The sequence below is a fragment of the Haliotis rubra genome, unplaced genomic scaffold (genome assembly GCF_003918875.1).
Source record: "Haliotis rubra isolate DU_JTF1 unplaced genomic scaffold, ASM391887v1 Scf1, whole genome shotgun sequence".
NCBI lineage: Eukaryota > Metazoa > Mollusca > Gastropoda > Lepetellida > Haliotidae > Haliotis > Haliotis rubra.
In genome coordinates, this window is record NW_025764891.1 from 2,375,142 (window position 1) to 2,488,714 (window position 113,573).

General features: G+C 40.2%; 7 protein-coding genes across 14 annotated transcripts; 3 read left to right on the plus strand and 4 right to left on the minus strand.

Annotated features, from left to right (window-relative positions):
• Positions 1-2,798: 2,798 nt before the first annotated feature.
• LOC124267555 (RING finger protein 121-like) lies at positions 2,799-38,062 on the plus strand. Of its 2 annotated transcripts, XM_046702605.1 has the most exons (9): positions 2,830-2,867; positions 7,047-7,149; positions 15,278-15,318; positions 17,565-17,706; positions 26,070-26,224; positions 27,136-27,364; positions 34,661-34,794; positions 35,558-35,659; positions 37,765-38,062. In XM_046702605.1, exons 2-9 carry the CDS (start codon positions 7,096-7,098, stop codon positions 37,883-37,885), a joined length of 978 nt encoding a protein of 325 aa, XP_046558561.1. In that variant the 5' UTR covers positions 2,830-2,867; positions 7,047-7,095; the 3' UTR covers positions 37,886-38,062. The 2 variants fall into 2 exon arrangements, with proteins under 2 accessions (XP_046558491.1, XP_046558561.1); XM_046702535.1 differs by lacking the exon at positions 7,047-7,149 and having other exon boundaries at positions 2,799-2,867.
• Positions 38,063-45,639: 7,577 nt separating this feature from the next.
• LOC124268259 lies at positions 45,640-49,028 on the minus strand. Its single transcript, XM_046703303.1, has 5 exons — positions 48,899-49,028; positions 47,910-48,184; positions 47,146-47,388; positions 46,443-46,566; positions 45,640-45,664 (listed from the first exon to the last, which is right to left on the minus strand). The coding sequence occupies exons 2-4, from the start codon at positions 48,078-48,080 to the stop codon at positions 46,540-46,542; spliced, it is 441 nt and encodes a 146-aa protein (XP_046559259.1). The 5' UTR covers positions 48,081-48,184; positions 48,899-49,028; the 3' UTR covers positions 45,640-45,664; positions 46,443-46,539.
• Positions 48,912-53,611, minus strand: LOC124268166 (cytotardin-like). Its single transcript, XM_046703224.1, has 9 exons — positions 53,450-53,611; positions 53,007-53,078; positions 52,717-52,890; positions 51,663-52,016; positions 51,085-51,286; positions 50,062-50,250; positions 49,616-49,635; positions 49,330-49,420; positions 48,912-49,040 (listed from the first exon to the last, which is right to left on the minus strand). The coding sequence occupies exons 1-9, from the start codon at positions 53,609-53,611 to the stop codon at positions 49,033-49,035; spliced, it is 1,272 nt and encodes a 423-aa protein (XP_046559180.1). The 3' UTR covers positions 48,912-49,032.
• A 64-nt stretch (positions 53,612-53,675) lies between these two features.
• On the minus strand, positions 53,676-73,884 carry LOC124267693 (trichohyalin-like). Of its 7 annotated transcripts, none has more exons than XM_046703122.1 (17): positions 73,785-73,884; positions 72,944-72,999; positions 72,459-72,544; positions 72,175-72,248; positions 71,511-71,614; positions 70,778-70,964; positions 65,095-65,208; positions 64,235-64,383; positions 62,993-63,031; positions 60,612-60,735; positions 60,231-60,348; positions 59,960-60,065; positions 59,445-59,661; positions 58,999-59,159; positions 57,977-58,252; positions 56,799-57,761; positions 53,676-56,546 (listed from the first exon to the last, which is right to left on the minus strand). In XM_046703122.1, the coding sequence occupies exons 2-17, from the start codon at positions 72,977-72,979 to the stop codon at positions 53,676-53,678; spliced, it is 5,625 nt and encodes a 1,874-aa protein (XP_046559078.1). In that variant the 5' UTR covers positions 72,980-72,999; positions 73,785-73,884. The 7 variants fall into 7 exon arrangements, with proteins under 7 accessions (XP_046559078.1, XP_046559007.1, XP_046558727.1 ...); XM_046703051.1 differs by having other exon boundaries at positions 53,676-56,279; positions 56,469-57,761; XM_046702771.1 differs by having other exon boundaries at positions 53,676-57,761; positions 72,944-72,994.
• A 2,784-nt stretch (positions 73,885-76,668) lies between these two features.
• LOC124268388 (leucine-rich repeat-containing protein 51-like) lies at positions 76,669-81,009 on the plus strand. The gene is made up of 5 exons (XM_046703386.1): positions 76,669-76,824; positions 78,170-78,285; positions 78,449-78,669; positions 79,041-79,181; positions 79,746-81,009. The coding sequence occupies exons 1-5, from the start codon at positions 76,802-76,804 to the stop codon at positions 79,893-79,895; spliced, it is 651 nt and encodes a 216-aa protein (XP_046559342.1). The 5' UTR covers positions 76,669-76,801; the 3' UTR covers positions 79,896-81,009.
• A 1,488-nt stretch (positions 81,010-82,497) lies between these two features.
• Positions 82,498-86,411, minus strand: LOC124268482 (anaphase-promoting complex subunit 15-like). The gene is made up of 4 exons (XM_046703493.1): positions 86,163-86,411; positions 85,017-85,073; positions 84,325-84,454; positions 82,498-83,436 (listed from the first exon to the last, which is right to left on the minus strand). The coding sequence occupies exons 1-4, from the start codon at positions 86,283-86,285 to the stop codon at positions 83,432-83,434; spliced, it is 315 nt and encodes a 104-aa protein (XP_046559449.1). The 5' UTR covers positions 86,286-86,411; the 3' UTR covers positions 82,498-83,431.
• Positions 86,412-86,494: 83 nt separating this feature from the next.
• Positions 86,495-113,159, plus strand: LOC124268574 (protein SDA1 homolog). Its single transcript, XM_046703605.1, has 21 exons — positions 86,495-86,648; positions 87,584-87,688; positions 88,365-88,463; positions 89,360-89,542; positions 90,004-90,069; positions 90,349-90,441; positions 92,806-92,892; positions 93,216-93,320; positions 93,607-93,679; positions 94,012-94,115; positions 94,459-94,516; positions 94,806-94,864; positions 96,212-96,288; positions 97,068-97,165; positions 98,262-98,338; positions 98,550-98,685; positions 108,609-108,694; positions 110,278-110,471; positions 111,011-111,095; positions 111,372-111,527; positions 113,053-113,159. The coding sequence occupies exons 1-21, from the start codon at positions 86,559-86,561 to the stop codon at positions 113,104-113,106; spliced, it is 2,085 nt and encodes a 694-aa protein (XP_046559561.1). The 5' UTR covers positions 86,495-86,558; the 3' UTR covers positions 113,107-113,159.
• The last annotated feature ends 414 nt before the right edge of the window (positions 113,160-113,573 follow it).

Here is a 113,573-nt window from a genome sequence, read left to right on the forward strand (position 1 = left end):
CCAAAGTGTTAAACGTCTACGTTTTTCGTCTCTTTAACTTTCCTGCTATCACCACCTTATGGTGTAACTGAAACAGATTCTGACAGTGTTTTACCCAACTCATCTTTGACAGATTATGTAAGTCAACGCCGCCATACATCTGGAATGTTGATGAGTGCGGCGTTAAACCGAAACCAACCAACCAACCATCTAGGTCAATGAGACCAGATGATGGAATCACCGAAGCGCACGTAAAATCTAAACTTTACTCGTGGCCTGCAGTAAGCTAGTTATTTTGTGCTTTTGAACGATCAGCTGATAATGAATCAACAGAACAGGTTTTTTCCTTAATCTCAATTTGACCTCGTAGTATCAACAAATAGTTGTTATATACACGGGTATTCCGATTTATGAGACCCGAAAGGAAAAAAATACTAATCATTTCTTGTTTTGAATACACAATGCCATTTAGAAAGTGGCCAAGTGTAACACATTATATTTGTGATTACACTTTCTCAGTAAAGTACAGGTTCTAGTACTTTTCTTGGGTTATGTCCCATCCAGGATTCCAACCCACACCGGATGGGACTTACCCCAACAAAAGTACTAGAATGTTTACTTTACTGAGAAAGAATAATTCCAAATATGGCATGTACTTTCTTTTGCCCGTCAGCTTACTTTATCGTGTTCATAAGCAGTTCGCAATGCATTATGTCGTTTCGGTGTTTTGCAGGTGGCCTGTGATACATTGACTGACGCATGTTTGATATTGATGGCGAATGAGTTCAACAAAAAGTGGGATCGCTATACTGGTATGTTAGCCAGTGAGGTATATTGATAGCCCAGAACGATCGTGCACAAACATGACCAGCTGGTATCGGAGCATGCATACAAGCATTGAATACGACGCTCCCCTCACATACAACGGCAGTGCAGCAGGCAACGACTCACGGTAGCTGGTGTCCCAAGTGCCCAATAGGTCATGCCGCTGACTCTCGTAAATTACAATGTTGTAGACGCAAGTTGGCTGGCTGCCATACCCATTTATTTTTTCGTATCCAATATCAAACAAACAATGTTCGCGTCCCTTGATGAAAATATAGTCTTGCAACGATTTAAGCTCACTGTTGTTTATGCCACTAAAGCAAGCAGGTTATCAAGACGGGTCTAGGAAAACTAGGTCGGTGCAATGCGAGACACGCACTGTGAGAATATACCTGTAGTAGTTTCATCTATAACTATTTATGGTTAGAATCGGTGAGTGAGTATGGGATTAGAACGCTTTAAGCAATAGTCCAGCAATAACTCGGCCAGAGACACCTGAAATGTCCTTCACAATTCGTATCTGTGTGGAATCGAACCCGCGCATTCGTGACGAGATAGGGCTTACCCACTACGCTTCGTTAGATATTGTAATTGAAATGTTGTTTTACCGATTGTGGACCCAAAACGTTTTGGCCTCAAATAGCAAAAAAACAAGCGAAGGATTGATTCGGATACACGATTTGGATACATTCATATAGCATGTTATATTGAATGCGCCCTTTCTTTTCCTAAAAGCTGTTACCGCTCTATTGAACTTTGGTTTGCTGTTTGTGTACAGTGTGGTTCAATAAACACAAAACGCATCACATTCATGTCGATACCATGCTTGAATTAAGAGGCACTTGCCGTGAACATAACTTCCATTGTATTGACCCTTACAACATAATAAAAACGGTACCATTGAATATGTGGAAGCGATGGATACAGAATATCGACTTCCATGTCAACATCAGGCTTGGGCTACGAAGCTCTAGTCCAACACAAATGTAAGAACTCTCATATTAACTATCATCCTTGCGTACCGTTTGTAAATAAATGGAACCAACCTTTTAATTGGTTTTCCCATGCTTACATCAGTTAAACCGATACTAGGCCTAGTTTTATTTTCTGGTCTTGCATGGGTGAGTGTGTATGGATGTACGCCGCTTCCAACAATATCACGGCCGGGAACACCAGAAATAGGCTTCACACACCAATGTGGGGAATCGACCCCGGGTCATAAGTTTGACGAGCAGACGCTTTTAAAACATTCGGCTACCCCATCGTCCGTCTTCTTACGTGAGCAAGATTCTACTACAGTGCATCATGACGCATGTTTGGATAAGATGGGTATATTTTTGTTTGTTTGTTGTTTAACATCACACGTAGCAATAACCAGGGTACATGTGACGACTGTCTGGAAATATAATCAAGTCTTGACCAGACAATCCAGAGATCGATATTATAAGCAACAACCACGCATACACATCACCGCAAAATCTGTACAGGACCCGTTTGGGCATCAATACAGCATATTGCATACCGACTGTTGGAGACATGTGGTCAGGCTCGAGTATATTGATGTTCGTCGTTGTAGATGCTTGATGGGCATGTAGAAATTGGAAGATAACATAACAAGGTATGGTATGAATTTTCAACTTCTTTATTATTTACAACACGGCGTTTCTGGGCTGCTTCTTGCCCCTTCATGGGGTGAATGATGAAGGGGTATCAGGTCGTTGTATCTTGATCCATGCTCATAATGACAGTCCCTGGATTGACTAACACATACTCGAATATTTCCACACAGCTGTAATATAACGATTATGTTACGAATATTACTGTGTGTGACATAAAAAGGCAACAACAATAGTAGCAGCAACAACAACAATAGCAACAACAACAGTAGCAACAACAAGTACAACCTAAACGAGCACCCCATATATCCTAAATAGGGCCTCCACCGTTTTCCCCGGAAAATGTCAAGGGACGTAACTCTGCCCTAGTGTGATTGATTCAAAATGGTTGCCCACGTAGACACGATACATGGTCATGGCCACGGACCGGCATTGCACAGTAATACGGTAGGTTTGAGAGCGCTGATACACTCCATGATGAGGCGTATTTGAACTAGTGATACCCTTTATATGTTTAATTACGGGGGAGATGGTTTATGCAACTTGGTTTGGGATCATATATCAGGCAATGTGCTCCAAATTTCGTAATTGGGCTACCATTTCTGTCACTTTCACTTGTCATGAACTGCGTCTTTGCCATGTTCTGCTCATGTTGTATTATATATGGATAGTTTTGCACGTTGTGTATATGAAAATGTGTGAATAAATTGTCAGTGTATCCATTGAACTGAATGAGGTGTTATCAAAAGTTTGTTTATGGCATAATGAAACCACATAATAGGCTTATCACATGATAATGTTCGATCATAGACCTAGTTCCATGGTGCAAAATGGCGCAGCATAAGTTCATAATTCATCACCCGAAATCATCACCCTTGCCTCCACTAGCATCTAATAGCATATGGTGAAACATATTTATAGCCTAGTGTAACATTATAGGTTTTATCATGCTCCAAATGAGGATGATATTAGTGACAGTCACAGGTTACCTCCCCCATAATTCCCTGTAGGAGTTGGTTGTAAAACACTTTAGGTGATTAACATATGTCTTATTTGCATACATATATCACCTGCATAAATGAATTCTAATCAGCTCTGATCATGCAGATGTCATTCTCTGTTATGAATATGGTTCCGCTGTTGGGATTCTTGGTTACAATAGGCCCCAGCAACCTGTGATGGTTGTACGAAGCAATGAAATCGGGTGGCCATACTCAGCTCTGACATTTGGGTAATAGTGTGTCATGTCCCAACATGGTTTGTTGTCCACATTATCAATCACTGGATAATCTGACACAAACTCATTTAGTTACAGACCACAATTGTGTAACTGGAATATTGCTGAGTGCAGGCTCAAGCCATGTAAACAGTTAGACAACAACTAAACAAGAACAGAATTTGTTCAGAGGAATTTTCATTATCAGAACTTTAAAATATATGCATTTTAGAACTGGATATGCATGTTAACTGTGCTAATGATATAAAATGTTAAATGTTATCTATGGTGTGGGTTTTGACTTCCTTTGATTTTCCATATACCTTAAATAGTTGCATATTTATATTGCTTTGTTTATGTGTTTAAAACTTTTAATCATATCTTTGAAGGGCATTTAGAAGTGGAATGCATAAGAAAAGAAAATTTATGGAACTTCTCTAATGTGAATAACACAACATTTTGCAAGTATACACTCCAACACGTCATGTTATTCACAATAAAGATGTTAACATCCATAAATCTTGCTTTTCTTTGTTTTAATAATTTTTTCAGTCTTAAATTTATCTGTTTTTGACACATTTAAACTGAAAGCAATTTACTACAAACATGAAACATGTTAATTATTTTTTAAATAACACTGCCAGTGTGTTTTCGCCTTCATTTTAGTTTATCTTCCTGCAAATCAGAACTTAAACACGGAGACAGTAAACATAACAAACAGTAGGATTCTACCATTACATTGAAGGTCTAACGTGATTGGTTAATTCTACTTAATTACGCTAAATCACTGTACAGAATATGTTTGCATGAAACAAAATGTGTTTTAAGGATGGCATGATAGAATAAAGGTTTTAAATGTAACATTTAGCTATGTTTAATCAGCAATAAATAACCTCACAGTATAAATCAGAACAAATTTTCCTCTTAAGGGACTAGTGACATTCCCTTACAGCACTACACTTTTATCATAAGGTGATGTTAAGTCTGTACCATATCTTTGTTTGAAGCTGTATGGAATATTTAATCTATCGGTACCATGTCTATGCATTGAGTAAATGATTGTCTACCAGGAATTGTCTAAATGTTAATTTTCTCATACTGGCAGACATTACATTCATATTTTCAAACTAAGAGCTGTTATAATTATATAGGTGTAAAAACCTGTTATAATTATTTTAACTGTAATGCCTTTAATTACTAAGATGAATATAAAGGTGTAAAAACTGGTTATAATTATTTTACCTGTAATGCCTTTAATTACTAAAATGAATATATAGGTGTAACACCTGGTTTAAGTATATGACATTATACACATCCTAGCTGCAAAGGTGTCCTAATGATTAACTAACACGTCAATAACATAAACACCAGCTGTGATCTGATCGATGCTATTTTGACAATAGCTCACTGTCACATTCCTTTGTTTATGTCTATTGATTCCTCTGAACTTGACTTTTGAAAATCATGACACTTCAGTTAGAGCTGTAGATGGACCAGCAGATTTATATGCCATTGGAATTAGAATTGTAGCATGTTTATACACACTATGTTTTGTAAATATACACCTTAAACTGGTATCAGGAAAGCATGTTGTTTTATTGAAAAAAAATTCTATACAAAATTGAACAGTACACTATGATCATATTGTGTTATTAGTTTCAAGATAATCGTAGTATTTTGTAACAGACTGGTTTAATGTATTTAACTGTAGATATAGTAATTCATAGATTTTATCGAAGTATATTTATTTTAATCAACAACCTCTCAGTTTTGTCCTTTCTTGCAATTTCTTCTTCCGTCAGAAAACCCTGACATTGCCTGAGAAGCATGACTATAAAAACAAACCTAGCAACCTGTGGGTTTCTCTGTTAGTTCCTCATTGCCTCATGCTTGTCCTGGGGCGGTGGGGTAGCCTAGTGGTCAAAGCGTTGACTCGTCACCCCGAAGACCCGGGTTCAATTCCCCACATGGGCATAATGTGTGAAACCCATTTCTGGTGTCCCCCGCCGTGATATTGCTGGAATATTGCTAGAAGCGGCATAAAACTAAACTCAGTCAGTCGGTCATACTTGTCACCGGAGCAATAGTGGGATCAGTTCAGATTCCATGTTCATGATATCAACCCCTGGCCCAGGTTTAGTTATTCACAAACAACAGGGGGCAGTGGGGTAAACCAGTGATTAAGGTGTTCACTCGTCATGCCGTGTCAACCAGTATCAGGTTTAAATTCATTAAACATCAATGAAACACCATTTCTTTTAAATTAGATATCTCCCCCACTACAGTCATACAAAGATCTAAGGACATACCATTACAGGTCTCATCAGAAGGCGTTAAAATATGGTACTTGTTGGTCCCTGCCTGGCGCTCGGCATTAATGGGTACAACAAGGACTGGTCGGCTTGGAGTCAGTATAATGTGTCTGAGTGGGGTATTCATGCTTTACTGCGGCATGGTATCTCAGTGGGCTAGCACTATAAAACCAGCTTCAGTCTGGGCTAGTACAAACAGCCGCCCCTACACATACACGCATGCGTCGTCATATGAGCGAAATATTCTCCAGCGCGACGTTAAACCCAATTTCAATTCACCTCATCAGAAGGACCTTTCATGCTACAAATCAGAATGTCAGGTATATTGCGAAAATGAATGAACGAAACCCATGTTGACCATACAACAGAATGCACGATCTGCCTGCCATCTTATAGAATCATGCCTGTCAGAATTAGGTTCTAATGTTGATATATTCACCTGTAACTATGTATCATGCGATTCTAACCACTACAGGTGAGTTTGTACTAACTGCAGCACTATCTGCCTGCCATCTCATACTAGAATAATGCCTGTCAGAATTTGATTCTAATGTTGATATATTCACCTGTAACCATGTAACATGTAATTCTAACCACTACAGGTGATCTTGTACTAACTGCAGCATGATCTGCCTGCCATCTTATACTAGAATCATGCCTGTCAAAATTAGGTTCTAATGTTGATATATTCACCTGTAACCATGTAACATGCGATTCTAACCACTACAGGTGAGCTACTAACTGCAGCATGATCTGCCTGTCATCTCATAGAATCATGCCTGTCAAAATTAGGTTCTAATGTTGGTATATTCACCTGTAACCATGTAACATGCGATTCTAACCACTACAGGTGAGCTTGTACTAACTGCAGCACTATCTGCCTGTCATCTCATAGAATCATGCCTGTCAAAATTAGGTTCTAATGTTGATATATTCACCTGTAACCATGTAACATGCGATTCTAACCACTACAGGTGAGCTTGTACTAACTGCAGCACAATCTGCCTGCCATCTCATAGAATCATGCCTGTCAAAATTAGGTTCTAATGTTGGTATATTCACCTGTAACCATGTAACATGCGGTTCTAACCACTACAGGTGAGCTTATACTAACTGCAGCACGATCTGCCTGTCGTCTCATAGAATCATGCCTGTCAGAATTAGGTTCCCGCGGTACCCTAGAGACCACTTCTCTGTAGAGGTATGTCAGGGTATCGTGTCCGTGCAGTAGTTAGACATCTGTCTGTGGCTTCAGCTTCCTGGTGTTTCTGGTTCTGTGGTTCTGTCCTGTCACCATGGGTAGGGGCTTCGTTCTACAACACAAGATGTTTTTGTTTCCTTCAGGCAAGGGAGCTAACTGATGAGAAAAGTCCAGCTCTGCCCCCTTGTCAATTACAGAATTATATTTTTGCTGGAGTAACAAGTCTATGTAATCAAAATCACGTTACAATCTGACATTTGGTTCATGAACTGCCCTGCAGTTTTGGGGCAATTGAATTAATTTTATTGTTCACTGGGCATTGACAGATATTTTCCAAATCTGTTCATGTTTTTAGTCAAGGTGCTTAAGTAAGCTGATTTAGATTTGGGTCTTGGTTATTTATAAGATTGTATTGACCAGGCACCAACGGCCACCATTTTCTTTTAAGCAAATTCTGTAGGAGGATATAGAAGGGGAAAAAAAACCTGTGACAGCACATCTATGAAATTCCTGTCTAGTTTGGCAATGGTGGAATCAGGACTTTATAGTCAGTTAATTTCCCTGCCTCGATAAGTTTGGGGATATCAGGTTTACTGTTTGGTTGTGGCCCTAAATGTTTTCATTCAGCAGGGATGCAACTTGGCACTTGCCGGCTTGTACATGTCAGCTTGGCTGGTATCATAGGGACAAGGTGAGGTGAGGTGAAATTGGGTTTAAAGTCGTGCTTGAGAATATTTCGCTCATATGACGACGTGCATGTGTGTGTATGTGTATGTGCGGCTGCTTGTACTAGCCAAGACTGAAGCTGGTTTTATAGTGTTAGCCCACTGAGATACCACGCCGCAGTGAAGCATGAATACCCCACTCAGACACATTATACTGACTCCGAGCCGACCAGTCCTTGCTGTACCCATTAATGCCGAACGCCAGGCAGGGACTAACAAGTACCATATTTTAACGTCTTTTGGTATGACGCGGTCGGGGGATTGAACCCGCGACCTTCCGCTCTCCGGGCGGACGCTCTAACCACTACACCACGGAGGCGGTTATCATAGGGACAAGTAGAACATCAGGTTTAATGTGGGGTGTTATGGAGCTACCAGTGTTTGTCCTGTTATTGTTAAATGGTGCAGTTGCATCCCTAAGCATGGGCATAGATACAGAGAAAAGTAGTGCTTTAGATATTGTGTTTGAATTGCTTTGGACTTTCCAAGCAAAATATATACAAATATGGACAAAAATGAATATGTTTGAAAAAATGGGATTTTTGTCTTTTTGCCGAGTCTCATAACATGTTATGAGTCAAAGTGTCATAATGAAGGGTTGTGACCTTTTGACTTTTTATTTAATTGCGTTAGTTTGTTTCAACAATGTGTAATTTTACTTGATCAATTGTTTTAGAAGGAAAAAGGTTTTATTTCCACTACTGATCCTATCACTCGTTTGGGTGTACAAATCTGCAAATTATGGTAAGACTTTACCGCTCTAACATGTGTATTGATAATTGTCACTATTATTTTAGTCACATTCACAGACATGAGTATCTGATGTTTATTTGGACTTTTGGGGATAGAGAATCATTCCTGATTGCTGAAAGGGTTGACTGGTATGTTTTTGAGCCTCACATAAAAGGAATTGTATTATTGCAAAACCTTCTGTTTTAGACAATACATAATGATGTCATAGATGCTTATCCACCAAAACTTGAGCTAGTTATGCAAATTGTTTCACTGTGACAAATCAGTAAGAGAAGTATTGTTATGTGTCATTTGGAAAGTGGACAAAATGGAAGAACGTGCAGTAATTAAGTGCATGCTGAAAAAAGGCAAATAAGCATAATCTGCCCGAGAATATAAGAGTACAGCACTCAGGAAGAATGCCTGTTCCTATGGCAACACATAGAGGTGGCCAGTACAGCATTAGCATGGCATGGAGAGCCTTGAGACATCCAGGAAGGCCTGTCATGGCAACAAGACCTGAAATGATCCAGATAATGTATAATGGTGTAATTTCATCAAGACAATGCACCAGCACTCAAATCAGGCTTTGCTATGGCTACAGTCCACTAGCTTTGAACTCCTTCAGCCCTCACCATGTTCTCCTGATCTGTCTTCGTCAGACTTCGTTCTGTTCCCAAACATGAAGATAACTCCAGCCAGAAGCCATTTTGCCTCCATGTCCTTGGAGCTGCAGGAAACATTTTGGATGGCAAAGACAAGGACTTCTCCAAAATGTATTTTTATCTCTTCAGGTCAAGTCTTTCTATCGGGCTAAGAAGTTATCAGTCAACCGTTTGTGTACTGGTCATGGTGATGATTTTAAAGAATTATTTTCCTCAACCTGGTCCCACGTCTGTCGAATTTTAGTAAACGAAATTCTTTAAAGGCATTTACAAGTTGACGTAGTAATGCAAGACAAATCTTATGGATAACAACTTTTTGATTTATTTTTCACAACGTGTCTGGGCTGGTTCTTGCCCCTTCCTCAGGTGGATAATAATATACTGTATTGTTCACTATGATCATTATCCACCTGACGAAGGGACAAGAACTAGCCCAGATACGTTGTGAAAAATAAATCAAGAAGTTGTTATCCATAAGATTTGTCTTGTATTAAACTTAGTTGAGAACACGCTCATGCTGCTTGTCATTTTTCAGTTCAAGTCGGTCATGTGTACTTATAGTTATATTTGTTTTATCTAGTTTCAGGGCTTCATGCTCTCTATGAACTGCTACAATTAGATGAAGTTGTATTCACTTGGGGATACATTGGGGGACAATTTCGTGGATTGCTCAGCTGCCACGATTTCAGCTTACCCAATAACCAAATTGAAATGAAACATGTCTATTGTCCTTGTACTAAGAGAAAGTGCTATGTAAGACTATATTTCATATGCACTTTTAAGTGTTTAAAGGATTCAGTTGTTAACATTAGGGATACATGGTATTACTATTTTTCCTGTAAATATCAGTACAAAAAATTACAGTGAATATGTATCGTGGTACAATCGTCCAGAATTGGTTTTGCAGTGGGATCTCATCAGGAATTCTGTTAAAGGTCATGTATCACAATGGTTGAGAAATATGTAAAATCTCAAGATATAAAACCCAGATTTTAAGACAGTGCCAACTGATGGGTCAATTTTGTAAAATCGTTACAAAGTAGAAGTTGAAGTTGAAATATATTGCAATACATGTCACATCATGTATTTCAATTTGTTGTGATACAGAATTTCTGTCAGTACCCATTCCTAGTTAACATATGTAAGTTGTCTGGTAGAAATATGTAGATTTATTCTTGGTTCTTTCTTGATATTCCATTACAGAACCATGTGTCATATTCCTTGCTTTAGTAGCCTCGTCGCTTAGTCCATCGTATCTGTGTTTCACTGTAATCAGAGGCGGTGGGGTAGCCTAGTGGTTAAAGCGTTGGCTCATCACGCCGAAGACCCGGGTTCGAATCCCCACATGGGTACAATGTGTGAAGCCCATTTCTGGTGTCCCCCGCGTGATGTTGCTGGAATATTGCTAAAAGCGGCGTAAAACCAAACTCAGTCAGTCAGTGTAATCATGGTAATATTTAGTGAGACTTCTAACTACCACTTTGTGAGGCTGAAATGAATAAGGACTACATTTATCATAATTATGTCAAACCCACAATATGTATGAATCTGTCTGGGGAAAGACATTTATTGATTTCAGAGGATGCCAATTACATGTTGAAAATGCAAGGCATATAATGTGATACGATAGAGATCTAAACAGAATGTGCTGATTTTGCACTTTTTGAATCAGAAATTGAAGAAAATCAATATATATGTTCATTTAATATGTTTAGAAGGTCAACAGTTCCTTTCTCAAATGAAGGGATGATGTTGTACATTTTTTAAACAAAGAAAACTATGGAACAGGTTTCAGTAAAAAATTTGTAACAGATGGTTGGAAATTTATACATGGCCATGGTTACTTTGGAAACTGAAGACATTGATGATGCATCAGATCCATACGTACAAGGTTGCCATGGTAACAAAATGGGCATGTACTCATACACAGATTCTGCAGACATAATCGCTTGGACTAAGAGCGTCAATAGCAGGATTTGCAGACAAAAGGTCACAATGTTGAAGAATTGGAATTTGTACAGTTTGGTACCTCTCCAGTCTGCTACAATGATTTTTTTGTTGTCCCAAATCTATTTCTTGGACACTGTTAATTCGCTTTCATATGGGGTGTTCGATGGATCAAATCAATTTATGATGTTTTCTAGTTCAAATTGTTTTTTCTGTTGCAAATTTGTCTTTATTGATGTTCAAGTTAGAATATGGTCATTCAGATGTTTCAGCATTTATTTAATACCAGATCATTACCTTTTGTGCTAGAATTGGTAACAGATTTAACAATGTTGGTACAGCATTATATACTTTGTGTCAAGTTGAAGTGGGAGGAATTCTCAGAGAATGAGCAGATTGGGGTTTAATGCTGCTTCAAACAGTATTCTAGTTAGCATGAAGTGATGCCGATTTCTTGGGGCGGTTGGGTAGCCTAGTGGTCAAAGCGTTGGCTCGTCACGCCGAAGACCCGGGTTTGAATCCCCAAGTGGGTACAATGTGTGAAGCCCATTTCTGGTGTCCCCTCAAGGTGATTTTTGGTGTCCCCTAAATCAGTGAGCCGTGATGTTGCTGGAATATTGCTAAAAGCGGCGTAAAACCAAACTCAGTCAGTCAGTGATGCCGATTTCTGACATTTACCACTTTGGTGAAATCTTGAGAACATGTAAGGAGTTGACAAACCTAGAACCACAACTGGGATGATCCAGGATTCAAACCCATAATCTCAGGTTTCTGGATTGCAACAGGAATGCTACTCTGCACTGCAAATTGTGAGACCTTGTCAGGTGCAGATGTAGGGTGAAACAGCCTACATGGGCAACTTCCCACATTAGTTAGAACTATTACATCTGTGCCATTAGCTATTGATTAGTGCTGAGTCAACACATTCACAGAATTAGCATTGTGGTAATCAGATTGGGTAAACATGCAGTCTGGGTAAGGTGACCTTACAGGACACGACTACCTGTGACATTGTATGTAGGAAGCTTGTCGTTGCTAGAAGGTAGAAGGGAGAGGTAGTAGAAGTATGGAAGTCGCTAAGATGGCTGATGTGGTGGAGGTAGGTCGGCACCATTGAGAACGTTAAGATGGGCATTTTTGTGAAAGTGGTTGAGGATTTGGTGTGTTATGAAAGTTGCCAAGATGGGCATCATTGTGGAAGTGGATGAGTTGCTGGTGACATATAAAAGTTCCTGGGGAAGTAGGTTTGGTTAGGGTCATGGAGAACTTTCATAACAGCATTTTTGTGAAGTGAGTGCAGAATTGGTTTGTGATGGAGGACATTAAGATGGGTATCGTATATATATATAACAGAAGTAGGTGTGAGGAAGGCACACCATGTAGGTTTGTTTAGATAGTCTTTATGGTGGAGGGAGGTGTCGCATTGATGGAATTACTCAGATAGGTAGGTGGGAGCAGTTATATCATTGAGTCATGAAGATGAAGACATGGTAGATTTTGTTCCTGTGTTTTGGTGCCCTTCTCAGTAATATTCAAGCTATGTGAAGGTCTTGGAAGCAATTGATTCTAGTCCACACAGTCAAGTCATCATGGATACACCGTGGTAGTTGTTGTAAGCTATTCATTATACTTACTGTGTCATCTATTTGCTTGATACTGGTAGTAATGATGGGGCGGTGGGGTAGCCTAGTGGTTAAAGCGTCGGCTTGTCACGCCGAAGAACCGGGTTCGAATCCCCACATGGGTACAATGTGTGAAACCCATTTCTGGTGTCCCCCGCCGTGATGTTGCTGGAATATTGCTAAAAGCGGCGTAAAACCAAACTCAGTCAGTCAGTCAGTAGTTATGACAGCTTCAAGTTTGTTGTCATACATTAATACATGTGATAATGCAGAGAGAAATCTTAAGGGTTCATTCTAATGGCTTCAGCGAAACCAGTTTCTATGGTATGTGAAAACGAAGAAACAGTTGAAAGTAGCTGCTAGTTACAGATGAAAACTTCAAGTGTTCATACATGTAACACTGACTGTTTGTGTTGGGGATACACTACGTTCTACCCATCGACATGAATATGTAGGGTTGCTTTGGGGGTGTTGTCACAAAATTTTAACAGTAACTAGAGCAAAACCCTGCTGAGTAAGCATCCAGTTTACACCACAGTCAGAACGTTTATTGCATGACAGTGTGTGCAACATGTGCCATTATCACACAGCCGTCTGCTCCCTGCATGTCCTCAATGTATGGTGTACGCTGTATTCATCAGGGGTGGAAATAACTTTAAAATTGCTAGTGTACTCCGTCCGGTACAGTGGCACATGTAAAATCACTTGCCCTGATCATTTTTCCACTATACCGGCCGTTTTCTTGTTAATTTTTAAAATAAACAACATTATTAACATTGGAAAGTCAACTGGACACCGGTACAGCGTGATATACAAATTTGCTTGCCCGACAGAAAAAAACCCCACTAGACTCGGATGTCGGGCAATGAGTTATTTCCACCCCTGTTCATGCACAGAAGTGAGACTTGTTTCATGTCTATGTGCTATAAGCGACCTCCTTTCATTAAATATAGACACACCTGACGACTCGAGTGCAAATTGGTCCATTCAGATACAGACCATGATAGACATACCGACCAGTCCCTTAGCTCATCACTAGGGAGAATCCAGAGTTATTTTCTAAAAAAATTAAGTTCTTTTACATGAACCACAAATCTGAAATGAGCTGTAGACTAGTGTTGGGAATTGGTTAAAATCTCATAATTGATGATTGGTTCATTACAACCGATCAATTATCAAAAATAATTGGTTAGCGTCATTTATCAAATCTTCCTGACTGTGTTTGTTAATGCACAAGAAAATATAAAAAAATACATGTAGCTCTTTTGTGTTTTTTTTAGCAAAATGCACAAAATGCATTTGCAAATTTCACATCTTTAAAGGATGACAAGCATGTTAGGAACATAAATTTCCTGGAATCTTTAAGATAAATTCAATCATGTCTTGGAACAAGCTTGTAGTGCTTATGAAATGTTACAGACAAAACCAACCCTGTGAAATATATTGTTAAAGCAAACAAGTGGTCCAGAATAGTTTGTGTTCAATAGTGAGAAAACATGATCGATTGCTTGGTTGTTTAGTCATTGCGATCAGTCTTCGATTATTTCAATTAATCAGACCACTACTACTGTAGACCAGCTTGATTTGACCAATAGTGTCTACCCTGGCTTATGTATTGGTGCTTGATGAAGAACACAGTGTATATTATACCATGAATTAATGACAATGTACAGGGGGATGGACTAAATCATCTACCACATGATATTGACTGTCACTGAACATGCTGAATAATGCATGTCTCGCATGGTTCCTGTTTTATTTGCTATTAGCATAGAGAGTAGTATTCTACTTTGTGGGCTACCTTACTGGTCACAGCTTATCTAAGGTTGGTGTTGTTTGTTTGATGTAGTAGGCAATATTCAATCTCACTGAAATCAGATCTTAATGCTTGCTTCTGCTGAACAAAAATCTGAGGACATCCCATTATAGGTCTCATCATACAGCGCGAAACTCCTTTCGTAAGAATCATCTTTGTTAAACTTTTTGAAGTTGCATGATAAGAAAGCTCATTGTGTCACTTTCCACATGTGGTAAGCGAGATAGTTTATTCAGAAGAATGGTCGTTCTAATGTAATCTGGGATGGGATGTCCTTAGGCCTTTTTGAAATAACAGCAGGACCTAAGATCTGGTTTCTATATCTTTAATCCCAGATTAGGCATTATTTCACATGCCAAGAATGTGCAGTCGCAAACCTATCATATATATATATATATATTATTTAGGAGAGTATTAAGCTGATGATAATTATTCATGTAAAAATCCTGTGTATTAATCTTGTATCACCATGGTAATCAAATTCATGTGATTCATAAATTTGTCATGATTATACTAATTAGTGTTAATGCTGTTCCTTTTATCTGAAAGTGATACAAGCATGTCTATATGAATGTGACATTAACCAAATGCATAACGTATATTTTTCCTTATGTGTTTCAGACGATTGACATGTCAAAATTGTCAGAGAAAGAAAGATGGCGGTGAGTTGATGAATCTGTTTTAAGTACTTTATTAACCAGGTTAGAACCCAAGATAAGGTGTATCATTGTTATAATGACCAAAGCCCAAGAAAAAGTGGCTAATTCTTGTTAGCATGGCAAGATGCCCACAAGGAGATGTGTTATAAATGCTTAATATGACCATAAGCCCAAGAAAAAGTGTCTTATAACTATCCAACAGTATAAATACTTACAGTATCCAACACTTACAGTACGCACACTGACACAGTGCTGACTTAAATAACACAGCGGCCACAAGCTAATTTGCATATCACATGACCACGATGACCACACATTTCTCCGTTTTATGACAATACACACTTGTTGAGCAATCAGAGCAGACTTGCCTCATTGACAATTTTCATTAATTTTACACATTGTTTTTCATGATCATAAATTGCTACCATGGCAGCCACAATTGTAATGAAGGGTATGACAGGACAACTGTACAAAGTGATTGTATTACTAGTTTGATAAATGTTTCTTTATGCTAACATTTGTGACGTGACTTATGGGGTATTTTCCACAAGAAGCTCTGATCAGTGTATTGGAAACATTAACATCTCCGTCACACCCTTGATCTTCCAGACATACTAATTCAAGGCCTGTGTCAGCCAATCAATCACATGTCATGTGTTATCAGGTAGGGGATTATTGGGTAGGGAATATTCTGCAATATTCTCTGAGATTAACTCTGTTAAACATTGGATGGCAATACTAGAAGGTGAATACTATATATTACACAGTTAATAGGGCTGCGCAATATAACCGGTTTACCAGTATTTACCGGTTCAGACATGAAAACAATACGTATTGCGATAAGCTGATCGAAAACCGGTATTTTGACATGCATTCGGAAAACTTCGTAACACTCGGAAATCTTCGGATATTTCCGTTTTTTTTAATTGTTCTTTTCCCAGTTTCATTAGTGCCAAATGTTACTTACATTTTTACTTTGTCATGATTAAAAGTTTTTATGAAAGGTTAATCAATCATAGTGATTTTGTTGTGTTTTTGCTTTATAATCAAGCATTAACTCGATTATAAGTAGTTTTTGTTAAAAAAATAATCCTTGCAATATATTGCAATACATATCGCAATATATGCTTCCGCATCGCAATATATCGCAATATGAAAATTCTCTGCAATACCCACCGCTAACAGTTACGTCCAAGTTTGTCTTGACAAAATCCAGTAAGTAGATCAACCAATGCCTTAAAGTATGGTACCTTGAAAGTAATGGACAACCAACCAGCCATGCCATTTGTACTGAAGTGAAGGTAACCAGTAGAAATGTGCAATTGAAATATACATGAAGCCTACTCATACATCACAAGAAATATCATTACAAACACACTGTGATATTGGTAGGGTATAATACAGTTCAAAAAATTGTTTAAAACAACTCGTTCACTGATTAAAAGAAAGAATAAATAAATGTAAATAAAACATTAAGTCTGTACTATTTGGTTTGTTTGAGATTCCATGCAGCAGCCACAAGACGATGGATGCGGGGATGTGTGACGATGGATGCGGGGATGTGTGATGATGGATGCGGGGATGTGTGACGATGGATGCAGGGATGTGTGACAATGGATGCAGGGATGTGTGACGATGGATGCGGGGATGTGTGACGATGGATTCGGGGATGTGTGACGATGGATGCGGGGATGGATTCGGGGATGTTTGATGATGGATGCAGGGATGTGTGACGATGGATGCGGGGATGTGTGATGATGGATTCGGGGATGTGTGACGATGGATGCAGGGATGGATGGATGGGATGTTTGATGATGGATGTGGGATGTGTGGACGATGGATGCAGGGGATGTGACGATGGATTTGGGGATGTGTGAAGATGGATGCGAGGGATGGATGCTGTGACAATGGGATGCAGGGATGTTTGATGATGGATGCAGGGATGTGTGATGATGGATGCGGGATGTGTGTGACGATGGATTCGGGGATGTGTGTGACGATGGATGCAGGGATGTGTGACGATGGATTCGGGGATGTGTGAAGATGGATTCGAGGATTTGTGACGATGGATGCGGGGATGTGTGACGAACGATGGATGCAGGGATGTATGACGATGGATTCGGGGATGTGTGACGATGGATTCGGGGATGTGTGACGATGGATGCGGGGATGTGTGACGATGGATTCGGGGATGTGTGACGATGGATGCGGGGATGTTTGACATGTTTATATGTGTGTTACTGTTGCAGGATCGAACATCAGAGGCTCCATGAAAAGCACCGGGGCCATGAGACCATGCATGCAGAGATGGCGCTGATTCTCCTGGCGACACTGGTCGTGGCACAGATACTGCTGGTGCAGTGGAAAGCTAGGCATTTCAGGTCATACCAGGTAGTGCCTCCAGACACTTCAGATCATACTATATAATACTAGGGACTGTCCATAATTTATGGCTTGGTGATGATTCTAGGGGAGGGGAAGGATTTTACATAAAAATTACATAAATATATTAGAAAGCTGTGCTTATAATAAAAAAAAATTAATATACAGTCAGCTCTCGTTAATCCGACACTCATTAATCCGACAATCACGTTAATCCGACAAAAAATTAGGGAACCATTTAAAACAGTGATAATTACTCTCGTTAATCCGACATTCTCGCATTCCGACTCCGACACACCAATCTAGCAACCGATCATTGTAAATACATTGTAAAAACATTCGTTAATCCGACAATAATCAACACAGCCGGTCGGATGATCCGACCGTATACAAACATCACACATGAAAGGTGATTAGCGCGTGCCTTACTGGCTGCTAAACACCCACGTCAGTGAACATCACACTTGTTAATTAGGAACACAGGATAATTAATTGAGGCGATTTAATCAAGAAATAACAGTAGAGCGAGCTGTATAAAATGTTTACAACCGACATGAGTTTTCATCACAAGATGTCTGTCACGAAAGTACACCAGCTGCTAAAAGCCCCTTGTAGAAGTCACGCCATTGATCAAGAAAGAAATCTCCTTTTGAAGAAAGACAAACCCCAGACAGCACAACAAGAAGTCATCACTTTTGCTGAGCAGAAGTTTGATGTGAAGATTGGACGATCAACCGTATCTGACATCCTGAAGCAGTCTGCTTAGTGGTTGAGCGCCTCTACGACTGATTCCAATGCTTCAAGTTATCTGAGGCCAAAACATCGTTGAACACTTTGCAAACATTTCTGACACACCACTTAGACGTGTTTGATGTTAATGACCATCAAAGACTTTTTCAAGTTATAAATTATATATGTTATGATACACGCCTGATTGTACATTAGACGTCCACATGTTATTATGGAATTAGTTGTATGGAAACTGTAACATATTCAACATCCGGGTCATAATAGCAGCTGATATGCGGTAAAAACAAACGTGAGTTTTGTGCCAATGTGGTCATGAAATAGATCTGAAACTGTTCGCTTATGTGATTATATATGTATGTTATGCCATATTTTCACACAAATACATTAATCCGACATTTTCATTAATCCGACATTTTCGTTAATCCGACATATTTCTCTGCAACCACAAGTGTCGGATTAACGAGAGTTGACTGTATATATTTTTTTATTTTATTTTATTTATTTTTTTATTTGGGGGGTGGGTTTGTTTATTTTTCCTTATCCTGACTCATGCTTATTGCTTGTCTTCTTCTTCTTGCGAACATAGTGGAACACGTGTATCTCCCAATTGAAGTTCCCTTCAATAAAGAAATCACAAATTAGTACTCACCACGAGTTACCTCCCCTGCCCAAGCACGGGAACGAGGGCGCCACCTCAACCCATGTGCCTCACTCTCTCCTTCTTCGCCCAGTGAGCTGGTCGTGAGAGCACCTGTGTCTCCCGACACACTATATATCCTTTATTTATATTTAGTTTAGTACCTCTTATATTCATTTATAGAGGTGTTACTAGTATCCTTATTCAACTTGCATTGATTGTTAGTCGTGTTTCTGCTGTTTTATTCACGGTTCGCCGTGTTTGTTCAGCAGTTTATGTTAATGAGAATCTACACAGGTTGTAAACTACGTTATTCAGCTACCGATCCACATTTAAAATGCCCTAGTTGCATTACTCCATGTTCTATTGTTTCTAGTTGTAAATTATGTATTAATTTACCAATTTCTGCCTTTGATAAATATCTATGTTCCGTTTTGAGACGGAAGGCAGATAAATCTCGCAAACAATCTTCAGTCATGGCTAATAGATCGGAAGCTAATATACCCTGTCAACTGTTGACTGACGACCCGCCACCGGCTGGTGGCATGCCTGAGTTTCCCTCGGGGGATAAGCGTGGGACGCAGTCCGCTATGTCCAAGAAGCGACCTGCATCTCAAGATCTGCCGTCTTCTCAGTCTAAGACTAGCAAAGCGTCCATATCATCTCGTACGCTTCGTACACCCAGGTCTACAACTACGTCAAAAAGGGAAATCTACAAAATCTAATAATTTTGCCTCTGATATTTTACCAGTCACAGAATTAGCCTTATATGATGATGACATTCCGATTATCATTCCAGATGTTCGTCACAAGAAACATCCTGTATCTGCGACTGTCACCTCAGCACAGATTAGCACACAACTGGAGATGCCTACGCTGTCACCAGAAATTTTGACTGAGGGTCCCGTCACCTGCGCAGAGAGACAACCCTCATCATCAGCGCAGACCGCCTCAGACGACCTGGTCAACCAAATCATGAGGCTGATGGAAGACCGTTACGGTTTACAGAGGCCCCAGAGCCACGGGCCCCAGAGCCCAACCCATATTAAGTCATACAGGGCCCCAGTGCCGCCTTGGCTTCAGCGTAGGGCCCCAGAGCCACACAGGCAGCCTCGCGAAGGGCATCCCAGCCGGGCGAAGCTCTTTGCATAGGAAGTCTCAGGCCAACTCCGGCGAAGGAGCTAGAGCCTCACCTATTGCGCGAGAGGCTTCGGCGGAGAAAGCGCCGCCGCAGCACGCCCTTGTAATTCACAGAGGTCGATTCGCGAAGCAAGCTCATATGTCGATTCGACACTGACTCGAGACATTCGCGAAGGGCGAAGGCTAAGTGGTTCCATTTCTACCTCGCTTAGAAGAGCTTCGCGAAGCCCCAGCATTAGCGAAGCCCCAGCGTTCAGCGAAGCCCCAGTGTTCGAAGCCCACAGCGTTTATGGCCCTCACCGCTCGGCGGCTCCCCAGCCTTCGCGAAGGATGTCTTCTCCAAGGTCTCCGTACACTAGCCACTCGTCAGTCAGTTCTCCACAGTCCTCTCATAGATCTTCCTATAGATCTAGGACTCCGACATATGACCATACGTCAGAAGAGGAGGATGGTATCATTTTCTCAGATGCTGAGATAAGATATATCCCCGGCGTTCGCCGAAGAAGTCTCTTCCAAGGTCTCCATATACTAGCCACTCGTCATATATAGCCTCTCGTCAGTCCGTTCAAGACATCGCATGAGTTGTCTATCAACTGTATGCCATATCCCGTCTACAAGCCTACGTGAAGACAATTGCACAGGCTATTTACAACACAGAACGTCGCTGTATTAATTTATCAACAGATGAAGAGCCTAATTAAGGATCTTCAAGCCGACTACCTACATCAAGGGCATCAACGACGTTTCGTAGATCTTCACAGGAATCAACATTTCCGTATAGATTGCTAGGTATGCAATCCCGGACTACGATACGATTATCTACATGCGTGACCATTACGCAGATCTACAGACAATTCAATAACGAAATTGTACAGCAGCCTTGTTACAGCGAGTAAAACTCATAATCGTCAACAATTTCCTGAGAAGAAATATGTACAACAAGTTCAGCTTTAACAGTCTACAAGCTGACAACTTGCAAGTTTTATTGAACCTTATATAAGGAATTCGGAATTGTCTTCAAGACTGAAGTTATTTTCATGACAGCCTGGAAAATAACCTACCCAGCATTAATATTACAGAGCGAGGTATTTCGCGCCGGAGGTTTCCCGCGGTTACCATTAACCCTCGAAACACGTGGTCACTCGGGTAACTTCGGGAAGCTACGGTGAAGACCGACGATTGTTCTAATATCAACGACGGCACTATATTATACAAGGTTCCTTTTCCTGCTACACCGGTGACATCACAGCACGGGTACTCTACAGAATCAAAATGCCTTGTTCTGATTGGACCGAGATGGACAACGCCCTACGCAGAGGTCGATCATAGTTCACAGTTCAAGACATAGGTTGCAAGTGACAACAATATATCAGTGAACGAGCAAGCCTCCTTACAGTCCAGCTAATCTGAACCTTTATGATTGGGCTGCCTTCTTGAGGTTAGAGACCTCCCCTCTCAAGTAAGGACGAGGGCACGGCAGTCAGGCGATTTTTTACATAAAGTTCAACGATGGCAGTCACCCCTGGTTATGCACCTACATCGTCAAGGACTTCGCAGCGAATTTAACTCGACGGGATACAAATGGATCCAAATCCATAGCGTCTCAGACTACAGTTGAATTCATCATCAAGCTACTAACACAACTAGATGGTTAGTTAACATACTTAAGTTGGACCTAGAACCTTCGCAAGTTCTGCTATTCTAGGTTTTTGATTTGTAACGGCGCAGAATCGTATAATTGTACCGGAGGACCATGGATCAAGATCCAACAGTCATTCCACAAGCCTTACTATCTCTGCTACCACTACGACAGTGACAGAGCCTGTTGGGGTAACGACTTCAGCTCAAGATATGACAGGCAGAGGCAGACTACTATTACATCCGTTACAAGTCATCATCAATTCGCGATCTAGATCTAATCTCTACCGTTCAATTTACCGGTTCAGGTCAAACCTCATCTACTATGGTGGACCAAGAGATCGAATGTTTGAATAGGCGTCTCGTTAATAGAGCTGGAATCGATAACACTTCTCTACGTAGATGTGTCACTACAAGGTTGGGGAGCCCATCTTGCCAACAGGACGGCATCAGGGCTATGAGCAATCAAGAGCATATTACACATAAATCTGCTAGAGATGCAAGCAGTAATAAACGCTTAATGCACTGGAGCAACTTACTACAGTATACCCAGTGGATGATTCACACAGTCAATTCGACAGTGGCGTTTTATGTGAACAAACTAAGCTCAACCAGGTCCCCGAACCTATCGACTCTATGTTTTCAATTGTTCGATTAATCGACAATCTCAACATACATGTCAGAGCATATCACATTCCAGGAGCAAAGAATATGATAGCAGCGGCGCTCTCTCGGCCACACATACCATCGCCGACAGAATGAATGCTCCATACAGAGATATTCACTCAAATTATCAAGGAAATAGGAACTACACTAATAGACCTATTTGCCACTTTCGATTCAACAAACAACTGACAGCATTCGTAGACGCCAGTTCCAGACCCACTAGCTTTGGCAACAGAAGCACTAAGCATATCGTGGGAAGGACTCAACGCTGCACGCTGTTCCACCAGCAGTTAATCTCACAAGTTTACTCTAAATCAGTCAAACGCAGAGCCTCCATCTGAATTTGGTCGGTGCCTACTGACCAGCGAACGTGGTTTCCAACTCTTATTCAAGAAATCGGACAACCAATACTACATCTTACAGAGTGCCCGAATCTGTTAATACATCCGCACACCAAACAAGCGCACGGAAAGCCAGATATATTCCAACTTCACGTATGGATTGTATCAAGGCGTGTCTGAATAACAAGTTATTCAGCCAGAGCAGCAAAGCAGTCTAGCTTGCCCTGCGTAACTCAACTTGCAACCTTTACGATGACAAATGGCACAGTTTGTCAATTATGCTGCAAAGGAAGGATTTACAGCTAGATATGCTACTCATCCTCAAGTGGCTGACTACTTATGTTATCGACGTCAGACTAAGATTTTATAAGGCTCAACTTGTCCCCCTATCTTGCAGCAATAGCTCTGTCATAACTGAGAACGGGCGTCAAGTTAACCTAAACCCAGTTACTTCGCCTTTGCTACGAGCTTTTCGATTGGAGGATTAAACGCGAAGTTTCACGCTCCAACTTGGGATCTGAATATAGTGCTCAACACCTCACAAGTGAGGTTTATGATCACACTTTGATGATATACTTGGACCCCATAATACGATGTATCTATCACGATGGCCAGTAAGAGCACTGAAAATATATCTCCACCGATCCAAACAGGAGGGAAAAATTCAAGAGATTTATTTCCTCTATCAACAAGCTACGCAGACTGAAGTCTCACGTACTACTATCTCCTTTTGGATCAGAACTGTCATACTACGTGCCTACAAGACTGCAGGACCCGACCCTCCAAGAGCTTCTAATCCTCATGATATTAGAGAGCTAACATCTACAATTGCTCTACACAAGTGCTATTGAAATACCGTAATGGAGGGTTATTTCTGGAGATCCGATATGGTGTTTGCCAACCACTATCTGAGAGATATCACCACCGAGGGCGTCTCAGGTATCCACCAATTCGGTCCCATGGTCCGCGTGACAACAGTTGACAGTTCCTCGGAAGATAAGTCAATCTTACAGATTTCTACTTATCTTATAACAGTACTAAATAGCTACATGCTATATATATTTTGCTTAAGTTCTTTTATTATCTTAAGCTCAGTACTATGGTTATTATATCATACAATATATAAGCTAACAACTCTACGGAGTTTGTTATTATATATTTAGCTTAAGTTAATCATATCTTAAGCTCAGTACTATGGTTACATTATAAATGTATTAGCTAACAAACTCTACGGAGTTTTTGCTATTATATATGTAGCTTAAGTTTATTCATATCTTAAGCTCAGTACTATGTTATATCATATAAGTATATTAGCTAACAAACTCTAAAGAGTTTTTTGCTATTATATATTTAGCTTAAGTTTCATCATATCTTAAGCATTATGGTTACATTATAAAATGTAATAGCTAACAAACTCTATGGAGTTTTTTTGGCTATGTAGGTAGCTTAAGTTAATTATATCTTAAGCACAGTACTATACTCATATCATAAAATATATTAGCTAACAAACTCTCTCTAAGTTTTGCTATTATATATATAGCTTAAGTTTTATTCACATCTTAAAGCTTAGTACCTATGTTTACTTCATAAAAGTATATTAGCTAATAAACTCTAAGGAGTTTTGCTATTATATATTTAGCTTAAGTTTAATCATATCTTAAGCTCAGTACTATGTTTATATCATAAAAGTATTTTAGCTAACAAACTCTAAGGAGTTTATGCTATCATATTAACAAGCTTAAGTCTATTAGTCTTAAGCATTGTATTAATGTTATATATACTTTTATCATAATAAGTAAATTGTAATAACCTTTATATGGCAGCTGATAAGTTAGCAGCAGGAATTCATCAGTTCAGTGCCTTTATGAAGTTCCCATAGGGTTATTACAATCATCACAGTTCAAATCACTAATTATTAAAATCCAAAGTATTATATATTCCCACCTCCTTTCCATTCAGCCGGATTCAAGCAATACAGCATGAGTCAGGATAAGGAAAAATATGTAATTTTAGAGTAAAATTGATATTTTATACTTATCCTGACTCATGAGGTAAGCCCTCCCATCCTCCCCACATAACACTTTGGATTTCCCTGGAAATTCAAGTGTTGGGCTCAGTATATGAGGAGAGAGTGAGGCACATGGGTTGAGGTGGCGCCCTCGTTCCCGCGCTTGGGCAGGGGAGGTAACTCGTGGTGAGTACTAATTAGTGATTTCTTTATTGAAGGGAACTTCAATTGGGAGATACACGTGTTCCACTATTTTCGCAAGAAGAAGAAGACAAGCAATAAGCATGAGTCAGGATAAGTATAAAATATCAATTTTCCTCATTGACAAACAGGAGGTCGTACTAAGTAATACTACTAGACACATCAGGTGATACTGTGTAATACTACCAGATGCATCAGGTCATACTATGTTATACTACCAGACACATCAGATCATACTATGTTATACTACCAGACACATCAGGTCATACTATGTAATACTACCAGACACTTCAGGTCATACTATGTAATACTACCAGACACATCAAGTCCTACTATGTAATACTACCAGACACATCAGATCATACTATGTAATACTACCAGACACATCAGGTCATACTATGTAATACTACCAGACACATCAGGTCATACCATGTAATACTACCAGACACTTCAGGTCGTACCAATTAATACTCCCAGACTTTTTGTTTGACATTTTAGAAGTTGATGAATAATATGGAAGGGATGATACTTTATAGATGACAACTTCTTCAAAAGACAAACTTTCCATCAAAAGCATTTTTAGTTTTTTTTATGTCAGTATTTCACTGTTTGATTGCCCACAAACTTGATGATAATAAATGGGGCTGGCATTGATGTAGTTAATATTGCCAGTCCAGCATTAAGGGGGGCGGTGGGGTAGCCTAGTGGTTAAAGCGTTGGCTCGTCACGCCGAAGACCCGGGTTCGAAAACCAAACTCAGTCAGTCAGACAGTCCAGAATTAAGGTGGGTTGGTACCTCACATTCTGGCTGGCGTGTCTGACCAAGTAGTGTGGCCAATCAGATTGGCGAGTGGAAATCAAGGGCAGGTAATTTGAGATCAATTAATACTATCTGAATGGATCCAGGGGTCAGTGTGGGTTTACTGAAATGCTAGCTGTGGAGATACAGAGGATGTGTGTGTTTCTAATGGTGATGTCTTCCGCGATCCAGAGGGCGACCCTGGTGGGGATGTGGCTGATCCCCATCGTGTTCTGTCTCAAGTTCTGGTGGATGAGGTTTGTGTGTGTGTGGGCCGTCTTCTCCTGTATCACGGGATACATCGTCTTCAGGGCTTCCAGAAAACCGCTCTCAGGAGACACACCAAGGTCAGTGACAGTGAGATGAACAAAGCCAGTGTACAATGGACCCTTATTGAAATATGTTGGCTTGGAGACTGGTTAAGATGTCCAGACTAAACACTGCAAAATGTGAATCAATAAATGCATTCCTGTTCATTATTCAAATTAATGACACGCCCATATTCCAGGATTGCTGAAATATTGCTTAAAGCAGCGTAAAAACAAAACCACTCACTCACTCACTCCCATATTCCAGGTCAGAATTGGTCCACAGCAACCTATGCATGTGTTAAGAGGCAACAAATGATTTGGTTGCTCAAACATGATTGGTTGTTTGATTGCATGTTATTGTACCCCAAGTGTGGGTATCGCTGCTCATAATATGAGTCAGTAGGTTGTCGGACTGTCATGGCTGCTGTCATATGGATGGAACTATTATTTGAATAACCCTAATGATAAATTCATTTATACCTATGTCTCAAGGAAACAATAAATTTCTTTCTTTTTGTTCAAGATATCTCTCAAGGAAACAATAAAACAGCTCTGCTCTCATGCTTGTATGTTTCACCACTTCATTCTTCCCTTCTGTATCTAGATGTAACTTACCCGTGAAGATCGGGGTTAGAATTGATCTTCAGTAACCCATGCTTGTCGTAAGAGGCAACTAACGGGATCGGGAGGTCAGGCTCGCTGACTTGGTTGACACATGTCATCATATCCCAACTGCGTAGATCGATGCTCATGCTGTTGATCACTGGATTGTCTGGTCCAGACTTGATCATTTACAGACCGCTGGAATATTGCTTAGTGCGGTGTAAAACTAGACTCACTCACTCTTGATGTAACTGAAATACTGTTCAAACAGTGTTAAACATGACTAGTTCACTTACAACAGGCCTTGAAACCTTGTCTGACTTCTAGAAACCCTTCTGTTTCAGACTGGTGTACAAATGGTTCCTCTTCATCTTCAAGCTGAGCTATGCAGCAGGAGTTCTTGGTTACCTTGTTGTCATGTTGACCATATTTGGCATCAGCATGTTGTTCCTCGTCAAACCGCAGACTGGCATGGACTTTGGGCTCCTCACACTATTTTATGGATTGTATTTTGGGGTGGTATCCCGAGACTTTGCGGAAGTCTGTTCGGAGTTCATGGCAGCACACATAGGGGTAGGTTGTTATGGGCTGTATATCACATCCTTTTACCACAATAACTTTCACAAAAGAAAATATACATTAACTTGTACAAGAATTTAACAAAAGTCTAATTGTCAATTTTTGTATCATGTTCATAGTCATATAGAAGATGGTGGTTGATAGGGATAAAAGTATAAAGTAGATTATATCATTGACCGGATGGAGGAGTGAAAGTTTGTATTATGAATACAGAATTTGAGACCAAGTGTCTGTTTGCTTAGTGCTTCTAAACTAGGAAACCTTATATTTGACATAATGAATAGTCTGACCTATTCACTTACTAGATTGCTTGCAATTATGTCTAATTGTTGCTAACCCGTGAAGGTCCGGGTTAGAATGAACCTTCAGTAAACCATGCTTGTCGTAAGAGGCGACAAACGGGATTGGGTGGTCAGGCTCACTGACTTGGTTGACACATGTCATCAGTTCCCAATTGAGCAGATTGATGCTCGTGCTGTTGATCACTGGATTATCTGGTCCAGGCTCGATTATTTACAGACCGCAGCCATATAGCTGGAATATTGCTGAGTGCGGCATAAAACTAAACTCACTCACTCACTCTACTTGTTGCTCATAACATCAACCACTTTATTGTCTGCTCTTGACTTGATTGTTACCAGTCAACTGTCATACAGCCGGAATATTCCTAAGGCAGCATTAAACAAATAAACAAACAAATGCTCATGGGCTCCTTGATTCCATGGACTCGCTAAGTCTGTTGACACCCTAATGTCCATTCTCTTCCCACAGAGGTTACTCCTGTCATATCTTCCTACATAACCTCTGTTCTAATACGGCCATATTTCCCGGTCCTCGTAAAATCCCCTAGCGGCAAAAGATCACAACACGAATTATCTCCCTTCTTTCTATCCAATCAGAACACGTGTTACATCGACTTAGATTCAATTTGACTAACTCAAGCAAATGCGGGGCCACAAATATCCCCCATCTGCCGGGGAATTGTGTTGATGTTACACACAAGACGTTTAATGGCTAGCTTGTCCGTTGTCAACGAGGGCGATGGAGACGCCATTGATACGCCATTACATGACTGAGTTCTGTCTAGAAGAAACGTTTGCGCATCGCGCTCGGGAAGAGGTTCTAGTTTTCCCGAAGCATATGGAAATTACCGAGGCCTTGCGAATGATCACTTTTGAAACAACGTCGCTGATTGCACAACTAAATCGGCTTGTCTCCAATCACGAGCCTTGAACGCTGACACCAAGAAAGGGTCGTATTAGAACAGAGGTTATGTAGGAAGATACGACAGGAGTAACCTCTGTGGGAAGAGAATGCCTAATGTCATAAGTTTTAGAATTTGGGCCTTTGACTTCTTGATTCTTTTTCTGCCCAGCTATTTGTACACTCATATTTTAATGATCGTTACATGAAATGGTTTTGACCTTTTGGAAGGTAATTTTTAACTTGTCCTTCATCACACATAATGCAATGTCTTGTTGTTGAACCAAAATGTAGTCGCAACAGAAACCTTTCACTCAGAGAGCACACTTCTATATATTTATCACTGAAACACACCTAACACCAGACATCTCATGACCCATACTTGATTCACTCAGACAAAAGAGTGTTGGGTTGAGCTTGAGTCATGTGATACTGGTGGGTGGCATGGTCAGGCAGTTTGTTCATGGAAGTCTTCTCCTTTGGGAGGAGATCTCTGTCAAGATTCTATTTCAGTTCAACAGCAAGAGATTGTATTGTGTGTAATGCAGGAGTATATAAATATCAAACATAGCATACACTGATAATATTAATTTTTAAACTTATCCTATCTCATGATATGCACCTCTCTTTCTTGCTTCAACTTTTAGTGGAACGACTGTAATCTTTTTTCCATAGGCCTCCTTGTCCATTCGCCCGTGCACCCCATGCTGCTCTCCTTAATTAGCTTCCTAGTTCCTAATAAAGCTTGCAGCATGCTCCACTAATTGCCTACGTGACTACCTTGAATGATTATTCTCTTTCTTGTCGCACGACTGTGTGGACGTGCTGTATATTAGGGACATTATTCACCCTAAAATCATGGGGAAAACTGATAATCAGTCAAGGAAAAGGAAAGTTTGTGCTAAATGCAAGACGAATTATTCGTCCCTGGACCCTCACTCGTCTTTCAGTGACTGTATTGGACAATGTAACTGGAACAAACAATGAGGCAAGTGTACTTCACTAAAAGATGAGGATTTTAAGGCCTACCTGCGTGTTTGCTCCCGGAGAATCGCCGCTAGGGACAGGAAATCAACAGAATCTGATCCCACTCCCGCCAAGCGTATCAAGTTACAGAGACAGAAAATCGTACCTTCGCTCGAGAGAGCGACGTCTGTGGTTCAAGAGGATTTTATGGACGCTTCATCAGATTCTTACTTATCTGAGGACATTCGGCACCTATTACATACACATCAATCACCTCCTTCCATAGCGTCAGATCACTCGCGGGGTGGTTGTGATCGATAATTCTTCGTTGCCTGTCCCATCTAAACTACCTGGGGACCTTAGATCGACACTATCATCATCCAGATCATTGGTACATATCCCCTCGACTGTCTCAGTTTGTTTGGAGCCTGGCCAACCGCAGTTAGCGCATCAAATCGATCCAGATCACTTTACAAATCCAGATCATCTTACCAACCCAGGTCACCTATACAATCTAGATCACCAAACAGAGCCATTGACCAATTGGGATCACAGTACAGATCCACATCTCATGGGCGATCCTATTCAGATGGTCGAACCAGAGCTTCAATCAGAACCAGATCACCAACTAGAACTACAGCGACCTGGACTAGTTCTTCATATCATACCGGATCACCTAGCCATACTAGGGAATCCAGATCACCGGCTTACCAACCTACTTCGGTACTTACCACGTCGAGATCTCGATACAGTTCCTCTGACCGACGTTCGGGTGATCATTGCTCTGATACCACTAATAGGCCTACAGTCTCTTATGATGTTCCGTCTACACGCTCTGAGAATCCTCGACTCACTCTAGGATCATCGTTGAGTCATGGGAACCTGATAACAATCCCACTCCTATAGCGACTCCGGATCTAAATATGATGATCAGGGCCATAACCTTAGCCTGGAACCAAATACATCCTTTTACTCCAGCCCATCCGGCTCCGGTAGCTCCTGGCTCTTCATCTGGTCCACCTCCTGAGATTTATCCAGTCCAAATAGCCATGCCTGCATCTCCCGCTCACTCTGAGTTATCTACCCCTGGGGGTAGCTTTGCAGCAGTTGAGACACCTCAGGTACTCCTTTGGATTGTTGAGAAGCTCCAACTTCCCCTGAGAACTTCAGCAGATGACCTGGCTCACTCTTATACTCTTAGGAACCGGGATTGGTCTGCCATCACCCTACCACCTCAACCTTGTATTCTGAAATTATCCAGTACACTAAATGATGGTTTCAAGAGCCTGAAACGAATTAAGGACGGATTCTCTGCTCCCAGATATAATCCTTCTACCTCTCATGTCCACGGCCTAACAAAAATCTCTACAGCTCCAACAGTTGATGAGGATATTGGAACCCTGTGTGGCAAACAAGCTGCTTCGCCCCACCTTATTGAGGACTGAGAGTTGGCTCACATGGATTCAGCCGTGAGAAAGATGTTGCCATCTATAAGTTGCGTGATTGCAGCAGTCGACGCTATTAACACTGCTCTGGAGCATACTTACTCTGATCAAGACGCTTACATCCGAAGGATGCATGTCTTTAGCTCTGGACCAGTTCCAAATTATCCTGGATCAGTTGTCTCATTTTTTGGGCTACACTCTTGCTGTTCGCCGACGTGGACCCCTTAACATCGCTTCATGGGAGGAGCGATTTAAAACAGAACTGTTTCGCCAGCCTCGGTTAACTGACTCCCTCTTCAATGGTAGCATCCAAGAATTATCTTAATAAAGTTGATAAAGAAACCCACTTTCAAGTCTCGATTGAACTGTGAAAGATACAGAAGAACTGCACAGTTCACCCCTACCAATCCGGATTTACGCAATCTTTTTCATGACGCATCCACTCAAGGCCGTGGCAGAGGAAACAGATCTGGCTGTGGTGGTTCCTCACTACCAATGGAAAGTCCTACCATTTGGAATTTCCACAGGCCGTGGCATTTTACCCGAATTACCAAGCCCATAACGAGCTTCCTCCACTTTCAAGGGATCACCTTCGAAAGCTACATAGACGATTGCATCCAGGCTCAACAGGATCCGATCGTATTGCTTCGCCAGCTACAGTTCACCACCACGCTGCTCAGACAGTTAGGGTGGCTGTTGAACATCGCGAAATCGGAACTAATACCGACTCAGAAACTCCAATTCATCGGAGCACTGTTCAACACTCGTCAGGGGATGATGTTCGTACCTCACGACAGGTGGATAAATATTCAGCAATGCATTCCTCCAGCACTGTCTCGGGAGAACCTTACGACAGTGGCAGGAGCTACTGGGCCTTCTGACGTCAGCTCAAGCCTTAACGTACAGAGGCCAGCTCCAACTTCGGCCGATACAGCGATTTCTACGCCTGTACCTTCAGGCCGACAACCCCAAGGAACTAATTTGCCTTCCAGAACCGCTTCGTCCAGTCCTTCAATGGTGGCTCGAGGAATGGAATGTTTGCGCCGGAGTCTCTATGATGCCCTTTGCACCGACTCATCACCTATTCGTCGATGCATCCCTCATGGGTTGGGGAGCTCACTTCCTCGACCACCAAGTGGCCGGGCTGTGGTCATCTGACGAACGGGTACTTCATATAAACGAGCTGGAATTCAAGGCGGTAATTCAAGCCATCTCACATTGGGCAACAGAGCTTCAAGCAACCAGTCTGTTGATCCAATCAAACAATTCGACAGTGGTTTGGTATATAAATCATCTAGGCTCGACAGGCTCGGCGAATCTGCTACAATGGGCGATCAGGTTCTTCCATCTCATCGACTCACTCAACATCGTAGCCAGAGCCAGACACATTCCCGGGGTAAAAAATGTGATCACCGATGCCTTGTCCCGATCCAACCGACCGTCCCCGACAGAGTGGAAGTTACTGCCCCAGATCTTTCAGTCGATGATCTACCCGTTATCACGGCCTCAAATAGATCTGTTCGCCACAAGGTTCAACAACCAACTTCCAAAGTTCGTATCACCAATCCCAGACTCCTTGGCATGGGACCTCGACGCGTTGGCAATATCATGGGAGGGTCTCAATGCCTACGCGTTCCCCCCTCCAGCTCCAGCGAGAAGTTGGTTTGTCAACCTAAGAAGCCTGGCAGAGCCAAACCCAGTACCGCTTCCCAACTGGGACGACCAACTTCTTCACCCTCACTCGGAACTGTGCCACGGGTCAGCTCAGACCCTCAATCTACACGTTTGGCGCATCTTCATCTTCTACCTACTTAGCCGCCATCAACTCGGTTTTGGCTACCACCACAGGCACGAAGATTTCCACTGTTCCCGAGTTGCAGAGTCTACTATGCTCCTATAGACTCTCTGACCAGTCCAGGAAGTTCAGACCTCCGGCCTGGGATCTGTCCGTCGTCCTTCGTCATATCATTTCTATAGGTTATGAACCTTTAGAAGACAAGGACTTCGAACAAGTGACATGCAAGACATTCTTCCTGGTAGCTTTGGCTACCGCTGCTCGTATATCTGAACTCCATGTCACTGCATGAACTTGATGTCAATCGAGTGCGGTTCGAGCGGAAGAAGCATGGCAAGGCTTTCCTTGGTCTCCGCTGGGACTCCGCGAAAAACCAACTGCCAGGGCAACCGGACCGGATGTTTACCATTCCCCCGTTGTCCACCATTCTTGGGCCTGATGAGAAATCGTCGACGGCTACAGAAGCGCCTCTTCTTACCCTTGTCGAACGCTTCAAGAACTGTTTCCCGGACCACATTGGCTTTCTGGGTGCGTGCCACGATCCTGCGAGACCTCTTGTACTGGCTCAGCAGCTTACATCGGCCCAACAACGCAGATGAGGGACGGTTCCGCATTCGCGTTACTGCTTCCTTGTATATACTGAATAAAAGTTGAACTGGATCTCAACCTTTTGTTCTCATTATATGGGTTTAAGAACTACTTCACTTGGCCTCCATACCAAGGCATCGGAATACGGCCACCTAGCGTGGCCCTACGGACCTGAGGCACAATCAGTATGACGATGCAGAGGTGTTCGACATTCACGCTTACTGACCTCTACTCCACGGAGCAATTACGTCAGTGAAGTGTGACACTCCCGAATTCCAGTGGATTTCGTTGCGTTCTGCCTCCAAAGTTGCCGGGCACATCCTTTGACTAAGCTTAGGCTAAGCTTAGGCAAAGGAGAGTGAGGGTCAATTTGATGCTGCCCGGAACTGAACGTTAAACCTTGGAGATGCCGAGTTGTGTTTCTCTTTCACCCGCCTCGGTTGGTGTCTGGGGGGCCTTCTTGAAGCAAGGGCTGGCTCGATTCTAGTCGCAAGACTTTAATTACGGAGGTACCTTGTAAATCGTGGCGAGGCGAGGCCTACTTGCGTCCCTTGTCTTGTACAAGGTTGCGGCCGAACACCACATCGCTCGGGAGCACCCATCTCCCTGGGAGTCGTTGTGCTTAGTAAGCCAAGGGGTTCCGGAGAACCCACTACAAGCATAGGAGTTGCGTGCATGCGTAACAGGCCTCTCTTGTACATCGCTAACTACGGTTGTCATCAGTCCACAAAGCTCCAAGACCAGCTGTTCGCACTGTCCAGACAGAAGGGTCATCTGTGGCCCACCATCAAACCGTGGGATAAGTGCAAGTCGTGAGATAGGATAAGTTTAAAAAATTGGAAATTTTAATATAAATTGTATATTTATATACTTATCCTATCTCACGCGATGGATGCCCGCCCGGCCTCCCCACTACTCAGATTACAACGTTGGCTCCAAGATGAGAATGATCATTCAAGGTAGTCACGTGGGCAATTAGTGGAGCATGCTGCAAGCTTTATTAGGAACTAGGAAGCTAATTAAGGAGAGCAGCATGGAGTGCACGGGCGAATGGACAAGGAGGCCTATGGAAAAAAGTTTACAGTCGTTCCACTAAAAGTCGAAGCAAGAGAGAGAGGTGCAAGTCGTGAGATAGGATAAGTATATAAATATACAATTTATATTAAAATTTCCAAACTTGTTCATCATAAATATTAACAATATGATTACTTTCAAAATAACAGATGTATATTAGACTTGGTTTTACAAGATTCATTTTGTTTTAGCCTGATAGTGTTCTGTTTGTTTTTTCAGTATTACTCCAGCACAGGCCTTCCGTCCAAGAGCCTGGATCCTAACATCTGTGCAGTGTGTGGCAACCAGATCCTAGTAATCAGTAATGAAGATGCTATCATAGAAAAAACATGCAAATTGTCATGTAATCATGTGTATCCTTTGTGAACTCCATGCTGCTCTCTCAGAAGCATGTCACTGACTGGCTGTTTCGACAAGAAATGGTCCCACTTTCCCCTTGATTGTCTTCCTTTGAAGACATAAGTCATCATATCCCAATTACGTAGATCGATGTTCATGTTGATGATCACTGGATTGGCTGGTCCAGACTCAATTATTTACAGATTGCTGCCATATAGCTAGAATACTGCTGAATGTGGCTTTAAAAGACAAACAAACCAAAAAATATTTGAAGTTTCAAGGTTTTGCATAAATCTACCCTGGAAAACCCTAAAAAAAACTGAAGGGCAAGACACATATGTTTGATTTCTTTGTAGATATTTTAAATTTGATTTGAATGTTGCACTTTGACCATACTGAAAACTCAACCTTCTTATGGCAAAGATTTCTTTTGACAAAAGGTATAATGAAGCTTGTGTGTTGTATGAGCTAAACAATATGTATTAGTAAATGAGGTAAACACACATGTTTTATTGTAATATTTTCAATTTTGACCATTGCTTAGGAGCCATTCTAAATTCTCTCAAAATGGACTTCATCTCAATGAAGACATTATCTCCTCAGAAACTATTTGGCCAATAAAGCTGATGTGAAACATGCCTGTTCCTGAGTGTGTTCTTGAGGTTCAGATCCATATTTCAGTGTGGCCAGGGGAGGGTAATCTACAGTACCATGGCACTGTGTGTGCACATATGATTAAATTTTGTAATGTTTTCTTATGACCTTAACCTGAACCAGATTCCATGAGTTCTGTATACGAGGATGGTGCATTGTGGGAAAGAAACAGACGTGTCCATACTGCAAGGAAAAAGTAGACCTCAAGAGGATGTTCCCAAGTCCGTATCCTTTACTCTGAAATAACAGCATGTGTTTCATGTAGCTGCTATGTTGGCTGTTACAGGTGAGTCTGTATTGACAGAGATAACAAAAGGTTGTTTGATTGAGTACAAAGAAGCTACATATTGGAGATTACACTTTCTCAGTAAAGAACAGAATCTAGTACTTATTTCTAGGGGTGGGTATTGCAGAGAATTTTCATATTGCGATATATTGCGATATATTGCGATGCGGAAGCATATATTGGGATATGTATTGCAATATATTGCAAGGATTATGTTTTTAACAAAAACTACTTATAATCGAGTTAATGCTTGATTATAAAGCAAAAACACAACAAAATCACTATGATTGATTAACCTTTTATAAAAACTTTTAATCATGACAAAATAAAAATATAAGTAACATTTGGCACTAATGAAACAGGGAAAAGAACAATTAAAAAAACGGAAATATCCGAAGATTTCCGAGTGTTACGAAGTTTTCCGAATGCATGTCAAAATACCGGTTTTCGATCAGCGTATCGCAATACGTATCGTTTTCATGTCTGAACCGGTAAACCGGTTATATTGCGCAGCCCTACTTATTTCAGGCTGGTATAAGTATGTTAATGTGAGCCCCATCTGGGATTCAAACCCACACTCACAGTCAGACACCTAACTGCCAGCACACAAAGTGAACAATCTAACCCACTCAACTACCACTGCTTTAATCTGTGTATTCACAAGAGCTGCTGGAGCTAACATCTGTTTCAGACAGAAGCAGCTGCCAACTGAAGCTAAACTGAGAAAAGTCGAATTTAGGCAGATGACTTTTATTTTGATTAAAATAATGAAACTGTCTCACCATAAGATGTGGACTTTTTTTATCCCGCTGTAACAATTTATCATAATGTACCAGAGCTCAAGATAAGCTGCGTATTTGCGTAAAATTTGCTATAGAAAAGTTGAAATACGCAAGAAAAATAATTGCCAGCGTATGAAAAATTACGAAATTGAAATATTTACGCTGTCAAAGTAACAATGCGTATTTACCCAATACATCAAAATCATGTTGTGTATCGTATCATTCAAGCCAATCGAACTTAAATTTTTCTATCTCTAAATATTCGTGATTAAAAAAGTCGTGAATAATTCTAAACGCAATTTAAATGTGCAACAGAGATAGACTACGAATCACAGTTTCTTAACCCTTCACTGATTGGTCCATCTATAAATAGCGACCAATCAAATAGCTGTTTTCTTTCTGTAAACAAATCGCTCATGGTGAGGAAGTGTTGTCGAAAGCTTCCACACGCTCAAAGTAAAATATGTTTTTTTTACGCTTTACAAACGGAAAACAACTTCATTAGAGGACTGCTATTAGAGGATTGCTAGATGATTTAATAGGCAAGTCCTGTGTTTCACAATCAGAATCAATTGCCGGTAATATTTTAAATGAACTTGTAACATTAGCTATTCGCGGCGTGGAAGTGAAACAACACGTTAGGATCAAGGTTTTGAAAAAAATATTATCTGTTAGAGTGAAGACATGGCTGTTATTATCATCTGATGGCCATCCTGATATCTTGTTTTACACCAAAACAGATGTAGACTAAGGCACATATTATTTCTTACAGCACAAGTGGATAAAGCTGTATTAGCTATTAGCTTTAATTTAGCATTGTTGGGAGGATTTTGTCTTATTTTATTATTGAATAAAAAAATGTCGCACTTGTTATTCGTATTTGAAATGAATACCCCGATTTTAAAAAGATGGTGGGTATCTAAAAGTATAGATACCCACTTGAAATTAGAAATACCCACTTAGTTTCAAAAGTATGGGTATCACACCCACATGGCCAAAAGCTTATCTGGAGCTCTGATGTACCCTGGTTGAACTAGTTCTATTTCTAACACCTTTTTTTTTTCATTTTAAGTGCCTGTGTTCCGTTCATAAAGAAACACATCAGAGAACTCAGCCGATATTCCTACCATCTCAGCCAATGGATATAGATCTGTACTTTGAACCTATGATCATGATGATACTTGCCTTCATTCATATATCCTTTACTTGTTCTAGAAGACTTCTGATTACTATTTAATCCAATTACCTTAACTCATGCCTAGATGGGAACGTACCAATGTTATGTATGGCAACCTGTTGGACTGGATTCGATACCTGGTTGCCTGGCAACCAGTCATCATCCTCCTTGTGCAGGGAATAAACTGGGCGCTGGGCCTGGAATGAGCAAGCACCTGTAGCCAAGCTGATCAACGCCAGTATGAGAGATCGTGTTGAAGTGTGTCTGTCTACATCTGTCTTACGTCATCATTTTTTGCTTGTGATATGTTTTTATAAATTATGAATCGAAAGAGTCCCTGTATGGGCTGTCATCTGTAAATAAACACATCTTTAAAAAATCAATTATATTATAGTGTTTTGTTGGGTATTAAGAGATTATTGCAAAATGAATGGAAGTGTACATAATTTGATTGGTGTGGGATTTAATATAATATTTTGGATTTTTCACTGCACACAAATACTGTTCTTGAGAAGCATATTTTATGCCAATCCTTAAAGGAGATGGAGCAGGGTTTTTCAGTCAGACTTGTGTCCACAGAGGTTCGAATCACTGTTTGGCCAATAATTTTTAAAAATAAAAATCTAGATTTTTGCAACTGTATATTGTTTTTATATGTTATGAGTAACTTATATTTCAAATTTGAACGAAATCGGTGAAGAAATGGATTTTTAGAAAATTCTTCCGCTACACTCATTACATAAAATACACAAGGGGTGACACTTGCTAATGCTAAAAGCCTGATCGAAAACCGGACAGCCTGACTATTTTAACGTGCGTTCAATCAAACCTTACGTTTTTCACAAAACAATGTGTTGAGCTTGTAGATTATTCTTTTGGCCTTCTGCTCATTGTATTCAGTTTGTCTAACTGCATTTCATATTTGACCACTGACCCTCGCATTAGCACTACCCTTCGTTTTGAACAAACGTCTGGCCGCCTTCGGTAAACATTGACACTGTCCGAAAATCTCGGAACGAACATGGTTTTAGAAATTCTTTCATGGTGAGTAAAATTATTTTAGGTGTTTATGCAATAAAATAGTGTACATAGTGCATACAGCATGAAAATCTAACAGCCTTATAAAAATATCAAGCATGCAAAGCGGAAACTATTTAACTTCTGTAAATTCATGGATTGTTTTTAGATTATAAATGTCATGTGATAGGTCAACAACAGTTTCAGCCATATCCAAAGACTTCCAATTATCAATTCATTGTGATTGTTGATTTTATATTCAATATTTCATACAGTTTCCACAGTATAATACAACACACACAAGCAGTTCACATGTTGATACTTTTATTCAATAATACATCTCACCAAAACAGACAATTCAAAATCGTCCAGGTATATTAACTTTTGAAACATGATGATAATAAACAATTACCTATTGCTACCACATACTTTAAATCACATCTTAACAATCTCTTGAAAAAGATAATATCCTATGAAAATTGACTTTAAGAATAATTAAATGCTGACACTTTCATATGATCATTTAAATTATCCCTTGTATAGTACAATTTCTAAAATTTGAAAAAAAAGTCTTATAGAAATGCTTGTGACTCAAGTTAAGTCAAAGACCTCAAGCATTATCAACAATGAAACCATTAAATATCAATTCTAAATCTCATAAATCTCTCTAAACTTCTTAGTCAGTCCTGTAATACCCCATTAGTGACGTGCTCATACCTGACTTGGTGAATCTGGAAACAAACAAAAAAATATTCTGAGCTTTATCCAATCTTAAAAATACTTTTGTTGGTACTAATATAAAAACTACTGCCCTCCAACCTTCTAACCCCTTACCAGGGAATGATAGTGGATATCAAGATATCTTTTCATCTATCAAATAGTTTTCCTTACCCAATTATATTTGTTCCTATTTGTTCCTGGATAAACCCTGTGGATGGTCTCAAAATTAATAAAACAATCATTTACATTTGTCTGAGTGGGGTATTCATGCTTCACTGCGGCATGGTATCTCAGTGAGCTAGCACTATAAAACCAGCTTAAGTCTGAGCTAGTACAAGCAGCCGCACACACACATACACACGCATGCACGTCGTTATATGAGCGAAATATTCTCAAGCACGACGTTAAAACCCAATCTCACCTCACCTCACCTTAAGGTGAAACAAACTTATCAAAATTTCTGGAACACTTTAAAATAGTGAACGCACGTTAAAATAGTCGGGCTGTCCGGTTTTCGATCAGGCTCTTAGCATCGCGAGTGTCACCCCTTGTGTAGTTTATGTAATGAGTGTAGTGGGAGAATTTCTTCACCGATTTCGTTCAAATTTGAAATATAAGTTACTCATAACATATAAAAACAATATGGTTGCAAAAATCTAGATTTTTATTTTTTTAAAATTATTGGCCAAACAGTGATTCGAACCCTGTGCCTGTGCCAAGGCACCACATTCAGTATACTGGGCTCTTGTCTTTGCTAACAAGTAGACAGTGTTATCTTTGGTTGCAATTGAATGACAGTGTTTATTCACTGGCATCCTCGAAAAAAGAAAATCATTGTCTTCATAGATTTTGTTTGTGAAAATAATATTGCTTGCACAACAATTAATCCAAACCCAACTAATTTCTTTACTTGACGTAATCACAGATTTGTAAGGGATCTTTTGATGTGAAAACATGACTCCATTGTTGAATTGCACAAAACCTTGTAGCAGTGTGGATCTGCACATGAGAGAGAAAGTGGATTTGTACTGCCTGTGTTTGGGTGGCCCAGATGTCGAGGGTGCTGCTGTGCAGAATTGATCCTCTGTGTCACGCCAGAAACCTAAGATTGTTCCCAGTTCCCTGATTATTTCTCTAGGTTTATTGTCAGCTCCATACCCATGCTTGTGGGTTTAACTAAATAGGTCAGGGGCGGTGGGGTAGCCCGGTGTTAAAGCGTTCGCTCGTCACACTGAAGACCCGGGTTCGATTCCCCACATGGGTACAATGTGTGAAGTCCATTTCTGGTGACCCCCGCCGTAATATTGCTAAAAGCGGCGAAAAACTAAACTCACTCACTCACAAAATAGGTCAGATCTCTATCACTTTGGAGTTGCCTCCCCTGCTGTTTCCTGTGGTTCTGTAAAAGTGCTAGTAAACCCAACTCACAACCTTATTTGGTCAGTTCCTGGTCACCATGCATGCCAACATGCCGACAGTTGAACAGTTCAGCTGCGAACAGGAAGCAGTTAACTTCCGTATGTTCAAATTATTCTGATCCTACTTTTAAAAAGGTCACCAAGGTCAATTAAACGCTCCATCAATTCGGTGTGTACTATTTTCATTTCATATTAACTTTTGTTTGACTTCAGTGACATTGCATTACTTGACTTAGAACAGACATCACCATTACAACACATGGTAGCCGGTGTGTTGAATTACCTATGATTATTGATTTATTAATAACAATGTTCAAATTACATTTCACCCAAGTGATTTCAGGTTGCCTCTTTCATTAACCTTTCTTTCTGACCACAACTTGCCAAAACATATTGTTCTGCTAGAATTCAACTTCCAAGCCCAATTGACAAAAGCCTTCTCATGCACATAGAGTGGCATTCAGAAATGTTCTTTGCATCCACACACACATTAAAAAAGTACATTTTAAACAGGAAGACATTTCAATGAATGTTGCTTTGAATTTGATTTATTTTTTATGAGTCTGTACCTGTACACAATTAGGCCAGATTGTGCTGTTTCCATCTATATGTTTAAGTTTTCTTGCACTCTGATATGCTATTAATATTTCAAGGTGTTAATAACTTAAAACATTGATTCTGTAATCACTGAGTAAAAGTAAAATTTCCCTATATTTTGATTTTGACAATAAAAGAACATAACAAAGCATACATAACTTCCAGTTTACTGCACAGGGCTTTTTCGATGTATACTATTAATCTGTTATTACATTTACAAACCAAATTCTATAATGCCAATCAAACTAAATTATAGTTGGTCACCTTCTGCAATGGTCACTCCATATGGAGTATTTGCTTACACGTCCACTAATTGGGTGTGATAAGACGGTTTTAACACTGCTAGGAAGTGTTTATCGGTTATATAACAGTATGTGTACCATAGGCCTGAGGCCTTTTCAGTACCGGAATAAAAGATTGAATATAACAGTACACCAGGTTGATGTGTGGGAAACCCAGTATCATGGATGTCGTGCTGACAAATATTGAAGAGTTATCCTACACTAGAACCCACAATCACTGAATAGAAACCTGCCGAGTGAAAGGATACACCTTATGTCGACATGGGGAATGCCACATTGACTGGCCCCCTTGGTAAGGTAGAAAGGTATCACTGAGACAAGATGGTATGTATTCAACCAAGTCAAGTCTGAACATCTAGTCACCTCATAACCCAGGAAGATAGGGTCAGAGGTGAGGTGAGGTGAAATTGGATTAACGTCGTGCTTGAGAATATTTCGCTCATATGACAACGTGCATGCTGGTTAAGCTTAAGCTGGTTTTGTAGTGCTAGCCCACTGAGATACCATGCCGCAGTGAAGCATGAATACCCCTCTCAGACACATTATACTGACTCCGAGCCGACCAGTCCTTATTGTACCCATTAATGCCGAGCGCCAGACAGGGGCAAACAAGTACCATATTTTAACGTCTTTTGGTATGACGCGGTCGGGGATCGAACCCGCGACCTTCCGCTCTCCGGAGATAGGGTCAGAACTGGTCTTCAGTAACCCATGCTTGTGACGGGATTGGGTGGTCAGGCTCACTGACTCAGATGATGTCTGCCACATATCCACATTGCCAAGATCGGTGCTCATGAGTTTAATCACTAGACTGTCTGGTCCAAACTTGATTGTTTACAGTCTGCCATCATGGCTGGAATAGTTCCGAGTGTGACATTAAACAACAGTGACTTCCAACAACTAGCACCGGTTGCTGGGGTGTCTTGAAATTCTTATTCCAGTTGCACCATACAAAGATTCAACTGTATCTTGTCAAAGATGCAAGTTGCAGTCCAATACAGTCCTAATATCAGAGTGAGTGAGTGAGTTTAGTTTTACAACACACACAGCAATATTCCAGCTATATGGGGGCAGTCTGTAATAATCGAGTCTGGACCAGACAATCCAGTGAGGAACAGCATGAACATCAATCTACTGATTGGAAACTGATGACATATGTCAACCAAGTCGGCGAGCCTGACCACCCGATCTTGTTAGTCGCTTCTTACGGCAAGCAGGGTGGTGGGGTAGCCTAGTGGTTAAAGCGTTGACTCGTCACGCCGATGACCCAGGTTCGAATCCCCACATGGGTAAAATGTGTGAAGCCCAATTCTGGTGTCCCCCGCCGTGATGTTGCTGGAATATTGCTAAAAGCGGCGTAAAACCAAACTCAGTCAGTCAGTCAGTCTTACGGCAAGCATGGGAAACTGAAGATCAACTCTAACCCGGATCTTCACAGGTTCATAAGATCAAAGACTACAATACACCAGACTATAGTGATATGACATTTTATACATTTTGTACAAGTTTTTACAGATGGTTAAGCTGCACTACATGAATCTCCATGTTGTCTGGAATGAACACTCAGGTGATAGACAAAGGTGAGAGAAAACAGATCCACTAGTACTAACAATAGGACAGAAGACAGGACATTGACTAGACTTCACTAGTTCACTATTACATTCACAACCAAATTTGATTATCATATATATCTTTTCATACAACATCCTGCCTTGCAATATCTGAACTATTCTTTGACTTCAGTTTTGAAACACAATTAGAACTATTTCATTACATTTTCTTATCTAAACAAGTAAGTTGACATTCTTAATATTAAAAATAGAACTACATATTATATATTGCAACAAAATCAAAAATAAAAATTTATCTGATAATGGTCATATAATATTCCTCTTTTGAACATCACAATTGAACATGACAAACATTGTGTTAGTATTGCACAGAGATGAGTAACCTACCAGCTATATATTCATGTTCTCAGTACAGAATTGTATTCATGATTGAAAATTGATTTGTTGAAGCAGGTGCCTGTAGCCGAGGTGTACGGTTTATATGCGGAATGTACATTATATATACAAGGAAATGTGTCAATCTAAAACACACTAAAACATACCTGTACAACATTTAAATATCCTCCGTTACATAAATGCCCTTATATCATGTTTTGCCAAAACATAACAAAATGTCATAATTTATACAGCATAAAACATTTTAAAAGGTTTATTGTAAAATATGTTAATAAAATAAAGCACTATACTTTCAGAGACATTTCAACAATTGCATGAAATATTTTTACAATTATATGCCAGTCTGAAGGAAGTTTCTCGTGCCCAACGGTTTTCTTGTCACCTGAAACAATAAAGGCAAAAATCGGTAAAATGTCATGAAAAGGATCACACATATATATTTCTACAAAAGTTAAGACATAAGAATTCTGTTTTATAATTCAGTAGGTATCACCAGATTAAAACTGTCTAACTAGACTTCTGGAATACTGTTTAAAATGAAGTCCTGATTTTCAGTACATTCAGATATACAAAAAAGCTACCTAACAAGAAATGTGGTTTCAGCGTGCCTGATGTTTGGATACAAGGACCAAGTTCCTGTTGTTTGGTTTACTTCATGGACAGCTATATTCCATCATTGTCATGGGTGACAGCAAACATTTCAACCTTGGCTTGGCACCATATTTGTTGATTTCAAAATGTCCCATTTTAAGGGTACTCAGTTGATCACAGGGTCTTGCCACCTATCACCATTAGAGTTAGCTCTTTTGGGAATCATTAGGTACTGGGGACCTAGCTCCTACTGAGTATTTAACATGTTACAGTGGAATGGACGAAGTTGGATGACAAGTGTTGTAAAAAAGAAGTGAAACATCATTCTCTTCCCACAGAGGTTACTCCTGTCATATCTTCCTACATAACCTCTGTTCTAATACGACCCTTTCTTGGTGTCAGCGTTCAAGGCTCGTGATTGGAGACAAGCCGATTTAGTTGTGCAATCAGCGACGTTGTTTCAAAAGTGATCATTCGCAAGGCCTCGGTAATTTCCGTATGCTTCGGGAAAACTAGAACCTCTTCCCGAGCGCGATGCGCAAACGTTTCTTCTAGACAGAACTCAGTCATGTAATGGCGTATCAATGGCGTCTCCATCGCCCTCGTTGACAATGGACAAGCTAGCCATTAAACGTCTTGTGTGTAACATCAACACAATTCCCCGGCAGATGGGGGATATTTGTGGCCCCCGCATTTGCTTGTGTTAGTCAAATTGAATCTAAGTCGATGTAACACGTGTTCTGATTGGATAGAAAGAAGGGAGATAATTCGTGTTGCGATCTTTTGCCGCTAGGGGATTTTACGAGGACCGGGAAATATGGCCGTATTAGAACAGAGGTTATGTAGGAAGATATGACAGGAGTAACCTCTGTGGGAAGAGAATGATGAAACATGTAAACAGTGCAATCTTTCACCAACTGTGATGAGTTAGGAGTGCGTATTTCTCTTGAACACATGCATGACTGGATACACACTGTGCCACACGTTATAAGAGGATGCAACGAGGTTTACAGCAATATGATGCCCACCCACACTGCCATGAACCATCCAACAGAAGGTCACTGACATACCCCCAAAACTGCTAAATCAAACCCTGCCCTGCCCTGCCCTGCCCAACAAAAGGTCACAGTGATGCCCCTAAACTGCTCTTACAGCACTTCCCTCCGGAACCAAGTAAACTGTACCTCACCCATACAGATCAGTCCACAACCTACAAAACTGCCCTGCCCCAAAACACCCACCCCAACCCCAGAGATCACTGCCAGATCCCTCCCTAAACTGCCAACACCATCAAACACTGTGCACATGCCAGACAACCACAAACAATTAAAAGAATACAAGAAATACTACCGATGGTTTTTGTGTCGCCTAGGCTACAAGCACAGAATTGAGAAATGAGATGAGAACCCCCTAGTAGGTTCAGTCTAGGCATCACACACATCCAATAAACAGACATCATGGAGGACATGTGGTGAGCTCAACACCTGTCCCAAATTAAAGTAAGTATCTTATCTTCATCTGACAAAATAATAATCATGAAAATAATGACTTATGGGATCTGGATTATGAATTTTGTTATATTTCAATATATATATATATATGTTGACCATATAAATGAAGCTGACAGACATGTCTTCCAACAAACAGCAAATATAGCACTATATCATTATTAACACATGCCAACATAACCAAAACACTATAAAACAAAATCTTTTTTTTCCCACAAACTTTTTTTTCCTTTTCTGTTTTATTTCATCATGTTACAAAGACAATAACTATTCACAAAACTGGTGAAACTGGGTATAAACATGTCCTCTAACATAAGGACCAAGTCTCCCTCTAAAGAAGCAGATGTGTGTGGAATTGCCATTCCTGGGACCAGATTGACAAATCATTGGTAGCACTACGTGATTCACAAGCCAGAGTTATGATGGATTGAAACGCTAGGAATGTTTTGTGGATGGTGACTGTTTAAGATACTGAAACAAAATGATACGATGGTATTCAGTAAGCATTATCGTTTCTGACTTTGTTGTGAGGGAACAGTTTCCTCGGCGTCTTCAGTTTGACCATGAACATGGAGACCTTCTTGATGGGTGTTTTAATGAGGGTTTTCCGGTGACCCTCGAACATGTGGATCAGCTTACTCACCTGGCTCTTCTTCTCCTCTGGCTGCTTCTGAATGAAGCCCGTCTGGCGCTTCATGCCGCGACTCATCCCCTGGTTGTGTACAGGGGAGAAGCCGATGCTAAAGGATACTCTCTCGTCGGTCAGACTGCAAACAAAAGGATCATCTTTTCAGCAAACAAAACACATCATTTGGGGTTCAGTCAGAATTCCAGCACATTATTATTGTACTATTGAACATTTTCTAAGAACCACACCTTTGACTAAAGATAGCTATTTGACAGTAGTCTGTAAATGATACACAAAGAGGCTATTAATGACATCCATCATTTGACAGGATTGTTTCGTAGTTTAACAGTCGATGACTACATGAACAACATGATGATGTCATTAAGACTTGGAAGTGTGTCGAGGCCACTCAAAGTTGTGGTCCTTTGCAATGTTGACATAGTCAAAATATCTCTACTTTGACAAACAATATGACTTCATCCTTCAAAGATCTTAGGGCCCACAAATGAAATCTCAGTACTATGAGGAAAAGTTTCTGGTGTGACACATAATTACAATTTGACATAGCAAACTTGTCTGAAGAATTTACATGAAATGATATTAATTAATATTAATTTTATGTTTGACGTAAAAATATAGTTATATTCTGCCGAAATGTTTAGAGAGTATCATTGTGAATATCTTTTATCCATAACCCTGCAACTCTTTGTCTGCCTACCAGTTTAGCCGGAGCTTTATTTTCACTATCCCACCGAGGTGAGTGTGCAGTTCGTGGTGACACTCCCTTTGGAGTGCGTCTGAGAGTGCCTCGTGGTGTACGAGAGTTAGACCTCGACTTCCTCCGGGTGCTGACCGGTGTCTTTGGACTCTGGTTGAGACGTCCGGAGCTCCGCCGTGTCATGGAGTGACCATTGGCCGGTGTTGGTGGACCAGGACGCTGATACACAGTGCCATACCGAGCCTGGAACCAGACCCACACATTTACCTACTCACACAATTACCTGAGGGCACTGGTCAGTGATACAAACATTACCCAACTAGGGCTTGCTTATGATTATAAATCCTATTTAGCTGAGTTGGAGTGAATGAGAGGGTAGGATTTTACATTGTTCTAGCAATACTCCAGCCATATCAAAGCATGGAGATACCAGAAATGGTGTCCACACATTTTAACCATATGTGGAATCAACCGGATCCTCGGCGAGACAATCCAAAGCCGTACCCACTAGGCTACCCCCCACACAGTAAGAGGAGCAAATGATAAGGAAAACAGGTTAATACCTGGTACCATGTCAACTTTAACTGCAGTGTTATCACAGCTGAATGTAAACACTTAAAACGTATTTTCGTCTTGGGACTTCAAGCCAGAAAGGTGTCTCCTGGATCTCCAGTTCCAAGAACTATTACACACATCAACATCAGAAGCTACAACAAAGGAAGCTAATCTGTAACTGTGTAATCAAGAAGCTGCAGGTGACTCACATGTTTTCTGTGGTCTTCAGGTAAGGTTTTTGATGGACCGTCATCTACGTCCATTGTGTTGGGCTTCCTCTTCTTTGAGAGAAAGGAAGCATCGGACACACGCTTGAAGCCATCATCTTCAAACTTCTTGTTTTCACATGACTGGGTCTCGACCGGGTAGGACGACTTCATGTGAGGTAAACACAGTGTATTCCGTCTCTTCAGCTCACTCAGGCGGTTCCACTCAAAGTCCAGCGGAGGTTCGTCCTCACACGAGAACAACTTTCCAGTCCCCACTTAAAGTTTACAGAATACCTCTTTATCAAGACATTTTGTATACTATCAAATTATGTAAGTTAATGCAAACATATTCAGTGGTTGTTAACTTCGAGTAGAAGACAGGAAGAGAAGTGTTATGATCTTTATCCATTTGTATCAAAGCCAAAGTCATAGTACTGTTTTGAGATACAGATTGCAAAGCAGGCATGGCAAAACAGAGTTCGTTCTGGAGCAGAGCTGTTAATATATACTACCCATCAAAAGTTTAGACTCACTGAAAGCACTCACTATATGTTATGTATATGTATGTGGTTACATCGAAGATGAATTTCTCCACCAACTTGGGGAAACCAACTGAAAACCTTATGCAGATGAATTGCACAAGGATGATGCTTCAAATTGCGAAAGGCATGAGCAAATGTCGTGCATGTGAACAGATGCGTTTTGGTGTAAAGTTTTGTTAAGAATTCGCCAATTTTCACAGATTTTAATCATTTACTGAACTCATGACAATAATCTTTTCAATGTTACGAATATGTTTTACAATACACCAGTTCATAACTAAACAGTACCTTTAAACAGTATGGAATATTTTGCAAAAAGCTAGTTTAGAACAGTGGACAAGTAAGTGGCTACATTTACACTAGTGAGTCTAAACTTTTGATGGGTAGTATATATAAATCAATCTCATGACAAAAAAGTACCCAGGTGAAGGTCCACAATGTACTTACAGGGCAGTCCAAACGCTGTGCCAGTGGAGTTGAGTCTGTCGCTGGAGATGCTGCGGAGGGATGCTCGGCTGTTGCTGGAGCGGAGAGACAGGGAGGAGCAGCTCGGAGTGAGGCCAGATGAGGAGTTTGAGGAGCTACGAGGCTAGAGGAGAGGAACATGCCAAGTCAGTATGGGACAAACTGCGCAGCATGCATGAATAGAAAATCATTTACCATTGGCAGTGTGCAGGTAGTCAGTATTGAAACGACATTAACTTGACATGATTGATACATTCAGCATGTACCTGGTCTTTATCTAGTGGTCAATTATCAGCTCAATCTAAAACCTTTAATATCTATTCCATCATCCTGTCTTTAACTACTATAATAATCACAACAAACACAGGCTATTACAGCATGATATTAAGACGCTGATTCCAAGCTGTTGTTACCTGGATTGGGAGATGGTGACAAGGGGCTTCCTATCCAGTGAGCTATGGGAACTGGAGCGAAGGTATTACTTGAGCCCAGCGAGTCATCCAGGATTACAAATTCAGCACTACTCCATCAGTTGTTACCATCAGCAACTGAGAGATGGTGACAACTCCATCAGGGGCTTGACCCCCTCCTCCATCAGCAACATTCTATCATCAGTGACTCCTATGGCAACATTCAACACTACTCCATCAGCAACATTCAACACTACTTGATCAGCAACATTCAACACTACTCCATCAGCGAGTCATCCAGGCTCCCTCCTCAGCAACATTCAGCACTACTCCATCAGCAACATTCAATCAGCAACATTCAACACTACTCATCAGCAACACACTCCATCAGCAACATTCAACACTACTCCATCAGCAACATTCACACTCCTCCATCAGCAACACTACTCCATCAGAACATTCAAGCAGCAACATTCAACACTACTCCATTCAGCAACATTCAACACAACATTCAACAACTCAAGCAGCAACATTCAACACACTCCTCCTTCAGCAACAACATTCAACACTCCTTCAGCAACATTACTCCATCAGCAACATTGAACACTACTCCATCAGCAACATTGCATACTCCTCCATCAGCAACATTCAGAACTCCTCCATCAAACACTCAAGTATATGCTATACCATTTTGAAAAGACAATGCCAGTTTAGCAGATCAACAACTTGTCTCACCTGTATCACCACCACTGTGGCTGCCGATGTCAATGTTGAGACTGTCGTTGGCGCTGAGCTCCATGTGTCTCTGGAAGGCGTTGGTATCCCCCAGGAGAGCCGTGCCTGCCTGATCCAGCTGATGTCTATACTCTCGAACTTGGCGGTCAGCAAACTCCAGCTGGTTCTCCAGGGTACGGACTTTGGACGCTGCAAGAACCTCTTGATTAGACCACACACGAAACATTGACTAAACCCATTTTTCAGGTGGATGGGTGGTGTTTCTCTACAAACTAAATAACTTTGATGATAAAAACCAATCATGACCTAACTCATCAAGTGGCCCCCAATAGTTGATTTGCTCACTGCACAGCAATGAATTAATTTAACAACAATCAACTTCAACAAGTGTTTGCCACTAATATGGCAATGTCCCCCGCCGCTAAAGAATGGAATATTCATAACATATTTACTACTTTTTATTTTTTGCTCACATACAAGATGCCTGAAATCACATGTGTCTGCATAATCCCCCAATGTAGGCTGTCGACATAATTGAAGACATTGGGTACAACAGTTCATGAGATATCACGTTAACAACAGTTTGAAAAGTGGTCAAAGTGTCGTGGTGACCTTGAAAATAAGGTCAAGGTCACCCAAGTCGACTGGTGTCTGTGTAATCCCCCAATGTAGGCTGTCACCAAATTTGAAGACATTGGGTACAACAGTTCATGAGATATTGCGTTAACAAGAAATAGGACGGACGTGGACGGACGCCACTGAATACATAGTCCCCCATTCAGCAAGTGAAACAATATTCACAGCATGTCATAAATGCCAACGAACAACCAAGGTTAAAAACCTGTTACCCAGCCAGGACCCTGTTCCACAAAATGATCTTAGAACTAAGATGCCTAAGATGACTAAGAATACTTCAGCACAAAGGGACTTACAACAGACATAGAACTATGGATGCTTCATGGAACAGCCCTGGCCCGAGCATACTTCAATGCCCTGAGCACTCCATCACAGTGCATGACTCACCCAGTGACTTGGCCTGTGCATTCTCCTCCCTCATCTTACACATGTCTGCGTCCAGTTTCTCAGATCGCTGTCTGTGTTTCTCGGCCGTGTGTCGCTGTGTCTCCAGAGCCTTGGTCATGGTCTCCATGCTCTCCTTGTACTTGCTGTATTTGTCTTGGTACTGGCGCACCTGTTCCACCAGCCTCTGATGCTCGTCATTGGACTACAACAGACACAGAACATCATGTTACTACAACATAATGTACCTGGTTTGTGATGTCATACTTGGACAGGATCATAAGGGAAATGTGAAGAAACTACAGGAATCAATAGTAATGAACAACTTGCTCAGATACCTAATTAATGCGTCTAAAAAGTAGTTGCTTATATCAGTACTAACATCAGCAGAACCTAAACATCTTAATCTGTTTGTTCATTGTTCAGTGCCAAACCCAGCAATATTCAAGCTATAATGTGGCATTATAATATAAGCATGTCTGTACCAAACAAACATGACTGATATAAGCAGCTGTCCATTCTTTGAGTGCAATAACAGTCACCAACCCAGTATTTAACTTTTTAAATTCAAGGCAACTCACACTATGAGAAGACTTTTGCAGGTCCATGATCTGAGTCTTATACTTCTCAGCTTGTTTCTGGAGCTTGGCGTTCAGCTCGGATGCCACTGTGATCTCATGCTTGTGGTCCCGCACCATCTTCTGCTCACGTTCCATTTGATTCTGCAGCTTCTGTACCAACTCCTTGCACTTCTCCTCGATCTTTGCCTTCTGGCTGCGGTGCTTCTCATTGTCAGTCTTCAGGTTATGCTCGCGTTCGGTCAGCTCCGACAGACGATGGTCCATCTCATGACACTGACTCTCAAAGTGCTGACATCGACTGGCATATTTGCTTATTTCCTGGGCCAGGTCCGACATCTTACTTGCCGTTAGTTCCTAGAAGGAAAAATACATACAGGATATACACAGACATACAAAATAAGTTACAGATACAGTGAGTGAGTTGGGTCTTATGCCATTTTTAGCAAAGGAAGACAAACAAGTGGAATGTGGGACCATTTCTTGACGTAGTGAGAGAGTGAGTGAGATTTTACGACACTTTTAGCAATATTCCAGCAATATCATGGTGGGGGACACAAGAAATGGGCTTCACACACTGTGGCCATGTGGGGAATCGAACCTGGGTCTTCAGTGTGACGAGCAAACGCCTTAACCACTAGGCTACACCACCGCCCCTACAGATACAGACTTCATGTTATTATTCCATGTAAAGTATGGTAAGATAGTTTTTTAAGTTTTAACAAAATAATAATCAAGAGCTAAACAAATTGTTCACAACATGATTAACACTACATATTGTCAATACACCTACAACTAGGTCACACATTGACTTTCAGGTAGGTCAACTTTAATGAGTGAGGTGACTGGGACCTTGTTTAGCTGGATAAGTCACCATATCAGGTATGTTTATAGCACCAAGATCTTCACAAGTGAGCAATACCTGAATTTGTGGTTTAGATAAACAGCATGCCAAGTAGTTTAGCAAACAAAGCCAGAATATCATTATGAACCTTGCAGGACTATCCGTCACCTCTACTGATCTGAAATAATAGCATCACTCTCCCCTCATCCTCACCTTCTTCTGCTGGAGTATCTCCACCTGGGTCTGCAGGCTGTCCTTCTCCATCCTGAGAGCTCGGACATCGGCGTCAGTGTGGCGCCGGGCTGAGGACAGCTCTCGCTCATGATGCGCCATCAGTGCCTCCTTCTCCTTGTCCACCATCTCCTTCTCCTCCTCCACAGCTGCCAGCTGCAACAGCAACCGCAGAATTGGTCAGACACATTATACTGCTTGAACCTGAAAATGCTTTGAGAAAATATATATTCTTAGCTATTCAGGTTTTTGTTTAATTAGGTTCCACATACCTGCTGCTTGAGGCTCATCATCTCTGCTTCATAGCGGGAAACAGTTTCCGATGTGCTCTGTTTGAGAGAATCCTGCAACATCAAGCAAACCAATGATCTTAGAGTCAGTTTGACGTTGAATAGCGCAATCGATTTTTCTTGTCACAGATATATCAAAACCATAACAATCAGTAATTCATTTGAAAGGGAATTCATATACAGATTTAAGAATGCAATCACAGCCCTCACCTTTTTAGTTAGCGAGTCTAGTCTTAAGCCACTTTTAGCAATATTCCAGCAATATCACAGTGGCCTCTTAGTTAGCCATGGATAGATGATGTCAGATGATGTTGAATCGTATCTATGGCCAAACCATATGATGTCAGAGTGTCAGCCTGATGTTGAACTACGGTCATTCATTTGAAAGTAAATTACCAGATTAAGAAAACCATCATTGACCTTACCCTTGTAGTGGAATAATCTGTCTTCAGACTGTGGATCTCGTACTTGAGACAGTTCATCTGTTCTTCATACACTGCCCTCTCCGACTCTAGCTGACAGGCAAACTCAGACTCAGCTGATTCCAGTTCCTGCTTGAGCTGCATGGCCTTCTGCACAGCTGACATACACGCTCCTCCTGCACCTGTTGCAGCTGCACACTCATTTCCATGACCTGGGCCTTCAGATCAGTCACTTCACCTCCTGACCCGACTGCTCAGTCTGCTGTTCCTGCTGCAGCAGCTGCTGTCTGACTTCGGCAACATTCTGTTCGTGCTGTTGCTGCTGCTGTGCAAGCTTGTCCTCATACTCCTGCTGCCTGGTCTCCTGCAAGCTCTCCAGCTCTGCAACCTTTCCCTCCTTCTCCTCAACCACCTGTGCCATCTTCATCTCATACTCCCTCTGCACAGCAAGGATAGCATCCTCCTTGGCAATTTGCTCCTCAACCATCTTTTCTTCCAACTCTCTGTTCCTCTCTGTTAAGCAAGTTTCTAGATGTTTTGTCTTTTCTCGGTTTTCATCCAGGTTGCTTTTCATCTCTCGCTGGCTCTGAGCCATCTCCTTCAAGCAGGTATGCAGATGTGCCAACTTACTCTTGTGATCTTCTTCCATACTGGACACAGCTTGCTCACCCTCTTCTTTCATCTTCAACAGTTTCTCCTCATAATCAGCCTTCTGTCTCTCCATCATGCCCTTCAAGTCTGAAATGGTCTCCTCAAGCACAGCCTTCTGACTGAGAAGAGACCCTTCATGCTCATCCATCAAAGAAGAAATCTTATCTTCCTGACGAGTTAGCTCTTCTTTATACTGGTTCTCAAAGCTGGTCTTTCGTTCAGCCATAGCATCATCAAACTCCTCCTGTAGGGTGGACAGTTGCATGGTCCAGTAGTTTTCACACTCCTGAACCCTACTGTTGTAGTCCTCCTCCAGAGTCTTCTGTCTCTCCTTGAGTTCCTTGATGGTGTCCTCATAGTCTGTCTGTCTCCCCCGGAATGTGGTGATGCTTTCCTTAGTGGCCATCACAGCACTAGTGGCTGTAGCAATCTGAGATTCATGGCTTCGGATCAATGAGGCTTTCTCCTCCTCAAAACTCTTTCGAAGTTTCTTCATGTTTTCACTCTGACTTGACTCAAGAACTGCAATCTTCCCCTCAAAGTTATTCTGAAGAAGTGCCAGTTCTTCCTCTTTTTCATCCTCAATACTTTCAATGACTGTTTTATGTTCCTCCTTTAATGTGTTAACCATTTCTTCATACTGACACAGCTGCTGTTGAAGTTCAGCAGTTGCAGCCTTACTGTTCTTGACATCAGCTTCACACTTCTCCACCAACACTTTCCGTTCCTCCTCACTGCTCTGAGCCAGCCTCTCCATCTCAACAACCTTCTGCTGAAGCTCCTCCACCATCTTCTCCTTCACACAGACTGTGTCCGAGAGGGACTGGATGGTATCAGTTTCAGTCTCCACCTCAGCCCTGAGAGACTGAAGCTGCTCCATCATCTCATTCTGCTGACTAACCTGCTCTCTCTTCACCTCCTCAAGATTGGCCTCCAAATCTCCGACTTTGCTTTCCAGCAAGCTTATCTCAGACACAAGGTACTGCTCCCTGGATGTAAACTGCTCCTTTTGAGAGTCCTGGTTTATGGTAGCCTCCTCAACGGTGTGTTCCAGCTGACAGATCTTCTCCTGCAGCTCCTTCTCCCGCTGCACATATCCTTCCACTTCAGACTTCAGCTCATGCTTCAGATCCTCTATCTTGTCCTTGAACTCAGCCAGATTAGAATTAAGTTTCTGTTCCTTCAGCACAAAGTCCCGGGTCTCTCCATCCTTCAGAGAAGCCACCTCCTCCAGCTGCACCTGCATCTCAGCAACTCTGACATCCATCTTCTGTTGCAGTGATGCCTGTTCCTGCTGCTTCACCTCAAGCTGCTTCTTCAGATCACCAACTGTTTTTTCCATAGATGTCTCACTTGCCTTCAGCTGCAGAAGAAGGTCTTCCTTATCCCCACTAACACAGGCAAGCTGTTGCCTCAGATCTTCCTCAGCCTGCTGAGCTTTTGTTGTGATCACATCCATATCTAGCCTCATTGCCACAAGTTCCTCATCTCTCTCCCTGAGTCGACTCTCACATTGCTGTTGTTCCTCTTGTGCTGAGCAAAGCAGCTGTTCTTTCTCCAACAGCATCTTTTGGTGCTGCTCAATGGTAACAGTAAACTGTCTAATGCTTTCAGCATGCTCTGCTAATGTTGAATCTTTTTCAGTAATAGTGTCAAATAATGTCTTTTTTTCACTCGTCATGTCATTTATTTTTTCTGAAAGGTTAGTAACAAGAGATTCTTTCTCAGCAATTGTCAGTTTGCACTGTTCCATCTCAACTCCTAACATCTGTATCTGAGACTTTGCCTCAGCCAGGACTGTCTCAGTTTCTGCTATAACACTCTGCTGTGTGTCAACATTAGAGGACAGGGTTTCAACCATACTATGGAGCTCCTCTAATTCAGACTCTTTCAAAGCAACTAGGGTTTGTTGCTGGGCAGCATCATGAGTCAGACTCTCAACCTTTTCCATCAGCTCTCTCACAGAGGCATCCTTCTCTGCCAAGGAAAGCTGTTGATGTTGGAGTTTCTCAGTCAATTCACTGACATGTGTCTCCCTTTCTGACAGTGTCGCCTGCTGTTCTTGAACCTGCTGTGACAATAGGGTTACATTAGTTTTCAAACTTATCACATCACTGTCACGCTCACTGAGACCTGCTTCATGTTGTTCAAGACAAACAGACATGTCTGACAAAGCAGCATCCTTCTGTCTTATCTCCTCTTGGTGTTTCTGCAGGAGCTCAGTCTGTGCTTGCAGAAGATCTTCCTTCTCCCTGATCACCTGCTGGTGTTTCTCAACGAGCTGAGCCTGTGCTTGCTGAAGCTCTTCCTTCTCCCTGATTGCCTGCTGCTGTTCTTCCAGGAGTTGAGCCTGTGCTTGCTGAAGCTCTTCCTTCTCCCTGATCTCCTGCTGGTGTTTCTCAAGGAGCTCAGCCTGAGCTTGCTGAAGCTCTTCCTTCTCCCGGATCTCCTGTTGGTGTTCCTCCAGGAGTTGAGCCTGTGCTTGCTGAAGATCTTCCTTCTCCCTGATTGCCTGCTGCTGTTCTTCCAGGAGTTGAGCCTGTGCTTGCTGAAGCTCTTCCTTCTCCCTGATCTCCTGCTGGTGTTTCTCAAGGAGCTCAGCCTGAGCTTGCTGAAGCTCTTCCTTCTCCCTGATTGCCTGCTGCTGTTCCTCCAGGAGTTGAGCCTGTGCTTGCTGAAGATCTTCCTTCTCTTTGATCACCTGCTGGTGTTTCTCAAGGAGCTCAGCCTGAGCTTGCTGAAGCTCTTCCTTCTCCCTGATTGCCTGCTGCTGTTCCTCCAGGAGTTGAGCCTGTGCTTGCTGAAGATCTTCCTTCTCCCTGATTGCCTGCTGCTGTTCTTCCAGGAGTTGAGCCTGTGCTTGCTGAAGCTCTTCCTTCTCCCTGATCTCCTGCTGGTGTTTCTCAAGGAGTTGAGTCTGTGCTTGCTGAAGCTCTTCCTTCTCTTTTATCTCCTGCTGGTGTTTCTCAAGGAGTTGAGTGTGTGCTTGCTGAAGATCTTCCTTCTCCCTGATTGCCTGCTGCTGTTCTTCCAGGAGTTGAGCCTGTGTTTGCTGAAGCTCTTCCTTCTCCCGGATCTCCTGCTGGTGTTTCTCAAGGAGTTGAGCCTGTGCTTGCTGAAGCTCTTCCTTCTCCCTGATCTTCTGCTGGTGTTCTTTGAGGAGCTGAGCCTTTGTCTGCTGCAGTTCTTCATTTTCCTGCAAAACCTGCGTCAGAGAGGATGTCTTACTTTGCAACTCTGTTTCCAGGATTTCTTGCTTCTGTTCACTTGAGGTTCTGACTTCAGTCAATTTCTGCATCAAACTTTCCACCTCCGTCGACTTTTCAGCAATTTCACTTTCAAGTTCCTGTGTGACTTTTACCTTTTCTGTTTGGAGCTCAGCCAGATTTTGACTCAAGATTGAGGCTTCATTCTGTTTCTCAATGACCACCTGCTCATGTTTCAGGGTTATTTGCTTAATTTCAGATCCCATGTCTGCAAGCTGAGTGGTCAGGTCCTCCACCTTTTGATCCCGATCTGATAGGGTCATCTCATACTTGTGGGCAGTGTCCTCAGCTTCAGTCTCAAGATTTCGGATACGTTCATTAAGTTTGACTTCTCCACTTCTCTGCTTACTGAGATTCTCTTGAAGACTGGTACACTCTTCCTTCATAGCACATATTTCCTGCAAGATATGACAAACATATCACAAAAATACCAAATGCGCAAAAATGTTTAACCATAACCATTCACAACTGATTACATAACATATACTTTGTCAAAATTTATCTAAATCATGATTGAACAGGCGAAAACACAAATTACAATCTGATTGAAGTATTTCTTTCAAAATTTGATCTGATATCACATACAAAAAATGACACAGGTGAACTGATTTACCGTATTAGCCAGATTGAGGTCTGTCCTGGACTTGTTGAGGTCTGTTTCAAGAGCCGTGATGTTCTCCAGGTTGGAGTCTGTCAGTGTGGTGAGTTTCTGCACCTCCAGCTGGGACTGGGCCAGGACCTGAGCCTGGCTGCGGAACTGGGCCTGCAGCTCACGCCGAGACTCTGTCAGCTGTGTCACTTCACTCTCATACTTCTCCAGCTGAAACTTGAGCTCTGCTATCTGGTCCTCAGTTTCCAGGAGGCTCTTCCTTGCAGCCAGGTAGTTTTGCTATAACACAATCACAAGTGAGTGAGTGAGTGAGTTTGGTTTTACGCCGCTTTTAGCAATATTCCAGCAATATTACGGCAGGGGACACCAGAAATGGGCTTCACACATAGTGCCCATGTGGGGAATCGAACCGGGGTCTTCTGCGTGACGAGTGAACGCCTTAACCACTAGGCTACCGCACCTCCCCCACAATCACAAGAGCTATACACACTATGCATACTATCATTCAACTCATGTATGAAGGTTTTCTGTTAGAAGCATTTTGAAAGACATCCTGTTTCTGAAAAAGAATATTTCAGAGGATCAATATGATCATGTTAAGTGATATCCAGGGTTTTACACAGACTTTTAAAAATGGGAGTCATGGTGACTCACAATATTTATTTTGGGGAGACATTTTCAATATTTGGGAGTCATGAAAATTTTAATATTTCTTTGTGTTAATCATTCTTACAATGAGGGCCACCCATAAAACTTGCGTCAAGCTTGACTCGTAAGATAATATTTTGAGAGTCGTTTACAAAATTGTTGCGTCAAATACGCAGGAATCACGCGTCATGTAAAACCCTGGATATCATTATCATTGTGTGCCAGAAACTTAAACTTGATGGCAGAGTGAAAGCTGGCAGGAGCTCCCATGGATCTCAGGGAAGGTATCAAAGAGGTATCCTATCATAGCATCTGACTTTGATCAGAAAGTTCAACAGCTCTCAAAGCTTCAATGAGAAGGCTGACATCTCTAGTACCTCAAATGCATCTCGGGTGCGAGTCATCTCCTCCAAGTGGGACATGGTTGACTTGTGGGTGTCCAAGGCAACTGTTGTTTCCTGCAGACGGGAAAGCTCAGCCTCCAACTCTGTGATGCGTTTGTCAGACACCACAGACATAGACTCCCCAACCGCAGGGGCTGAAATACACCAACATTACACTGCTTGAGTCATGTAACTCCTTAAATGACCATTCCCACTTCAATTTTCACATCACGGCTTCTGACACAAACCATGACTGGCTGAGGTACTTTACTGTCTCAATTTACAAGTAATGTTACTTGGAAGAGTGAAAAAAAAATGGGAATAGTTATGGTGCCCTAAGCAGACAAAGCTTTTGTCATTTACTCCATCATGTTTACATTAACACATACTGGACATACATTTAAAGATAGTGTAGGACTGATGATCTCCCTCCCTCTCACCTGTGAGAACATCCTCGAGGTCTTCCTTCTGACGGGAGATGATCTCGCGAGCCTGGTCAAGCTGGTGTTGCAGGGACTCCTGTTCTAAAGCCACCTTCTTCCTCTCTTCTTCTCTCTGAAGCAGCTGTTTCTCCAACTCGTCGACATGCAGCGTCAGACGGTGGTTCCGGATCCGGTAGTCCTCGTTCCCAGCCTGTATGGACTCCATCGTGCGCAGCTGCATGTACCATACACAGAATGTGCTCATTACTTCAAGTAACTTCCGTCATTCTCATAAGTATGATGAGTGAGTAGGGGTTTCTGCCACTTTTACTAGTTTTAGCAATATTTAGGCAACATGATGACAGGGGACACCAGAAATGGGCACACATTGCACCTTAGTTGGGTGAGCGAACAGTTTAACCACAAGGCGAACCACCATCCCTGCTGTCATAAGTATGAAATAAATAGTTGCATGTTTACCAATTGTTAAATAACAGAAGAGAATAAACAGTTGTGTATCTGAAGTTCCTTACATCATTCTTGTTCTTGCTGTTTTCTTCCATGAGTGACTTGATTTCCTTTTCCTGGTAGGCACACTGAGATCTGAGGTCAGACATCTGCTCAAGCTTGGACTTGTACCTGGCATAAACAGTTCAGGGGTTTAGAGCAATTTTTTTTCGCAACAAATAATTTCAGAATAAATAAGCAAAATTTGCAACAAACTATTTCTGATAAAGAATAAATAAGCAAAATTTGTTGTACAATTGTGTCCACACAATGTGTTCCTCTGATAAATTCACCTACCTGTCCATCTCTTTTTGCATCAGGTCGTTCTCAGCCCTCAGTGTGTCCAACTCGTCCAGGTGGTCACGCAGTTTCCTCATCTCTTGCAACTGTTTCTGGAGATCACGGATCTTGCTTTCTGAAACAACACAATTCCACAAATATAAATAACGGACTACACAAGATTTTTCAGATAATTGAAATTCTTCAAAATTAAGGGAAAGCTTTAGAATTTAGTGATCCCCCAAATCGGTCTTCTAACAATAGTAACATAGGGGTTGTAACAAGAAATGAATGATTTTTAAACTGATCTGCAGATACTGCATACCAAAGGAAATGTTGGCTTGTATTGGCATTACACATTTTGACATATAGTGAGTAAATTGTGACCCCTTTGCTTACCTCTGTTGTCAATGTCCATGGACTTCTCCTTGAGATCCAGCTCAAGTTCCTGGCGAAGATGGGCTTCATTTTTCAGTGCCACTTCCAGCCTCTTCATCTCCTGCTCCTTTTGCCGCAGCATCACCTACAACAAGCAAATCTCCAACATCAGATACAGAAAGCATCACCTTCAACAGACTACCTACCTGAGCCCTCTCATGCAGAAACATCCAACTTGTTTGAACACATTACAAATAACAATTGTTTGGGTTATTTTATTAAAATACATTATTTGTCCAGCTGCTCTAGATGTAAGCTTCTATTGACAATATCTGTCCAAAAGCTTTGTCTTTGGCAGTGTTAGAATGTACAGTAGGCTGACATAATCTCACACAATCATACAACAGACTGCATTCCACAAACAAGCAGGGGTTTGGAGAAGCTGCATACATCAATGTTTGTAGCCGATCTACATGTACTGATAATTGCAGTGAGATGAAGCAGAGATGAGAGATGTTCAGTAACTTATGAAATAACCATGATTACAGCTCACCTAACACATCCATGATTGTAAACCAAAAGTCACTGTGTTCTTTAATCTGATTGGTTGAAAAACATGATGTATTTGTAAGACTATTCGCTGCGTATTCATACATACAAATAACGCACACAGTTGTATTGTTGCGTAGTCAGCAGTAGTGATGTCATTCAAGACATATTGTAAACCAAAAGTCACTGTGTTCTTTAATCTGATTGGTTGAAAAACGTGATCAAATGGTATTTGATTCCCGGAAATTCTATGCGTATTAATACATACAAACATCGCTCACACCATTGCATTGTTACGTCGTCAGCTGTGATGACGTCATTGAAATCATATTGTGACGTAAAGTCGGAATGACGTCACAAATGAGCAGTTCCAGAGTGAGTGAGTGAGTGAGTGAGTTGAGTTTTACGCCGCACTCAGCAATATTCCAGCTATATGGCGGCGGTCTGTAAATAATCGAGTCTGGACCAGACAATCCAGTGATCAACAGCATGAGCATCGATCTGCACAATTGGGAACCGATGACATGTGTCAACCAAGTCAGCGAAACTGACCACCCGATCCCGTTAGTCGCCTCTTACGACAAGATAGTCGCCTTTTTATGGCAAGCACATGGGTTGCTGAAGACCTATTCTACCCCGGATCTTCACGGGTCGAGCAGTTCCAGATGCTACCATGAGAGACAGCCGAAACGGCCGGTTGATGACATTTCACTGCTGTACCCGTACACGATGTCAATGAGTGCAGACACAAAACGTGTGTGGACCTTTTGGTTTACTTTTGTGTTTACAATGTCATTAAACATCATGTGTTGGCCAATTTCCGGGTGTTATTGAGTATTTGAAGCACGGGAATTAATTTGGAACCGACGGCTTAATTGTGACGTAAAGTTGGAATGACGTTACAAATGAGAAGTTCCAGATGCTACCATGGGAAACAGCGTGAAACAGCCAGCTGATGACACCTTACTACTATACCCGTACTCGATGTCAATGAATGCAGACTGAACGTGTGTGGACCTTTTGGTTTGCATGTGTGTTTACAATGTCATTTTACATCATGTGTTGGGCAATTTCCGGGTGTTATTGAGTATTTGAAGCACGGGAATATTTAATATGAAATATTCCCGTCCTTCAAATACTCAATAACACCCGGAAATTGCCCAACACTTGTATCTCCTAAATGTTTCCGACACACATACTGCACCATCAGTAACACCTAATGCTGAGTATGTTCAAATATTCAGCAAACTTCTGTTGGAGTTTGTTTCAGCTGCTTAGTTTGCAGCTTTCTATCCAAACTATGACAGGGTGTGATAGGAATAAAAACACAATTCTCAAAAGAATTTTCAATAACTTTTCCCCTCCATATATTGTTAGGAGTCAAATTGGAAACAATACATGAATTCAGGAGGTTATTACCATTCTTAAATAATAACCTAATTTTGTTTTGTTATTTCATTATTGAAATACATTGACATACCAGGCCCTAAGCAAACTAAATATATCTTTCAAAACTATATTCCATATCTCTTCAGTTCTGTAACTGAATCTGTAAATCAATAAATTAGAAGAAATGACTTAGTTATTTTGTGAGTGGTTAGCTTTCTGTGAACAATGAAGTTGTGCAATGTGATTATAAACATGTTGAACAATGTTAGATCAATGTGGTTACATCGGATTATACAGGCATGACAGGGACATATGTATATCAAACAAGACAGCGCATTAGGATGGGTGAGTTGATGAACGAATCAAAGAATGAGAGGATGCATGGATGGATTGACAAAGAAACAGATGGACAGGGGGTTGTAACGGAGCTATTGTAGGGATGCATACAGGGGTCACCAAGTTACCTCGAGCTTACTTCTCTGATCCTTCTCCCTCTGTAGAATCTAGAAACAAGTGTAAGTAGTGGACACCTACTGTAGTACAGGTCAAGCTGTTATACCAGGTATAACACAGGTCAAGCAGATACACAGAAATGTAACCCCTTACCAATATACCATATAGACCACAGGAAACGACTGACGAGGAACCTTGCTTAAGTTAATCAGTGGCCAAAGATGTTTGGAAGTGTATTCAAAAATCAGGATGAGTTTGTTGCCAGAATATAAATGAATTTGTTGACAGGATATGAATGAACTCAATTAATGCTGCAGGTGCAATGATGACATATTTTATTGTGGTAATGTGCATCTTGATAGCAACATGAAGGATGGACTCTATTGGTCATATCTCATTGGTCTTCAGGTCATTATGCACTGGTAGCTTGTCATGTAAGTAGAACACAGGGGGAAATAACATATGATTTTCATAGCTACACTTTTGGTTGTGTCTATTCCTCAACATGGTGACACATGACAACCATACCCTGTACATCAACTTATGTTGGCTTGGGAACTCGTGTTCATACCATAAAAGAATAGATTTCTTATTTCATTACAAATCTACTTCTCATGATTTGCATTGATTCGAGTTGATTCACAACTTCAGAGTTTTGCACTCATATTGTGGCATAGCCTCTGTCGACGCTGATTAGTGAATGGCTGGCATTGGCTGCAGCCCCAGATGTTTTCCACCCAGGTTTACAACACCAGGTGTACTCTCTGAGTAGTAAACCCATGTAATTGTCAACTGCAGAATGTACACCACACAACAAGGAAGCAGTGAGTCTATCACAGCTACTAGAGAAGGCTAACAACATCAACAGCTCTACAATGGCTTGCATAAAACAAATGCATTATCACTAGTCAACAATACATTGCAAATTGTCACAAAAATATTTTTCTCTAATTGAGATGGTGTTGAGCTTAATGATGGATGCATCAATTAACTCACTTATGAAAAGATGTGTTTGGAATTGTTACACATTTTGGATAAGTTGTAACACAAGTACAATGTTGACCTTTGAAAATGTTCACTTTGTTTTGTGCAAGCCACTGTTGCCTCATAAATTAATTTCATTTACCTTGAATGACATCTACAAAAGAGACAAAAGTGAAGCTTATAAAAAAGTCAATGTCTACAAAAAATAAGGAACAAGTGTCTTCCTGCAAAGAGTATGAATACTGAGATCTTATTTGATAGACACCTACCTTGTGTGTGAGGTGGGGGGACTGCATGAACTCCCCGATGGGGGAGCTAGCCAGGGTCAGCATACGCAGTGGGGATGATATGTCACGCACTGAACAGACGCTGGTGTTAGCAATACGTGACAACTGTGGACTTTGTTTCAAGTCTCCCACTGAAACAAGTATAGAAATACTTTCACTTTATAGAAAAATCTTTCATGGAAAAATTGTACTCAAGCACTTAAAAAAGCATAAACAGAAAAGCAAGCATCACATAGATATTGGAGAAAATCCTTCAGTGTTGCTGATTAGTAATTCCACCAAGACTTGTGATAATTCCACCAAGACTTGTGAACATTATCACTCTACTGCTTTTCAAGTATGAATATTTCTGTTAAAAACATTTAGGCATAGTCTTGTTTTTATCAATTGTTCTTCATTAATCCAATTCAAACATTCAATCTGCCTTATTACATGAACACTGACACAAGGTCTTACAGGAGACTGTTGATTAACTTTAAAGCAACATGCAGACATTTTGAAAATCCCCAACCAAGAACCATATGAACATGACTTGAATTATTTGCAGTAAATGTATAAACTTTCAACAAGAAAGAAACACAAGAACTGTTAAACAAGCAGGGCAAGGCTTTTGTTGGAGAAAGTTGTCAAAAAAAACATTTGTGACTTAGAAGAATCATATTAAGCAAGTCGAGTTTTAAAGAACTGCAAAGCAAAAGTATTTTACAACACACACGAACAAGGAACGTTATACTTGCTGTGTGCACTTGAAGTGCAGGCAAAGCATAAGACAGGGTAAGTGCCAAGGACACAAACGTGTTGGGGAGAACACACAGTTGTAATTGGTAACCATGGTAACCTACTTGCACTAAAGCTACCACTGTAGTTGAAAGACTGGTCAACCACGGGCGTAGTCGGGAAGCCCTGTGCCACTAGTCGAAAGAAAAGAGTAGCATCGCGATGAGCGTGACTGTTGTCTACGAAGCGAAAATAAAGAAACAAGTGTCACAACCTCTCGCACTGTACACACAGCGAGTCAAGGCAAGTCACATGCAGATTTGGATTTGGAAACACATGCTTTTAGATCGATGTTTTCACTTGTGATTTAATATCACAAAATGTCCAAAAATTACTTGTCGCCTTAAACGGGTTACTTATCGCCTAAAACAGGTTAAACAGGCTAAATAAAAATGTATTAAAGGTGTGTCTAACATGTCAAATGCAGAATAGGGAAGAATCCCATTAACAAGGCTTGATATATAGCCCAAGATATACAAATGCAATGTATGTCATTGTTTTGTTATTTGCATGACTGACAAATGACAAAGAAATCACCATATTTTGACAGAAGCCAAATATTTTACCAAGAAATGACAACCCCTTTCTCCCTTAAAAACATCCTTCATAAAAATTTAAGCCAAGATAATTTCTTTCTGAGAGGCTTTCCAATGAATATTTACGACTTCAAACACCAAAATCTGCATGTCACTTTACAACACTTACATAAGATATTCCCTACATGAGGGACATAATCACTGTACCTAAGGTGATGCTGGTAACGTGCTTCACCAGCATCACAACATGGCGGCAGACAAGATCGCTCGGCGATTATTCCCTTGAATTAGCAGTCTTCCACGTGTATACAGTCAACACTATTTAGCACACTGATAAACTTTGATGGTGCGAATACATTGAATGCACTGAATTTGATTATTTATATCTATGTGTTGAAGAATAAGCATTTTTAAAATCGCGAGAGGATGTCGGTAACTCAAAGTCTGGATGTCGGTAACGTGCAATGAATGATGCTGGTAAAACATACTGTCCTGTTTTAGTCGGTAAACAGAAATACAAAGGAGATACTATAGTGCTGTCGGAAATAGAAACAAAACTGTTTTTTAGGCTGTTACTCTGTATCCCTAAAATTTACACAATTGCAAATAGCATATGTCGAAATAACCCACTTCGGCCTAACTGGGCGTTCAGTGGGATGCGTAATACGATATCCAGAAAAGCACGTTTTCTCGTAAAATCGGGCAAAACTTAGAAAAAAAAACGAATAGCTGCTGGAAACAATAGATCAGACTATAGATGGCAATAAGGTCGCTCAGCCAGGTGTGACGACGGACCGTCAACTCACCGGGCATGAAATGCACGTGCTGCCTACAGGCACAAGGGGCCATCTCAAAGATATTTTGTGCTTTTTCATGTGTGTTGACTATGTCTCATCCATTGATTAACATCTAACGTGTCTTTCTTTCATATAGTTTCATATAGTTTATGTTGAGATATGTAAAAGAGTATGACACCCGAAAACCATAGAAACGCATCGTAGTATATAGGTGGCATGACCACCCGAAGATAGACAGGACTGGATATTATTTGTAAATTGTTATGACGTGCCGTGTACCTCCCCTGCCCTCTAAAGGATTATCTTATCTTAGCTGATATCTCTATCCCCAAGCCCGACCCCATGTTTTGCTTTGAGACAACCCTCCTATCTGTTTCTTTTATAGTGACAGTGAGACTGCATGGTAGCTACGTCCTTAATAGTTTCGCATAAAAGTTATCATTTTTTACGTCAGCTATCGTTCATAATGAATCTACGTCTAATTTCAAATTGGGCATTTAAAAAGTGTCCTTTGTAATACAATATCGTCGCACACTAATTTGCATAAAACCATGGCCTGTTCCAAATAAGTCTTTTTGGACGAAAAAAACCCATTGCTCATTTCTGCACTAATTTCCCCTCAGTAAAGTCCCTTTTCTCCATTTCCTATCTCTCTACCACTGAGACTGTAGTTAGGCTGAACTTAGATTAACAGATATTTCACACTTTCACATATCAACTACATAAATTGTAGAGATAAATGAGAAAATACAGTTTTTTTCTATTTCCGACAGTACTTTAATATCAGTTCTTATGTTTTACACAGATGTGTACTGCTGCTACATTAACAGTATGAGCAACTATTTCTGTGCACCGAGAGTTGTTGCTTGCCTTGAAGCAGGGTGTGTTTAATCACACTATTTATGTGGCGTTTCATTGAACTTGAACGGATTTAGATGTGTGTGCCCATTGTTCATTACAATGAGAGCTTTTTCTCTGTCATCCTAACTTTAGGCACTGCATATTTTCCCAGTATTTTTTTTTGTTATTCGTTTCACTGTAAAAGTGTTCACATGTACCTTCATGTTTCTCCGTGACCTCAAGAACCTATTATTAATATCAGGGTGACAGCCTATTCAAAAAGTTACCTATTTATTTAGTTACCCCCGATATTTTCATATTGCCATGAAACTGAGCAACCATTACCATTAGTATGTATACTGGAAAGCTTAAACTCCATTGTTTCCTGAAAGTTTACATTTTGGACTAAACAATAACAACAAATCATGAAAATTTGCAATATGTTAATTTACAAAATGATATGAAAACATCAACGATGTTTTGTCAACAAAATGTATCCCTGTACAACTATGGGGCTGCAGAGTTCCAAGATGGGAGAGGTGAGAGTCTCTCAGTCTGAAAATGTTCTCTGTTATCTTCAGACAACAAATCACATGAAAAATGTTTAATAGCGTGCATATCCACCTTGTGCACGGATGACTGCTTTGACCTTCCTCCTTATGCTTGTCGCAAGTCACCGGATTCGCTCTAGAGGCAGCTGCTGCTACTCCTGGTGCAAAGTTGCCTCCAAACATGCCAAATCTTGTACAGGCGGATCCAGTGCTTGCACTCGGCATCCAAGAATGATCCAGACAGGCTCCAATGGGTTCAGATCCGGGCTCATAGCAGGCCATGGAAGTTTGGTTACAGTGTTGTTGGAGAAAAATTGTCACGAGTCGGGAACGATGTGGTCGGGCGTTGTCATCCATAAATACAGACCGAGTGGCTATTGGGTGGTTATCAAAACGTGGCACAAGAACAGGATCCAGAATGAGATTCTTGAGAGGCATTTAGAAGTTGGTGAATATATAAGACAAGTATATGGATGGCAACTTCTTGCTTATTGTATAACAATGTTTCTGGGCTACTTCTTCCCCTTGTTCAGGTGATTAAAGACATTTATCCAGCCTCCTGTAAGAATGTCGAGTTTTGATTGGTTCACTTGACTCTGATAAAATACCATGTACACCCGTCACGATCCACGAGCAGGGAGTACTAAAGTCATATTATCCCGCCACACCTCAGTGACCACGTGAGAAAAGCGTGCATCGCCAAGCCTTTGGTAACGTGCGCTGCATTGAGGTCAATCGATCAGCTGGTGTCAACATGGCAGCAAGGAAACGTTTTGACACAACAACTGAGAATGAAATTGATGTGTATTGTTTTCTTTTGATTTAGTAAAAACATTCGGCTAGATAAATGCGTTATCACATCGTGTCTCGGGAAATACGGGGTTTTATCAGTCCCTCGTAAGGTTGTATTCCCCTCGCCAGACTTATAATGTAGAAAGCAAACTATATATACCAGATTTACTGGAAGCCAGATATGTACATGTATATACAATCAATCACAGAGGACCCATCAAGAGCAGTTATAAGAACAATTAAAATTGGGATATGGTAAAGACAGTTGACACAAATAAGGAACAGATGTTCTTAGGCTCACAGGCACTGTTCTTGGTCCCCTAGACTCACTGACGCCCGTCTGTGACGTGCAATAAAAAATGACTCATATCCGACCAATGCACCTTCCTCCCTGACGTCAAATTCTAATGACATCTGATTTAAACACCACTCCAAGTGAGCTCTCTTGTGAAGATTGGTCAAGGCTGGACGCTTGGTCACCCTTCTTGCCCCTCATCCCATGTGCCTTTATACTGTTTCTTACATTCCTATTGTCTGTTGGGGAGCCATAGGTGCTTCAGGACGCCACTGGTAGCGAAAGGCTGACGTCTCGCATCCCGATCCTTAACTTTATTTCCAATTTGTATTTCAGTACACCAGGGTTACATGTTTGTACAGTTAGGGTTGTTAGTGTGGATTCTGTTACGGTTTCTTTAAGTGTAATTGGCTCTTCAAGTATATCGAATAAATCTTCTTTCATTTCCGGAGTATCTGTTGTTTATAGTATGTTTTCAGCTATCTCATGGTCAGTTTCAGTTTGCTCAGCATATAATGTCTCATAAAAAAGTTTTAATTCATTTCTTATTTCTTTTCTATCAGTTATTATACAGTTATTACTATCTATCTATCCTTAACTCTCTTCTTTGGGGGTTGACCTGGCCTTGGTCAGTCCATAACCTTGTTGGTTTGATGGTGTTTTCGACTTATGACAGTGTGGTGAATGTCAAGCTGTCGCCCAATAGCCCTGTATAGTGCATGAGAATGTTGTGATGCTGGTAAAGACCTTAGGTACAGTGATAACACATACTACTCTCCTAGATACAACACTAACTCGCAAAGAACATGCACAAACAGACAAAAATGTCATGCACTGAAACCAAGGAAAAATTTGCTAATCAAAACTAATCAGAAACAGGTCCCACAGCTTTAGAACTAATCATGCTGATACTACCTATGTCAAAGAGATACTGCAGGAGTCCACATAAACATTAACCACTGTGTCAATCTGGATTCTCATTACCCACCCTAAAGTAGCTTCAGGAGCTATCAGTTAACACTAATGGTTGCATCCTCAAGAAACATGCAATTTACATCTGACAAATTCCTGGGACAACAGCAAATTATGAAATATCAAAAATGTTATTTCATTTTCATTCTGATTTTAGTTTTCTAATGTTGGTCACAGTTTCAATAACCAATTTAAACAAATGAAACCCCTTAGAACATTGCTGACTATATCAAAGCAGTGCATAAATGAATAAAGAAAGGTAATCCTGAAGTCTGTCCTACCATCACCATTCTCTTCCCACAGAGGTTACTTGTCATATCTTCCTACGAACCTCTGTTCTAATACGGCCATATTTCCTGGTTCTCGTAAAATCCCCTAGCGGCAAAAGATCGCAACACGAATTATCTCCCTTCTTTCTATCCAATCAGAACACGTGTTACATCGACTTAGATTCAACTTGACTAACACAAGCAAATGCGGGGCCACAAATATCCCCCATCTGCTGGGGAATTGTGTTGATGTTACACACAAGACATTTAATGGCTAGCTTGTCCGTTGTCAACGAGGGCGATGGAGACGCCACTGATCCGCCATAACATGACTGAGTTCTGTCTAGAAAAACATTTGCGCGCGCGGGGAAGAAATTTAGTTTTTCTCGAAGCATATGGAAATTACCGAGGCCTTGCGAATGATCACTTTTGAAACAACGTCGCTGATTGCACAACTAAATCTGATTGCCTCCAATCACAAGTCTTGAACGCTCACACCATGAAAGGGCCGTATTATAACAGAGGTTACGTAGGAAGATATGACAGGAGTAACCTCTGTGGGAAGAGAATGTACCATCACCGGACAGTCTAAATAAAACTGACAAGCATGAACAGATAAAGCTTGTGTTGTTGGTGGGTAAACATAGGATACATTGACTACAGAGTATAGGGAGACAGGGACGAGGATGTAGTTACCTGTTGTCCGAGTGAGGATGTCAACAAAGTCCGGGGGCAGGATACTCTCCGAGCTGGCTGACGACAGCATGGATTCTAGAACCTCCTTGATGTTCAGCTGAATAAACTCACTGAGATTCATGGCAGGCACCACAAACAGTTGACAGTTGGCATCCTGCACTGCCATCCCAAACACGGCCAGTAGAACCTAGATCCAGAACAGGATTAAACAGAGTAGTGAGTTGGATTTCACAGAAGTACCAACGTGGGAATTAAACCTGGGACTTTAGTGTGATAAGGCTACAAGTTCACCACTTGGCTATTCAACCTACTGCACATAAAATGACTGAGTGGTACCATAATCATGAATACCGATCTGATAATATTACTGAAACTAACTAAAAAAATCTAATCTAATAACAGATTGTTAATGCATTCAGAAAAGCACATCAGATTCACTAAACTGTATATTCACAGTAACTTGCCTCTTAGTCCAAATAGCAACATCCAGGCAATGCTAGATGGAATAGTTGTCTATCCCAAAGTTTACTTTTTTTCACACAATCACCAGTCCAAAATGATTTGGGTACTAGCTGAATATGAACTTATTACAGATATCCAGTGTGTTGGGTTATATCTTTCTTTAACATTTCAAATCCTTGATCATTAATTGAAAACAGCTCATATAGGCTGAGGATTCAGATACTTGCAACCACAAAACCATTGGTACACAAAAATACAACAGGCTACATACCTTTGCCAGTTCAAATTCAATGTGTTCATCTTCCTTGTCACCAGATGACAAAATCAGATCAAAATCAATCAGTTTCGATTCCACAAAGTTTACTTTGAAAACACCTGTAAGAAATGGTCATATCATTGTTATAATTTTATAAACTCCACTGAATACATGTACACAGCACAAAATATGTACAAAAACCATAGGAAACATGCATATATTGCTTGCTTCAACATGAATTCAATGAAAAAATATTTTCAACTTGGCCAGTGATAACTTGATTGTGACAAGGGAAAACATTTTGACCAATGTAGCACTTGTTTTCACAATTCTTGAAAAAAGTTTGAAAATATTACAGACAGTAACTTATGACATTAGCCCTTAATAGTTTCTTCAGAAAGACTTCCCCCCGTATTCCCCCCTTAAATTTCATATCACCTAAATATATATTCCTCATCTGATAAGGGTGACTTTTAACATGTTTCTTTAATTGTATCTGAACTAATGAAAGACATAACCAACTTCAAAAAATGCCACTCAAAGGAATTGTTCCTCATATTTAAAATTTAAGGGGAATACAGGTGAAGTCTTACTGTTTCTTCAACCAAGCAAACAGGTTAACAATATCACCAACATTTCCGCAGACTGGAACACCTATACACACACATACATTACTTACCTTCTAAAACCTCACGGATGAAGTCTAGTCGCTGTTTTACTTCAGTTATTTCTTCCTTACACTCAAACTGTTCCCTGTGCAAGTAGATACATATGAACCATGTAAACAATACAGATTTATGTGATAGCATGTGGGTTTAGATTTAGAATAGAAATATTATTGTTAGCATCCAATCTATTAGCTATCAACTATCAAGAATTCCAATTTATTTCAATTGCTCTGGTTATTAATACTGAACTAAATGCTTCTAAGTGATGTCATAGAAAAATGATAACAGCACTTACAATAATTTCAGTAAATCAAAAAGTCGCTTTCCATCTCGTAGATCAAACAAAGATTTGATCTGCTTTTCTTCATCCACAGAATTAACCTGAAACAGTCAACAAAACTTCATAGAATTAACAAAACCGCTTAGATAGTTCACTCTGGGAAGATGTGCAATACAGAGCTTTTCAAGAGGCAAATACTTGGCCCCCAGTCTGCACCAAAACATGCTTGGTTGGAATTAGAAGGTTCTACTTGATGCTATGCAAGAAATGCTTGTTTCATGACTGAAGGCTTTCTATGCCAACAGGACCAATAAAGTGGAAGAGGATTTTATGATTAGTTTTATGTTGCCTGCATTCAATGTAATGTTAAATTAAAATACACCTGAAATGATTTAAAATCCCACTTTGTTTCTCCCAACAAGTATGAAACTACTACACCTTGTACGAGACTGGGTGTTGTTTTCAACATTGATGATTGAACAGTCTTCAGACATACTTACCCACTCAATGAGTGTTGTTCTCTTTGCTGGATCCATTGCTGCATCTACAGTCTAAACTGAAAAATGTATGTATGTTAGTTGCATTGGTTTTAATCTTGGGTACGAAACCCCTACATCCCTGGGACAATGTGATTGACCTAGTCCGTTAGTTATTTGCAAAGACCAAAAAGCAAAGGGGGTGGTGTTATTTACAGTATACAGTTACACACCTATAAGATGCACAGCACTGCCACAAACGTTTCACTTCATTAGGACGCTATCTGGCAATGGTTACACCTATAAGATGCACAGCTATAGCACTGCCAAAAAAGTTACTTCCAAAATTTACTGAAAAAATCTGTACAAAATCTACAATTATGCATGCACGGCTCCGTGAGTGTTGTGTAGATTCTAGATGAATTACCATCATTAGAAGGTGCACAAGTACCATATATCACCGAATCATTAACGATTTGACCAATCCGTTCAAATAAAATCGCACATTACTAATGTGTGTTCAAGTGATCCTAACATAGATGCCGTGGTTGAACAGGTTCTTTCAAATGTGTTGAATCCTAAATAGTGGTAGATCAAATATATGATCTTAATATTTCATATCGAACAGTCATACAAGACCAATAGATCTGAGAAGAGGTTTGGCTTCACATTAAGCACGCAAAAATCCAGGTGACCTAGATTGCAATCAAAACAGACACTGAAACCGACATCACTTGTCCAGCGAAGAATCACGAAATCACACACGTATTCAAACGGCTGTCCACACATATATCCGGACAAAACATTGTAGATAAACGTGCAATTCATAAATTGTAGTTTATATTTCATATGGTTAGTTCCTTACCTTAAACTAGCCTCATATTGTTTATCATCGTCAATGTTTATGGAAATTATCACGTCTTCCTATGAGGACAGCGACTGACTTCTTTCCTTTGTAACTTCAAATTCAGCGGCTTCAATTTCGGCGAATCCCGTGATAGGACCGGATATCACCGAGGCCGGCTCGCGGGAGGCTTCTCATCAGTCGAGTGAACACGAGTGTCGCTCGGCTGTTCCCGGTGGTAAAAGTCGCCAATTTCGAATTGTTTTGATCACAAGTACTACTTTACTTACGACTGCATTCTTTTAACAGAAGTGTTAATGAACATCAGTTGATTGATGAAAACAAAATGTTAAAAAAACAACTATTCTTTGTTCAAAAATCAGAATCTACAGGATTTCAAAGTTGATGGAAAACGCTGAAAAACAGAAATATATAAAAATATGTTTGATTGTCAGATGGTAATGTCACGGTTCAATATAGACGAATGTAAGGGACCGTTCATGATTTATGCCTACAGGGTGATGATGATTCTGATGGAGAAGCATGTACAATGTGAATGACCTCCCTAAAAAAATTATGTACAAGGTAAGTGCGCTCCCCCTCCCTCCCATGTCATGTAAAAATGAACATACGCACACACATGTAGCAGGGCGTGTTGTCATCCCACAGATGACATCCTTACCTTGTCAGCTTGCTGACAGGGTTAACCTCTTTGAACAAGGCGTCCGACTTCGGATTAGAAGGTCCGTTGTTAGAATCCCAGCACGGGACTCGGAAATTTTATGGCCGCTACACACACCCTTTCCCATATTTGTTAAGCATTATTATGTACATAATTGCTGACCCCCCCTAGAGTATGTGTACAAAATTGATCACCCCCTACCTCCCAGAACCACGCGCACACACACAGAACCAGACACACACACACACACCCCGACACCCCCAAAAGCCATAAATTATGAATGGTCCCTAAACATTCTGCTGTCGGCATTTATTAACAGAAATTTAAATAAGTAGAGTTCATTAAAATGAGGTTTGTGCACTGGTTCCAACTTCTCTTTAAACTTCAACGGTACTAATGTTTCTGTACAAACTGATCTAACCTATTATTATAATAATAATAATGATAATAATAGGCCATTTATATAGCGCCTAACCTATTCTTTCCCATTCAAGGGTTTACTTTCCCACATATTCCAGTTCAAACACAGTGATAAACGGGAAAATGTTCGAACCATGAGCACTCCATCATTGTACTTCAATGTATCCGTATCCTCAGATCAGTTCGGTGCATATACTTGGTCATGTTAATAAACATTCCAGAGAAATTCCTATTAATAATACACGTGACACATTTTAACCGTAATCTATTTTGTGTGTTACAAAGCCACAAGAAACAGCTGTAAAATTGAACCAAGTCCTGATGCCATCCATCGTTGATCATATCTGATAACGTCCATGTTAGTTATATAAACGTTTTGTTCATTTCTGCTACGGGCCGATCTTGTCGACCACGCAAGTCCACGATATGTATATTTGGTTATGTTGTTTTAACCGACGACAAATGAAAAATTGTTTTTCACAAATACATTCTCAGGTACGAAATATAGATTCGAACCGTTGAAATACATTAAGAGAAATATATAATAATATTGCAACTGGTGCTAAGTCAGTGTTGTTGGAAAAGATTGATACAGACGAAGTAGGGTCGAAAAATGTTAGATTTGGGTTTATAGTCACAACGAATTTTTTCACCACATTAGAAATCTTAACAACTAAACCCACCCGGCAAGAAATATAAACCCAAAACAACACGCGGTTGAGTTACCTCTGAACTCTTCAATGCCTAAATGTCCAAGTCTAATAGGTCTTTAGAAACTAACACCAACTATACTTCATGTCTGTTCTTTTTCGTGTGGTCTTTGAACATTTTGTTTGTGGTCATTTAATTGGACCTTTAATTTGGACCATTCTGACTCATTTTGACATTTTGTTGTGTGGCAGTTATTATTTTGGTGTCTTTGGACATTTTAAGTAAGTATATCTGGTTATTTGAGTGTCTATAACCATTCTGACGTGTTCGCCGTTTGATTTTCTGCCAATGCAGTTGGTATCCATGAAACAGACGTTTGTATATCGGATCTGACACATGACTTTGCCGTCGTTTAGTATGTACATGATTTTAGTACAGTGTGCTCAACATCATGATTGCCGCAATAAAATATTATTTACCTTATATTTACAAATACAACGTATTTTGGGGTATTTTTCCAATTTAATTTATTTTCAGCCATTTTACAATATTGCACAGATTCCACATAGTTTCTTGACAGTAGGGGTATATAAATTCAAGGTTTGGTAGGTCAGAATCGTTTTTGTTTTAAAGAGATGTTCCATACCAGCTGGTATCGGCAATAAAGCAATTATTATTCAACCGACTGTTGCAAACTTTTCGACTTTAGTGATCAGAAATATTGCAAATATATCTGTTGATTACAGTTTTGATTACAGTTTCGGCTTTGATATGTCTATAGATAATACTAATTGTGGGTATGCAAATGTTCTCCCTGTGATATGTTATCTATTGTTTCATATATTCGTATACTTGACATGAGAGAATCAAAGTGTTGTACACATTCCCTGATGATTCGAACGGGAAATCTTTATGGTCATGTTCATCATAGGAAACTATACAAAACAGTGATCTATACCATATGTAAACCATAGTATACGCATTTTGTTATCAGCTTGTTATCGGGTTCTGGACGATGGAAGGTCGTGAAATATGTAATAAGGTGTAAAGAAATAGTATACCACTGTTTTTAAGTTAAAGCTCTCAACAGCGGAAATGCGCTCCCTACGTATTTTGAATGATTGAACAGCGCTGTAGAGGAGCATTGGCAGTGTTTCCAAAAATAACTTCAGCTTCAACTCTTTCAGCCGTTGTCCCCAGTAACCAACATGGCTGGAGGTTGAGAGTACGGTTGAAAGAGATTTAGCCCAACATATCCTGCGCCATCTCTTGAAATAACACCTCTATGTTGAAGATGTCGGGGACAAGGTACTCATGAGCCCATTTTCGGTGATTTTGGTTAAAAGCTCCTAATTTTGGTGATGACTTACGCGTATATTCATTTTCAAATTTTGAAGTTTGCCATGAGTTCACAGTCTCATTGTTCAAATCCTTTCTTGACAGGTGGTACAGGGCATGTCGTATTTGACTTTGACACCTCCTTTAAGTCGGCTATTTTTGGCCTAATGGCAAACGTATAACCGAATGCATAAATCCAAAGCCGAAGACGCCTGGTATTTCATTTTAGACACTAGAAACATTTTTTGTGTGTTTTGTTTTCAAAACTGGCTGGCTTGGGAATAGGTATTTCCTGTATGGTACCATGAAAGTAAACATGATTCCAATGTGAAAAGTTACCTCTTTTAGCCTATATAGGTGCCCCTGGTCAATTACATCTTTTGTTCAAAAAAATACATTTTATTTTTAAAAAAAATATTCAGGTCATGTTGACATATGTAAGCCCAGGGGGGAGGAAGGGGGCATCAACGGACAGGTTGCGATAACAACTTATTTGGGAACTTCTTTTATTAACCACTTTATCATTAATATCAATGTTTCAGTGGTTAGATTTTCAACATTTTTGTGATGGTCGGCAGTCATAATATTCAAGAGTTAAATTGAGGATTTTGAAAAATAGTGGATGGGGTTGCACATTATACCCACGTCAAGATTTACCTGCAACACACCCTTGGATCCTCTAGTGATGTTAATTTCTGTCAAGTAAAATTCTTAATCTCTTGACCACTCTCTCTCTCTCTCTCTATCTCGCTCTTCCTCCTCTCTCTTCCTCCTCTCCCTCTCTCTCTCTCTCTCCAACAGCTTTCTGTCACAAAACGACCCGATGATTTTTATGAAAGCATAAAAATCACCGCCTGACGTCAACCGTTTTCAGTCCATGCCATATCGGCTCATTCCACAACACACAGTAACTTGTAGATTACGGAATGGTACGAGTGTGCCAAATGGCATCGGAGCCTTTCTGCAATTGTCCGTAAATCACAAGACACCAAATCTATTGTCCATGACCTATTCAACTCTTTATGTTCATTTCCGTAACATCACAGAAATGACTAGATAAATTTGCACATTGTGTAACAGTGTGGACATAGCTTAGTCGGTTAGCTGTCGGGGTAACAATCCGAAGGTCATGGATTTGTGTCCGACGGATTCTGAAAAACTGGTTGTTTGTCTTAGTGACATGTGACCTACGTCAGAGAATGTCCTCACGAGAGGTTGTGGTGTGCTGAATTCTGAAGGTGCTCCTACATTTTTAACATTTTGTGTGTCCAGGCTAACTCATCAGTTTGCATGTATGTCATTTGTTTTCTCGCAGCGTTGTGCCGTACTCTCCTCGACAGAAGAAAGCCACCACCCTTGCAGCCATTGACACAAGTAACGACAGTGTACCTCCATTAGATTTCTCCTTCTACAAACTGGCAAGTGTACAAGGCAAGTGTCTTAATTGATTCTCAGCCAACATTGTGTTCTGTCACTCTACATTGTACTGAAAATGATGTCTAGAATCAAGTTACACACCAATTGTTACAGTTTCATGTTAATATTTTCACATTTTGCTAAACATGAACAATCGTTTTTTGTGTGGTCAATTCAGATGTTTATGATGAGGAACCCCGTGCTGTAACCTGCAAGAAGGGTGAGTCAAGTCCCCGTGTGAGTAAAGAGAACAAGTCCAAGGCGCAGTGTCTCCGCCTCAACAACAACCAGCTGTCTGACATCAAGCTGCTGTTGGAGGTGACAGAAAGCCTGTTCACCAACCCTGGGGCTCTCGGCTGGATTGACTTATCTTTCAATGATCTTACTGTTATAGATCCTGTAAGTATTGGGTGTTATACAAGGGTAGATACACCCTCTGTCTTCAGTTGCATTGTATATCTATGTCTATCAGCATAAATGTTCTGGACCCATTCAGAAATTTCTCTTCCAGTGGTAGGAGAGATGGTGATGAAGCTATGTGATGAATGCTTGAATTTTGCTTAGTATGGCTTTTAATAAATAATTTAAACCATTTTAAGATTAAAAAATACAAGCATGGAATAAGTTTGACAGTGTGGATTTTTCCAATAACAAACATTAACAAGGAATCTTTTGGATTTGTAACATATTTGAAATTATGCATGATATCCCTGCATTTGGATAATTGGGGCGAACAAAAGACATCTTAGTTGATTTTCATTTACTTCTAGGTACTAACAGAGTTTGAGAATTTAGAAATCCTGTATCTCCATGGCAACAATATAGCAAAGATCCAGGAGGTGGACAAACTGCAGAGTTTAAGAAGCTTGCGTAAACTGACTCTGCATGGCAACCCTGTCGAGGAGTTCAAGGTGAGTGAAATCTCAGCTGCACCACTTGTCAGACTGATCCAAACACCATATATGTGGTTAATCTATGCCTGACTTGCCTGAAAAACATAAATCACTTTCAGTTGTCAAAAGACAACTGTAGAATTTAATACTCCTTCATTATGTTTTGAGTAGTAGTTAAATAACTTATATACAACTTTATGGAATATATATAACTTTATATGAGTGTAAACATCAAGAGCAGAACAAATCCAGCTGACTGCAGTGTATTGTTATTCTCTTGTTTATATTTTGCTCATGCTCAAGACAAGGTCTGAAGTTGGTTGTTCAGTGTACCATATTTTAAGAGTGAGTGAGTTTAGATTTACACTGCTTTTAGCAATACTCCAGCAATATCACGGCAGGGGACACCAGAAATGGGCTTCACACATTGTGCACATGTAGGCCATATTTTAAGAAGAAATGCAGTCCACACAATCTCCTGAAAACATGTGGTGTTTGTTTGATTATGGCTGTGCAGTAATGTGGTATTTAACTCAGATAGTGTCATGTTGTATATGCTGACACAATTGCTGTCCATTTCAGGGTTACAAGCAATACATCCTGTCTCTTATGCCCTGGCTCCTGGGACTTGACTTCTTCCGCATAACCAAAGCCGACCTGAAAACTGCTGAGACCTGGAACAAAATGAGCAACAAGGGCAAGCCGAAAAAGAAGTCAGATGCTGAAGATTAAACCACATTCCCACCAGGTCTCATAACTCCAGTTTGTCTGTTCCCATGGTTACCTGTAAACAACAGGTGACTGGTTCATCGCTGTTGTCCATCCTGCTTATCAGGAGCACATGCCAAGATGACTGCAATGAATGAAGTTTACAGCGAGACTTCAGCTTCCGTCCACTCGGTGAAGGTTGTTGTTTGAACTCCAGATCATTGATGTGCTAATTTGTCATTATGGATATATTTGTTGAATGCAAAATGTATTTGTTGAATGCAGATGACCAGCAATAATGTTCATGATTAAAAGGCATTCCTCTTGTACATCAGCAAGATGATGTTAAATTGTTTAGTTTTATTATCTGATCTGTGAAATCACAGGATAATGAACAGACTGGTCAGTCAAAATGTTTTTATGAGAAATGTTTTATGTATTTGTTTTTAACCATACTTCATTATTTTAGTTTGAATTATGATTTGTTTAGTTGTCAGTTGGTCAGAAAGTTACTGCAGTTCATGATAAATTGCACAGGCACATGGTTCATCAAACAAATACATTTCAGAAAAGCTAAAAATTGTTAAAGTGTGTTGTTTAGGTCTAATGTTCAAGAAATGTGTTTAATTCAAACCAAAAATCTGACCTTGTGATAAATAATGACACTGAATAAAGAACTAGATACATTCCATAATTTAAATTCCTTTGACTCCTGCGACCTGGGTATGGTTTCATTTTTTTGGGGGGGTGAATGTTCAATTGGAATTGATTGGAGATTATTAATGTAAGCTGGTCAGTCTTCGACCTACTGGTATATGATTTCTGGAGATGATTATGCAATGGGAACAATCAGCTATGATGTGATACATGTATTTTATTTATAGAAATCCTTGTACATGTACCTTCTATTTCCTACGTGTTCCCAACTGTGTGTATCAATTACAATACTGGACCTTCCATCCCTGATCACTGTGGCACCTGTAGCCAGAAGTTAAGCATAACAGATGGCAGACAGTTTGGATGAAGAAATGAGAGAGTTGTTTGTAGCAAGTCTGCAAGCTCGACTTTTCCTGCTTATCTTTGAATATCTACCTGTGACTGTCTGAATTTACTAAATAGTCATAAAATGTCTAGCATATGGTTTTGTTGTTGTTTGTCATCAGATGATTCAAGTTGTACTAGAGTTGTACTAGAGCTTTCATCTACACGAACTACAACCAAAGGGCGCCCATATCTATAAAATCACAGATCGTCACCTAAAATCACAGATCGTTCACCATTTGCACAAGGTCACAGAAATGGTTTCACACCATGATGTACTTCTTGTCTCATTACATGCTGTTTGAGGAAACACATGCCCACCAACATAACATGAAAGTTGATTCAAATACCATGCGAGAAATATGAATACATCCCTACTGATCTGAGAAAACATAACATAAAACCTGAAATTTTTCCTCATGCTATGTTGACATGAATTTCAGTGTAATACATTGCATATCTCTGAGAAGCTTCAAATGTAAAAAGGGGCGGTGGTGTATCCTAGAGATTAAAGCGTTCGCTCTTCTCGCCGAAGACCCGGGTTCTATTCCCCACATGGGTACAATGTGTGAAGCCCATTTCTGGTGTCCCCTGCCGTGATATTGCTGGAATATTGCAAAAGGCGGCATAAAACCATATTCACTCACTCAAATGAAAAATATGTCTAAAGCAGTGAGCCTTTAATACAAAATCCCATGCCTCCAGTTAGCTTTCTGAGCGGGTTACAGGTACTTCCATTTAATGGAAAAGCATGCCAGAAATCAGGGCAACTTAAAATCAGAAATCCTTTAGCTGTATGGACTTATATTTACAACTTAACTGTGTACACTGTTTGAAGTCTGTGTCCCTGGTTGGTATGTGCCTGGAATGTTGCATAATGTGGTATAAAATTAGGCCCTCACTCGCTGTAAGGGAAACCACTTCTAATGCTCAACTTATAGATAAGGTTTCACCTTAAGCTACACTTGAGACAGGTACAAGTATGTACATTGAGAATAATGACCTAGACCCCCAATTTCACTTATGGTTACTAGTGTTTCTGTTTGTGAACACCTCTCACAAACATGTTCAAGGTAAGACATGATTACAAGGTCCTTAGAGAAGTGAGAATGGAGAATTATTTGGGGGTTTCAACAACATTACGTGACCCATCATGTTGATTGGTTGGTTTGGGGTTTTTATCACTGCAATCTTCCAGCTATAGGTTGTGGTCTGTAAATAATCGAATTTGGACCAGGCAATCCAGTGATCAATAGCATGATCATTTACCTATGCAATTGGGATATAATGACATGTGTCGATTAAGTCAGCAAGCCTGAGTACCTGATCCTATTTCAAGCAAGAATGAGTGAGTGGGGAAGATCAGCTTAATGTCTGAGGCAAGTCCTAAGTGATGTGATACTCAAAGGGCTAAAATCTCAGTCAGCTGATTCTGGCACACCTAAGGGACAGAACTCTGCACAGCAAATTACAATATAAAGGACTGGGCATCCTGTGTTCCAAACACCTGAAGGCGATAAAACAGTTGTACTTATGATTTGCCCAAAGATGTCCAAGCACTGCAAAGTTGAATATAAAAAAACAGTAGAAGCAGAGGAAATACTTTTTATTCTTGCACAGATATCTCATAGCTGTACAAATGTGAAATTGAGAGGAACTTCACTGACACTGATATGAAGGGCTTTACAGTCTACATATAGCACCTTTGCAGCTGCACTGATCATACCAGTAACCTTGTGCATGTTATGTTGTAGAAATCTGTTATTATAGTCCATGAATCTCCTTCGTACACAGGAGTGAGTTGGGTTCAACACTGCCTCAAACAGTATTCCAGCTATATCACAGCATGTCAGCTTAACGTATGAAAATACAAACTGATGCAGGTTTCTGACTTTCAAAACTTATGACAAACCCACAAGCATGAGTATGGTGCTGACAAACCTAGAATATGGGGTTCGAACCCAGAATGTGACGTGTCCATGGTTTGCAATTCTGCACAGTGAAATGTTTCACCTTAAACAAGTAAGCCCCCATGAGTAACCATCCACTACCCACTTCAGACTGACTGACTGAGTTTAGTTTTACGCCGCTTTTAGCTATATTCCAGCAATATCACGGCAGGGGACACCAGAAATGGGCTTAACATATTGTGCCCATGTGGGGAATCGAACCCGGGTCTTCGACGTGACGAGCCAATGCTTTAACCACTAGGCTACCCCACCACCCCTACCCACTTCAGATGTTAAAGATGGAGAAGGATGGAGTATGGACGCTTCTTGTGCCCTGGAATCACCACAGACGTACATAATGTGGCCCTCGTGACAAACCACAGGTGAAGATAACTGATGTTAATCTCATAATACTTGTAGGCTGTGACAAATGTCTGAACACTCAGAACAGTTTCAACCATCTTCTTCAGGAGCTCAGTTCTTATCCTGCAGATACAACTTCCACTGTCCTGAAGGAGGGACGGAACAACTCTACCCAGGCTGTATAGCCTTGTGACTAAAATCCACATTTCAATCTGAAATCAGAATTAAAATGTGATTAACTATTTTCAAGACAGAAAATTGACACTGTCAAACATTGTACAGTCATAAGAAAAATACAACTGCAATATGAGATGGCTTATCATACAGTGAGACACACACTTGTTCACTTGTCTGAGTGAACTTTCTAGACTACTTGGTCGTTGTTTTCTCCTTTACACTATCGCTTGTTTGATATGACTGACTGACTGAGTTTAGTTTTACGCCGCTTTTAGCAATATTCCAGCAATATCACGGCGGGGGACACCAGAAATGGGCTTAACACATTGTGCCCATGTGGGGAATCGAACCCGGGTCTTCGGCGTGACGAGCCAACGCTTTAACCACTAGGCTACCCCACCGCCCCCTTGTTTGATATGAGCTACAGATTAGTTGGATATGACCCCACGGTGTCCACACTTGTTAAAATAATAATAGAAATTAAGGGAATCTGGTTTGGTTTGTTGCACTCTGCTATATAGTGGTGGTCTGTAAATAATCGTGTCTGGACCAGACAATCCAGTGATCAACACCATGAGCATCAATCTTCACAATTGGGATATGTGTCAACCAAGACAGCAAGTCTGACCACCTGATCACGTTAGTCGCCTCTTACAACAAGCATGAGTTAATGAACACCAATTCTAACCCGAATCTTCATGGGTGTAAGGGACATTGAGTCTTAGGGGGTTGATGGTAAAATGTTCCATAATTTTATTCCAACTACTTACTAAACAAAGACATATAACATAATGGGCAATGACAGCGAAATCATTCAATTCTACATTTCTAGGATTGAATAGAAATTTGTATGAAAATACACATCAGTAATTTCAGAGTTATAGAAGTACATATCTACAAATCATTTGCTTTGTCACACATACATGTGCTTGCATCATCAGCTGAATCCCTGTCATCCATCATGTCGGTGTCCATGCCATCATCGTTGGTGTCACTGTCATCATCATCATCACCCTCGTCATCCTCTTCTTCGTCATCGTCATCATCTAGATGCTACAAGTGACACCTTCCATATATTATGATACATGGAAACAAAACAATCAATGCAGTATTCAACAATGAAATTAAGATATTCAAACAAACTTTATTCTGTAAAATCAATTTAATGACACTGAGTGAGTTTGGGTACACACAGCTTTCAACAATATTCCAGCAATATGACAGTCAAATCTGCTCTTCATTTTGGGCCTAGGAGTATCAAACCAGATGAGTGATCTCTTGAACTACTTGGCTAAGTCGCTGTCCGTTAGTTTGAGTACTCTCTACATGCTGTTACACTACAGCAAGCCGAGTTAAAATTTATCATCATATTGGCAGTATGTCTGCCATCTAGTGACGGGCGATTACATTAGATTATTTTCCATAATAATATTCCTTTTTGGAGGCATAGAAATCAGACAATTTGTACAAAGAGTTTGCAAGGGTTGATACGGAATGGCTGATTAGAAAGTTCACCTGACAGTGACATGACCTCTTGGAGGTCCTCAGATCTTCATGCATATGTGCAAGAAGATAACAGTTCTACACATCCTATCATAAACTGCAAAATACCCACCTCTGACGTCTTTCCTATTGGCACAATGTTGTTGTCTTTGTCAGCTATACTTTGATGCTAAAAAGTTAAAAACAGCGCATGGTAACAAGAGCGGAGTGGAGTGCGTGTGTGAAGTGAGTGAGTGAGAGAGACATCTGGTACAGATACTTTGAAATTCAGCAATAGACCATCATCAATACTTCAGTTTTGAATGCACTTGATTCCTTTCTCATCGAAGACTATATACAGCCTTTTGCAGTTTATTCACTATTTGTAACCAACAAATCAAGCCACATCCTAGTGTCAGCAAAAGGTATATATATCATGGATTTATATTAAATATTCATTATATCAACTCATTAAAAGAGATGATATATCAAACCAATATCCCAAAGTTCTGCACCCAAAAATAGCACAACACCAATTTCAGTCAAAATCAAATTTGTTGCCATGGAAAAGCAAAAAGTATTTTATTCAGATATCCAAAACTACCAAAAGGCACCAGTTCACCAACAGACATATCTTTGTGCCAAGTTTGGTGAAGAAATATTGAACGTTTGTTTATATTGTGCCATACTCTGATGAATTTGCACGGAGTGCCGGACGCACGGACGGAGTCCATTATAATTGCTTATTGATTTATTAGCTGATGCTCTACCTATGGACCACAAAAGCAATCAGTGCATTGTTAGTCAAAATATTCATTGTTACGGGCAGATGTCTTTCCGAATACACTACTCAACACAGTGAGTGAGTTTAGTTTTACGCTGCTTTCAGCAATATTGCAGCAATGTCACAGCAGGAGACACCAGAAATGAGCTTCACACATTGTACCCATGTAGTGAATCGTGCCCTAACTTAAATTTTGGACTTTTAATCCTTTTGTGAGTTCTCTAGTTATTGTTGTGTTAAGTTTTGTTTATAATTCTAGAATATTTATACATATTATTTGGGATGGAGGAGCGGGAGGAACTCTTACCGACGAGCGTACGATTTAACCACTCAGCCACCCCAGCGACCTTACTTAACAAAGTGACAGCTCAGCTACAAAATCCTTGAATCCTTTGAGCAATCGAAAACACTAATTGTCTAATGTTAATAATATTGTTATGTGATCAAGTTATGCACTCTTGGTCTGAAGTGTGTCCATAAGTACATCGAACCCACCCATGACTGGTATTCTTCTTCTAATTTTGACAGTTCATTTTCATCATCACATGGCTTATCAACAGTGAACCATAACTTGTCAACTTCTCTCGGAGCAAGAGATGGGAACAAGGGAGCAGACATTTTGTAAACTTTTCAAATTGTCAGCATCAGTTTCGAATTAATGAGAAACTCACATTGATATGTAGTATTGTTACTAACTGGGACATAATACTCTAATTAACATTTATATCAAATATTCGTGTAAAATATATTGTGTATCGGTAAGAATTTTATACGGTAAAATATCATAGCAAAGGGAGAATACCAACTTTGCATAACATTGAAATCAACTTCCGTTTCCGGTGTTGATCCACACGTGCAATGTTTTGAGATATTTGTTCGGGAACAGCCAAGATGACAGATCGAAATCGGAATAAATTACCAACCAATCTTCCACAGCTTCAGAATCTTATCAAAAGAGATTCTGAATCTTACAAAGATGAAGTAAGAATTAACAAGACTGTCATTTATCTAACTACAGAAATATAAGCTTATAAACGACCAGGTGGCTATGATAATATTTCAGGTTCTTGTTGACGAATGATTTAGCAACAACATTTGTCCACGGAGCCTTTAGAAACGTTGTCTTTGATATGATTATCAAATGTATAATGTTTTCATCATTGTTTGAAACTAAGCGTATCCCAATGCGTAGATCGATGTTCATGCTGTTGATCACTGGATTGTCTGGTCTCGATTATTTACAGACCGCCGCTTTATAGCTGGAATATTGCTGAGTGCAGCGTAGAAACTAAACTCACTCAGTCACTCATTGTTTGAAATTGCAATCCTTGGAAACATTTTGGAAAGCTTTTTTTTTATCATTCTATGCCTAAGAATAGTTGTTTTTTATAACAAAAACCTAACCCTAAACCTAAACCCTCGAAATAATCCTAATAAATAGAATACATTTCAAGTGGGGGTCATGGGTGGAATTCTTACCCAATCCTTTTGCTTAAGTACACTTATCCAGTAGTGAGTGTAATGGAGAAAATTATTCTGCCTGTCAGGTTTTTGAAAATACCTACATATTAAGCAAGCAGCTATATAAACAGTAGTCAGTAAAGCTGTATGGTGTCTGTTGCAGTATGGTTACAATGATTTGGTTCTTTGCTTGTCAAATAATTTCTTCTATACTTATATTGTTATTGTTATGTTTCAAGATTACAAGGGCCAAATCCTAAACAAACCTTCAAAGCAACCTCACTGAAGTAAAAGGTATATCAGTGTGTGAGTTTAGTTAATGTCCTTTTCAACTCTTCCAGTTTGATGTTGAGGGCAAGGGAGACATGATGCAGGCTTTAGATTTTCAGCATTTCAGATAAACTCAGGTGCATGGGAATGGCCAAAAGCTAATGACATATCTTTTGTATTTTCAGTTTCTGCAGCAGTACCGACACTATCAATCAAATCTGCAGCTGTTCCAGCTAAAACCATCAGCGTTTTCTAAAACCTTAGAAGAACTGTTGATATTTCTGGCACAGGTGGGTAACTTCTTTTAGTGGCATAGAGAAGTTGGTGTGATAAACAAGGGAGATAGTTCTATGGATATGCAAGTTCTTTATTGCAGTATTTACGACATTTTGGTGTAGATACTAACACTGTTGGCACTTGCTTGATAATGGTGTAAGCTCTAACCACTGAACCATGGAAGCTGTCTTCAGGGGTTAGACTTGGAGAATTGTTTCATTATATGTAATCCCAATTCATGATCCCATGTTCATGATGCTGGCTGAGTGAATGAATGCTTGCGATGACAATCACTGGATTATCTTTTCTTTTCCAAACTTGATTATTTGCGTTTGGCATTATCAACATTGAAGATAGGTACCCAAGTTGCCCTGAGTCAGGAATTTACAGGCTGCCATAATAGAGCTAGAATATTGCTCACAGCAGTGTGAACCAACATTCTTTTCTTATTGTGATACTGTCCATTGTAACAGCTTAATGACAGCCTGCTTTGAACTTGATTGTTCAACGATGTGCTCTCATGATTCATGAAAATAGATTAATAATTTAGAGAAATTAAATTTAAAGGAACCTTTCATATTGATTGCCATGAATAATTGAAATGAATGTATCAAGAGGTCTGAAGAAGGATTATCATGATTATTAGGATGTATCAATATTTAATCATATCTATTTGTCTGATGACACCAGGTGTCCCACTGTTACCCTGCCGACCTGTCCGAGTTTCCCCAGCAGTTGCGAGACCTCCTACACAGACATGCCACAGCACTGGACCCAACAATGAGACTGGTAATGGCAGTTCTTCTATCCATGGTTTGTTAGCAGCATTCTTGTGGGTTTCAGCCAAGCATTCTGCAGCATCATAGATCGATGCTCATGCCGTTGATGACTAGATTGTCTGGTCCAGAAATGATTATTTACAGACCTCCGCCATATCGCTGAAACATTGTTGAGTGCGGCGTTAAACAACAAACCAACCAACCACATCAGGTGAACCCTGATAGACCTTTGACTTCCCAATTTACATGAACATGATGAAGGAAGTGTAGTTCTTGGGCCAATCAGATGTCAGCTTTCTAACATGATTAGGTTTCATTAGGGTTCCACCTTGATTATTTATTTTAACAAACAACTAAGGGGTGGTGGGGTCATTACGCCGAAGACATTAAATCCCCTCATTGGCACAATGTGTGAAGCCCATTTCTAGTGTCTCTTGCTATGATATTGCTGGAATATTGCCAAAAGTGACGTAAAATTGTATTCACTCTCCAGCATACAACCAAAATATTTCTTCAAAGATACTTTGTAAAATGCCATGGTGCTTAGATACATGCTTTAGTATCAACAGCAATATATTCTTAGATACAACATATCCAAGTTAGTAATGGTGCTGAAGTTTCTTTACACATGGAACAAGCTGGTTCATTTCTTTCTCAAGAATCACTCACAATCACCTGAAGGATTGGATTAATATATCTAATGTCTCAACAAATAAGCTGCACAAATGTAGTTGTGGTGGATAGTGGTTACTTGAGACAATTGTGCCAGTTGTAATGAAAAAACGTATGTAAAACCAGACATTTAAGAGATAACATATTAAGATACCATACTTAATGGGACTATGAATATGATGTTGTCTTGAAGATGCCATGTCTTCATTTATATGACTGTGTTTGTGTCTGCAGTCAATGGTGAAGTCCCTGATCCTTTTACGAAACAAAGGCTTGATACCAGCAACCAGCATCCTGGAACTGTTTTTTGGACTGTTCCGTTGTCAAGACAAGCTACTGAGAAAAACACTCTACAAGTACATTGTCACAGACATAAAGAACGTCAACTCCAAGCGCAAGAATATGCAGCTCAATTCGGTAAGAACACAGCAACAGTATGATTGTATTTGTAAGGATGTCCCTAGGCTATTGGTTAAAACGTCCGCTCGTCACGGACTTTCTAGTGTCCGCCGCTGTAATATTGCTGGAATATTGCTAAAAGCAGTGGAAAACCAAACTCACTCGTTCACTTTAATCTGATGACTGAAGTACTGTCACTCAATGAATTTTGGTTGACAATTAAATATAGTGCAACTTTATTGTCTCAAACATATTTTGCTCTGTTTAAACAATATACTGGTAATTACAATGTTGTCATGCATATATCATTATCAACTATGGAAAGCTATATTCAGATTGCACCCAGAGCTCCAAATCTTCCTCTAGCTGTTTAAGTGATGTCTAGGGTTTCTGTATCAGGTTGTGAAGCAAATATGTCTAATAATTTTGGTATTAAATGAGATTTGTGACAGTCATTCGTAATGTTCTTTATGTTCCAGACTCTTCAGAGTTTTATGTACACGATGTTGACAGATAAAAGCCCTGTTGCAGCCAAAATGTCCTTGGTAAGATCCTCATCAGTATTAGCATTCAATAATTTTATGAGCAGGTTTTTATCCTCTACTCCTACTGTAGTGAAAGATTGGTTGTAGAAGACATAACAGTGTTGAATCTTTGACCACATGAGGCTGCTCATATCAAGCCAACGCAAAGCTATGTAGTAAGTCGTAATAATATACTTAGAAGTATCACAACAGTTTGAGGCATTTTTGCAGCCTCTTATTTATCAGCCCTGTCAAGATTGTAATGTAGCTGAGATGTGACGTTGAGCCTCTGTGTTCCAGGATGTTATGATTGATTTGTACAAGAAGAATGTGTGGAACGATGCCAAGACTGTCAACGTCATAACAACAGCATGCTTCTCCAAGCATGCCAAGGTCAGTAATCACTGGCTCAACTGTCTTAAAATGTACAGTCACTTGACAATCTAAATGGTGGGTGATTTGAGTTCAGTGCCACTTTGAATAATATTTTAGCTAAGATGTCATGCAAGCTTATGAGGGAGAAAGCTCAAAGTTGACAGAGCCACCCATTATTACATTTGCCATATAAGTATTCCTTGAGGGTCATTTTGTCAAGGTAGTAAGTTTATTTCAGGTGTGGATATGTTCCTTTACGGTAACATTAATACTAGGAAACATATGGGGTGTTGCGGTACTCTTTTCCATGTGTGTCTGTTCACTAAAGGGGCGGTGGGGTAGCCTAGTGGTTAAAGCGTCCGCTCGTCACGCCGAAGACCTGGGTTCGAATCCCCACATGGGTACAATGTGTGAAGCTCATTTCTGGTGTCACCCGCCGTGATATTGCTGGAATATTGCTAAAAGCGGCGTAAAACCAAACTCACTCACTCACTGTTCACTAAAATTAAATTTAAAAAATTGAAATTGATATGAATTTTATTCCTTTATAAATATCATGTTATTGTTCTTCCTCCTTCTTGGGCAGTTAATGGAAGACCTCGGGCTTCTGCAAATGATAATGCCCTCAAAAATAGCATTACCGTTATTATTGATAAAATACATGGAATTTGTGTTGAAAAGAAAAAGGAAACAATGAAGGAATTTGACTGTAGGTTTACTCAAAACCAACTTCTGATGGGGTTGACTGACCAAATGTAATTCGAACAATTCAAGTGACGTCACAACAGAACGTGACAATATTCGACCTTGGCCTTTGACAAGACCATGGCCTGCAGCATGTCAAACTATGTCAGACACAACGTCAGTTGTCAGTGTTCGGTTTGGTCCAACAACAACATTAATAGTGCAATTGTTAAAGGCCGGGGTTCAAACCTATACACAGATGGGGTGTGGCCTCCTGCCTTGCCAAGCTGTCTTTCAATGCAAAGCAATGCAGTATTCAAGTACATTCCATGAAATATCACAAAATTGACTTACCGGTTCTTCATGAAATTAAGCCATAGTGTAACCAAGTATGTTATGAAGACACACTTCAAAAAGGGTTGATGCGGACAGTGTACAAAACCTGCATATTAAAAATATATAATCTCTTTTTGAAATCCAGATTTGAATTTGCCAGTGTATCAGTCAGGAGGCCAGAGAAGGTGCGTCTCCCTAGAAACAGACCTCTGAGTGGAAGTTAAAAAGCTTCATTCAGGGTTTCATATTTCACTTTCTTCCCAGGCAGTCAGTGAAACTGATGCCCTCCTCCACTCCCCTGACCCCCAGCTGTGCGGGTTGTACACTGATTTGACTCTTGGCACTGAGTGGAACTCTTGATTCCCCCCAGAGGGGTGATATTGGCTTGATATCCTTGTTATTATTATCAACACATCAAGTAGGCAAATTTAATTATCTTCTATAGTAAACCTTTGATGTCCTAGATTCTTTATAATAACATAAGATTCCCTAAAATGCAGTAATAACATAACATTCTGTACTTTTCAAAACCCAAACCCGTAAAGCCTGAAATGAACCTTGCTTAGTTTTAGTATGCTAACTTGTGGGTCAGACCACACTTCATTGACTTGTACTATCGGAATAAACTTGACATCTCTCATTATCTGGCTGACCATACTGATTTCCTCACAAGATGGATCCAAGTAAGCGAAGTGCTCGTTTTACAATCGAAATACCTGGTGACCAAGAAGTCAAGCAAGGTATTCTCCAAAATCTGAAACAAGTGAAAGCACACCTAAAAGCAGAGACAAGCAAGCCTGCTAATAATGCATGAGTCTGTCATGTTTGTCTTCATGAAATGAAGGGAAGGGTTGTTGGACATTTACTGTCAGGCACATGTTTGTTCTAGTAGTAAGTTCCAAGCTTAACCTATGACATCCCTAGACTCCCATCAGGCTCTTGCCAGGCACCCATAGCCATTACAGTCCCGTCACTCATGGGCAGATAACATCTACACTGCTGAGGAGTAGCCAATGGGGGGACTATTTGGGAACCCACTGGGGATTTGGAGGTTTGCGCACCGGCCTTTAAGGTTAGCACCAGCAAGAAAGCCAATATTACCGCTATTAAAGCGGGAATTCGGGTTGCTTTGACTTGTTTGCCCCAGAATATCTGCCAGTCCAAAGCCAAAGTCGAATGAACCGACACACCCGCTATGACGTCACTTGACAACAGAACTGATAGTGGCCCGTCGTTAAGGTTAAGCGGTCCAATATCATTTGCAGCGGCCTGCAAATTTCTGATAATGGGAGGGCAGTTTCATGATAATTCCATGTGTTTTAGCTATATACCTTTATAAATATCATTTTACTGTTCTTCCAGATACTTGTTGCTGCCCTGAAGTTTTTCCTAGGAAGAGATGAGCTTGATCAGAAGGCTGAGAGTGACAGTGATGATGATGATGACAACGTGAGTCATGGGCAGAGTTATCTTTCCTTGATCTGTGGAATGTTTGACTACATGAGGCTGCTCATATCAACAACACAAAGTTGTGCATGCTTTACATGTAGAAACATACGTTTAATGAAGCAATTTCCTTTATCAATATAGAACACACTTTATGGATGCATCTTTTTTTTGACATGTATACAAATTCTTGTACCGTATTTTCAAGCATCTGTTTAATGAAGCTTCTTGCAATTTCCTTATCCTTTACCATTTATTAACAAAATTCTTCTGTTTTATTGGCATTTTATGTGTGGTTGATTGGTTATGAATTGCTATGTTTGCAGAATGCATCTAAGAAAACAGCAAGAGAGTTATCACTCGCCTACAGAGTAGGGAAGAAAACTAAAAACAGGGAAAGAAAACTGAAGAGAGCACTGGCTGTTCTGAAGGTGAGTAGACCAGGCTGTGAGTGTCATGTTGACAGGTCAACTGACCTGTAATTTGTATCTTTTGGCCTGATGTTTTGTGTTAAGAAGGTGTGAAATTTTGTATTGTATGTTGAAAAACTGCACTATGTACCCAATTATCAATGTGGAATTCAACGTGTATGGGGTCATATTATTTTTGAAAAATTCTTGTTTTCCTTTGTAGAAATATGACCCTTTCTGATCTATATTTCAAATGTATTGGTAACCACCTTGTTGTTTAATCCTCTAATCATTTAACTTATTTCAGAAACAAGGGAGCAAAAAGAAAAAGGCTGAAGTTTTTAACTTCTCAGCTCTACACTTGATCCACGATCCTCAAGGTAATCCACTGTAAACACATTGTAATAACAAAATTCCAAAATGTTTCTGAGGATGAGAGACTGATGATTAGTTTTGTGTTTCTGACTGAAATGTTTTGCCATAATAAGCAATGTTCCAGTGATATGGGAGAAGCAGCCAGCTGTGGTTAATTTGGCTATGAGTTATCTCCCTTCATCAATTTTTCAGGATATTCTCGTGGCATAGATGTCCAACATACTAAGGTTCTGCCATTGTACTGTTTATGGTGTTATCTACAGCTCGGTCCATTGTTGCTTGTTTAAAAGTTAATGAATGTTTTTATGGATATGCAGGGTTTTTGTGTTTTTTATAGAATTTAGTGAGAAGCTGTTCAAGAAACTTGAGTCGTCAAATGAAAGGTTTGAAGTCAAACTGTTGATGATGGATCTGATTTCAAGACTTATAGGAATACACCAGGTATAGTTTCTGAATTTTTCTAGTGTCTACCAGTCATGTTTCACTGACTTTAATGAGATGACAAATCATTACACAATATTCAGTGCAATGATCGATTGTTAGAAATGGATTTTTGATTGAAGTATTATGGGATGAAATATGTTTATTATAAATGTCATTTATTAAATCTCCACATACTTACACATACTTGGCAATGAATAGCACTTTGATTTAATGGAAAAGAGTTGCAACTATTCTTGATAATTGATGTGATTGATCAACTGGATCACTTATCATGAGTATTTGAACAATTGGAACTTATTTATGTCAGCAATGTTACTTAGCTGTTTTTGTTTTGTTACAGCTGTTCCTGTTTAACTTTTACCCATTCTTGAAACGATTCCTTCAGCCGCATCAGAGAGGTAACTGCTTCAGATTGCTTTGACGTTAACTTGAACTTTTTTAGAGAAAAATATTTCATTGCAACAAAAAAACAATGGTTTTGAACATGTCTACTATGAAATTCTATTACAAGATGATTTATTAACCCTTAAAGTGACTGTTGATGATAGGTATCACGTTTTATCACAGCCTGTGTATTGGTATGTTAAGATGCAGCAAGGAACTACATGAGCTTGTCCCTACACCTGGCAATATTTTTAGACATCTGTTGAAACAGATATTTCAGATAATTTTTGTTTCTTGTTTCAGAGGTTACCAAATTGCTGTTGTATGTTGCACAAGCTAGTCATGAGTTAGTTCCCCCTGATGTGAGTAAACTTTAGACTTAAGAGTTGTTCCCCCTTGACATGTGTTTATAGACGCAGATGATGTGCCCTCACTCCACTGAGCAATGTTTGTGTGATCGGTTCACTTCATAATGACAGACCCGTGAAGATCCGAGTTATAATTTTGACTTCAGTCACCCATGCTTGTCGTAAGAGGCGACTAACAGGATCAGCTGATCAGGCTCGCTGATTGTGTTGATACATGTCATCATGTACTATCTGTGTTGATTGTTGTTCATGCTGTTGATCACTGAATTGTCTGGTACAGACTCAACTATTTACAGTGAGTGAGTTAGTTTAGTTTTACGCCGCAGTCAGCAATATTCTAGCTATATGGTGGCGGTCTGTAAATAATCGAGTCTGGACCAGACAATCCAGTAATCAACAGCATGAGCATTGATCTGCGCAACTGGGAACCGATGACATGTGTCAACAAAGTCAGCGAGCCTGACCAGCAGATCCTGTTAGTCGCCTCTTACGACAAGCATGGGTTACTGAAGATCAATATTCTAACCCGGACTATTTACAGACCTCTGTCATATAACTGGAATATTGTTAAGAGTGGCATTAAACGGCAAAAAACAAATCATTATGACAACATATAACGTCACACACTAATTGCAATAACTTGAGTTAAAGGACATCGGGGTAGCTGAGTGGTTGTGGCATTACACCAAAGTGGTTTGATTCCCAACATGGGTACTCTGCTATGATGTTGCTGGAATGTTAGTAAATGCAGCATCAAACCAAAATCACTCACTCAGTCCCTTGACAAATGTGCAGTAGACTTAAAGCTAAGTCATACTAAGAGACTAGAAGAACTGTTGTAAAATATGCTAACAAATCACACTAGTATTCCCCTTTTGCACAGATGAGAACAACATCTTGATTGTAACATATGTTATATTTGGGATTACACTTTCTTAGTAAAGTACAGATTCTAGTACTTTTGATGGGTTGAGTCCCATCCGGGATTCGAACCCACACCCTCAGAATCAGGCACCTAATCGCCAGCACACAAAGTCAGCCGCCCAACCCACTCAGCCACCGTAACTTCCACAAAAGTGGAAGTCGGACAACTGGTAGTCTAGATTGTGGACTTTGTGTACCCCTCTGATAAGTGTTAATTGGCAAGGCTCCCGTGGCTGAAAGTAATCAACATCTTAATTAAACAATTTTAAAACCAGTTTACAGAGAACACAGTGTAGACAAGATTAAGTCCAAAACTAAAGATTGTTTAATTAATTTTCATTGATGATGTTTTGGGATATATTTCTTGTATTTCTTTTACCATTTCTCTTTGTTGATGATCTAATGTTTCTTGTTCAGGTAATGGAAGAGGTTTTGGTAACGATCTCCAACAACTTCATCACAGAGAGGAACTCAAGGGAGGTAATGGCTGTGGGGTAGGTGTGATGGTTTCCACAAAACTAACTCTGTTTACTAACTCTGTGAAAAGTTTTGGCTAAAACACTCACCCTTTCTTTTCAAGTATATTGGCATATTGACAAAAACAAATGGAAACTGAAAATATGTCTCTTCTTTTTGCACCTATTTCAGCAGTGAATAATTACCGGTATATATGTTATAGAAATGAGTACACATGTGCCAAGTCTGACATCCCATTATCTCAGACTTTACACGTTGCAAGATAAGCTTTACTTACAAGGTAGATGTGTAAGCTGTGACATATGTCCTGCCTGTGATTTTAATAAAGGTGTTCAAAGAACACAGTAACACTCCTCCAGAGAGTTGGTTGTGAATGTGATTTCAACGCAGTATCTGATGCATTTAAAAGATTAACGGAAAGTGGGGTGCAGTTTTTTATCGGAATTTAGCATACAAGTGCAAGATGGACACAAATAATTTGACTTTTGAAAACACTATAAGCTGGAGCTCAAGCTCAAATTGGGCAATGCAATTGTTTAAAGAGACATTTTCATGAGTCGAATATTGAATGTTTTGAATTATGTTCATAATGCCCTTTGACTGTGAACTTTCTATTTGAATGTGTTGAAAATGGAAAATTGTAGGCATGTCAATCTTTCAAGGACAGGACAACGTATCAAGTTCATGTTCATAATGTTCATGCCATATTTAGTTTTCTTGGTTCAGGGTATGAGTTAGATACATGTACTCGCATTAGTAACGTAATTACCTATGGAAACATTGCCATCTTCTCCAGACTGAATTCCGTGCGCGAGGTGTGTGCAAGGTGTCCACTGGCTATAGGGGAGGATTTGCTGGGAGACCTCGTACAGTACAAGTCACACAGAGACAAGAGTAGGTGGCAGACCTGTAGCCCTGACAGACCTAAACTTTGAATGTTGTAGACATGTAGCACATGGAAACCTGGACCCTTAGTGGAACTGTAGTAGTTATGTAGTACACCTATCATAGAATGTAGCAGAGCTGTAGTGGTCCTTTACCAGGCCTGCAGTGGAACTGTAGTAGGAATGTAGCAGGCCTGTAGTAGAATGTAGTGGAGTTATAGTAGGCCCTTACCAGTCCTGTAGTGGAACTGTAGTAGGAATGTAGTTGACCTGTAGTAGAATGTAGTGGAGTTGTAGGCCTTTATCAGTCCTGTAGTGGAACTGTAGTAGAATGTAGTGGAGTTATAGTAGAAGTAGTGGAGTTGTAGCCATTTACCAGTCCTGTAGTGGAACTGTAGTAGAATGTAGTGGAGTTTTAGTAGAATGTAGTGGAGTTGTAGGCCTATACCAGTCCTGTAGTGGAACTGTAGTAGGAATGTAGCAGGCCTGTAGTAGAATGTAGTGGAGTTATAGTAGGCCTTTACCATTCCTGTAGTGGAACTGTAGTCAGAATGTAGCAGGCCTGTAGTAGAATGTAGTGTAGTTATAGTAGCCCTTTACCAGTCCTATAGTGGAACTAGTCAGAATGTAGCAGGCCTGTAGTAGAATGTAGTGGAGTTGTAGGCCTTTACCATTCCTGTAGTGGAACTGTAGTCAGAATGTAGCAGGCCTGTAGTAGAATGTAGTGGAGTTATAGCAGGCCTGTACCAGACCTGTAGTGGAACTGTAGTTGGAATCTAGCAGGCCTGTAGTAGAATGTAGTTGAGTTATAACAGGCCTGTACCAGACCTGTAGTGGAACTGTAGTCGGAATGTAGCAGGCCTGTAGTAGAATGTAGTGGAGTTATAGCAGGCCTTTACCAGACCTGTAGTGGAACTGTAGTCGGAATGTAGCAGGCCTGTAGTAGAATGTAGTGGAGTTATAGCAGGCCTGTAATGGAACTGTAGTCAGAATGTAGCAGGCCTGTAGTAGAATGTAGTGGAGTTAAAGTAGGCCTTTACCAGTTGACTGTATTTAAACTATCGTAGTAGGTGTGTTGTAAACCTTTGAAACTGTTGATTTTTCAGCTGTGATGATGGCAGCTCGGGCCCTGATCCACGTGTACAGACAGCACAACCCTGCACTTCTACACAAGAAAGATAGGGTAAGTTTCAAAGATAACCAGCTCTAGGGTACAGCTGGCAGAGTGTATTTACAAATCAGCATCGGACGCGTTCACCAAGATCCATCAGAGTTTTCTAGTAATTTGTTCAGCTAATCATGCTGTTTTACCATAGTTTCACCACACTGTTAAGTAGACAACTATACACAGATGTCTGCCGTACTGTTGGTGTAACTGTCTGGTTGTGTTTCAGGGCCGACCGTCAGATGCGAAGAATGAGCACATCGCGTTGAAGTACGGTGAAAGAGACACCAAGGACTATATCCCTGGGGCTGAGGCGTTGGAGGAGATGGAAGAGGATGGAGCACATAAACCTCAAGATGGAGATGGTAGAGTTAATGTTTTTCATTAAAAAATGGAAATAAGTTCTGACTGTCCCACTAAAAAGGCTTTTGCTGTTATATAGCCCAGTTGTCAAGTGTACTGGTCATCACCATAGCTGAGTTTTGTTTGCATTTATGTTTTATGATGCTCATTGACAAGACGATTCTGAAGTTTCTCAACTGGTTTGGACTTGATGCACTGATGGTGCAAATCATTGTTCAAAATATCAATCACTGGATTGTCTCATCATTACAGGGCTCCAGATAAGGGCCGTATCGGCGTATGTACGGATAAATAATATGCACGATACGGTAGGAAATAATTTAGAAAATGTAGCAGATACGCACCACAGCAATGGTGTACGGTCTTAGAATCATTTACATACGTATGTATCTGAAAAGTATTGTTTTGTTTATTCATTGACCTGTTTCCAGTGGTGTGGTGCATATTGAAAGAAAATCACTCCATTAATTTCCATTCAGTACTCTAAATGTACACTGATCTGTATTGAGAAACATTATACCCTGAGCCCTGAAATTACTCTTATTGTCATTACCAACTGCAGTCACTCATATAGCTGCAATATTGCTGAATACATCCTTAAACGCCGAGCAAACAAAATATTTCAATCAACCAATTGCAATAAAATATGAAATATTTTCTTGGCAATGATATGTGTGTCCCTTTGTTGATGCTGTTTGGGAGATAAAGATCTTGAAATGTGAAAACTAATTATATATACCCGAAAGTTGTTTGAGAGCATTCTGTGACGGTCTGTTGGTCAGATTGGCAGTCGTGCAGTGAAGGGAGGATGATGAAGACAGCGATGGAGAGTGGGTCACTGCGGCATCATTCCTCCGACGAGGAACAGGTCAGTCCCAAAACAAATCTCACATATCAGTTGTCTGGGATTCACCAGTACTTATCCTTTACCTGAATGTCTCACTATGTATAGAGGAGAGTCTCTCTTATGAATGGTGTGCTGTGTAACTGCTGAAATTACATTTACTCAGGGATGAGAGTTTTCTATAGATATACAGATTGTTTTTTGTCATGGGTATCCTTTGTTGAACAATTTGTGCATAAATCATATAGTACCCTAGATCTCCTAGATAAAAATCATGCCTATCCTTGTTTGACAATCAGAAATATCCCAGAATGCAGTTAGGGTATTGTTGTTTTCTTTACAACCTAAAATAACATGTATCAAATCAGAATAGTCTCCCTTACTAGATGCCCAGCTTTAGAGGCAACCGCGAGTGAGGATTTGATGATGAGACTGTGGCCAGATTGATTGTTGTCATAGTAACCTGATAGCTGGGGTTTTAATGTTGCTTAAAATACATGGAATTTGTGTTGAAAAAGAAAGGAAACAATGAAGGAATTTGACTGTGGTGGTTTACCTCTAAAACCAAACTTCTGATGGGGTTGACTGACCAAATGCAATTCGAATACCTCCAAGAGATCGCCACAACAGAACGTGATCGATATTCGACCTTTGGCCTTCTGAAACGCTCTTCCTTTGACAAGACCATGGCCTGCAACATGTCAAACTATGTCAGACACAACGTCAGTGTTCGGTTTTGGTCCAACAACAACGTTAATAGTACAATTGTTAAAGGCCGGGGTTCAACCTATACACAGATGGGGTGTGGCCTCCTGCCTTGCCAAAGCTGTCATTTAATGCAAAGCAATGCAGTATTCAAGTACATTCCATGAAATATCACAAAATTGACTTACCGGTTCTTGATGAAATGAAGCCATAGTGTAAACAAGACACACTGCAAAAAGGGATGATGCAGACAGTGTACAAAACCTGCATTTTTAAAATATATAATCTCTTTTTGAAATCCAGATTTGAATTCGCCAGTGTATCTAGAAACAGACCTCTGAGTGGAAGTTAAAGCTTCATTCAGGGTTTCATATTTCACTTTCTTCCCAGGCAGTCAGTGAAACTGATGTCTCCTCCTCCTCCATTTCTGGACCCCCTAGCTAAGCGGGTTGTACACTGATTTGACTCTCTTAAGTAATTGAGTGGAACTTTGATTCCTCTCCAGAGGGGTGATATTGGCTTGATATCCTTGTTATTGTTTATCAACACATCAAGAAGTCAAATTTAATTATCTTCTATTAGTAAACCTTGGATGTCCTAGATTCTTTATAATAACATAAGATTCTCTAAAATGCAGTAATAACGTGTAGCCATTCTGTACTTTTCAAAACTCCAAACCCGTGAAAGCCTGAAATGAACCTTTTGCTTTAGCTCTTTAGTATCGCTTAACTTGTGGTCAGACCACACTTCCATTGACTCCTACTATCGGAATAAACTTGACATCTCTTAATATCTCGCTGACGATACTGATTTCCTCACACAAGATGGATCCAAGTAAGCCGGCGTTTCGCTATTAACCTAAAATACCTGGTGACCAAGAAGTCAAGCAAGGTATTCTCCAAAATCTGAAACAAGTGAAAGCACACCTAAAAGCAGAGACAAGCAAGCCTGCTAATAATGGCATGAGTCTGTCAGTGTTTGTCTTCATGAAATGAAGGGAAGGGTTGTTGGACATTTACTGTCAGGCATTACATGTTTGTTCTAGTAGTAAGTCTCCCAAGCTTAACCTATGACATCCCTAGACTCCCATCAGGCTCTTCTTGCCAGGGCACCCATAGGCCATTACAGTCCTGCCATGTATGGGCAGATAACATCTACACTGCTGAGGAGAAGCCAAATGGGGGACTATTTGGGAACCCACTGGGGATTTGGGAGGTTTGCGACCGGCCTTTGCTAGGTTAGCACCAGCAAGAAAGCAATATTACCTGCGCCATTAAAGCCGGGAGTTCGTTGTTTTGACTTGTTTGCCCTGCAGAATATCTGCCAGTCCAAAGTCAAGCTCTAATGAACCAACACACCCGCTTATGACGCCATTACTACTGGCAACAGAAGGCGATAGTGGCCCGTCAGTTGTAAGTTAAGCAGTTCAATATCATTTGCAGCGGCCTGCAAATTTCTGATTATTGGAGGGCAGTTTCATGATAATTCCATCTGTTTTAGCTATATACCTTTATAAATATCATTTTACTGTTCTTCCAGATACTTGTTGCTGCCCTGAAGTTTTTCCTGGGAAGAGATGAGCTTGATCAGAAGGCTGAGAGTGACAGTGATGATGATGATGACAATGTGAGTCATGGGCAGAGTTATCTTTCCTTGATCTGTGGAATGTTTGACTACATGAGGCTGCTCATATCAAGCCAACACAAAGTTGTGCATCTTTTTACATGTAGAAACATATTTTTCGTTTAATGAATTGCAATTTCCTTATCCTTTACCATTTATTAACAAAATTCTTCTGTTTTATTGGCATTTTATGTGTGGTTGATTGGTTATGAATTGCTATGTTTGCAGAATGCATCTAAGAAAACAGCAAGAGAGTTATCACTCGCTTACAGAGTTGGGAAGAAAACTAAAAACAGGGAAAGAAAACTGAAGAGAGCACTGGCTGTTCTTGAAGGTGAGCAGACCAGGCTGTGAGTAAGTCATGTTGACAGGTCAACTTGACCTGTAATTTGTATCTTTGGCCTGATGTTTTGTGTTAAGAAGGTGTGAAATTTTGTATTGTATGTTGAAAACTGCACTATGTACCCAATTATCAATGTGGAATTCAACGCAGTATAGTCAAGTATTATTTTGAAAAATTCTTGTTTTCTCTTTGTAGAAATATGACCCTTTCTGATCTATATTTCAGATGTATTGGTAACCACCTTGTTGTTTAATCCTCTAATCATATTTGCAAAACAAGGAAGCAAAAAAAGAAAAAGGCTGAAGTTTTAACTTCAGCTCTACACTTGATCCACGAGATCCTCGGTTGTAATCCACTGTAAAACACATTGTAATAACAAAATTCCAAAATGTTTCTGAGGATGAGAGACTGATGATTAGTTTTGTGTTTCTTGACTGAAATGTTTTGCCATAATAAGCAATGTTCCAGTGATATGGGAGAAGCAGCCAGCTGGGGTTAATTTGGCTATGAGTTATCTCCCTTCATCAATTTTTTCAGATATTCTCGCGGGCATAGATGTCCAACATACTGGGTTGTCTCTGCCATTGTACTGTTTATGATGTTATCTACAGCTCGGGCCATTGTTGCTTGTTTAAAAGTTAATGAATGTTTTTATGAATATGCAGGGTTTTCTTGTGGTTTTTTTATAGAATTTAGTGAGAAGCTGTTCAAGAAACTTGAGTCGTCAAATGAAAGGTTTGAAGTCAAACTGTTGATGATGGATCTGATTTCAAGACTTATAGGAATACACCAGGTATAGTTTCTGAATTTTTCTAGTGTCTACCAGTCATGTTTCACTGACTTTAATGTGATGACAAATCATTACACAATATTCAGTGCAATGATCGATTGTTAAAAAATGGGTTTTTGATTGAAGTATTATGGGATGAAATATATTTATTATAAATGTCATTTATTAAATCTCCACATACTTACATATACTTGGCAATGAATAGCACTTTGATTTAATGGAAAAGAGTTGCAACTATTCTTGATAATTGATGTGATTGATCAACTGGATCACTTATCATGAGTATTTGAACAATTGGAACTTATTTATGTCAGCAATGTTACTTAGCTGTTTTTGTTTTGTTACAGCTGTTCCTGTTTAACTTTTACCCATTCTTGAAACGATTCCTTCAGCCGCATCAGAGAGGTAACTGCTTCAGATTGCTTTGACGTTAACTTGAACTTTTTTAGAGAAAAATATTTCATTGCAACAAAAAAACAATGGTTTTGAACATGTCTACTATGAAATTCTATTAAAAGATGATTTATTAACCTTCTTAAAGTGACTGTTGATGATGAGGTATCACGCTTTATCACAGCCTGTGTATTGATATGTTAAGATGCAGGAAGGAACTACATGAGCTTGTCCCTACACCTGGCATATATTTTTAGACATCTGTTGAAACAGATATTTCAGATAATTTTTGTTTCTTGTTTCAGAGGTTACCAAATTGCTGTTGTATGTTGCACAAGCTAGTCATGAGTTAGTTCCCCCTGATGTGAGTAAACTTTAGACTTAAGAGTTGTTCCCCCTTGACATGTGTTTATAGACGCAGATGATGTGCTCTCACTCCACTGAGCAATGTTTGTGTGATCGGTTCACTTCATAATGACAGACCCGTGAAGATCCGAGTTATAATTTTGTCTTCAGTCACCCATGCTTGTCGTAAGAGGTGACTAACAGGATCAGCTGATCAGGCTCGCTGATTGTGTTGATACTGTCATCATGTACTATCTGTGTAGATCGATGTTCATGCTGTTGATCACCGGATTGTCTGGTACAGACTCAACTATTTACATTGAGTGAGTGAGTTCAGTTTTACGCCACAGTCAGCAATATTCTAGCTATATGGTGGCGGTCTGTAAATAATCGAGTCTGGACCAGACAATCCGGTAATCAACAGCATGAGCATTGATCTGCGAAACTGGGAACCGATGACATGTGATAACAAAGTCAGCGAGCCTGACCAGCAGATCCCGTTAGTCCCCTCTTACGACAAGCGTGGGTTACTGAAGATCAATATTCTAACCCGGACCTTCACGGGTCTGACTATTTACAGACCTCTGTCATATAACTGGAATATTGTTAAGAGTGACATTAAACGACAAACAAACAAATCATAGTGACAACATATAACGTCACACACTACTTGCAATAACTTAAGTTAAAGGGCAGTGGGGTAGCTCAGTGGTTGTGGCATTACACCAAAGTGGTTTGATTCCCAACATGGGTACTCTGCTATGATGTTGCTGGAATGTTAGTAAATGCAGCATAAAACCAAAATCACTCACTCAAATGTGCATAAGACTTAAAGCTGAGTCATACTAAGAGACTAGAAGAACTGTAAAATATGCTCACAAATCGCACTAGTATTCCCCTTTTGCACAGATAATGAGAACAACATCTTGATTGTAACATATGTTATATTTGGGATTACACTTTCTTAGTAAAGTACAGATTCTAATACTTTTGTTGAGTTGAGTCCCATCCGGGATTTGAACCCACACCCTCAGTCAGGCACCTAATCGCCAGCACACACAGTCAGCTGCCTAACCCACTCAGCAAGTGCTACTTCCACAAAAGTGGTAGTCTAGATTGTGGACTTTGTGTACCCCTCTGATAAGTGTTAATTGGCACGGCTCCCACGGATGAAAGTAATCAACATCTTAATTAAACAATTATAAATTACAGAGAACACAGTGTAGACAAGATTAAGTGCAAAACTAAAGATTTTTTAATTAATTTTGATTGATGATGTTTTGGGATATATTTCTTGTATTTCTTTTACCATTTCTCTTTGTTGATGATCTAATGTTTCTTGTTCAGGTAATGGAAGAGGTTTTGGTAACGATCTCCAACAACTTCATCACAGAGAGGAACTCAAGGGAGGTAATGGCTGTGGGGTAGGTGTGATGGTTTCCACAAAACTAACTCTTTACTAACTCTGTGAAAAGTTTTATAAAACACTCACCCTTTCTTTTCAAGTATATTGGCATATTGACAAAACAAATGGAAACTGAAAATATGTCTTTTCTTTTTGCACCTATTTCAGCAGTGAATAATTATATATGTTATAGAAATGAGTACACATGTGCCAAGTCTGACATCCCATTATCTCAGACTTTACACATGTTGCAAGATAAGCTTTATATAAAAGGTAGATGTGTAAGCTGTGACATATGTCCTGCCTGTGATTTTAATAAAGGTGTTCAAAGAACCCAGTAAAACTCCTCCAGAGAGTTGGTTGTGAATTTGATTTCAACGCAGTATCTGGTGCATTTAAGAGATTAATGGAAAGTGGGGCGCAGTTATTTATCGGAATTTAGCATACAAGTGCAAGATGGACACAAATAATTTGACTTTTGGTGTTTTTGTTGAAAACACTAATATGGAGCTCAGGCTCAAATTGGTTAATGCACTTGTTCAAAGAGACATTTTCATGAGTCGAAGATTGAATGTTTTGAATTATGTTTATAATGTCCTTTGACTGTGAAGTTTTTATTTGAACGTGTTGAAAATTGAAAATTGTAGGCATGTACTGTAAAACGAGAAAATTTTGCGAGCAGGATATTTTTCACGAACTTTGGCGCTTTGTCCTGACCTCCGCCAAGAAAAGTTTTAAGAACAGCAGAAACAGCAACGAATTTTCGTGGTTTTTTAAAACTTTATTCCATATTATACCATAATGTAACATATTTAAAAACAATGCAGCATACTTAAAACATATTGTCTCTAAACACTATCCTTTATTAGAACATTATCAACACTGTCTTCTCAACGATTCACTCAGTCACTTGCCTGCAGACATTTCGTCAAGGAGCCCGGATGCTCGCAAGCAACGCACAACAGTCTCTTTGTTTTTTTTCACTTGGTCATAGCTGGACACTACTCATCGAGCATGGATCGGCTTTATCACACTAATCCTTAAATCAACATGTTTGTCGGTCTTGTCCTTCAAGTTCTTTGTCACGCTGTCAGCGTACCACTGTGTGAACTGAGCTTTCCTGGCTGTCTTGAACTTGGCATTCACTGACAAGTCCATTGGTTGTAGCTCGCCGGTGCAGCCAGCCGGAACAAACTTGACCAGGAAGTTAGGTTGTTTTAACAAGTTGAGGAATGACTCGCATCGGTGTGCAGTGAAAACATCAAAGATGACAAGTGATTTCTGGCGTAGTGGCAGTTTGAGTTGTTATTTTTGCGTAGATGGGTGCCTCTCGTAAACATAACACGTCGCAGAACCGGATGAGGTATCAAGGTCGCAAAATTTTAAAGGCGGGAAAATTTCTCGTTTTACCGTAATTCTTTCAAGGGCAGGTAATTTCAGATTAACAGTCATTGCTGACAAGGTATGAAGTTCATGTTCATAATGTTCATGTCATATGTTCTTGGTTCAGGGTATGGGTCAGATACATGTACTCACATTAATAATGTAATTACCTATGGAAACATTGCCATCTTCTCCAGACTGAATTCCGTGCGAGAGGTGTGTGCGAGGTGTCCACTGGCTATAGGGGAGGATTTGCTGGGAGACCTCGTTCAGTACAAGTCACACAGAGACAAGAGTAGGTGGCAGACCTGTAGCCCTGAGAGACCTAAACTTTGAATGTTGTAGACATGTAGCACATGGAAACCTGGACCCTTAGTGGAACTATAGTAGTTATGTAGTAGACCTATCATAGAATGTGGCAGAGCTGTAGTGGTCCTTTACCAGGCCTGCAGTGGAACTGTAGTAGCACTGTAGCTGGCCTGTAGTAGAATGTAGTGGAGTTATAGTAGGCCTTTGCCAGTCCTGTAGTGGAACTGTAGTAGCACTGTAGCTGGCCTGTAGTAGAATGTAGTGGTGTTATAGTAGGCCATTACCAGTCCTGTAGTGGAACTGTAGTAGCACTGTAGCTGGCCTGTAGTAGAATGTAGTGGAGTTATAGTAGGCCATTACCAGTCCTGTAGTGAAACTGTAGTAGCACTGTAGCTGGCCTGTAGTAGAATGTAGTGGAGTTATAGTAGGCCATTACCAGTCCTGTAGTGGAACTGTAGTAGAATGTAGTGGAGTTATAGTAGGCCTATACCAGACCTGTAGTGGAACTGTAGTCGGAAAGTGGCAGGCCTGTAGTAGAATGTAGTGGAGTTAAAGTAGGCCTTTACCAGTTGACTGTATTTAAACTATCGTAGTAGGTGTGTTGTAAACCTTTGAAACTGTTGATTTTTCAGCTGTGATGATGGCAGCTCGGGCCCTGATCCACGTGTACAGACAGCACAACCCTGCACTTCTACACAAGAAAGATAGGGTAAGTTTCACAGATAACCAGCTCTAGGGTACAGCTGGCAGAGTGTATTTACAAATCAGCATCGGTTGCGTTCACCAAGATCCATCAGAGTTGCCTAGTAATTTGTTCAGCTAATCATGCTGTTTTACCATTGTTTCACCACACTTCTCTGTTAAGTAGACAACTATACACAGATGTCTGCCATACTGTTGGTGTAACTGTCTGGTTGTGTTTCAGGGCCGACCGTCAGATGCGAAGAATGAGCACATCGCGTTGAAGTACGGTGAAAGGGACACCAAGGACTATATCCCTGGGGCTGAGGCGTTGGAGGAGATGGAAGAGGATGGAGCACATAAACCTCAAGATGGAGATGGTAGAGTTAATGTTTTTCATTAAAAAATGGAAATATGTTCTGACTGTCCCACTAAAAAGGCTTTTGCTGTGAGATAGCCCAGTTGTCAAGTGTACTGGTCATCACCATAGCTGAGTTTTGTTTGCATTTATGTTTTATGATGCTCAATGACAAGACGATTCTGAAGTTTCTCAACTGGTGGACTTGATGCACTGATGGTGCAAATCATTGTTCAAATTATCAATCACTGGATTGTCTCATCATTACAGGGCTCCAGATAAGGGCCGTATCGTCGTATGTACGGATAAATAATATGCACGATACGGTAGGAAATAATTTAGGAAACGTAGCAGATACGCACCACAGCAATGGTGTACGGTCTTAGAATCATTTACATACGTATGTATCTGAAAAAGTATTGTTTTATTGTTTTTCCAGTACTCCTGTATTGAGAAAATCAGGAGTACGTACTCCTGATCTTGAAACATTATCTGGAGCCCTGTCATTACTCTTATTGTCTACCAACTGCAGTCATATAGCTGCAATATTGCTGAATACATCCTTAAACGACGAGCAAACAAAATATTTCAATCAACCAATTGCAATAAAAATATGAAATATTTTCTTGGCAATGATGTGTGTCCCTTTGTTGATGCTGTTAGGGAGATAAAGATCTTGAAATGTGAAAACTAATTATATATACCCGAGTTGTTTGAGAGCATTCTGTGACGTGTCTGTTGGTCAGATTGGCAGTCGTGCAGTGAAGGGGAGGATGATGAAGACAGCGATGGAGAGTGGGTCACCGTGCATCATTCCTCCGACGAGGAACAGGTCAGTCCCAAAACAAATCTCAGACATCAGTTGTCTGGGATTCATCAGTACTTATCCTTTACCTGAATGTCTCACTATGTATAGAGGAGAGTCTCTCTTATGAATGGTGTGCTGTGTAACTGCTGAAATTACATTTACTCAGGGATGAGAGTTTTCTATAGATATACAGATTGTTTTTTGTCATGGGTATCCTTTGTTGAACAATTTGTGCATAAATCATATAGTACCCTAGATCTCCTAGCTAAAAATCATGCCTATCCTTGTTTGACAATCAGAAATATCCCAGAATGCAGTTAGGGTATTGTTGTTTTCTTTACAACCTAAAATAACATGTATCAAATCAGAATAGTCTCCCTTACTAGATGCCCAGCTTTAGAGGCAACCGGAGTGAGGATTTGATGATGAGACTGTGGCCAGACTGATTGTTGTCATAGTAACCTGATAGCTGGGGTTTTTAATGTTGCTTGTTTGCTGGGTCAATACTTGATTTTAAGAAATACGGTTCGCTCTACCACCATGTATAGTGTAATAAAGCACACTTTCGCCCTGAACTATTATAGTTAAAGCATGAGGACATGGTGGTAGAGCGAACTATATTTCTTTTCTAAGATGCCAAATTTAATACTTTCTAAGGATAATTACGATTAATCTAAGGCAGAAAACAGACGATGGTGTCGGTGACCTAAATTAAGAATCCTCGCACAGGGCTAACTGACGCGCTGTTCTATTGACATGTCTGCCCCCTACATTAAGACGAAAGTTACCAGAAAAACAAATTATAAACAGTTTGATGACGGTTTACGTTCAGGCTAAATATCTTCTCTAAATTATTTAAATTACATCTGTGATTAACGTAAACCATATGGGGCAATATGAACGGCGCATTTCTACTACCAACGTAAGTTTAGATCAGTACATCTGGATGAAGCTGACTAGTCAAGCCACATTCCACGGATGCATTGTGGGAATGTAAACATTGCGAAGAAATTACCAAGTGTGAAAAACTGTGAGTGGAACTGAGACATTTTTTCCGTCGGAAAACATAAACATAATGTTTCCACCAGTGATGTTAGCAGAGTGAAGCAACTGCAAACCAAGAAACGGGATGCACGGAGTAGTTTACTGTAGGAGGCTGTACAAGGCAATGACAACTGACATGCATCGTGACGTTAGTTTCATTGTGACGTAATGCAAAAAGTGTTCGATTACGAGGGGGCAGACTAGAATGGCGCAGTGACGCCAATACATTGTGACGTAATGCAAAAGTGTTCGATTACGAGGGGGCAGACTAGAATGGCGCAGTGACGCCAATACATTGTGACGTAATGCAAAAGTGCACATTATCGTCTGATAAAGTACTGTCGGCACCTTTGATCTTTCACCGAAGCATCTTAGAATATTCATTATTCAAACACATTACACATATCACTTTCCCAATGAGGTAGCAGTACCTGTGATTGGTGGGATTAAAGTTCATTCTGACGTGACACATTATGGGATGTCTGAGATCTGATAAGACATTGTGTAAAACGTGATACAGAAGTATTTACAGTATTGAGCAAATATAATTTTCTGGCACACAGCAAGAGGAGCTCACGAGGTTGGTGCCGGAAGACCCTGCAGAGAGGAAGCGGAAGGCTCAGGATGTCTCCGCCAACAGAATCCTGTCGCAGGAAGACTTCGCAAAGATTAAACAACTCCAGGCCTCGAAGCAGGTGCAGCACACATCGGCCAAGGGCAAGAAGAGGAAGTTTGTGGAGGCAGAGCCAGAGAAAAGGTAGGGGTCAGAACTAACAAAGAAGGGGGCAGCATGTTGACAGATTGGAGAGAGTGGCAAGGGTGTGCTACGTGTGATTAGAACCTATTTTCTCTTTGATTTGCATTTTACAAGTTGATTAGTAATTATAAAGGCAAGATGGATGACAACTTCTTTATTAGATCTTTGAATGGCATTTAGAAGTGATACACATAAGGAAGAGAGTTTTATGAATGTCAACTTCTTTATTATAAGGAACACAACGTTTCGTTCCTCACTCCTTCATCCTTCATATTTTGATGGGTGTTGCAATATATCACTGCTTCAAAATATTTAAAACAATTTTCTGAAAGTGATTACTGAACACATTTATTTGACGATGTCCAGGGAACCACAAGCAAATTCCCTTTTTTTTCTAGGATTTTCCAAAACAAACCATAATTCAAAAAGAGATACAGGCCCTGTTGAATAGTTGCATTATAATACATGAGGCTAATTGCTGTGTGTTGTCTCACAAATGAATATTTTGTTGTTACGTTAGTGATGTGTCTCTTTTGCAGGGGTGAGCTGCCCAACCTGGCTGATATTGAGAACGTGCACAAGAGGCGAGCCCACGACAAGGAGTCCAGACTGGCCACAGTGTTGGTGAGACAACTGTAAACGTTACTGTTCTTTATCTATCAAAATTGTTAGAAAAGTGTCATAACAAATGTGGGAATCGAACCAGGGTCTTTGGCGTCACAAGCGATCACTTTAACCATGAGGCTACCCCACAGCCCTCTAGTACTATAGTAAGAGGCAACCAATGTACTGGGTGGTCAACACTGGTTGTTAGTATGCCCTGCCAATGCTCATGTTGAGGTATCTATTTAACTTGCACCAAATCTGATCATAAACCACTACTGTTGTTGTCTCCCCTAGGCCGGTCGGGAAGATCGGGGGAAGTTCGGTCATGGGAGAGAGAAGATGAACCCCGATGCCAGCACCACCAACAAACAGAAGAAGAAGAGCAAGCCATTCATGATGGTCAAACACAAGATGCAGAGAAAGGTCAAAAGGTCATTCAAGGACAAACAGGTATGTCAAGGCTGAATATAGATGACAAAAACTATGAGATGCATAGAATTTTTAATAACCTGTGCCAAGTGTATGTTATTGTTTATCATCCAATCAGATGGAAAATGTGGAAGCCTGTGTTGATGCCAGGTTAGAACTAAGCTTGTGCTTGTGAGGTGCCTTGAGTGACATAATTCCTTGATGTTGTGGATCATTGCTCACAATACTGATCATTTGAGTGGTCCTGATTTGGTTAAAAACTGGCTGCCATCATATAGCTAGCATAATGCTGAGTGCAGTGTTAAACACTGAACAATTTCATGATGTCATCCTAATAATTTGCATGCCTGTGGAGATCCAGGTTACAATTGGCCTTCAGTAATCCATGCTTGTCTCCCCAGTCAAGATCCGGGTTAGAATTGGTCTTCAGTAACCCATGCTTGACTAATAGGATCGGGTGGTCAGGTTCGCTGACTTGGTTGACACCTGTCATCATGTCCCAATAGTGTAGATTGTAACTCACGCTGTTGATCACTGGATTGTCTGGCCCAAACTTGATTATTTACAGACTGACCCATACATATTGCTGCAGCATTAAACAACAAACCAATAATTTGCAACAATGTGTTGATGTCATGTTTCTGAGGACTGCTTTGCGAAGAACTAAAACAAGTGGACAGGTGGTGTTAACCAATTAACAAAAAATGTGATGCAAATACTTCAATGCTGAGGGAGACCATCAGAAGAAGTTTACCCATATTTGTGACCTAATATTGTCACCAATGATCTCCATTCTATACTATTCACACTTTGCTAAGGATCAAATCATGGATTCAACAGAAAACTATGATGTGGATTCAAATTTGGTTTAACTATCTAAGCTTATTGTAAGCATGGATCCTAGATTTCAGTATGTCATTTCATCTTGTGGAACCCATACCTGCTATTGACAGGTGTTGTGTACTTGTCATTGACTCGTTCCATGATATGCAAAATGGTTGATTGGTGCCATGAAAATCATTTTTATGGTTACTCATGTATCAAGTGCATAAGATTAGATTAAAGTGACTGTTTGCCTAAGGAGGGGTTACCATATTATTATTTCTCCAGTTTTAAATGGATACAATTTCAAATTATAAATCTATGTTTAAGTAAAGTTGTGAATTTTCTTATCCTTAGGCCAGACCAATTTTATTTCTTGTTTTACAGATTTTTGTCCTCAGTAAACCTAAAGGCAGGAGCAAAAAAAAAAAATCACCAGTCAAAGTAATATTCCTTTTAAATACTAAAAGTATTTTACTTTTGGCAATTCATGAAGTGTATATGGGCAAAAATACAATTTAAAAAACAATTTTGAGTAAGGTTACATTTTTGGGCAATAAAAACATAAGAATTTTATTTTTTGAGCGGGGATAATTATTTTTTTTTTTTTTCTTCTTATTCTTGAAAATAATACGACAGGCGGATCAGTAAAACAAGAAATAAAATTGGTCTGGCCTAAGCAAAGTGTGAGTAATATATAATACTCTTGTGGTTGTTGCTTCAGGTCGCACTGAGGAACTCACTACTCAAGAGACAGAGGATGAGCAAGAAATTCTAGGACTCTGGGACAACTATCTGTGTATAATTGTAAATAAACACTATTTACATCTAGTTGTGTACTTGTGTATAGTTTGTGCTGCAATGTTGTGTTTAATCAACAGTCAGGGTGGTTGAGAAGCCAAGTGGTCGAAGTGTTTGCTTGTCATGAGTAATAACAGAGTTTGATTCCACCTGTGGTACCTCCCTTCCACTCTCTCTGATGCTTAAACACATGCACATGTACAAACAGTGATAGAATATGGAGTGTGTTTAGGCATGGTAATTATCATGAAATAGCAGGAGCATTTGCTAATCCAGTGTATGGAGAAGAAGTCACTTGGTAAACTTCCAAACATCACAGACTCGACTACAGACAGCAGGCATCCGTGATCAGTGTTAGTGACGTAGGCAGTACTAGTGTAAAGAGTGTTTTGGTATTATCTAGTCCAGAACAAGTCGCTTATTTGATTGACACATGTCATTGTA

Excerpts from the sequence above, each read along its gene's own strand:
- LOC124267555 (XM_046702535.1), top strand. The coding sequence starts at position 2,805 with ATGGTTGCCCACGTAGACACGATACATGGTCATGGCCACGGACCGGCA. Across the intron at positions 17,707-26,069 it reads GGCATTTCAGGTCATACCAG|AGGGCGACCCTGGTGGGGAT; the intron begins GTAGTGCCTCCA and ends TCCGCGATCCAG. Across the intron at positions 35,660-37,764 it reads AAGAGGATGTTCCCAAGTCC|ATGGGAACGTACCAATGTTA; the intron begins GTATCCTTTACT and ends ACTCATGCCTAG.
- LOC124268259 (XM_046703303.1), bottom strand. The coding sequence starts at position 48,080 with ATGAAGTCGTCCTACCCGGTCGAGACCCAGTCATGTGAAAACAAGAAG. Across the intron at positions 47,389-47,909 it reads CTGAAGACCACAGAAAACAT|GCTCGGTATGGCACTGTGTA; the intron begins GTGAGTCACCTG and ends GTCTGGTTCCAG. Across the intron at positions 46,567-47,145 it reads ATAAAGCTCCGGCTAAACTG|TCTGACCGACGAGAGAGTAT; the intron begins GTAGGCAGACAA and ends TTTTGTTTGCAG.
- LOC124268166 (XM_046703224.1), bottom strand. The coding sequence starts at position 53,611 with ATGTCAGCTGTGCAGAAGGCCATGCAGCTCAAGCAGGAACTGGAATCA. Across the intron at positions 52,891-53,006 it reads TGATGAGCCTCAAGCAGCAG|CTGGCAGCTGTGGAGGAGGA; the intron begins GTATGTGGAACC and ends TTGCTGTTGCAG. Across the intron at positions 49,421-49,615 it reads GAGGGAGCCTGGATGACTCG|CTGGATGACTCGCTGGGCTC; the intron begins CTGATGGAGTAG and ends GAATTTGTAATC.
- LOC124267693 (XM_046702771.1), bottom strand. The coding sequence starts at position 72,979 with ATGGATCCAGCAAAGAGAACAACACTCATTGAGTGG. Across the intron at positions 70,965-71,510 it reads TTGAATTTGAACTGGCAAAG|GTTCTACTGGCCGTGTTTGG; the intron begins GTATGTAGCCTG and ends TTCTGGATCTAG. Across the intron at positions 60,736-62,992 it reads ATCAGAGAAGTAAGCTCGAG|GTGATGCTGCGGCAAAAGGA; the intron begins GTAACTTGGTGA and ends TGCTTGTTGTAG.
- LOC124268388 (XM_046703386.1), top strand. The coding sequence starts at position 76,802 with ATGTTGAAGATGTCGGGGACAAG. Across the intron at positions 78,670-79,040 it reads ATCTTACTGTTATAGATCCT|GTACTAACAGAGTTTGAGAA; the intron begins GTAAGTATTGGG and ends ATTTACTTCTAG. Across the intron at positions 79,182-79,745 it reads ACCCTGTCGAGGAGTTCAAG|GGTTACAAGCAATACATCCT; the intron begins GTGAGTGAAATC and ends TGTCCATTTCAG.
- LOC124268482 (XM_046703493.1), bottom strand. The coding sequence starts at position 86,285 with ATGTCTGCTCCCTTGTTCCCATCTCTTGCTCCGAGAGAAGTTGACAAG. Across the intron at positions 85,074-86,162 it reads AAGAAGAATACCAGTCATGG|CATCAAAGTATAGCTGACAA; the intron begins GTGGGTTCGATG and ends TTAACTTTTTAG. Across the intron at positions 84,455-85,016 it reads CAATAGGAAAGACGTCAGAG|CATCTAGATGATGACGATGA; the intron begins GTGGGTATTTTG and ends TGTCACTTGTAG.
- LOC124268574 (XM_046703605.1), top strand. The coding sequence starts at position 86,559 with ATGACAGATCGAAATCGGAATAAATTACCAACCAATCTTCCACAGCTT. Across the intron at positions 87,689-88,364 it reads TGTTGATATTTCTGGCACAG|GTGTCCCACTGTTACCCTGC; the intron begins GTGGGTAACTTC and ends TGATGACACCAG. Across the intron at positions 108,695-110,277 it reads ATTCCTCCGACGAGGAACAG|CAAGAGGAGCTCACGAGGTT; the intron begins GTCAGTCCCAAA and ends TCTGGCACACAG.